The sequence below is a fragment of the Felis catus genome, chromosome A1 (assembly GCF_018350175.1).
Source record: "Felis catus isolate Fca126 chromosome A1, F.catus_Fca126_mat1.0, whole genome shotgun sequence".
Taxonomy (NCBI): Eukaryota; Metazoa; Chordata; class Mammalia; order Carnivora; family Felidae; genus Felis; species Felis catus.
Genome location: NC_058368.1, coordinates 117,614,549 through 117,736,444, shown reverse-complemented (window position 1 = coordinate 117,736,444; position 121,896 = coordinate 117,614,549). Strand labels below are relative to the sequence as shown.

Here is a 121,896-nt window from a genome sequence, read left to right as displayed (position 1 = left end):
CCATCAAGAGAGGCCCGGGAGCAGAGTGTTTCCTGGGGGTTGAGGATGGAATTGCTTCTGAGCTACAGCAGGCCACCTGGGTCCTTGAGTGGCTCTGCTTTGCCCTGAATTTTGGGGTGTCCAGCTTGAATTGCTCTATCAGTTTCTTTCTATAAGTCCCTCTCTCTGTAGAGCGCTCAAGGCAAGCCAAAGGAGTAGGTAGGGACACAAGTCCTTGTATCTGCTTCCAGACATTTATCATCTCTCCCACAGAGAAACGTCCCGTTAATTAGATGGAGCCATGGAGCTCCACGGAGATATGGATTAGAGCCCTAACAGCAACCAAGACGCAATGCTCTGTTATTCCCCAAACCCTTTTTATAGACCTCACCTAAGAGACCCCCTTTTGTCTCTCTGTCTCACCTAGTTAGCACTTACCTTCTCACAGATAACACATTCCCCTTCCTTGGTCCAGATATCGCTTCCTTAAAAAACCCAGCAGCTCCCTCTCTGCCCCAGGCACATGACCTGCCTGAGTTTCTGCATTAATAGCTGACCTAGCATTCTTAGAGAACCAGTGCCTCTTGCGCATCAGATCTAGGAAGGAGCAACTCTGCGTTCTAGAGAATATTTTCTTGCCCTCTTGCCTTCAAAATGGCATTCACTGAAAAGAGATAGGGTTTTGCTGTCAAGACTGGGGACGAAGCCGCTCAGAGAGACAGACGGGCAGCCTTCAAAACATGCATACAAGCCTTTTTAACAAGCAACTCCACTGTTGGAAAAAATTTAAAGACAAGAACAAAGATTTAATGGCAAGGGTGCTCATTACAACACCGTGTATAAGAGTGAAAAATTGCTAATAGCCTAAACGCTCAAGACTAAGGGTACTGATAGATTATGGCACATCCATAAAATGGAATACCATTTAGCTTTTAAAAACTGCCCTGTAGATGAATGTTCATGGGCATGTAAAGATGGGCATTGTACTTTGTTAGCAAAAATTACTGTAGTATGTCATTTTTTTCAGTATACACACTAATAAATGTAGGATGGATATTCATCAAAGATTAACAGGAGTTGACTTGAGATGATGGGTATTTTTATTGTCATCATTTTGCCTGTGTATGTGTTCTACACATCCTCTAGGTGGGTGTCTGTCACCTTGTAAAGAGAAGAAAATTGTAAGAATTATTCTCAATTCAAAATCTGACTGCCTCTCTAATAGACCAGCTAAAAGCAAAAGGACTGGCAAGACCAAGCGCCAATGAGGATATAGGACTACCCAAACTCTCATCCACAGCTGACAGGAGTGCAAAGTCTAACAACCACTTTGAAAAAATGTCACAGGATATTACTACAGCAAAACATGCATCTACCCCATGACCCAGCCATTCCTTTCCTGGGTTTATACCAATAGAAGTGTCTGTTTATGTACACCAAGTACACACACAAAATCATTACAGCTTATTAACAATAACTTTACTAACAACAACCCAAATCTGGGAAAACACTAGTGTTCAGCAGCAATAGACTGGGTGAAATAAACTGTTGCCTACTAATACCACAGAGTACTACAGAATACTGAAAAAATAAGCCTCTACAACATGGTAGAACATGAATGAACTTCACAGATCTAACATTGATCTGTGTACACACATTATTCTATTTACATGAAGGCCAAGACAGGCCAAATGAAGCTATGATAGAGATCAGGATAAGGGTTACCTGGGGGGGTATTGATGGGAAAGGAACATGAGGGAGCCTTCTGGGATGCTGGGAATGTTCTATACCAGCACTGTCCAAAAAACATATAATGCAAGCTGTATATGCAATTTAACATTTTCTAGTAGCCATATTTATTTATTTTTTATTTTTTATTTCAGAGAGAGAGTGTGAGCCGGGGAGAGGGGCAGAGGGAGAGAGAGAGAATCTTAAGTAGGCTCCACACCCAGCACAGAGCCCGAGGTGGGGTTCAATCCCACGACCCTGGGGTCATGACCTGAGCCAAAATCAAGAGTCAGACACTCAACCAACTGAGCCGCCCAGGTGCCCCCAGAAACCAGTGAAGTTTAATTTTAAGGATATATTTTTATTTAGTATCCAAAATATTGTCATTTGGACATTTAATCACTAAAAATTATCAATGATATATATTCGTTTTTTTGTACTAAGTTGTTGAAAGTGTATTTTATACCTACAGCACATCTCAATTCTAACTAGCCATGCTTCAACTGCTCAATAGCCACACATGGCTGGTAGCTACCATATCAAAAGCCACAGGACTGTACCTTGATTTGAGTTGTAGTTTCATAGGTATATACTTAATAAAAATTCATGATACTGTACATTTAAGATATAAAAGTGACACTTCAGGGGCGCCTGGCTGGCTCAGTCAGTTAAGCGTCTGACTTCAGCTCAGGTCATGATCTCCTGATTCGTGGGTTTGAGCCCTGCACTGGGCTCTGTGCTAACAGCTCAGAGCCTGGACCCTGCTTCGGATTCTGTGTCTCCCTCTCTGTCTGCTCCTCCCCCACTCATGCTCTGTCTCTCTCTCTCTCAAAAATAAACATTTAAAAAAATGTTAAAAGTTATACTTCAGTAACATAAACAAATACATTTTTAAATAAACCTTTAAAAAAAAGAGGGTTTAAGAGACACTTCGAGCCAAGAGAAGCAGCCTACGGCTGCCTAGCTCAGTTGACCAGCCCTCTCTGGAACTGAGGATACCAGTCAGAGTTCTAAGGGCAACCTTGCAAGTCAGCTGACTTGTCTGCACTGCACAGGCTAGATCTACGGTGTGGTGGAGCAGGGTGAAACCAGCAGGGTAATAGAAGGAAAAACAGAAACTTGTGGAGAAGGCTCCAATGTTAATAGGAGTGTGGGATGATTCTCATAAACAGAGTGCCTTCTTGCTGGGTTTGCCCCCCGGAGTTGAAGAGCATGCTCTGGGACTCACATAGAAGATGGCCAGGAAAGATCCCAAACCACTGGCCAGGAAGGTCCCCATAGCCATGGCTGACATTGGTTCTACTCAAGCCTGACAGAATCTACCTCCAGAGTTTTACTTGGAACACCATAACTTAGGCCTGTGCTCCTGAGGTAGAGTAAATATACCTGATGGTTTCTGTAACATTTTTCTCACTAGTTATGTACTTATTTAAAATTGTGTGTGTAGGGGCTCCTGCTTGACTTTGTCGGTGGAGCCTCTAACTCTTGATCTTGGGGTTGTGGGTTCAAGTCCCACAGTGGATGCAGAAGTTACTTAAAAATAAAATCTTTAAAAAAATTGTGTGTATATAAGTACATGTGTATATAATGGAATATGAAATCTATGATTTCATAGATAACAACTGATTAGAATAATGCTAAAGTTTAAAAATTGACTAAAAAATATTAAGTAATAACACAGACAGTACATGGATAATAGCAACCAAAAAACTAACGAAGTGGTATGCAATCTTTGAATTTTAGAAAACAGTGCTTTATATACAATCCTCCCTTCATGAAATGATACTGGATACCCAGGCTTTTTGGGGTGGGAGAGGCAGAGGTATTTAAGGGACTGGTCCATGTGGATGAATCAAGTAGAAAAAAAAAGATGAACAATTTGTTCAGAATGTCTGTAAGAGGCATCAGAAACTGCCTAGTTGGGGGCTGCCTGGCTGGCTCAGTCGGTTAAGCATCCAACTTCGGCTCAGGTCATGATCTCAACCGTTTGTGGGTTCAAGCTCAATATAGGGCTCTGTGCTGAGAGCTCAGAGCCTGGAGCTTGCTTTGGATTCTGTGACTCCCCCTCTCTCTCTCTGCCCTTCCCCTCCCCTGCTCATGCTCTGTCTCTCTCAAAAAATAAATAAACATTAAAAAACAAAAACAAAACCCACAACTGCCTGGGTGGAAGTCAAAGGCAATTTTCTAGGCAAACCCAGGCCTCAGAGAAAACACCCCGGGGCAGGTTTCTCCAGAGGGGTTTATGTTGTAGTCATGATAGAAATTCTTTGTTCTCCTGGGGCAAAGGACAAGGCCCCGACTCCTCACCCAACCAAAGCCCAGAGCCATGCATTTTCCAGATCAGCAGATCTCTAGACATGGCACTTCCTGTTTGTCCGGGAGCCCTCAGACAAAACGACTGCTTGCAGGACTGATCCATAGCTGAAGGTCTGACAGAGAGCAAAGTCAGGGGAAGCGCACATCCGTAAATACTGAATTAGTGAGCAAAAACAAAGAGCAGTACCCTAACTTTGAGTGGTTGCTCCCTTTTTTAAGTCTGTTAGTACATCGATTTTGGGAATTTGTCTTTTCCTATCAATATTCTGAAAGCCTTTTCTTTCTGATCTTTTTTCCTGGTTCTGACCAGAATGCTTCCCAACTGGGAAAGAACTAGCTTTGTATATCAGGGCCAACCTGCAGGGTCTTTCGAGGAAGCAAAGAAGTAGGGGTTTTAACTGGCATTGAGTTCCTCAAGGGCCCTCAGCATCCACTGGAGAAGGCTGCCCACCTCCAATTCAGAAAGTGCACAGGGTTTTCCGCTCTATTTCTCCATGCCCTTTGAGTCTAAAGCCCTGTGTGGAGGAGCCGCTAAAGGAACACAAAGATGTCACCACCTTGTTCTTAAAGAAGCTCAGTCCAATTGGGAGCAGAGGAGAACAAAAGTGTAAAAAAGGCAGAAGGAAGCCAAGAAGGAAGGAGTGGGCTGAGGAAAGAACCAGCCACCTTCACAGCCCCAGTCTGGTCCACAGGACAGATTTGGGGGATGAATTTTATATCCCTCCTCCGAGCTCCCCGCCATATGGAAGAGCCCATAACAGTCGTGCAAATTTGTTTCTATTCATTGTCCATTTACAGTGTGCCAGGCACTGTGCTGAGTGCTGTCCATGCACTATCCCATTTGGCAGACAGGTTGCAAGCACAGGCTCTGGAGCTACTCATTCAGCCAACGTGTTTTATTGAGAAACTACTACGCGCCAGGTGCTATTCTAGGTACACCGGGGAAATGGCAGTGCCAAGGCCAAGTTCCTACCCTAAGAAGTTACAGCAGAGGCTTCACTTGGACCAGATCTGTGTTTCAAACCTGTCTCTGCTTTTCAGCGGATGATTGATCATTATTAGCTCCTTGAGCCTCAGTCTCTAAATCCATGAAATGACCAAAAAAAAAAAAAAAAAAAAAAAAAAAAAGAAGAAAGAAAAAGATTTGCCTTAAACGTCTGTGTGAGGATTACATGAAACACACATGTAAAGTTCTTAGAGCAGCACCCAGCAGATAGCACAGGCTCAATTAATACTGGCTATTATTTACAATCCCTGAAGTAGGTACCTTTATTGCCCCCCCTTTTTTTTTTACTGTAGTAAAATATACATAAAATAAAATTTACTATTTTAACCATTTTTAACTATACAGTTCAGTGGCACTAAGTACATTGACACTGGTATGCAAATGTCACCACCAGCCATCTCCAGAATTTTTTCCATTTTCCCAAACTGAAACTCCCTTCCCCATTGCCTCCCGTCCCTGGCAACCACCGTTCGACTTTCTGTCTCTGAATTTGACTATCCTAAGTACCTAATATAAATGCAATCATATAACATTTATCCTTCTGTTACTGGCTTATTTCACTTAGTATAGTGTCCTCAAGATTCATCCATATCATAGCATGTGTCAGAATTTCCTTCCTTTTAAAGGCTGAATAACATTCCACTGTGCGTACATACCTCATTTTGTTTAACCATTCATCTGTCAGTGGACACCTGGATAGTTTCCACCTCCTGACCATTGTGGATAATACTGCTATGAATGAAGGTGTACAAGTGTCTTTTCGAGTCCCTGCTCTCAATGCTTTTGGGTATATGCCCACAAGTAGGATTGCTGGTTCATATGGCAATTCCATTTTTAATTTGGAGGAACTACCATACTGTTTTCCATTCCCACCAGCAGTGCACAATAGTTCCAATTTCTCCACATCTTCATCAACACTTCTTATTTTCCTTTTCTTAAAATAACATCCCATGGGTATGAAGTGGTACCTCATTGTGGTTTCAATTTGCATTTCCCTACTGGTTAGTGATGTTGAGTATCTTTTCATGGGCTTATTGGCCTTTTGCATATGTTCCTTGGAGACATGTATATGCAAATCCTTTGCCCATTTTCCAGTTGGGATTGTTTGTTTTTGTTGTTGTAACCAAGTTGTAGCAAGGTGTTTTACATGCATTTATTCCTTTCTTCCTACAATGCTCCTAGAGCCTCCTCTTAATCCTCCAGCCAGGCACAGACTCATGCCCAGCCTCCTCTCTTGGCACCCCAAAGCAAGCCAGACCGATAAATGAAACTTGCAACAGCAGCTGGAGAAAAGAAAACAAAAGCAGAAAGAAGGGAGGGAAGGTCAGCCAAAGAGATAAATAAACAGGCTCCAATTCTCTCAATCCAGGGCATGCTAAATTAGTTCCAAAATAACAGCACCTCAAATCCAAAGGAAAACTGATTCACGTGAATTTCGTCTTTGAATTTCACAAGGGAAATGGGTCTTTCACATTCTAGGAGCATTCTCTCTCCCTCCCCTATGATGAAAAAGTAGCAGCAAAGACCAAAAGAAATAAGAAAAAGGGTGAGGGGCCTGGAAGGAGGGTAGGTCCTATGCAATCAGCCTCTGTGAGCAGAATCATGTCTGGTGGAAGGAGGAGGGACAGTGATGGCTCCCCCATTGCATTCTCCAGAGGTGGACCCTTAGAGCACTAATGTAATAATTAAATTGATGTTAGAAAGTCAAGTGAGGCCATGATGAAAAGATGTTGCAAGGAAGACATGTAAATGCAGAACAGAAGACCCCTAGGGGGTGCCTGGCTGCCTCAGTTGGTAGAGCATGTGACTCTTGACCTTGGGGTTGTAAGTTTGAGCCCCACACTGAGTGCAGAGATTACTTTAAAAAAAAAAGAAAGAAAGAAAAAGAAAAAAAGCATCTAAAAAGATGGCCATCCACAAAGCATTTTTTAAACATAATTGCTCCTTGTGGTGCCTGGGTGGCTCAGTTGGTTAAGCATCCAACTCTTGATTTCAGTCCAGGTCATGATCTCATGGTTCATGAGTTTGAGTCCCACATCTGTACCGTTAGCTCAGAGCCTACTTGGGATTCTTTCTCTCCCTCTCCCTCTACCCCTCCACCCTGCCTCAAAAAATAAACTAAAATAAAAATAAAAATAAAAATAGTTGCTCCTCTTGTGGTAGGTCCCCCTCCTTAAGGAAAGAAAAAAGAAAAAACAAACCTCAAGGCAACCTGGCTATATGCTTATGTGACAACATCCCTCATGACCTTGTAACGTGAGACCACTTAATCAGACTACATGTTTGTGTGTTACTATACATGGGAGACAAAGAAGTAGCAAGTATATAAAAAACTACACCACATGACATTCCGGGCTCAGTTCTTTGGGTACAAACCCAACTGAGCAGTGCCGGCCCAAATAAAGTTGCTTCCTGGACAGAAAAGACTCAGTGTCAAGACTCTGTGTGAGAATCCTGCTACACTCTGACAGTGACCCCAGCCTTACCCCAGTCTCTTTGTTCTTGATATTAGAATTAGACTATAGCTCTTCACCAGAAAACATGCTAAATGCAGGTTCATGGGCACCATCTCCAGAGATATGGCCCCCGTGTGCCTGAGATGGGGCCCAGGAACCTACCTTTTGGCCGAGCTGCCCACTGTGACAGTGACGTCAATGGTCAGAACCTGTTCTTTGAGCTCTTCTGGCTACTTTCAGCAGCAGAGACAACCCTGGGCTTTCCCCAGTCTATGGGACAGCCATCATGGTCTCCACATCCCCTTTCTCTCCCCAGATCCCAGATTCCTGAGATTGCAAACAGAAAAATTAGGGGCCGATCACTTATTTACCCCATGACAACAGCATTTTTTCCTTCTTAAAAAAATTTGCTTAGAGATGCTTTTAATTTTTAAGCACTTGCCCCTAAGTCTTTGCCGCATAAAGAATGTGAGGGAAAAATTTGGCAGATGGCATTTGGGGGAGAGATGGAAAGCATCTAAGAGCCATGCAAACTGATCATCACTGAGCAATGAAGATAAAGGGAGAATCATAACCTAAAGTTATAGTAAGAATAGGATTCTACATACTGGTCAAGGTCACACCCATTATAACTGTAATAATGGCTCATGAATCTCATGCCAGGCCCTGGGCTAAGTGCTTTTCACTAATTTATTAAAAATATATTTAAATATGGGGGCACCTGGGTGCCTCAGTCAGTTAAGTGTCCAACTCTTGATCTCTGCTCAGGTCTTATCTTAGGGCTGTGAGCTCAAGTACCACATCCAGTGTGGAGCACACTTAAAAAAAAAAAAATATATATATATATATATATATATATATATATATATATATATATATGAAAAAATATATATATATGAAAAATATATATATATATATGAAAAACTACATAAACAATTATAAAAATGTAAACAGAGGCTGCATTTACAGATGGTCTCAGGTCATTCAAGCAATGTGGCCTTGTGGTTTTAGCACAGAGCTGTAAACAGCCTTAGGTTCAAATCTTGGTTCTGTCATTCATCAACTATGTGACCTTAGCAAGAAACCTCTCCTGGCCTCAGTTTGCTCATCTGTCAAATAAAGAAGCATGTAGCTCACAGGGCTGCTCTGCTGATGAAGTGAAATGATAAATGCAAAACTCTTAGCACGGTCTCTGGTACGTAGTAAAGCAACTTAAGAGTGTTTATTACCATTATTGCTGCCAGAGTGGAGTGCAAGTCCTGACCTAAAGTAGGGCGTGTTGGGCCAGTACCCACTTCTAACTTCATACATCTCCAACAAAGATCTAGAGAGATCCAGGGAACACTGCTAGGCCAGAGTAGTCACTGAGGTGGCACCCAGAGCTGGAAGTTGGCAACCTCTCGTCTTCATGCTGGATGACTCTCCCTTCACAGATGGCATGGCCCAGAACTGGCAGAAGACCTTATAAAATAGGTTGCTTCAAGAATTAAGTAAACAAGCAATGCCTGGCACATAGCAAATGCCCAATCACCATTAAGCATTGTTATTATCATCTATAATTTTATAAGACATTTGCTAAGAACACGACTGCAATAATAACAATTAGCATGATTGTTAGCATAGACTCTTGGAGTTTGGACGTCTTGGGTCTGGAAGCCCAGTCCTTTCACTGTTCCCTAATAACAGCATTCCACCTTGTTTTGGACGAACTTCAGCCCTCCATCTCACGGTCCTGGCGGGGCTGCCAACCACAGTCCTCTATTCCAGACCCTGACAGTCCTGTCAAGCCTCATCAGCCAGAGGCCACCAGGAAGGAGCCTGCAGTGATGCAATCATATTTCTTGCCTTGATGTGGTGAGGTGGGTGGGGCCTTCCACAGGACTGCTCGTGTTACTCTTTAGGACTCAGGATTGAGAAAAGCAGAGTTAACTGGGGATTGAAAGCTGTTGTGTCATGAGGGTGGCTGAGTAGTTGGTTGTCCTCCGTAACAGATGAGAATGGCAAAGAAGGCCTTTGTCACAGATCAGAAAGCATCGGTCACCCAAAGAGAGGTCCTTATGACATTTCATAGTTTCCACGTGACTTTGGGAGAAAGTGTTTCCTGTTGGCTTTCCAGCTGGCTTTATCTTCTCTGTCCTCCTGGCTTCATTCTTGGGCAGTGCAAGCTGATTTTCACTGTCAGTCCCAGACCCAGTTTTGCTCTTTCAGCCCCAGGAGTGACTTAAGACAGAGACACTTTTCCTCAAGACATGTTACTGGTATTTGCTAGAAAATTGTCATAATGAGAATTCAAACCTCTGATGACCATAACATGAAGAAACCCCCGGGAGTCGTGCAAAGACCAACCTACAGTGACAGGCAGCACCTGTAGTGGCACTCAGGCCCTGAGCTGCGGCAGGATGCTCCGGGAGCCGGGCAGGGTGCCCTCAGGTGGAGACGAGGTCGGAGCAAGGGAGCAGAGCCCCAGGGGGGTGCAGATCCATGACTGCTGGTGCTAACATGCCTATAACGGCCTGGTGTCTTCCCGGCCTCCTGGAGGGCTGAGTGCTTAGTTACTTTTGCGATTCTGGGGGCTATTGTAATCTTTTTTCCAGGAATATCTGTTAAACCAAGCCACTCAGTTTCTGCTGCTTTGCACTCCAGAACCCTAAATGACATATCTCTTTCTGTAGGCCCTGTGTTTGCTGCTGGGGATAGAGAGGAATGGGCTGCAGTCCTACTTGGACATACTCACTGACTACTTGTGACTAAAGGGAGTCATTATGCTCATGACAAAAAGATTCTTGCTTTTGGGGCTCCTGGCTGGCTCAGTTGGTAGAGCATGTGACTCTTGACCTCCGGGTTGTAGGTTCAAGCCCATGTTGGGTATAGAGATAATTTAAAAATAAAATCTTTAAAAAATAAAGATTCTTCTACTCCTGAAATCATTGTTGCACTATATGCTAACTAATTTGGATGTAAATTTTAAAAAATAAAATTAAAAAAAAATTCTTGGGGCACCTGGGTGGCTGAGTCGGTTAAGCATCCGACTCTTGATTTAGGCTCAGGTCATGATCTCACAGTTTGTGGGTTTGAGCTCTGTATCAGGCTCTGTGCTCTCAGCACAGATTCTTGGGGATTCTCTGTCTCCCTCTCTGTCTGTCCCTGCCCTGTTTACTCTCTCTCTCTTTCTCTCTCTCAAAATAAATAAGCTTACAAAAATCCACTCCTGGGTCCTCCCCACTCCACCCCATTTTCCTTCCATAGATTTGATGAAGGCTTTCTCTGACCCCAGCACCTGGCCCACAACAGCCTCAGCAGACGCAGTGAAGGGATGGATGGATGGATGGATGGACGATGGGATCATCTCCATTTCTACACAGAAGGAGACAGTCTCAAAGAGGCTTACAACTAGCCCACACACCTAGTATCAACAAGTGGTAGAACAGAGGTTCAAAACTACACCAGCCTGTGTCTTCACACACCACACTGTGTTTCTCTTGTTTGCCCTGGAAAGGAGCTCTCTCCTTTGCTTGGATAGGAGAGAGCCAAGGTACCAAGAAAAGACTCCAATGTCAAAATAGCACATTCCAATTTGGGGGTTCCTCAAAAAGGTAAACATAGACTTACCATGTGACCCAGCAATTCCACTCCTAGGTGTAAACCCCAAAGAACTGAGAACAGCTATTCAAGTACGTGCACACACATGTTCACAGCAGTGGTTTGAGTGGTTTCTTATTTTTTAAAATTTACTGCACTCCAGCCCGTCCTAACGGTTAGCTTGCTTCAAGCTTATGCATTCCTTGCTTGCTAGCCTGTCCCTTGATGCACAGCAGAAACAACTTACTTTCCTTGACATTTGCAGACCACTGGTTTTGGGGCACGAAGAACCAAACTTTTCCAGAAAATAAGCCTTCGAAAACAGCTGCCACTGATCCAGCAAGTCTGTGAAGGGTCATGTCCACATATGAGTAACCACCTGGGCACCTGCTTCTCTTGGGTGTAGCCTCCCCCCCCACCCTTTTCCCATGCTTTCTCCTTTAAACCCTACAGCTTCCCCTGGACAGGGAAGATGGTCTTTGAGACATTAGTCTACCATCTTCCCAAGTTGCCAGCTTCCTGAATAAACCAACGTTTCCTTTTCTTCCATCATTCCTCTCTTGATTTTCAAGCGGTGAGCAGGTGAACCTAAGTTTGGAACTGGTTCTCTGTCCTGTAACATTTATAATAGTCAAAATGTGGATATAGCTCAAATGCCCATCAGTGGGTGGATAGATAAACAAAGTGTGGTATATGATATTATGGAATCTAATAAAAAAAAAAGCATGGAGTACTGATACCTATTACAATGTGGATAAACCCTGATAACAATATACTAAGTGAAAGAAGCCAGACACAGGTCATATATTTTATGATTCAATTTATATGAAATATCCAAAATAGGTAAATCCACAGAAACAGAACACAGATTTGGCGGCTAGAGGGGCTGAGAAGAGGGAAGAATGGAGGGAAACAGCTTAATGAGGAGGTGGGTCCTTTTTGGGGTAAGGAAGATGTTTTGAAACTAAATAGAGGTGATGGCTATACACTGTGATTGTACTAAATGCCACTGAACTGTTCATTTTGAGATGGTTAGTTTCATGTCATGTGAATTTCACCTCAATTAAAGAAAATCACATTCCAAGAGTCACACTAACACTCAAACATCAAATGTCTCCCGTGGTACCTCTCCCAGTCCCAGGCACACAGTAGGTGCTCAATGAATGCTTGGTGCTTTTTAACTGGTTTTTAGGCTGTGTTGGATAAGCCCTCTTTTGGAGGAAGTATGATTGAATGGCTAAGACTGCCGACAGCTGGGTTCAAGCCCCAGATCACCCATTTACATGACCTCGGGTGAAATTCTAAACCTCTGTGTACCAGTTTTCTCGTTAGTAGAATTGGAATAACTGTGCCTACCCCATAGAGTTGTTCTAAAGACTGACATGATAATGGATGCAAAGCACCTAGCACAGTCCACATAACACAATACCTTCTCAGCGAACATCAGCTCCTAGGATGACAGTGATTATCTGCTACAGTGGGTTCTGCTCCCAAACTCTCCGTTTCCCAGTGCTTATCATACTCTCTCTAACACATTCTGTGCTGTAGAAAACTGGTTTTGCCAGGAAAGAAGCTATTCTTCTCAAGGCAGACTGACTCTCCAGGGAGAAGACGTTCAGCTATGAAATTCCAAGGAGGCTATGGAGTACCCTTCTTGTTTGTTTGTTTGTTTGTTTATCTCCATCAGCAACAGAGAGCTCCCAGGAAGGGAACTCTACACAGAATAATGAGAATGGTTCCTGTTTTCTTTGGCTGCCTGTGAAATTTAGTGCATTTACTGTGAGCTCTGTTTCTTGGTCATATGCTATGTGGGATGACATTGCTCTCCTTCCAGCCCCAGGCTGCTTCCTGTGCTCTGTGATGTGGAAGAGACTTGGAGACGTGGGAAACATCCCACACAGCTGGTCCACCAGCCTCCGAAGTCCACCCTAGAGCAGAAGAGTCACCAGGCTCAGGAAACATCCTGTCCACACCCTCAAACATATCAAACCTGTGCCTTTTGTCTATGCCCAGGTCACACACTCGATATTTGAAACCACTGTTTTAAAAATAATTGCAAGTGGGACATCTGGGTGGCTCAGTCCGTTAAGCATCAGAGTCTCGATTTTGGCTCAGGTCATGATCTTGAAGTTGGTGAGATTGAGCCCTGCATCGGGCTCTGCGCTGACAGCACAGCACCTGCTTGGGATTCCCTCTTTCCCTCTCTCTGCCCCTCCCCTGCTTGTGTGCACATACACTCTCTCTCAAAATAAATAAACTTAAAAAAAAAATAAAAATAATCAGAAGCATTTAGCATAGGTAATGCACTCACAAAGGATAAAAAAAATCAAACAAGGGGCATCTGGGTGGCTCAGTCGGTTGAGCATCTGACTCTGACTCTTGGGTCATGATCCCAGGGTCATGGGATTGAGCCCCACATCAGGCTACGCACTGAGCGTGCAGCCTGCTTGATTCTCTCTCTCTCTCTCTCTCTCTCTGTCTCTCCCTCTCTCCCCAACTCATGCACACACGCACTCTCTCTCTCTCTCTCAAGGTAAAATAGATAAAAAAAAAATTAAAAATCAAGCAGTATGAAAAGGAAGACTTCCTGCTCTTTTTGCTTCAGCTTCCCAGCTTTTCAGTTCTCCTCCCCCCAAGGAGATCACCACAACTGTTCTAGAGTATCATTCCAGAGATAGTCTATAGGAACATGTATTTATTTCTACCTCCATGACCCCCATGCATACTTCAGTGCAAATGATACCATACCTAGAGTTCTGCATCCTGATCTTTTATTTAAAAAAATTGTTTTATTTATTTTGAGAGAGAGAGAGAGAGAGAGAGAGAGAGAGAGAGCGCGCACACAGGGGAGGGGCAGAGAGAGAGGAAGAGAGAGAGAATCCCAGGCAGGCTCTGAGCTGACAGTGCAGAGCCCGATGTGGGGCTTGAACTCACAAACCACACGAGATCATGACGTGAGCCAAAATCAAGAGTCAGACACTCAACCAACTGAGCCACGCAGCCACCCTTATTTTTTTTAATGTTTATTTTTTGAGGAGGGAGAGGGGAAGAGAGATGGGGACAGAGGATCTAAAGTGGGCTCTGCACTGACAGCAGAGAGTCCAATGTGGGGCTCAAACCCACGAACAGCAAGATCATGACCTAAGCCAAAGTCAGACACTTAACTGACTAGGTCAGCCAGGTGCCCCGTCCTTGTTTTGTTTTGTTTTGTTTTTTAACTTAACTATGGGGGTAGTCTTTATAGCAGTTCACAGAACTCCTCCTTTTTAACTGCTGCATTATATGCCATTGTATAGATGTACAAAACTTTATCCAACCAGTTTCCCCATGATGGGCACTTACGTTGTTTCCAATATGCTCCTTTAAGAAGCAGGGCTATAATGAATGACCTTTTAGGAGGAAATGAGAATTACAGTTCCTTCTGTTGGGGGTTGGGGGTGGGGATTCTTCTGTTACTCTTGAACTTTCCCCAGAGTTGCCAGTTTATACAGGACATGTTCTGTACTTTGTCCTGCACTCTCTATTAACTATCTATTAACTTTCAGGATGCCCTGAACGTATTCAGCTTTTTTATTGACCTATGTTTAAAACTAATTTATTATCATTTTATTTTTTAAATGTTTTTATTTATTTTGAGAGAGAAAGAAAGAGCATGAGCAGGGAAGGGGCAGAGAGAGAGGGAGAGAGAATCCCAAGCAGGTTCCGCATTGTCAGTACAGAGCCGACACGGGGTTCCATCTCACTAACCAGGAGATCATGACCTGAACTGAAATTAAGAGTGGAACGCTTAACCGACTGAGTCACCCAGGGGCCCCCATTTTTTTTTTAATTTTAGAGAGAAAGAGGGGAGAGGGGCAGAGGGAGACAAAGAGAATCTTAAGCAGTTTCCACGCTGATCTGAGCTGAAATCAAGAGGAGGATGCTCCACCAACTGAGCCACCCAGGTGTGCCATGTACTCAGCTTTTTAAAATTAAGTTACTAAAAAGTTTCAGAGTTATTTTTCCTCCACCATAATTGGTATTTAAATCAATTAAATGGCCACACTAACTGAAAAGCATAACTCTACCAATATAGATCTGGACAACCCCTTATGGTCTCCGCAGGTTTAACTGAGGTAAGTATAAAAGGGAAGGCTGCAAATTAAAGGTACTTATTTTCACATTCAGGAAAGGAAAATACTGTTCTTTGGCTAAAGTCCCAAGCGGTGAACACTACCCACCGTTATTAAAAAATAGCGATTTTCGTTCTGAAAATCAGCCAATCAGCGATACTCACCCCCGTAACCAGGCTTCCAAAAGTGAGAGATTCGAGGAAGGAGAGCCCCATGCCTCTGAAACCCAGCCAATCAGTGACAGCCCTGTGCTCCTAGACAACAGCCAATCAGCAAGTCCCTCATTCCACAGTCCGGGCTTCAAAGTCAGCAAGTCAAAGGCAGCCTTGCCCTAGCGATACACGAACACAGCTGAGGGTCCTTAAATTCCTAAATAAGTCACACTCCCCCCACCCTTACAGAAAATCAGCTCTAGCTTTGTTCGGGAGACTTGGCCGTAAAAGCACACGTCTCACTTTCAAGCAAACATGAAGTTCATCTTTGTGCGTCAGACATAAAGTTCAATTTAATATTAATTTGCAAGTATGCAGCCCTTTTAACATCTGGACCCCTGTTTATGATTGGTTGTGAGATCAGACTTCGGAGTGCAGGTGCATTGTTGCACCTGTGAGCTCTTCACATTCAATCTCTTTGACTCTTGGACTTGTTTCTATTGTCTATTTTTTATTTGTGTATATTTGAACCCCCCACAAACAAAAGCAACCATAAATTTTGTGAACTTTCTGAGCATAGTCATTTAGTGAGCGAGGAAAAATTCCTTTTAAGGTTTCCACAGTGTGCAATTGGTCATTTCATATTTTAAAAATGGTGGAAAGCCACATATAAACCAGCATATGGTAAAAGCTACGTATAAGAGATGTATGGTTTCCTCAACTAGTGTTAAGGGGAGTGATAAACAGATTTTTTTAAAAGAGAGATTCAGGTTAAAATGATGAAATACTTGCAGCAGAAATGTAATGGACTTCCACACTGTATATCATCATCAGTCTTCAAGCTCAAATAACCATTCAAAGATACTACTGCTGAAAGTGTTTTCTGATTCTAAAATTGTAAGAAAATTTTCAAATAGTAGCATCCACTTCTATAATAAAATTGTGAAAGCTGTATTTAGTATTGTTGAAATGATGAGAGATCTAAATGTCTCACCTTACGGCATAGCCACAGTGCAAGTAATCTCAAGGCAGAAACAACTTTTCTTTCGTGCAATATTTTTCTGGTTAAAAAAAGCTTGCTAATAGGGCTATTCTGAGTAGAATCTCTTCCAGATAAGACCTCAGAAAGTTTCTGCAAATTTATGCAGAAACTCTTTTACTGAGTTCATCACACACACACAGTTCACCACACACACACACACACACACACACACACACACACACACACCCAAAGGGCCCAGGAAACTTCTGGAGGTGATGGAGATGTGTATTACCTTGCCTGTGGTGATGGTTCACAGAGGTATGCATATGTCCGAACTCATCAAATCACATACATACATGAAATATGTACAGTTTTATTGTGTATATTAAAAAAGAACTGTTGGGGCGCCTGGGTGGCGCAGTCAGTTAAGCGTCCGACTTCAGCCAGGTCACGATCTCGCGGTCCGTGAGTTCGAGCCCCGCGTCAGGCTCTGGGCTGATGGCTCGGAGCCTGGAGCCTGTTTCCGATTCTGTGTCTCCCTCTCTCTCTGCCCCTCCCCCGTTCATGCTCTGTCTCTCTCTGTCCCAAAAATAAATAAAAATGTTGAAAAAAAAAATTTTTTTTTTAAAAGAACTGTTGAAAATTTTTTTCTGCTTTTGTTGGAGATAATATGAACATAACTTTTGGTGAATGTTTGTATAAGGGTATAAATCCTGCTTATTCAAGGTTGAAGCACAACATAAATAATTCTATGGTTAGTTATCCTGCTGATATTCTGCATAATGCTACTCAACAGTACCTGATGTCTTTAAAAAAAAAATTTAATGTTTATTTCTTTTTGAGAGACACAGCATGAGCAGGGGAGGGGCAGAGAGAGAGGGAGACAGAATCTGAAGTGGGCTCCAGGCTCTGAGCTGTCAGCACAGAGCCCAACATGGGGCTCGAACTCAGGAACCAGGAGATCAGGACCTGAGCCCAAGTCGGATGCTTAATCGACTGAGCCACCCAGTCACCACTCATGTCTTTTTTACTGAGATTGGAGTAACTGTCATGAAATTGCTCTCTTACTTCAGCATTGATACTATTCTAAGTGAGCAATTTAAGGATTTTGATTTTATTGGCATTCAGTATTCTTCATTTCTCTTACATTCAAAAACCATTAATTCTCGTTAACACACAGTTGAGAAAATCCTCCATTTATGTGAAGGACTGAGATGATACTTGAATTCTAAAGAAAAGGATTTTCTTCTCTAAGAAATACTAAGAAGCCAGTTGTTGGTTCAAAATTCCTGTTGGCTTTATTTTTTTATTTTAACGTTTATTTATTTTTGAGACAGAGAAAGACAGAGTATGAACAGGGGAGGGTCAGAGAGAGAGGGAGACACAGAATCTGAAACAGGCTCCAGGCTCTGAGGTGTCAGCACAGAACCTGACGCGAGGCTCGAACTCACGGACGACAAGATCATGACCTGAGGTGGAATCAGACGCTTAACCGACTGAGCCACACAGGCGCCCCCTGTTGGCTTTTTAAATAATGCATTGAATGAAGTTTACTTCTTTTTCTTTCTTTTTTTTCTTTTTTCTTTCTTTCTTTTTTTTTTTTTACATTTTTTAATGTTTTTCTTTTTTGAGAGAGAGAGAGAGAGAGAGAGAGAGAGAGAGAGAGAGAGAGAGAAGGGGAGAAGCAGAGAGAGAGGGAGACAAAGAATCCAAAGCAGGCTCCAGGCTCTCAGCTGTCAGCACACGGTCCGACCCGGGACTCAAACCAATGAACCCCGTGAGATCATGACCCGAGCTGATGTCAGTCGCTCAACTGACTGAGCCAACTCAGGTGCCCCTACTTATTTCTTGTTCATAGTTTTCAGTATCAATTTGGCAGTAGGATTGTGTAAATTGAAAGAACAGCTAACAGTGTAATGGAGGTGCTCCATTACTAAGGAACTTGTTGAATGTGTTAAACGAGAATTGATGAAAAACTTGTCCCTTTTATTATCAAAACTCTTGTTAAAAAGGACATTATGTATGAACCAGAAAATAAATTTCAGTCCAGTCCAGTCCAGTTCAGCACCTGCCATGATTATCTTTTGAAATGGGTTTCATCCATTACAAAATTTGACTATTTTACTTGGATGTTACTCAACACTCTTTTAGCATGGGAACAAGTAGAATCAACATGGGTAACACAGAAGAAAAAACGAACAAAAATTGAAGACCATGCTCCTTTTTGCTGGTGGACATTTTACAAAATTATTGATCAAGAGATGCAGTGGAATCCTGCAGAGTTGGAAAAGCAGGTTATGCTGTGAAAGATGGTATTATGTGCTTCAGCCAATCACATTTGAAGCGCAACGCTCAGGGTTGGTAACTTTTTGCAAGTAGATGTTCCATATGCTGGCTCGTAATGCTAATGCTGATCACTACAGAAATCATGTTAACATGTAAATGGAACAAAGACTGTAACTTCAGGGAATTTTATAAGCAAATTCTGCAAAACGAGGAACTATTAAGGAGAACCAAATAACCAGGGAAATATAATGAAATAAACAGGTGTGTAATTTAGATACTTAGAATTTATTTCAGATAAACAACTCTGTTTTTAGAATAAGTATGTCTCATGTAATTTTTTTATCTCAAAGTATACGCAAATAGGCATTAGAAATAATTCAAATTTAACTGTGTCCTGTATTTTTACTTCTTGAATTGGTGAACACCTTACCCGCAGCCTCTGTGCCTCCGTGCCTTTGATAATCCCTGTCTATAATGCCTTCTCCCTCTTCTTCAATGACCAAATCCTAATTCTCTTTTGAGACCCATCTCAAAATGATCCCTTAGCGATGGCTAACTGTACCAGGCACTGTTCTAAGTGTCTTACATCTATTAAGATCATTTGTTCCTCCCCGAGGTAATTATTCTTGGTTATAATAGCATATACTATAAGGAAGATATTTTTCATATTTTATGGATGAAGCAATCAGGGCACAGAGAAATTAAGTGACTTACCAGAAGTTACCCAATCAGTAAATGGTAGAGCTGAGATTCATAACCAGAGAGTGTGGCTCTGAAGTCCATTCCATGATAAGCCATTCACGTCTGTTGGATATGGTTGCCCTTGGAACCCAGCCACCATGTTGTGAGGAAGCCCAGGCCACAGGGAGAGGCCCTATGTGAGTGTTCCAGCCGACAGCCAGCATCAACCACCAGGCCTGTGAGTAAATGAGCCTCATGATTCCAGCTCCAGCCTGTGAGTCTTACATTTGAGGCTCCACTGTACCCTGTGTGAATGTCTAGCACATTAGAAATCATGAGAGATGATTAAAAATACATGTTTTTAAAAGGATTCTTCAGAGCAGTTTTAGGTTCACAGCAAAATTGAAAGGAAGGTACAGGGGCACCCAGGGGGCTCTGTCAGTTAAGCTTCCTATTTTGACTCAGGTCACGGTCTCACGGTTTGTGGGTTCCAGCCCCACACTGGGCTCTATGCTGTCAGCGCAGAGCCTGCCTCGGATCCTCTGCCCTTCTCTCACTCTGAAGCTCTCCCACTCACACACACACTCTCTCTCAAAAATAAATAAATGTTAAAAAAAAGAGAAGGTACAGAGAATGCCCATATACCTCCTGTGCCTACACATGCACATCTTCCCTGGTTATCACCATCTCCCGCCAGAGTGGTACGTTTGTTGGAACCGATGAACTTACACTTATTCATTGTAATCCGCCAAAGCCTATAGTTTTCATAGGGGCTCATTCTTGCACATTCCATAGATTTAGACACATGTATAGAGACCTGTATCTACCATTATAGAATCTTACAGAATGGTTTCACTGCCCTAAGAGTTCTCTGTGCTCCACTTATTCATTCCTTCCTCCTCCCTAACTGCTGGCAACCACTGATTTTTTTTTTGTTTTTGTTTTGTTTTACCATCTCTCTAGTTTTGCCTTTTCCACAATGTTACACGTTTGGAATATTACAGTAGACATAGCCTATTCAGACTGGCTTCTCTCACTTAGTGATAACACACTTGAGTTTCCTTTCAGGTCTTTTCGTGGCTTGACAGCACATTTCTTTGTCGCCCTTACTGAACTTACTGTTTTTAGTCATTGAGTTTTGGGATAATCTATTGTGCAGCAATAGATAAGTATCCTTCCAGAATTTCCTCTAACTAGTCTCATGGTAAACAAACAAACAAAAAAAAAATTACCTATGTTTTCACTCATCCATTCACCCGGTTATTGAACTTAACGATATATCTGGCTTCAGACATGGCTCAAATGATGTCATCAGGGGTCGGTATCTGTTTTAGATGGTTCTACTTTTCTCATTGGCAGTTCTAAGCTTTCCTGGATTTTACAGCTCCCCCAAATGTATATCCTCAAAATACCAGCATAAACCCCAAGGAAGACCTGAGTCATCTGCTGTAACAATGAGTCATGTCTTCAATTTCAAGTCACAGAAAACTCTAACAGTGACTTAAAGTTTAAACCATAAGGATATTTGTTATTTACTTAGGAGAAGTCCAGAAGCATGAGTCCCAGCATTGGTCAAATATTAAGAAGTTCTTTCTGGCCCTCACTCTATCCTTACACTTATTGCCTCATGGTTATAACATGGCTTTTCCAGCTCCAGGCATCACATCTGCCTTCACGGCAAGAAGAAAAGGCAAGGAACAGAGACTGTTTGGCAAGCATGTCACTTTTCTCTGAAAGTAAAGTAACTTCCTAGAGCCATCTTTTTACTTCATTGTCCCGAACTAGGTTACCGGGCCACATCCTGGCTGAGGAGCTGGGAGAGTAGTTAACTTTCCAGCGGCCACAGTGGGAAGCCACAAAGGAGAAGGGAGCCTGTGAGCCGCCCTTGGGTTAGTATCTTCCCGGTCTGCCTAGCCCTGAATCAATCATGGCCAGGGGCATGGAGCTCTCTAATTGATTAGATCTTAGGCCAAAGGGCAGGGCCAGCTTCACAAAACTAGTATGAACCCTGGGGACCCAGCAGGATTTTCTGGGCCTGGGGGCCAGATGTTTACTCGGAACAGGGGCAAAGAAAGAGTAGAAAAACATCTGTCACAGGAGAGCTGCAGAATGTTCCACTCTATGGGTGAATCCACAATTCTTTTAATTAGCCCATTTTGGTTCTACAAGAGGACGGAAGGCAGGGTGTGGGTAAGATGAACCCCAGGCATGCAGTGGGAGGAACATGAGGGGGCAGGAGGTTAGGGCAGAGAACATTTGGAGGGTGGAGAGTGGGCTGTAAGGAAGGTGGGAGGAAATAAGGGGTAATGATGGCTGGCCATGAAAGCCAAGCTATACTACTGTATCATCGAATACTTCCAACAAATACATAAGGTCAATGTTACTAATCCCACTCAAACCCCTTGTTCCAGAAGAGAAAATTCAGAGCTGGAGAGGTTGAGTCCTTTGAGTCACTCACTCAAGAACTGGGAATTGACTACCAGATCTTTCTGATCTGTCCCTAAGCTGATTCCAGAGCTGCCAGCCTTGACATGGACCTGGAACTGGTTCCCTACAAAAAGGTAATGGGGATTGGGGTGGAAGGGACAGGCCCGCTTAAAGTCACATGAAGTCATTCTTCCTGGACAGACCCAGTCACATGAAGTCATTCTTCCTGGACAGACCCGAAGGCAGCTGCTGATGAGCACCCCCCCTCCCCCATTTATCTGATGCATTTGGAGACTGGGGTTGTGAAACATCTACGGTCCTCATGTGGAAATAAGATTTCTGACTGCATTTTTCCCCCCTGCAAATTAGCTCCACCACTCCTTCTCATCAGGGCCTCACCAGACTAACACCACCTCTATCAAGCTGGCCTGGGGCTGCAGATGGGCCCACGGGGAGCCGTGAGCCCAATGACGGGAACTGCAGAATGTGGCCACCTAGCTCATTGTGTGGTGTGTTCCCATTTCTGTAAAATAGAAAAACATTCAAGGAAAAACAATTTGGAAATGTAGTCTAAAACTGTTAGCAATGTTATCTTTTTTTTTTTTTTTTTTTTTTTTACATCCAAGTTAGTTAGCATATAGTGCAACAATGGTTTCAGGAGTGGATTCCTTAATGCCCTTTAGCCATTTAGCCCATCCGCACCCCAACAACCCCTCCAGCAACCCTCTGTTTGTCCTCTGTATTTAAGGGTCTCTTATGTTTTGTCCCCCTCCCTGTTTTCATATCATTTTTGTTAGCAATGTTACCTTGAGGTGGAGACCTGGGAAGACCAGGGGCCTTCCCTTTTCTCTGTAAAGATTGCTGTAAAGATTAAGCTTTAAAAACAAAGCAAGAAAAATCCAATTATATTTAAAGCAAAGAGGTTGTAATATCTAGGTAAAACCATGACATCTAAAAGTTAACCTGAAGGCAGAGCTAGGCCCAACTCTAGGAGACTCGAAGGAAGCGATTCTGCTCTTCCTGCCCCCACCCTTCCCCAGCACTAAAACTCAGGCCCCAACCCCAGGCCAAGCACTGCATTCCTGGGAGTCACCTGAGGCCCCCAAGTCCCCGGACTCCTGCACGAACCCAGTCTCCAAGTCTCGCCTCCCACGGCTGTTCCCAGCCCTGCGCGTCCCTGGAGCGGAGATGAAAGGGTGGCTGGCCCCAGTCAGGGCACAGTCCACCGGGAGCCAGGGCCCCGCAATCACCCGGACGAGTCAGCCCCTCCGGCTGAGAGCTGCTCCGCGTGACCCGGTGCCACGTGACCCGAGCGGGGCGGGGCCGCCAGCACAGTTGCTGCAGCCGCCGCGGGAGGTGTCGGAGTAAGTGGGTACCGGGCTGGCGGGGACCCTCCTCGCGGGTGGGCGCGGGCGGGGCCCGAGCGTTGCCCCTGCCTCTGGTCCCCGGGGACCGTGAGCCAGCGAGCTGCTGGGATCCCTTCCCCATGCAGGGCCGGAGGGGCGATGGGATCGCCATCGGGGTCGGAAAGGCACACCCGTATCCTTTGGATGGCTGATCCAGACACTTCCGCCTCTCACTCTAACTGACCGCAGTGAGAGCGTAGCAGACGCCCTCCTTGCGGAGCGGTTACATTTTCCCCCATACGCTGTGGGGGAAACTGAGGGTCCACAAAGCAAGCCAGGCCGGTGGGAGCACCCACTCCAGCACTGATAAGAGAACACACCTCTACAGGCAAAACCCGTGGATCTCACCTGCTCTAGCGTCCCAGTATACCACTACACCTCTGTTTATTGAGGAAGAGGCTGTAGGTACAAAATATCCAGCGGATGGGGGAAGAGGGGTCGGGAAAGAGGGCTGGGTCGAGCTACAAAGTAATTGCCAACATATTAAACACTATGGTTTACATGCATCCTTATTTAATATTCACCATCGTGAAATCTGTCAGGGAGGTACTGTCCCCATTTTCATGCCTGAGGAAACAGTCTCGAAGATCTTGAGTCCTTTGACTAAGGTTCTGCCGTTGGTAAATGGAGGAACGGAGATTAGAACCCAGGTCTGTCTCACAGCAGTGCCTCCTGGTGGGTGGTGGAGGCACTTGGCCCAGCCTATTCCTCTGTGAGCTGAAAGTTGGGATCTTTTCCTCTTCCTGGCTCATCAGCCTAGGCAGAGGGTGTTGCTGGGTGAGAAGGGCTTCTCCCCTCTCCCCAGCCACCTGCATCCCTCCCTTTATTCCTGTCCCTTACCACTGATTCCTTTTGTCACCTGTCCCCTACAGGACAAGATGAAGCTCATCATCCTGGACCATTATTCTCAGGCCAGCGAGTGGGCAGCCAAGTACATCAGGAATCGCATCATCCAGTTTAACCCAGGGCCAGACCAGTACTTCACCCTGGGACTTCCCACTGGTGCGTTGTGGGATAGAGAAGGTGCCATGGACTGGAGGCAGGGGGAGAGAGTGAGCATCTGGGGTTTTTAAGGGACCAGGTTCATGGGCTCATTAAGCCAAGAGACTTTGAAGGAGGGCTCTGAGGTGCTGGTGCTATGAGTGAACAACCTTGTTTCCTGGACATGCAAAACAGAGGACAGTTTCCTTTATGGTCTGGTTTAGTTGCTGCCTTCTCCTAAAGAGTTCTGGTATAGAAGGGATCCTGGTTAGGCAGGAATAACCTGATTTTTAGACTCCATTCTAAGTCTTCCCACCAGAAGTCCTTAACAGAACTGAGTCGTAATGTCTTCAGGCATACATTTTATGTAATGAATGAATTTTTGTGCATCTAAAGTGCTACTAGCTGAGCATTATCCTTGGGAGAATTGAGAAGATAGTCCACTCAAAGCATTTTCTATAATTAATTAAACACAGGACCTAAGTGAAAAACAGTCCCAGTTTCTTCATTCATTCATTCATTCATTCATTTTTAATGTACATCCAAGTTAGTTAGCATATAGTGCACTAATGATTTCAGGAATAGAATCCAGTGATTCATCCCCTACGTATAAACACCCAGTGGTCATCCCAACAAGTGTCCTCCTTAATGCCCTTTGCCCATTTAACCCATCCCCCTGCCCACAACCCCTCCAGCAACCCTCAGTTCTCTACATTTAAGAGTCTCTTATGTTTTGTCCCCATCCCTATTTTTATATTATTTTTGCTTCCATTCCCTTATGTTCATCTGTTTTGTAGCTGAAATTCCACATATGAGTGAAGTCATATGTTTGTTTTTCTCTAATTTCACTTAGCATAATATAGTCTAGTTCCATTCATGTTGTTGCAGATGGCAAGATTTCATTCTTTTTGATTGCCGAATAATACTCCATTGTGTATATATATATGTATATATATGTGTGTGTATATATATATATGTATATATGTGTATATATATGTATATATATATGTATATATATATGTATATATATGTATGTATATATATGTATATGTATGTATATATATATGTATACACACACACACACACACACATACATATATATATACACACATTGATGGACATTTGGGCTCTTTCCATACTATGGCTATTGTTGATAGTGCTGCTGTAAACCTTGGGGTACATGTGCCCCTTCAACACAGTTTAACTGTATCCTTTGGATAAATACCTAGTAGTGCAACTGCTGGGTCGTAGGGTAGTTCTATTTTTAATTTTTTGAGGAACCTCCATAAACGTCCCAGTTTCCTATGGAAAAAATCAGAATGTTGCCTTTATGGGAGGATATTTTGACCTCAGCTCCTTAAGGCAAATGTCCTGATTCTTTCTTTCTAAGTTTGGGTGGATCTGCCCCTCACTGTCCCATCCACTAGAGCAGGGACCTTCACACCTTTTCTGTAAATGGTCACCTAGTCAATATTTTACACTTCACTGGCCATATAGCCTCTGTTGCAACTATTTCACTGTCCTTGTAGCTCAAAAGCAGCTGCAGACAGTACATAGATGAATGTGCATGGCCGTCCACCAATAAAGCTTTATCTATGGACATTGAAGTTTGAATTTATATAATTCTCATATGTCACAAAGTAATATTCTTTTGATATTTATAAGCCATTCTTCACTGATGAGCTGCACAAAAAGAGGGAGCAGGCTAGTTTGGGCCTGTAGTGTGAAGTTTGCTGACCTGTGCACTAGAGGTTTGTGGGAGCAGTATCTACACGTACCTGGAAAACCACCAAGGTCTCAGTCCCTGTGGGGGCTGCACTAACATCCTGTTTTGTAACTAGAGCTATTCTAGGTCAGAGTCTGCTGCTGAAATCCCTCCCTAATTCCCCATCACCTGCATAATCAGATCCCGCCTCCTCAGTGTGGCATTCAGGGCCTTCCAAGACCTGGCTCCTTCCTGTCCTGCTTGAACCAGCATGGCATGTCCATATAAGGGTTCCTTGGAACATCCCTTCTTTTAGGTGAAACATCTAAAAGGTGAAAACATCTTTAATTGGTGGAAACCAAATAAACCAACTCTAGCTAACTCCAGCAGAAAAGGAATTTATTGGTTAGATATTGGGGAGCTCACAGAATTGATGGGAAAGCTAGAAATTTGGAAAATGCACATGATGAAGCTCAGAGGAAGGATAGAGAAGCTGTGTGGCTCAGGCATGGCTGAGGCCATGTCACAGGGACAGATTGATTATGGGGGCAGGGAGGGAACTTTCGTTCATTCAACAGGTTATTTATTGAACGCCCGCTGTATGCCAAGCTGTTCTAGGCACTGGTGATACAACAACAAAGAAACAAATTCCTTCCTTCCTAAATCTTTAAGTGTAGTAGGAGAGACAGATAATAATAAGTCGACAAATAAAGTATGTTAGATGGTGATGAGTGAATGAGAAAAATGAAACAGTGAAAGGGGTTAGGGTGTATCTAGACAGGGGTGGGGGTTTGCAATATCAGATATGGTGGTGGGGAAGGTCCATCTGAGAAAGTGATGTTTGAGTAAAGGCCAGAAGAAGTGAGAGTTATGCAAATATCTGAAGGGAGAGCACTGCTGGCAAAGGGAACAGTATGTGCAAAAGCCCTGAGGTGGCATTGCAAGGAGCAGGATCAGTAAGGGTGAGAGAGGTAACCAGGGGCCAAATTATGTACATATTTTGTTAGGATTATTACTCAGTGAAATGTGAAGCCATAAGTAGTTTGTGAAAAGAGTGATCTGATTTGGGTGGGTCATTTTTCTTTTCATCATCTTATTTTTAAGAATTTCAAATATTCACAAAAGCTTAAAGAATAGTGTAGTACCATTTTCCTGGGCTCACCAGTTGTTAAAATTTGCCACAGTTTCCTTCTTCTCTTCTGTCTCATGTTCTCTCTCTCTCTCTCTACACACACACACACACACACACACACACACACACACACACACACTTTTTTATGAGCCACTTGAAAGTAAGTTCCCAACCTCCTGACACTTTACCTTTAAATCTTTTGGCATGTATCTCCTCAGAATAAGGACATTCTCTTACATAACTACAATGCTATTATCCCTATTAAAAATCCTTCCATAATATCATCTGATATACAGACTATAGTAACATTTCTTTCCACATCATCCACATTTATGTTTTATAGTTTTCCCCCCAATAAGCCTGTATCCAGACTTCATGAATATTTACTTTTTTAATCTATGGAAGTCCTGCCTTTTTCACGTGCTTTATGACATTGACTTTTTAATGACCCTCAACTCGCAGGAGTTTGCTGCTCCTCAGGGAAGTCTTCTGTGAACCTACAGACTTACCCTGATCATAGGTGACACTACTGTTTCATGTTCCCAGTTCTACAGGGTGAGCTCCTCCAAAGCGGCTGCTGTGTCTCCTGCTCCTGTGTTCTCGTCACGTGGCCCCCTGCCTCACATGCTAGTTGCTCAGGGAATATCGTGTCAGTAAGTAAGGTGATGTTCACTCAGGTTACTCATCATGGTCATTTCAGTCAGCCGTGTCCTGAGCACTGGGATTCAGCAGTGAACGGGACAGACACGGCCCTGCCCTCCTTGAGCTTACAGTTTAGTGGGGAAGTAGGCATTCAGAGCAGTTAGGATTGGAGCATTGGGATAGGACTCCATATCTGACATGTTCTCTCAGATCTGATAGATCTGAGATGCCCAGCTGGACATCTTCAGGAGCTGGGAGTTAAAGGGGATTCATGGCTGTGGCCTCTCTTACAGGGAGCACCCCAATTGGCTGCTATAAGAAGCTGATTGAGTATTATAAGAATGGAGACCTGTCCTTCAAATATGTGAAGACTTTCAACATGGATGAGTATGTGGGTGAGTCTGTCTCTTTCAAGGTCTTTCCTGATTCCAGGAGAATTGTACTCCTCCCCTTTCAGGCTCAGCCCAGGAGAAGAATAGGGAAGTCCCAGGGAGCCGGTGATGTTTAGGGATAAGCTTAATTAGCAATACCTGTCTCTTCCAGGCCTTGGTGTACTCAGCTATAAAAGCTGACTTCCTAGCTTGTAAGCAGTAAGTGATCAAACAGATATGGAAGCCTCTTGGACAGAGCAAGCATTTTTTTTTTTTTATGTTATTTTTGAGAGAGAGACAGAGGGAGCACGTGAGCAGGGGAGGGGCAGAGAAGGAGACACAGAATCCAAGGCAGGCTCCAGACTCTGAGCTGTCAGCACAGAGTCTGATGTGGGGCTCGAACTCATGAACTGCGGGATCATGACCTGAGCTAAAGTCGGACGCTTAACCGACTGAGACACCAAGGCAACCCCAGAGCAAGCATTTTAAATACATATTAAATGAGTATCTCCTTCTTGTCTGCCTCTTCCCCAACTCCATGCCATTTCTTTCTGGAGCCAGTAATTACAAATGGGATCGTGGCTGGGGTGTGTCCCTCAGTGTCCGTGTCCTGTCTTTCTCTCCAGTGTTCATCCTCCAGCTCCCCTTCCTGCGAGGTACACTGGGAGAGGAACGGACACTGGTGTCCCTTCCAAAGCTGAAAAGCTACACCTTGGTCTTCTGTACCCGCCCCACCCCCACCCCCTGCCAGGTCATCATTTCATTTGGCTTCTTTTTAAACATCTTTTTTTTCACTTGTGGTAAAATCCACAAAATTCACCATCTTAGCCATTTTTATATGCACAGTTCAGCAGCGTTTAGTCACACTGTTGTGCAGCCATCCCCCAGAACTCTTTTCATCTTGCAAAACTGAAACTCTACCCATTAAACACCAACTACCCATTTCCCACATACCCAACCCCTAGCAACCACCATTTTACTGTTTCTGTGAGTCTCACTACTCTAGCTATCTTATATAAGTGGAATCATAGAGTAAATGTCTTTTTTGTGACTGGCTTATTTCACTCAACAAAATGTCCTGAAGGGTCATCCATGTTGTAGTGTCAGAATCTCGTTCCTTTGTAAGGCTGACATTAAACATCCACCTTAAACATTCTTTTTCTTGGCTAAAAAACATTTTGTGAAGCCCTGAGATAATTCTGTCCAAGCACCTGGCATTGAAGTTGGGGTTCAGGCTGAGCGGGGTATAACTGTGGGTGAATGGTGAGGTGGGAGGCACGGGGGAAGGGGCATGCTTACTTCCTTTCCCAAATGGGCCAAGCCCCACTCCCAGGTTGCTAGGCCACCTCCAAAAGCCCAGAGTGGCCCTGGCCTCCAGCCTACAATTACTCTTTTGTAAAAAGGAGATCCAGATGAGGGGATTTCTCAGGTTCCTGGTGTGTAGCTACCTTGGCCCAGTCCTGTCGTCACAGCAGTGGTGGAGGGTGGACACAGGGAGACCAGCTCAGACTATCCTAACTGTCTCAGGGCCAGAGGGGCGGTGCCCAGGGCTCCCTGATGAGCATTTCCCTGAAGGAGTCTGTGAAGGTCTGGGGGTATCCTGGCATCCTCTTTGGAATGAGAGCTGTGGCCCAGCCTGGGAATGACTTAGTGTAGCCATGGCCCCACAGGCCTTCCTCGAGACCACCCGGAGAGTTACCATTCCTTCATGTGGAACAACTTCTTCAAGCACATTGACATCTGCCCAGAAAACACCCACATCCTGGACGGGAACGCACCTGACCTGCAGGCCGAGTGTGACGCCTTTGAAGAGAAGATCAAAGCCGCGGGAGGGATCGAGCTGTTCGTTGGAGGTGAGCTTGACACTCTGCAGCACGTGTCCAGGGCAGGTCCAGGGTGGTGAGGACATGTGGGAACGGGACGAGACCCATGCCTGTCCCACTGCAGCTTCCTCACTGCACTGAAACAGTAGCGATTATTTATCACCCTGAGTCAGGGAAGACCCTGGAGTAGGAGCCCTCACCTTAGCTGTGCTGCTCAGTGACTGTGTGATCCGCACTTCAGTGCCTTGTTGGTAAAGTGAGACGTCTGGATTTGGACTCTCAGATTCTATTCCCTAGTCTTAAGGTTTTGTATGGATCAGTCCATGGGACTTACCTAAACAGTTCAGAGCAAAGACTCTGTGTAGTTCCAGAAGATTGCAACTTGGCCCCCGCACCACTGTAGCTTAGCCATTTGACCACCAGAGAAGTTTGATGACTTCCCCGGGGTCAGCCGCAACAGTGGAAAGAAAGGAAGAATCTAGGGTGGCCCCTTCTCAATTTGAGGTTTGTTCCTACCCTGGGCTGCCCTCTTCCATTACCGTCTGTCGCCACCTCCGGATTCACCCATGGGGGTGTAAGTTGGGACTTTTACTGCTGTAGATTTAACTCTTCTTTACTTCAAGGCAGGGAGGAAGAGGCTAATGTTCTCAGCACTCATGTTCTGAGATTTTATAAACTTTGCAACCCCTGACCAGGCCATTTTTTATTTGCTGTAACTCTATCTCAGCAACAGGACCCCTGACTACTGGGAAGGAGAGAAGTTACCCGTCAGTGATCTTGCGAAGCAGAAGCTATTTGGAGTGCTGCTTACTTAGCTTTCTGAGGGTGGTAGTGAGGCCACGACGTCTGTGTGAGCCTCAAACAGAAATGCCAGGAGGTGGGAAGAGGGGAAGATCTTATGCTTAAGGTGTACCTGCCCAGGGTGAATGGGAAAAGAGATATGATTTCAAGGATTTTTTTAGACCCCAGGTGGGGAAAAATAGATTGTCCATTCTTGAAATCTTGGATCCCTGGGACTGACAGGCCTGTCCTCATTGTTTCTCCTGGGCAGGCATCGGCCCCGATGGACACATCGCCTTCAATGAGCCGGGCTCCAGTCTGGTGTCCAGGACCCGTGTGAAGACTCTGGCCATGGACACCATCCTGGCCAATGCTAGGTTCTTCGATGGTGACCTCACCAAGGTGCCCACCATGGCCCTGACGGTGGGTGTGGGCACTCTCATGGATGCTAGAGAGGTAAGGGCCCAAGGGGTCCACAGGCCTTCCTGGGGGGTGGGGTGGTGAACTGGCCTTTTTGTTGTTAACTATACAGGGTACCACCTGGGTACAGTTATTAAAAATGAAGACCTTACAAATAAGGCTAAAATCCTAACTGATCCCATCACTGCTCCCCCTTCCTCTTTGGAGGCAACCATTGTTCTCAGTGTGAGGGAACCCTTTTCAGCACTACCTACTTACAAAAGGCTGCAGGCTCCCCCGCCTCTGCCTGCCTAGCTTCTCCCAGGCAGAAAGGAGCCTGGCCCTACTGATGTCAGAATATGAATTTGCACCTGCCCGGGTACTGAGAGGGACTGCTGGTTCCCTGCAGTTGGTGGAGGTCACTGTTCGAAGAGAGCTCCCCCTGCCACCCCAGGATAGTTGTGGTTCTAGGCCTGTGTTCGGGGATTCATTAATGTGGGGAAGTGTGATTTGAACTCGGTTCAGTGCGTTTTTCCCTAGAAAGTGGAGTATCGTTTGAATTTTTGGTGGTTCCAATTTCTTTACTGTCTTTCATTAGAATTTTAAAAACATTTTCTCTTCCTTTCAGGGGTATATTCAGTGGGAAGCAGCTACACATTTTAGCTTCAAGTTTCTTTGCCTAACAAACATCTACATCAGTGAAAAGGGCTCCCTGTTTCGAGTGAACTCTTGTGAAATGAGTGATATCACCCACTTTCTCTTGGGTAACCTTGACTCAGTACCTAGGAGGTCACCCTGCTATTTTTGGCCTTGCAGCTTATAAACCTGCAAGGGTTTGAGGGCCCTCCCTGTCACGTGACGGTATTATGATCTGAGAAAGGACCTGGGTCTGGAAATCAGGAGTTCTGGGGTCCTGAATGAAGAGTCACAATCTCTCTGTGCCTCTGTTTTCATTTCTTATGAGAGAGGAACAGTAAATCCTGTTCACAAGTCCATGGTACAGTGGAATTATAATGAAAGGAAATCTAGAGAGCAGAGTTCTTTACACTTTCCAGCACTTCTGTTCTTGATATTTGAACTGTTGAGGGGAGGCTGTGCCTTTGTTTTATTTGAACAAAAAGAATCACCCCAAGTGCTATTAGTCAGTCTAATACCCGGAATTGAAAGTGACTAGATTGAGGGGCAGCCTTTCTGGGCTTCAACCTTAGCAGCCACACGCATAATTATTACCATCACTTCCATGGCCCTTTGTAGATGGGGCAGATCGGGACCCCTCTTATTCAGACTGTGCTTGTGAAAACTCAGCCAGCCTAGGACCCCTTGGGACCCACTGTCACAACCATTGGGATAAGGGGTGTGGGCCTCTGTCTTGCATGTTTATTCATAGTCGTCATCAAAGGTATCAGGAGGCACCATCAAGTGGTGGCCTTTGGGTCAGAAATGACCTGGAGCAAGGGACTTAAATCTCCTGGAGCCCTTTTCCTCGTCCTAGAACATGGGGATAATGATGCCCCTGCCTTAGGTTATTTGTGTGATCAGGCACATACAGCAGGGAGCACAGTGTGGTTCAGGCTAACAATTTAAAATGGTATATTAAAAACAATGATTCTTACAGCTGTTTGGGGAGACTGGGCCAGAATTCAGGTTTCTGGACTCTGGGTTCCACTGCTCATTCTCCTCCATCACAGACTTGTTTTCTGATCCCCAGGTGATGATCCTCATCACAGGTGCTCACAAGGCATTTGCTCTGTACAAGGCCATCGAGGAGGGCGTGAGCCACATGTGGACCGTATCTGCCTTCCAGCAGCATCCCCGCACGGTGTTTGTGTGTGATGAGGATGCCACCCTAGAGCTGAAAGTGAAAACTGTCAAGTATTTCAAAGGTGAGGGGAGGGCTGGGGCTGGGAGTTGGTGGCCAAGTTTAGGGTGTGCCAGGTGTGAGGAGTGGATCTAGTTTTCTTGCTCTGTCCACTTTCATAGACAACTCTGATTTTAACAAAAATGAAACCTTAGGATCTCAGAATACAGTCAATGCTCTTCCATCCATGACTGCAAGGGTCTGTTTCTGGAAGCCTCTTTGTTCTGAGGAGGCAAAAAACCCAGTGAAATGAAAAGTTGTCGTCCAAGGGCAATGTGGTGATCTCTTGGCAATGATATTGAGCCTCAGGGTGTTTTAATCTTTCAAGGTCTTCTGCAGGCCTTTCCTTCTAGGTAGTCCACTGAATTCTTAGGAGGATCTTTTTCTCTTCCACTTTAAAAAGGACACACTGCTTTAAACAAACTTATGTGAAAACCCTCATCTACTAAGCAGGCATATTGGGAATTTATTCTTTGGTTAAAAGATTAACCTTTGAGACTGCGTGCCATCACAGCGGTCACGTCACTCTCTGTACCGCTCCCCACCGTTGCCCTGTAGCAGCAGCCCCAGCCCCCGATGCCAGCCCCAGAGGCCTCCCATACCCAGGTCCAGGTCCCGGCTCCACTGCCGCTGTCCAGTCAGTTCGCTGCTACTCCCAGGGGGTCGCATGAAACAGATGGGGAGTTTGATGCTCACCGGGTGACATACTTCAACAAGCCAGGTATTGACGCCTGGGAATTGTGTAAAGGGATGAACACGCTTGTTGGCTATACTCCAGAACCTAAAATCATTGATGCTGCTTTGCAGGCATACAGATGGTTAAATGATTTTGCTAGTGCAGTTCGCATCCTAGAGGTTGTTAAGGACAAAGCAGGACCTCATAAGGAAATCTACCCCTATGTCATCCAGGAACTTAGGCCAACTTTAAATGAACTGGGAGTCTCCACTCCAGGGGAATTGGGCCTTGACAAAGTGTAAACCCCATGGATGGCTTCTCAAGGATTTATTCATAATGCTACTTGATTATAGACAGTCACCTGGAATTACTGATAACGTATTACCTTATTTGAACAAGTTTTCCTTTATTGAGTACCAAACCATGTAATGGTAACTTGGACTTTAATAAAAGGGAAATGAGTTTGAACTGAAAAAAAAAAAAAAAAAAAAAGATTAACCTTTGAATGGCCAACACCCCCAGAGACTGGATTTAAAAGTCCTGTGGATTCTAGCATTCTTTGGAAATAACAAGTTCTTTTCCCACTCTAGGGTTTTTGTCATTTGGAGCCATAGAAAAAAGGTAATTTTCAGGAAGAGGAAAAATTTGAGAGCTCTTGGATATGACTGTTCATAATGGTGGAACTTGGCTTCTACCTGCCTTAACTGCTTTTCATTTTTAACTTTTCACAGGCTTAATGCTTGTTCATAACAAGTTGGTGGACCCCTTGTACAGCATCAAAGAGAAAGAAACAGAGAACAACCAGTCTCCTGAGAAACCGTATGGTGATTAGCCTGTGCTCACCCTAGCATCAAGGATGTCCTCAGGACAGGCAAGGCATTTCTGGTGATTGCCTTTAGGAGGACACAGTTGTATTTCTCTCACGCAGTATGGTTACTCCAGACGAACGGGCATACAAATTGTTCTTGGCCCTGCAGCATGGAGCCTAGTCGTCAGAGTTTAGGGACAGGGAGAATGACTTGTTTTCTAACTTAATCAGAAAAAAAAGTCTCTGAAAAATGTACTCCATAATTTTTGATGTCTGCCCTACAGAAATTAGGGTTTTTAGCTTTGGTTCTCCCTCTGGCACTGTTCTCACATACAGCACACTCCCAACAGGAATTTCTATCATTTGTATACTGATTCTCAATTTGGGGGGGTGGTGGGAAAGGGACCTGTGTATACGGGCCAGACCTCTCTGGAGAGGCTCTGAAAGCCCCTCTTGAGCAGGTCTGCTATTTGAGGATCACTACTCCAGATGAAGGAACAAATTCTCAACCTTATGTTCAGTTCCAAGTGCCGTGGCAAGAAAGAAAAGGATTTCTTTCTTTCCCTTCTTGTTTTTCTCTGCTCTCACAGTTGGCCTTTCCGTGAACTCGGAGGATTCCTTGGGGGAGAATCTGGGTGGCCCGGGCTAAAGAGAAGGCTTTTGCTGATAAACTCAGAGCCTCAAGGGGCATGGCCACGTCACACTTCCTTCCCTCGGGGACCCTCCAGCATGGAAGGAAGGCGGAAACCCTCTTCCCAGCAGAGCCCATGTTTCTGTTCCAAGGTCTCCCTGGGCACCATGTCAGTGTGCCCAGCTAAGGAGATGGGGGCCAGGGCAAGCAGCTCGCTTCGGCCTAAGTTTAGTCACAACACAAGTGACATGTTCTCCTGCTTCCCTGAGAGCTGAGTGCCAAGACAACATACCAAATGCTTCTAAAGGCGCCTAATAATAGCCTTTCCTCACTTAAAATACCTTGCCCTTTCAGCCCTCTCAGGTTCCTGTGGCGTGTTCTCGTGTTCCCAGAACACCAGGAAGCACAACAGTTTTGCCCCTTTATCCTTCACCCAGTGTTCACAAAATGAGTTCATTGCTCTGCCTTTCGACTCTCTTAAGCCTTCGTGGAGTGGATGCTGCCTTCCCCTCCCTATCTCTGTGCCTGTTTGAAGCTGCTGCTTCCTCTATTTCTGGGAAAGATCTTTCAGAGACCGGCTCAGGCCTCTCCTTGAGTGCTGTGTTTGGTACCTGGTGTTCTGTCTTTAGCTTTTATACGTGATCGTGCTGTCATTCTGTCTTAGGCTAGTGGATCGATGGGCTTATTTACAATGTGATATTTTCTATTAAATCTGATATTTTCAAATAAAACGTGTCTTTATGGGTTTGCGCCCCCAGGGGTCAGAGGGTGGTCTGCGTTGATACTTATGTATTTTGGCAATGGCTGGTGAGCAAGGCTTCACATTCACTCCTCACAGCAGTTCCGTAGGAAGGTGCAGTCACAGCAACTGCTCACCCTATTCCGTCACCAGAGGGAAAATAAAGTCATTCATAGACATGAAGCACCTGTGTAAAATGGCAGGTAGGAACAGATGAGCAATGAATTGTCATGTTCTGGCTATACGTGGGATCCAAACAAGGATACGGCTTCTAAAGAGAATAAGGAGATTTGTGACCAAGGGGGATATAAACATTGCAAGGTATGAAAAAATAGGTTTGGGTGGGTTTTTTTAGTTAGAAAAGTAAACATAATGGAACATCTTGGGTCAATATATCCAGTTGAGGTACAAGTGGAAGTTGGCAGAAGGGTTTAAATTTTTATCACTTGTATTGATATAATTTACGTGCCTGTAAAAGTCATCTATTTTAAATTCAATGATTTTTATTAAGTCTACCAAGTTGTGCAGTTCCCTGCCACATCCATTTCTGTCATCCCCGAAAGCTCCCTGTTCTTACCCCAGCCCATGTGACCACTGATCTGCTTCATCTCCACAATCTACCTTTTCTAGATATTTCCTAACAGTGGAATCCTACAGCATGGCATCTTGTGGGTCTGGTTTCTTTTGCAAAGCATAATGTTTTTGAGGTTAATCCATTCAACATGTATCAGTATTCCCTTTTTATTGCAAAACAGTATTCCACCGTATGGATATACCACATTTTGTTGATCTGGTAAAGAAGGGATTACATTTTAAGTGGGCATGTTAAGAAAAAATTCTATTAGAGTGAAACGAAAAAGAATTTAGTCACGACAACTAAACTGGAGATGCCTGAATGAACTCGGGACCTTAAAAAGATCCCTTTCCGAGGCCCATGTTTCCCTGGTGGCCCAACAGCAGTGTCATCCTGCTACAACCAGTTCTTCTGCAGGTCAAGTGGGATGTATGCTCTTGGGCCAGATTGGGCCTCTGACACTACTCAGACCTCCTTGGAAAAGAGCTAATTACGTTTGGGGGCGGGGATCACAGCAGGCCTGGAATATCTTGTTGCCAAAAGTAAGGGTGCTTTTAAAAAGGTTTGAGGCAGTAATGAAAGGACGAGGCAGCCAGTTTCATGGAGCTCTGAATGGCCAGGTTGTGACAATCTAATCAGTAAGTATTAAATACAGCTAGGTAAAACAAGTTCAATCTGTAAAACCCTAAGTCTGATACTCAAAGAGAAAAAAGGTAGTATTAAGTATAAATGGTATTGCATTTCAGGAAGAAAGGATTGAATGCGTTCAAGGTTTTATTGCATTTAGTAAAAAGTGGCAGCCTGTTGGCATAAATGGGTATCACGTCTTCTATTAAATTTGTTTATAAAGTAGAGATGGATACAAAAGCCAGGCCCACTATTTCCCTGATACATCTATGGCTTACTTCCTTACTTCCTTCAGGTCTCTGCTCAAATGTCATTTATCGGAGATCATCCCTTACCCTCCAATATAAAATAGCAATCCACATTCCCTATTCCCCCTTTTCCTGCTCTTTTAGTGCCTGATGTGTATTTTGTTTCCCACTAATATGTAAGCTTCCTGAAGGCAGGCCAAATACTGTTCTAACCCATCTCTATCAGTGCTTTGATATCTAGAAGGTGTCTGTTTTCGGTTGAACTATAAGCCTGATAGTACCTCCCAAGAATAAGGACCGTAACAACAACCCGGGGGAAGTAAGAGCATATTATATGATAATAGATTAGCCAATTGGCCTACTAAGGAGATCTAACTTTGTAAACTTGATTCCTCATTCACGAGAACCCAAATCCTTACTGTGAGGAGATGCAAGTGAAACATGCATACGTTTCCAATAAAATATATTTTAACAAAATACAGAGTTATTCAAGAATGATAAATAAAACAGAACATAATAATTCAGGCTTCAAGGGAGCCTTAACACCGGCTGGCAACCACACGATATTCCCCTAGTCTGTTCGGTCTCCTCTAATTTATAAGGCCTCAAGCCTCCAACCACTCTTCCTCTAGCCTTTCTCTCAGCTGTGACCTTGAAAATCAAAGTAATCAAGACAACGTCCATAAGCTCCACCATCACGCGCACCCACCTGCCAGCCCTGCTCTCATGGTTTCCCTTCTTCCTGTTATTCGCTGCTTGTCCAGTCCCTCCACTTGTGCACTAGATCCTTCTCTTGCCTCCTTGAGGGCATCGTTCCAGCAAGATTCTCGCTCACCTGCAGCATCAAACTGTCCTGCTTTCCTGGGTCACTCCTATCAGCATACAAAACAAGCTTTAAAAACAAAACTCTTCACCAGGTTTGCCCCATCCTGGAGTCACCTGTACTCTAGCTCTCTCCTCCCTCCCTCTCTTCCAGCATTACCACCATGTATACCTTATACCTCTGTAACTGTCTCACAGTTCTGGGATATTCCGTCCCTTTAAAAAATTATTCTTTTTCTTCAAATTTCCGCTTGGAGCATTTCTCGTGACATACTTGCAAGTTCACGGATTCTTTCCTTAGCTGTTTTAAGTCTACGGATGGACCCCTCAAAGGCATTAATTTCCGTTGTTTTTGTTCATAGTATTTCTTTTTGATTCTTAGTTTCCATATTTTGCATACATGACTCACCTGTTCTTGTATGTTGTCCACTTTTTCCATCAGAGACCTCAGTATATTAACCATAGTTACTTTAAATTCCCAGTCTGATAACTCTAGAATCTCTGCCATATCAGTCTGGTTCTGGTGTCTGTTTGGTCTCATCAGATTTTTTTTCCTGCTTCTGAGCATCCTTGTATATTTTTTATTGGAAGTTTGACATGATATATATTGGGTAATAGGAACTGAGGTGAATAGGCCTTTAGTGTGAGGTGTTATGTTTATCTGGCTCAGAGCTAGGCTGTGTTCGATGCCTGCTGCAGGTGTCAGAGGTTTTGATTTCCTTCAGTGTCCATGTTTTCAGTCTTCGCTTTCTGGTTTTCCCTAGAAATTCCTTCTTGAAATAGAGTCGGTGTGTTGCAGCTTCTTCAAAAGCTGTAATCCACTATTGTAATACTGGAGTCCTACTGATGGTATGGGACTTGGGAGAATTCTTCTGTATCTTATGAGTAAATCTATTTTGTCTTTTTTATGAGCCAGAGTCCTGGGCTGAGAACTTTAGAAGTTTCTTAGCCTTTTTTTTTTTTTCTCGTATGTGACAAAGGAAGGAAGGGGCTTACGCTATCCAACAGCCCTTCCCCAAGGTCAGAGAAGACAAGTAGTTTTCCCTGAGGGCAGTCTTCTGCCAAGTTAACAAAAAGCTCTGGGTGTATTTTGAAATGGCTACTACCCCCCAGCCCCCTTACAAGAGGAGAATTTTCTGCCATCTTCACAATGAGAACCTGGGGAAGCTCCTGGAGGTAAAACCCACCAAAGTGTGGGCAACCCCTTAGAGTAACTCCCAGGAGTTTTAAACTCTCAAGCTAGCCCACACTCAGCCCCCAGCAATTCACTTCAATCCTGATTACTGGCTCTAGCTTCTCCTTTAGGTGAAGTGATCTGTATTTTCTGCGTATTTTTTCTCTAGTTTTTGTGGTAGCTTGCTCTGTGACCTCTATTCTTTGATGGGTCAAAGAGAAGCTGATTTTCAGTGTGCTCAGCATTTTTTCTTGTTGTGAGGCTACCCCATTTCTTCTCAAACACACTCCAGATTTCCCCCTCCCTTCCATTGAAACACCACTTGTCAAAGTCACCAATGACTACGTAGATCGCTAATTCAATGCTCAGAGCTCCTGTTACTTGACCTATTTGCAGTATGTGACAGCTGACCACTGCTTCCTTCAAACTTCACATGGCTTCCAGGATATCACAGTCTGCTGATTTCCCCTGAGTAGCCACTGTCTACTCTGATGGGTCCTCCACATTGCCCTGAACTCTTGGCATCTGGAGTGCTCCAAGACTTAGCCTTTGGACTTCTTCTCCCCATGTAACTCACTCTCTTGGTAATTTCATCCAGTCCCGTGGCTTCACATACCATCTATACACAGACTCCCGTATTTCCATCTTCAGCCAGAGACTCTCCCTTGAACTCCAAACTAGAATACCCAACTGCCTACCCAACATCTCCATTGAATTAACTGCCAGGTGTCTCAAACTCATCTGTCCAAAACTAAGTTCCTGATCTTCACCAGAAAATCTCTGCCACCTAGTTTTCCCCTTGTCAACCCGAGACAAAAAGAGCTAGGAATCAATTCTGACGCCTCACTTTCTCATATTATATATCCAATCTATCGGTGAATCCTTGAAGTTTTACCTTTAAGGTAAGTACACAATGTGACCACTTAAGAAGATTCCAACTGCAGACATGCCGGTCCAAGCCACCTGCACTTGTCACCTGAGTGCTGCAATAGTCTCCCTTCTTTTTTTTAAAACATTTTCTTGGTACTTTTTTTTAAGTTTATTTGAGAAAGAACAAGCAGAGTAGGAGTTGGGGGGGGGCGTGGGGCAGGGAAGGGGTGGAGTGGGAGAGAGAGGGGGAGAGAGAGGGAGAGAGAGAGAGAGAGAGAGAGAGACAGTGAGAGAGAGAGAATGAATGAATCAATCCCAAGCAGGCTCTACACTGTCTGCGCAGAGCCTGATGCAGGGCTCGAACCCACAAACCGTGAGATCATGACCTGAGTTTAAATCAAGAGTCAGACGCTTAACCAACTAAGCCACCCAGGCACCCTACTGCAGTAGTCTCCTAACTGGTCTGTTTCTACCCTTGCTCACACACTCTCCTAAAACCTAAGACCCTATCACACTTCTGCTCGAAGCCCTCCAAAGGCTCCCATCTCAGAGCAGAAGCCCAAGTTCAAGCAGTCAGCCTCTGCTATCCTAACTCTTCCTACTCTCTCTTTGGTTCCTACTGGCTCCCATGCTGTTCCTGGAGCACTCCAACATGCTTCTTACTCCAAGAGCCCTTGTCTCTGCTGCCCTCTCTATCCAGACTCTCTTCTCTTAGGTGCCCACATGGTACACTCCCACACTGCCAAGCCTTTGTCCCAGGGCTATCTTGATGATAAGTCGTCTCCACTCTTTTAAAATTCCAACATCACTCTGCCTCCCCGATCTCCCTATTTCCTCAACCAACTTCACTTCTGATCAACCATATTAGTTCCTTAGTGTCTGTCTCCTTCTACCAGAATTTAAAGTTGCATAAGGGGAGAGATCTAGGTCTGTTTTATTCACTGCTACATTCTCAGCACCTAGGAAAACAGGAAGGCCCATCATAAGGTGTGCATTAAATACTTGGTAAGCAAGTGAATGAATACTAGGAACATAGTAGGCTGCAAGAAATGGAGTGGGAATGGGAATAAGACACGCATCATCATCTAAATTTCCATGCACTGACATTAATATTAGTTTAGTTTGTTGGTTCAGTGAAGGGGGGAAAAAGCCAAGCAAGGGAAAAAAGTAACTATGTTGACTTAGTATTTACAACTTTGGGATCAGAATCTCACTGTTTTCAGCGTGCACAGTCCTCTCCGAGGCGTCCTGTGGCTCAGAGAAGTATGCGAATCCTTGGGAGTGGCAAATCTTTAGGCGACCTGAATCATTGCACAAGGACTGGACTGTGAATGCTGCAAGTGGATAATTAGCATTAACCTTCGTTAAGAACATCCTCAAAGCCAGCTCTCTGACCACAAAGGCCCAGCCTGGTTTGCTGGCTGATTTTTTCATTGAGCCAAAGTTCAGGGAGCAGACTATTTGGCTCTTCTTTCCAGTATCAGATGGTGCCGGTGTTATGACTTATCCGTCACACTTAGGAGCTTCAGATATAACAGTCTGTTTACCAAGGGATGCACAAGTGACACTTTCTATGTAACAACTGGATGCCAACTATGGTTCAAGTACAGTTTTAAGTGGCCTCACAGTTTGGATAATACTGCTGCTCCTGCCTTGCTGACGTCGTTAAGTTGCCATTCTACCTCCCTGTGTAGATAGCGGACTACAATCCAACACAATGAGGAAAATGAAAATCCCAGAAATAAGCCTGTTTCTGTAGCAAAATAAAATACTGCTCCTCTCTTAATCATGTACTGCATTTTTAGAACATGGAAACTGCTGCCACCTGCTGGCGATGCTTACGACAAAGTAATACTTGGTGGGCTCTCCAAAATTTCTTTCCAAAGCAGGCAGCCACATGGATTTATGATTATTCTATCTAATCAACTCTACTTTTCTCCTAACAACAACAAAAAATGAATCTTAAGTATATTAAGGGATTTCTAAAGTAAATTAGAACCATCTACTCCAAAAATATAACCCCGCTGGGGCACGTGGCGGGCTCAGTCAGAAGAGTATGCGGCTCTTGATCTCGGGGTTGTGATTTCGAGCCCCACATTGAGTGTAGAGATTACTTCAATAAATTTAAGAAACAAAATGACCTTGCTGACAATACCAGAGGACTGGGAGAGTGGCTGCCAAGTTTCTTCTCCGTTATCCATCTCCTTACTTGCTGGCTGCGGTATTTAGCTGAGACTGCAAGCTTGCCCTCTCAGGCCTGTGGGTCCGGATGACCCACAAGTCTCATCACCTTACCCAGTTTAGGGGTACCTGGCTGGCTCAGTCAGTAGAGCATGCGACTCAATCTTAGGAGTTTGAGTCTGAGCCCCACGTCAGGTATAGAAATTACTTAAAAATAAAATCTTAAAAAAAACCCAAAAAACAAAACACTTACCCAGTTTCATGATTTCCTCAATAAGCTGATTTGGAAAATGACCATAACAGGTACATTGCCTAAAATTCCATACAAAGCCAGTGAAATGTCCTGAGAAATAATGGATTTAAAGCTACAAAAAGACCTCAAACAAAATGTTCAATGATTTGCTGAGCCTGCTAGGATTAGGTCATCAGTCTTCAAGAAAAGGTTTTCAGGAGTACCAGGGTGGCTCAGTCAGTTGAGTGTCCAACTCTTGACTTAGGCTCATGTCATGATCTCACAGTTGTGGGATCAAGCCCCGCGCTGGGCTCCTTGCTGGGCACGGAGCCTGCTTAGGATTCTCTCTTCCCCTCCCTCTGCCCCCCATCCTCTGCTCATGTGTACATGCAAAAAAAAAAAAAAAAAAAAAAAAAGAAAAGAAAAGAAAAGAAAGAAAAAAAGAAAAAAGAAAAGGTTTCAGCTCGTGACCAACCCAGGTACATCAAGATCTAATGGCTGTTTAGTATTAACAAAAAAAATGGATGGGATCTTGACTGTGCCAGCCAAGAGGAGCCTAAGAAAGTGTGATGACTAAATGTAATAGGCGGTATTCTAGATGGGATCTGCAAACAGCTCAAGGTCATTAGGAAAAAAACTAAAGAAATCTGAAACAAGTATGGACTCTTGTTACTAATAATCAATATTTGTTCATTATTGTGACAACTGTATCATACTAATGTTAAGATGCTAGTAATAGGGGGAAGCCTGTGTGGAATATAACAGAACTCTGCACTATCTCTGCAATTTTTCTGTAAATCTGAAACTTCTAAAAATGTTTACTTCAAAAGAGAATGGGACAAGATGCAATTCAATTGACAAAGTGGGCCCTTAAGTCTGTTCAATCACAACCTTAAAAAGTCACAAAACTTGTATTTTGACTTTGCAAGTTATTCTGTAGCTTATTTTCATTTATCTGTTTCTAGACTCAAACCTTTTATTTAAATCAAGAGATGCAACCTCTTCAAACTACACTTTTGAACATGATGACCTGGCAGTCTGTACAGGGACCCTTTGCTCTCTCGTGCCCACCAAAAGGATACATGAGGTTCATGTCAATTTATGACAAATCTCGGCCCACTTGTAACAAAAGGCCTTCATGAAATTAAACTAGGTACAACACTCCTTATTCTATCATATAGTTTCTTGATATACCAACCTTCCACAAAGTCATGTATTTCACAGGGCATTCGTGGTTACCCCAATCTTTCATTTTACTCAGAGACAAAAGTACTCTACCCAAGGGGCGCCGCGGTGGCTCAGTAGGTTAAGTGTCCAACTCTTGATTTTGGCTCAGGTCACGGGATCGAGCCCTGCATCAGACTCTGCGCTGACAGCACGGAGCCTGCTTGGGATTCTCCCTCTTTCTCTACCCCTTCCCCCCACTCACGCATGCACTCTCCCTCTCCAAATAAATAAAATTTTAAAAAGTACTCTATTGTGCTCACTTTGGCAGCACGTATATTTAAAAAGTACTCCACCCAGAACTGTACCATCTTTTTTTTTTTTTTTAATTTTCCTTAATGTTTTTATTTATTTTTGAGAGGGAGACAGAGTGTGAGCAGGGGAGGGGTAGAGAGAGAGGGAGACCCAGAATCTGAAGCAGGCTCCAGGCTCTGGGCCATCAGCACAGAGCCTGATGCGGGGCTCGAACTCGTGAACCACGAGATCATGACCTGAGCTCAAGTCGGTCCCTTAACCGACTGAGCTACCCAGGCGCCCCAGGAGAACTGTACCATCTTAAAATTACCTCATAACACATGCTTCAAAAATAAGACTTTATAAGCCCTATTGTCTTTGTTATAATTGGATGGTGAAAATTTTGTACCTAAGGAAGAAAGGATGGAACATTCAGATGAACAAACAAGTCTAAGACTAACCACCTGTGTTTTTTAAAATCGTAAAGAGAAACCTCCAATTTCTTTTACAGGAGTGCATTATAAAGCTTTCTTTCCTACTTCCACTTTATCAACAACATAATGTGCAAAACCCTAAAATAAAATAGTCTCTAGCAAATACCAACTAGTCCATGAACTAAAGAACTTCTGAGTGGCTACTAGTGAAAAAATCTCAAATGAATTCCCATTCCATCACAGAGCCACTCTTCTGAGGTATATGCTGTATAAGCGTTTTAATTTACATTTATTATATTCAACTTATTCTTTTTTTTATTATTATTTTCAACTTATTCTTTAAGAAATTAACTTTAGTTCTGGGGCACCTGGATGGCTCAGTCGGTTAAGTGTCTAACTCTTGATTTTGGCTCAGGTCATGATCTCGCAGTCTCATGGGTTCGAGCCCCACATCAGGCTCCATGATGATGGTGCAGAGCCTGCTTGGGATTCTCTCTCTCCCCCTCTCTCTGCCCCTCTCAAAAATACACAAGCAAGCTTAAAAAAAAAAAAAAAAATATATATATATATATATATATATATATATATATATATATATATGAAATTAACTTTAGTTCTTATATAAAATGTGCAAAACGAAAGCTCATGAACCATATGGTTGAAACAAAATATGGGCCCTAAAAACCTAAGTTCAGTCACGAGTCTGGGTAAAAGAACAGGTGCTATTCCATGACTTTTTTTCTGTTCACTTTAAGAATATGTGTTACATGCCATAAAGTTTTTTAAAAATGTGATCAGTTGCCTTGGAGACAGAACAGCAGCAACTCTGCTCTAATTATAAGACAATTTTTAAATTATTTTTATTTTTAAGATTAAGCAGCCTCATTGACAATCCAGAAACAGTCCTTGCTGACTCTGGATACACACACATAAAATGGTTCAAAGTGATTCCCCAATTTTCAATGACAAGTTGGGAAAAAAGAACATGTTCACAGCTGCAGCTGTATCCTTCTGTCCTCTTTTTCAAAAAATCATTTTGCTACCAAGCCATTCACCAAACCACAAGGAAAGACAATTTTTCAAAAAGCCATCAAAATCCAGAAACAGGGATCTAGGAATCAAGCCAAAATTATCCCCCAAAATAGTGCTGTTGCAAAAAAGGGTAGGAAGCCAAATTTCCATAGCTCATTAGAGAAGACCTTTAAAAAGAATTCAGAAAATTGGGACTCGAACTACAATGGTGGGGAGTTCAAAATAGAGGTAATTTTAAAAAATGCAGCTTGTTCAGCTTGGGAATATATTAGGCTTTCTCCTATTCCAGCATAAATAAAAATATGAGCTGCTGGAGTTAATATTAAAATTGTCCTTACTAATGGAAGGTAGGGCATGAGTGAAGGGAGAGAGCGTAGAACAAAAGGTAGCAAAGACAAGTCATTTTGAATCTAGGCTCTACCGCCCAGAAGAGCTGAATAGGACTGAAATTCTTCTGAGCCAGTATCATTAAATTCTAGACTGGGCTCAAAACCAGTGAACTATACCCCACTAATAAATACCAGCTGGCCCACAGTGTTTTTGGCATTAAAAAGATTTTTTAAATTATCTATAAATTTCTATTCTGAAAAGCAGATCAAAATGACACTGGGTCATCCAATCAGTTACTGACTAAAAGGGCTTCCTCAAAGAAAAGTCACTTGGCAGAAACTTAGGGTGAAAGGAACATGACATGGAGTAAATGAGATCAGGCTCTTGGTACAATTTTAATAAGGCTTCTTTCTACCTACCCCAGTCATAAGGAGCAGTACTGAGGGGACTCCCCCTAATGTCTTAGAGGGATGCTTTCAGATAAAAAGGTCTATAACTTTAACTCTTGACTCCTCTCTTCACCTAAAGCTTGGGGAAGAAAATAAATATTTACTTTTTAACTATTCAGAGCTTCGGGCACACTGTAGTATTTAATATTCTCTAGTTTTCAATGAACCTTTGGCTTATAATTTTCTCTATGTTACATTGAAAAACGTGTGCATGTGCCTTTATCAGTAGTACCACATGGAAATATAAACCTTGTTCTTCCACATCTTCTACAAAGGATGAGTGCATAAATGGTACCCTAAATAACCTGCAAAACTATTTTGTGTACTTGACACAAGATTTGGGTAAACCATTCCATTTCCTTATCTTGAGCAGGAGTTAACTAGTCTTCAATCTCATCTTCCCAAATATCTCCATTAACATCCACAGCATGGAACAACCTGGAAGTATAAAATACATTTTTATGCACTTGGAAAAAATATAATCTCTTTCCTTCTCTCAAAATTACCTTCTGCACTCTTCTGATAACATCTTTGAACAGCTTTTCCTTTCTCTCAATCACTACACTGAGGAGGGCTGAAATATGGGTCCCTCTGAACAAGCTGTCTTAAAGTTTACAAGAATAGCCCTTTTCGGATCCAGACAAACTCTTTAAGGCCAAGGATTAACAATAATGGGAAATGGCTATCAAAAACCTGATACTCAATGTATACAGTAAATGGAATAAATCAGGATTAGGGAAGTCAGGCAATCCAGAAGAAGGTGAACTCTTCTAAACCACTGTAACTCTATCACACGTGAGTCACTTTACTCGGCCTCCTCACCCTTGCATTCTCCACTGGTAGAATGCTTTATAGTTGCCAACTCGTTTTTCTTTCCAATGTTACCTAAAATTCATGTAATTTTCAACACTAGATTTACAATGGTTCACGCAGAGAACCTGTTTCTTCAACTTTTCTTACAGTTAGGTAACACCAGTGATTTTAGGTACTATACATATGCCTCTTAAGAAAGATCATAAACTGACAGTGAAATGAGAGCTGTTGAAAAACAGGATTATTTTCATTGTGCCAAGAAATCACCCCAGATATTACTTACTAATCACACACACAAAAAAAACCAAAACCTTACATTTTTTAAAAATATATTTGAGAGAGCATAGCAGGGGCAGAGAGAGGCAAGATTCCCAAGCAGGCTCCACACCACCAGTGCAGAGCCCAATGTGGGGCTCAAACTCAGGAACCTCAGGAACTGTGAGACCATGACCTGAGCTGAAGTCAGACGCCTAATCCCTGAGCCACACAGGCATGCCAAGAAAACTTACAATTACGATGGAGCAAGCAATAGAACTGAGCAGCATACTAACAATGGAAGAGCCTGACATTACGGACCTAATGCGATATAAAATGAGGTACACAAGTATTCTTGTCAAAAATGTTAATTCTAAATATATTCAAACTCAGTCTAGACCTAACTTCCAATTTACAGGAAAGAGAGAGGACAGAGTAACTAAAAGACAACATGGAGAAAGAAAACTCTAGAAAGTAAGATGTACTATAGGACAAGTGGCCTGGACTCTCTAAAATGTCAATGTTTTCCTCAATGCATCCAACAAAAAAGGGTGAGCAGGGCCACCTGGATGGCTTAATCGGTTAAGTGTCCAACTCTTACTTTTGGCTCAGGTCATGATCTTGAGGTTGGTGATTCTGAGCGCCATGTCAGACTCTGCACTGACAGTGAGGACCCTGCTTGGGATTCCCTTTCCTTCTCTTTCTGCCCTTCCCTGCTCACGTGCACACTCTCTAAATAAATAAATCTTTAACTTTTTTTTTTTTAAGTGGAAGGGGCCCCTGGGTAGCTCAGTTGGTTAAGCCTCCGACTTTGGCTCAGGTCATGATCTCGCAGTTTGTGGGTTCCAGCCCCAAGTTGGGCTCTGTGCTGACAGCTCAGAACCTACAGCCTGCTTCAGATTCTGTGTCTCCCTCCCTCTCTCTCTATCCCTCTCCTGCTTGTGTGCTCTCTCTCAAAAATAAATAAATAAACTTAAAAAATAAAAAAGTGGGAAAAACTCTTCTCTATTAAGAGACTAGAAAGACAAAGCCAAATAAAATGTTTGAATTTGATTATATTGTGGCTCAATAAAACAGCTTTAAAAGATATTTTTAGGAATCATTGGGAAGTTTTAAATATGTTTATTAGGAGATAATATGCCACCATCACTAAATTTCTTTAAGTACTATGTTATGTAGAAGAATTTTCTTATTTTAGGTGATAATGTAGAAGTAATTAGAGATAAAGTATCCTATCTCCAACTTAGAGTCAAGTATTAGAAAATAAATACGGCAAAATACTATCAATTGTTCATTTTGGTAGAAGATATCCTATTAACCATAGTCTTTCAACTTTTATTTATGTTTGAAATTTTTCACTGAGGAAGATAAAAAATAAAATTTCCCAGTGGCGTATTTTCAACATAAACTCACAAGAAAATATAGAAGTCCATATATGTGAGAAAATATATAAGAGAATTCTCTAAGAAAAATGGTCCAAAATCTGTTTCTGAGACTACAGGATTATGTATACGTACCGATTAAAACACGGGGAAGCAGGATCAGTGAAATGTTTATAAGGGTTTGCTCTAGAGAGAGAACCCATGCAAATCCAACAGAAATATTGCATACATCCAGTACATGTCATCTTGTTACATCCATCTAATTTCTGGTGGGAAAGATGGAAAGAGAAAAATACCAGGGCTATTAAAGCAAAAGAGGAAAGCACATGCCAAAAAGATTCAGTACAATGTCCTCCTTGACTTCTCCTTTTACCCCGTGCAGGGTTTAAATATGCAGGGAACATGCTGTAACTATTACACATTACAAGTAGAATACAGAAAATATTCAGCAGGTGTACCTACAACTAGATACTTAGCAAAACTTTTCTGATCAACAGGAGATACAAACCAAATGTGTATATTATATGTGGAACGTGTAGTTTAATCTAAGTAAACATTTGGTATCAAGTCCTCCACTCTAACATAGGGCTGAGGCACATCTGAAGTGGTTCAACAGAATGCCAGTTTCCTTAGTGGAGTAACTGGAAAATCACCACCAGGTTCAGTTCAGATATAATGGATCAGAATGGGAGAACCAAATGCAAAGATAAATTCTGATTTTAAAACATTAAGATTGTGTCAAGAAGCAATACATTTAAATGTCTATTTTGGCTCAGGTTAATAGGAAAATGTCGTTTCCTAATATACTTCGTACGCAGGTGTGTTAAATTCCAGGATAATTAGTTCTAAGAAGTCAGGCGTGAGTTTTTATAACATGGAGATGAGGTAAGAGTTGATTGTAGCTCTACTGTGGCTTCGTTATAACCCATTCCATTTTGATGTGAAAACAATGTGAGAATAATTTTCACTTTGTGAAAGCATTTTGAAAGGGAAGTCTACATCCACTTAAGGTCAATATTTAGTAGTGAATTTGCATCTTCCAAGTAAGGTTTGATAAATGTTTCCCTAGTCATAAATAATAGGCTTCTTCAGGCAATCGTAACGAGCTTGCAAATCTGTCTGCCAAGTCTGTCCCGAACCTTTACCTCTATGGGAGTCCCACAACACGGGCAGCTCTTTGAGTTCTTTTCTAGCCATTCCTTACTTTCCATCTCTTCCAGCGCCTTCTGAATCACCCTCTTGCCATACCTCTGTTCCAAAAATCTTTTATTGGCCTCATCTGCTTGCAGGTACTCATTTCGTAAGTCTATTAATTTCTCTGGAAAGTGAAATGGAAAATTAACTTTTATACAACTTTGCAAAGCTGACTAAAAACCATTTAAAAATGGTCATAACCCTTTGATTATTCAATAATGTTATTACTGGGACTTTAATCATAAGGAAATAATCCAAAATGAAGTTATATGCACGGAGATGCATGTAACAATGGCAAACAAATTAAAGTCCAAGGGAATAACCACAAGTGAAAGGGCCAGTTAATGACATCATTTTTAGTTATTAAAAACTTCTAAATGAGGGGCGCCTGGGTGGCTCAGTCAGTTAAGCGGCCGACTTCAGCTCAGGTCATGAGCTCGCGGTCCATGAGTTCGAGCCCCGCGTCGGGCTCTGTGCTGACAGCTCAGAGCCTGGAGCCTGTTTCAGATTCTGTGTGTCTCTCTCTCTGCCCCTCCCCCATTCATGCTCTGTCTCTCTCTGTCTCAAAAATGAATAAACGTTAAAAAAAATTAAAAAAAAACTTATAAATGAGATGGCTACAACTCAACTAAAATACTCATTACAGAATCCAGAAAAGGGCTTATTTTAGGTTATAACTAGGTAAAAATGACACATGTACAAATAACACAGAACATAGAAGAATCCTCCAGCTAGAGAAGTTGGACTTGCTCAAGGTATTAGAATAAGAGCCATCTTTCTCGTTGACTTTGAGTTAATAATGCTGACGTGTTTGTGCAACCAGCGGCATACTGTTAAAGAATGACTTAGCTAAAAGACACAAAGGTTGAAACACACACTCATTTTCCATGAAGTCAGCATCATTCACCCTTTGATAATAACAAGGCCTACCAAATAAACAAAAGTATCTTTGGCTTAAGAGCTAAGACTCTTCGATTCTGTATACAACAAAAGTCAACAAATAAAACTTGCCACCCACAGGTACTGCAAAGTCCCTCCTGTCAACGTTTCCCCCTAGATATTCTTCTCTCTGGCTGCACAGCTCTATCACTTAACTCAAATGTAACAGGCAGCCAGTCCCAAAGGCTTTACTTGCAGACAAAGGCTTTTGTTCACATTCTATTACCTTAGTTTTTCAACATTTTTATTGAAAACCTCTCTCAATAACGTTATAATTATTTTATTAGTTTATTTTCCTCATACTCATTAGAGGTCTTTTTATGTGGTGAATCTTTTGGGGAAGCTTTCTTTCTCTGTATCGTGCATTCCCATGGATCCATCACCTCTACTTAGAAGCTGCAGACCTGTATCTTTTTATCCTGTCATTTTTATCCCTCTAAAAATTCAAAGCACTTTTGTGTTCCCAGATATCTTAAGAGCAAAGATTATTGCACTAAAGTTCTCAAAATAATTGTTAGTATTTTATGTATTTTATATAGTACTATCCAATAGATAGATATACAGGCATGAATAGATACAGAAAGAGATTCTTAATTTTGCTGAAGCCCCCAAGCCCCTTTGATTTCTTCCACAAATGTTATGAAACACCTGAAACACACCTCAGCTCCTCAATGATAAGGTTATACAAGTCTAAAGCAAAGGCTTCTATTATACTCTGGTGAAGTCTCCATCCCATCTGCCCATATCTACTATAAGACTCTGCTCTAGGCAAACTGGAAGTATTCACTCATTCTCCCCTTAGGGTTACTTTCTTGGAGATACTGACACTCTGCTTACGATAGCAATTAGGAACCACAGTAATAATGGCATTAATGGTTACCATTTTGCATTTTACACGTATTAGCTCGTCATTCCCAAACTATGTTGAAGAACCAGTATTTCCCCCACCACTCTGCCAAGGACCAGTATTTTCACAAAATGCAATCAAATGAATTATTAGACAAATAATAAGACAAAAAAACCTAAGCTTAAATTTTTATTAGATCGGACATAAAATTACTCTGTGAAATCACTGTAACTTCCTAGACCTCTCAATTTATTTATCTTGTCACGGACCAGTTTAACAACAATACCAACTTCGAGGAGCACTACAATAGTTTATTTTATCCTGACAATAGCCCTATGAATAGTAGCTATTATCATTATCCCTGTTAGTCTGAGAAAGACTAAGCCATCAAAGTCCAGTCAAACTGAGGTCAACGCCTGATTTCTCAATCCTTATTTAGATCAGAATTAGCAAACAGGTTCCACCTCCTGTGTCCACTTTAATAAATGGTGGCTTTCTGAAGCGCTATGTGTTGAGGAAGATTCTGAGACTTTCCTGGGCTAAGTGACAAAGAACTTGATGACTGATCAGATGTATGTGCCATGGAAACAAGAGTGGCAGCTAAGATGGTCTGCACTTGCCAACTAGGAGCTACATTACTCCACGTTCATAGATAGAAATGACCTTGCCATTCCTTCTCTGTAATGGTCCCCTGGTATCTGCATGGCCATTTCCTTTGTTCCTTCTTCAGGTCTTTATTCAAACCGCTTTGCCAGAGAGGCCTTCCCCTGGTTTCCCTAAGTGTAAAACCTCAAGCCACTTCATATTCTGTTCCTGCTTTATTTTTTTTCCTCCATAGCACTTATAACCATCTAATATCATTATTGTTCTGTTTGTCTACCCATTAAAATATAAGTTCCATGAGGGTATTTGGTCACTACGATATCCCCAGAGCCTAGGACAGTAAGTGAAACAAAAATATCTGTTGAAGGAACACTTCCAAATGGAAGGATTGAAGTGATAAGGATTTTTTTTTGGCGGGGGGACGGGGTGGGGGGTGGCAGGTGGCGTAGAGGATAGGAGGACTGAGTTGACACAGTTAACACTTACCAGCAGTTACCTTACATGGAGAGACCCCGTGGTAAGTCAATCTGCACAAGGTACAGAAGGCAAAATTGCAACTAGAGCAGATGCCCATGGTGCAACCGGGCTCCTGCATCACAGGCAACTGGCAGCAGGGGCGGGGACAATACACCACATCTGCCATCAAGTCCAAGGTGGACTGGAGGAGAAGGCGGTCATAGCGGGCAAATAACTCTGTTTCCACTAGCTCTTTGACCTGGAGGGAAAAATAAAACACGCAAGTTTAATGATGCCCAAACAGTTCTGATTCTGGGGAGATCCTTAAAATGCCGGTGCTAAGTTCACATGAATTAAAACACTCTATCTCACTTCAAAATCAAACCAAATGTGACAAGTCTAGACCCTGAGGTGGTAGTTATATGGGTCTACACATGTGTGAAAGCTGAGCCAACGTACACTTTAAATGGGTATAGTGGGGGCGCCTGGGTGGCTCAGTCAGTTGGGCGTCTCACTTCGGCTCAGGTCATCATCTCACGGTGGTCTGTGAGTTCGAGCCCCATGTTGGGCTCTGTGCTGACAGCTCAGAACCTGGAGCCTGCTTCGGATTCTGTGTCTCCCTCTCTCTCTGCCCCTCCCCTGCTCAAGCTCTGTCTCTGTCTCTCTCAAAAGTGAATAAACATTAAAAAACAAAAAATGGGTATAGTGATGGCTTAACAAAGTTGATTTAAAAAAAAAAGAGTCAAGCCAAGTACCCTGTCCCTGATTGTTACCCATTCCAAGGATATGCTCTTCAGATCCAAACCTCACACAAAGGCAGGCTAGTGATTCTCCAGGGTTGATGGGATCCGAGCAGATAAACAAAGTAAATCACCAGAACACTTTATAATTACTTTTCTAACACTCATCTCTGCCAAGAACTCCCCATTCCAAGTCCAGCAAAGGAAGCATTTACACGGGCTTCAACAATAAGACCCCAGCATTCTTGATGGATACAGTGAAACTATTTGTGGGCTGGCTCCAAGGCCTCAGCCTGGCCTGATGAGCCCTAGTAAGGAAAATACTGAGAAAACATCTCCCTTTGGGAAAGAGAAATGGGAGGCAGCTTTGAAGAGAGTAGAGGATTACCTGACCAGGAGTGGCCACCGAAGGGCACTTGGGTTCTGGGCAGTTGAGGCACTGAACTTGGCCATCTCTGATCTGGATTTCAAAGTAGTCCTTTAGACAGGCTTTGCAGTACACGTGCCTGCACTCCAGGAAGTACATGCATTCGCTACCCAGCTTCTCACAGAAACAGATATTGCACAGGAACAATTTACTGTTAAAGCATTTAATCTGCTGAGCTTGATCGAAGTCCAAGATTTCCTGGATCAGACTCGACAGCGATTCCACATCCTGCACCGCTCGCTCATCCACAACTTCCTCTTGGTCAACATCGGATCCAGCAGCTCCTCCAAAAGCTAGGTCTGTGCTGGGGGAGGCTTGAGCCATCCTTCTCTGCACCTTTTTCTGAGAACCCATCTTGAGCTCAAAAGGAGAGACAATATTCAGGTATGCTAAGGTCTCTTCCTTAAGAAACTGCATCCAAGCAAACAGGACCACGCTGCCACGGTGTTCTTCCCACAGGTTGTCTAAGTGCTTGCAAAGAGCAGACAGCTAGGAGGAAACACACGAGGGTGCTGGTGAGTTTGGAAAGAGGAGGATACTGTCAACTCCTCATTTCTCTTGAAATCTTTTTAACCTCTAAGTTAGGCCCTTACAATTCCAAACATGTTTTTTGTTTGTTTGTTTTACTGCTGTGATAAACTGTGCTGGAAAGAGAGTCAGAATATTCTTATATTCTTAAACTATCCAACAATGTGAGTCACAGCAGGAAACAAAGTCAAAAACTAAAAGAAGTACCATGAAAACAAGAGACATGGCAAGGCTGTGAAAGGCCACTGAGGTGGAGGAGTTTTCGATTCTTTATTTGTTCTTTGTTTTAGTGTTGCTACATATCTCATGTAGGAGAAAGAGAGCTAATTTTAAAATGAACTATTCCTATTCCTTTGGAGTCCTAGCCCTGTAGGTACCCTGCATAATAGAAAGAGGGCAGTTTAAAAATATCGTCCAAGTTTTTAATTCTAGCTTTCAGTCCTATCAAACAGCCAACTCAAGAGAAAGAGTCACTAACAGAATCCAACCTCAGAATCCTTGTTATTCAGATTTATAAGCTGGTTTTAACTAAGCAATCTGAGCTTACACCAGATCCTGGTTAATGAAGGGACACAGAATGCTATGGAACCTGGACACGATTATAAGCCCTCAACATGACTCGGCTGCCATAGGGAAAGCTCACACTCTCTAAGCTGAGCAACCAAATTTAAACTACTTCGACTTTTCCTCTTTAAAGGTGGTGTGTTCAATTTGAAAGGCAAATGTAAGAGGATTTTCCATTAGAAATGTAAAATATTGGTAAGTAGAGCTCAGGAATTATAAGCAGCTTTTCTTTTTAGCTAAACACAAAAAAATAAGCCTTCCAGATGCAGACAAATTTTGTAAATTTAAATAACAAGTGAAAAAGGACCACATTTTCTGTTCCTTGCTCTGCACAGTGCCATTCACTAAACCCTATATAAGCACGAACTTAAACACTTCCTGAACTTAAAAACTTAGGATGTTAAATACCGTTCAAAATGCTTTTTCACATGTACATGAATATGCTTATAAGATCAATCATACTTTTGAGAAACCTGCTGAAATGTGTAAAATGTACTAAATACGAAAAGGGAAACTCTGAGTGCTATTTGGGCCACCAAGTCCAATGAAGAACCATTCTCAATCCTCTTTTCTTCCCCACCCCTTCTCAAAAGGGGCAGCTGGGGTACACATAAATGTGAGGAGGAAAGAATAAGAGAGAGACTGTGTATGTGTATGTATATATATCGGGGGAGGCATAATGGAAAATACTATGAGGTTAAACCCACTTCCCTTCTACCAACCCCAATCCAGTGACAGACAGGACCATGTGTCAACTTCACTATCAACAGGTGACATTCACAATGTCAAGGAAGCAGGGCCCAGCAACCAACAAGAATTGAACCAAGAAGGAATACAAGGCCAATGAAAAGATCAATTATACGCATAACAATTTATCTGACAGGGAATCCTACTGTTATTTCAGCTGTAACACATAAAACAACAAACAACCCTCCTCTCCCCACACTCCCAAAAGCCAGCAGTAAGGAGATGCTACTTGGCTGGAATCTGAAACTGCTGCCATGCACTCAGTTTATCTGTCCTTGTTTTGTGCTTGTGTGTAAGTGTGTGCACACAGGCATGGATACAAAGTATCAAAAGCTCTCTGGAGAAATGTGATTATAAATATCTAAATAATTCAGTCAGCTTTCAGTGATCTAAATGTCAAACAGCCTTGACATTCTTGGGCAAACAATCCACTGCCTTGCATGTATTGCCTCTGGCCCAGATATCAGAATGTAAGGTAATAATACTCCTTTCTATTCTACATGTATTATCCTTTTGTAAAATTTAATTTTGTTTTTAAACCATAAGCTCAATTTTACAAAAGCACTCAAAGATTAGACTAGTCAGTGGGGTGGAATAAAAACTCCATGATCAAACAGGAAAACCTGACAAGCTGTTCCTTGAGGTCAAGGAACTCTGACAGCTTTTGTCTTAATATACATCAGCCTATCAATCTTCATCACGACTTGTAGAAAAGTAGCTGCTATTGATCCATTATCTATCTCAGAGGGCTTTATATTAGCTTCAAGTCATACTTATGTCTCAATCAAGAGTCGAGGTTATTACTTGAAAAGGATATATAAGCCAGAGGAAATGAAGGCTTCATAACACAAGGTTCGTAATATAAGGTCTCAAACCTTCGTGAGATAGAAGGTACAGGAAGAGATAGGAGACGTCTTCGTGACACAGGAGATACATACACATTTCTAGTTGTGTGTATTAACATCCATGTGAGACCAGTCAACAATTATTTGTTATTAACATACAGATCTCTAAAAATAAAAGCACTTATTCTGTTTACGTAGCTAATTTGTTTATTGTAACTACATCAGCACAACTTTAGCCCTCCTAATTACAGTTAAATCTTTAATTTAAGGAATGGATAAGAAACTAAGAAAAAAAAGGCATACCAACATCTAAGGAAAACGAGAAGGACCTTATAGTCTCTATTACAATACAGATTAGATGGGAAAAATAGCAAGACAAGAAAAAATATATATACTTGATTAAAAATTACACATACTGCAATTCACAATGATCAGTCATCCTAATTACTGCCGTTCCTTTCTAAAACACCACTTTCAATTCATTAACATTAGGTTTCATGAAGGCAAGGGGAAAAAATTACAAAATCAAAGCCATTTGTTCTTCATGCACTGAATTCAAGATCATCAAGGTAGTTGTCTTTAATTAAAGATGATTTTTTAACTTTCTAAAAATGGATAGGAGAAATTAAGTTTCGGGTCTAACCTGAGTTGGTGACAGCCATTTGCCACTAAGTGTGAATGAAGGTGGGGAGGAGGATGGATAATCTGGTGGCAGTTCAAAGTTCAGCACAAGTGGAGGCAGAAAGCAAATGGTGTATTCAAAGCCACTATTCTGGAGACACTCATTTGAATTGCCTGAACCAAAAACAAAAATTAGAAAGAATCAGTCGGTCAACACTTGAGTGTCCATTACTATTGAGCAGGTGCTCAAGAAAGACTAACGCTTTCGCTGAGGGGATAAAAACCCTCCCCCAAAGCACCTTCTATTTCCTAATTATAACTTCATAGCCACCACCTTTAAAAAAAAGAAAAAAAAATCTTATAAACCCCTGAAAAATCTACTAAGCACCATGACATTTCTAAGGAAGACACATAACTTACTCTTGTACATACTTGTGAGTACAATTCCTAACACTAATAAGTAATACACAATGTTTTCTTTTGTTGTTGTTTTACAGTAGATGATTAAAGACACTATCTAGAGAAAAGGATTTTTATTTCTATCCAAGAGCTATGACCTACTTAGACCAGCATGTGCCAACTTCCCATGAATCATAGTTGGGAGAATTTGTGCCAACACAACGATCTCAGGCTCGAGGGCAAGATACAGCACACAACACTCTCACAAAGTTTCATTTTAGATTATTACACGTACTTTCTTTACTCAATGTCTTTATAGTAGAAACATTTTGAGAAAGTGTGCATCAAAGTCTTCCGTGAACGTCTGTATCAAAAGCAGCAATTTTTTATTTTTGTGTGTGTTTTTTTTCTGAAGCAAAAGGTCACAGAGTAACAGCACGTCACAGGCTTATGGTAGTTGAAATGATTCTGGAAACCAAATAGTATTGACAACCACCACGGTACTTTAAAACTTTCCAAGCGTTTTCATGTACATGATGTCATTTTCTCTTTTATTATTCCTGTTTAACAACTAATGACTCATAGCTGATAAACTGCTAGTTAGAAGATTAGGATGCATGAAATATGCAGGATAATATCCCAATTCAGTGGTCAAAAGGCAAATCAAATTGAAAACTATGCACCCTCAGTCCAATTTTCAATTAAAACAGGAACATGCATTAAATCTGTAATACTACCATCTATCACCAATGCCTATAAACACAAGATGGTAAATAATTTAGGGTACACTAAGAAATCGAGAATAACTTTTATGTAGAAAAATCTGCTTAAGAGAGTATTATTAACTAACCGCTCACGAATATCTTGAAATTCTGCGGCAAGTCCAAATAGATCCTGGTTTCTCCACCTTGGACAGACTCTGCTTTCCTAAATTCATCTCCATCGTAAATACTCGCCAGGGCCAGCAACTCATCCTCCTGAGCTTCTCGGTCTTCTGACGACATTTAATTTTCTGGAGCTGAAGTTAAGTTAATCCAAACCAGTTAAGAATAGAAAAGGCAGAGAGTTTGGGAAAATCTAGGGGCAATCCCCACCCTCACCCCCCAAAAAAGGTTAAAGTTCCACCCAAAAAACTGCAAAGAATTAACCAATATTATCAATCTTCTGCTCAACTAAAAGTGATAGACATATCTAATACTCCAGTACCTTTGCAATAGTAACAGCTTTTTCAAAAATGATGATTGTGGTGCTTCTAAGTGCTGACTGTAACAGACATAAGAAATTTAGGGAAAAAAGGAATGATCTAAAAAATTTTTTAAAATTTTCAAATTATTCTGACTTGTGCACCAATCCTAGCAAATTGCCTTGCTCATAAAATTAGTCAAAGTAGGGACCCCTGGGGGGCTTAGTCGGCTGAGTGTCTGACTCTTGATTTAGGCTCAGGTCATGATCCCAGGGTCATGGGATCAAGCCCTATACTGAGCATGAAGCTTGCTTTTGAGATTCTCTCTCTCCCTCGGCCCCTCCTCTGCTCACACTCTTAAAAAAAAAAAAAAAAAAAAAGTCAAAGTATATGTAATATACTTACTAAAAACATGAATTATTTATTATTTTTTTTAAGTTTTATTTATTTAAGTAATCTCTACACCCAACGTGGGAATTGAAGTCACAACTCCGAGATCAAGAACCATAAATTCCTCCAACCAAGCCATTCAAGCATCCCTAAATGAATTTTCTAAATCCCTAAAAGTCTCTAGGGCAGGTTTTCTTCAACCTCGGTACTACAAACCTTTTGGAACAAACAATTCTTTGTAGTAGGAGGCTATCCTGAGCCTTACAGGATATGTACCAGCATCCCTGGCTTCAATCTACTAAATTTTTCTTTAATGTTTATTTATTATTGAGAGACAGAGAGCATGAGCATGGGAGGGGCAGAGAGAGGGGGAGACACAGAATCTGAAGCAGAGACTCCAGGCTCTGAGCTATCAGCAGAGCCCAACACAGGGCTCAAACCCACAAACTGCGAGATCATGACCTGAGCTGAAGTCAGACAGTTAACCAACTGAGCGACCCAGGCGCCCCCCCGGCTTCAACCTACAAGATGCCAACATAGTCAAATGTGCTCCCCCCTCAACATAGTCAAATGTGCCCCCCAGGGGCAGAACACCCTGCCAGTTCAGAACACCCTGTTCTAGAGAATGTTACAGGGACAGATACTATATAAGAGGGTTAGATAACTGAGGAAGCAGCAAAATAACATCAAATTTTTCTATTTTTTAATGTTTATTTATTTTGAGAGACAGAGAGCACACACGTGCCCAAGTGGGGGAGGGGCAGAGAGAGAGAGGGAGAGAGAGAATCCCAAGCAGGCTCCACACTGTTGGTGCAGAGCCCAACAGGGAGCTCAATCTCACTCACCAGGAGATGATGACCTGAGCTGTTATCAAGAGTCAGATGCTCAGATGCCCCTAACATTAAACTTTTAAAATACCACCAGACTTATTAAAAATAATTTTAAGGTCTACCATTATTTCAGGTGAAACTAAGAATGAAAATATGCTACAATTAAAATGTAAAATCGATACTTTTTAATCGCAGCAACTGAAAGATGCACCACAATTTCAGGTAATTTAAGTGTGGAAAAATATGTAATGAGAATCTGTGAAAATTACTTTGTTAAAACAAAAAATTACCTTTCTGTCAATTAAAATACTGGACTATAACTGGATTTGCAAATGCCCCCTCTTGACTAACATTTTTTAATTTAAGCATACACAATTGAAAAGTTAGGACATTATAAGAGGTAACACTTCAAAATTTGAACAAATTCATTTAAAATGATTCCATTTAAAAAAAAATTGTTGGGACACCTGGGTGGCTCAGTCGGTTAAGCGTTCTACTTGGCTCAGGTCATGATCTCATGGTCCGTGAGTTCGAGCCCCGCATTGGGCTCTGTGCTGACAGCTCAGAGCCTGGAGCCTGCTGTGGATTCTGTGTCTCTCTCTTTCTCTGACCCTCCCCCGTTCATACTCTGTCTCTCTCTGTCTCAAAAATAAAATAAACATTAAAAATTTTTAAAAATAAATAAATAATAAAAAAAATTGTTTTGTTTTTTTTTTCCAGCAGATCATCATGGTTCTGCTTAAGCTACATTCCCATCCCAAACAGAACACACTAACATATTCTAGTTGAGATGAGTTAGTACCTGTTATTAACAATCAGAAGAGAAGGCTATTAGCAATGCAGTCTGTCTTTCAATTCAGAATGTGGAATTCATGCAAATCCCATTTATTCTCCAGGAGGTGGAGATAAGAGTGTCGAAGCTGGATAAAATGCCAAGATCTGGAACTCATGCTAGATACACTATAGAAATCCTGCCATCTGCAGAAAAAAAACAAAAACAAAAAAACCCCCAGAAGATGGTGTCAGGACCCTCTCCAAATTTTAATTCCAAAGTTCCATTATTACCAGTTAAGTCAAACACATCGAACATATAGTCAATCTTAATCTACAGCTGCCTATTACTTTCTTTAGGACAGCCTAACAGAGCCATGTGGTTAAAGGAGTGTTTGCAAGGCCCCAGCAGTGTGAGAAGCCTTATCTGACTGCCCTCAGCCCTGGGAGGAGTCAAGGTGGAATACCAACATCATATGAGAGTTGAGCACACCATGTCTCATAATAAACATCTAAGCATCTTCTTGGATTTGTTTTGTTTTTGTTTCTCCCTTCCTCTTTGGCTTTTTCTATTCTTTCATTTTCTATCCCCCTCCAGTTCTTCCTCTTACCTGCTATGAAATTAATCCTGCTAGGGACACTCAACATTAGGTCAATTTAAGTGACAGCAAGATATTTAAAAACAGAACAAAAGCGTGCAAAGGTACACATATACACACACTTTCAAGCTCTACTTCGAAAATTTTAGAGCCAGACTTCTCAACTGGGAGTAAATGGAAGTGGAGGGTGGTCGATAAATGGGTTATGGAGAATCCTAAGAACACTATGAAGTTTTACGTAAAAATCCTATAAGAAATGGTAATTTTGAAACCAAATTCTCAGATGTGACTCCCAAATAAACTAAGAATGAAAGTCACAATCAATTTACATTCATTGAGCGCCTATTACATATTGTATTAGGTCCTTGCACATTACCTTATTTACTGCTAAACAATTAAGTTTCTGTTTCTTCGAGTGTAAACATTTGTAAATGGGGTGAGAGATGATTTTATAATGATTCAGGTTTTAGGTTACTCTTCTCCATCTTGTCTGCACATGGGAATCACCTGGGGAGCTGCTTTTTAAAATCTCAATACCCAGGCCATTAAATCAAGCAATTAAATCAAGCATCAGTAGTTGCCCAAGCGCTCCAGGTGATTCTAATGTGCAGCTAGGATTAAGAAGCTCTACTTCAACCAGAGTTTCCCATCCACAGCTCCTCAAAACCTACCACACAAACCCCACCTTCTGAAGCTGCCCCCAGGTCCCAGTGCCTTAATTCACATGACAGACCTACATTTCATTTTCATTCTATCCACTCAGCTTTCAAGACTCATCTCCAAAGACCCTATTCTATGTAGAAATTTCAATTAGATGTCCTGTCTTTCTTTAAAAATCCAGCAAACTTTTTTTTTTTTACGGTAACTTTTCTATGACATTATCACATCCCACTCTGCATTACAATAGTTTATGAACTTACACTTTCAGGCCACATTAGCTCCTTAAGGGCAAGTTTCAAGTCTTTTGCATCAGTGTGTTGCTCTCAGCATCTAGCAGTGCCTTGCGTTTGACAATGGAGACAAATATGTAACTGAACTGGTGTAAGATGCAGCGTGCTGAAAAGGGGGACCAGAATTCTAAGGTTCAGTGACTGCTTTGCTACAGCCCACTAGAAGCAGGAGTCACAATAACACCGAGAAAAGTAACACTGAGTTCTTACCGTGTGTCAGGCATTGTGCTAAGCACTTTAAATGCATTAACTCCTGGCAGATTCCCACAGCCCCACGCAGCAAGTCCTCTATTTGCATTACACGGATGAGAAAAATGACAGTTTAAGTCCGTTTCCGGCCCAAGGTCACACAGCTAATATGTAACTAAATCTGGGTTCAGACCACTGTTTCTTCATCTGTAACCCAGGAACGAGACGAACCCCCGCGCCATCCGACAGATATTAAGTTTACTATTAGTCTCGGCAAACGGAAACTGCTACACCAGCGAGGGAAGCCCTCCTCCGCTGGGTTTCCCTTCGGCCTGCGAAAATCCTACTCATTCTCCCAGGCCACACCGTGCAAAGTGTCGAGCTGGGGTCAGCCCTGGCTCCGGAATCAGCACGCCGCCGAGGGTGTCCCCACCGCTCACCACCCGGGGTGCTGAGTCGTTGTTGGTACGACTCACCTACAACCCGGGGGCAGGCCCCAGCCTCGCTACCTGCCCCGGCGCTCGGACACAGAGGACGCTGCAAGAACGTGAGGTGTGAGCGAGACCCAGGTGTCCCGAACCAACAGGGCCTGGGCCTTCCCCTTCCTCCTCTGAGCGCCCCGGGAGGGAAGAGGGTTGGGATCTTAGCCGGACCGGGCTGGGGACGCCCTGTCCCAGGTCTGGGAGGCTCAGGCCCACTGAGCAGTCCCGGCCCGGCAGCTCTTCTCTGCCTCGCGCGCCCGGAGCTGGGTCCACACCGTCGCTTCCGGCCACCCCGCCGCGCCGGGCCCAAAAGTTCCGCCCTCCGCCCTAGCCCTGGTCCGCTCACCGCCACCGCCGCCCCGGCCTGGAGACGCCCGGCTCAACCGGCGCTCGGCACCGCCTCTTCCGTGTTTGGAGCTGTCAGCTGAACCGCGCGGATCCGGCTGGCGGCCCGGCGAGGGGAGGGCTTGCGCAGCCGCCGTGACCGCCCGGTCCCTCTGCCGCCCCCTGAAGGCCAAAGGCGGCGGTGCTTGGGCGATCGCCGTCACCACTCTCCCCGCCTCGCCTGGTAAATTTAAGTTTGCCTGTGGAGAAGTGGGTAGAAATGCAGATTCTGTGACCAGGAGGTTCCTTTCCGTAGTTCTGGGATGGGCCCTGGAATTCGAAATTTTGCCAATCCCTAGAGGTGAAAGGGAGACAGTTCTCTATCCAAGACAGACACTCCTGTAACAATCTCAGACCTGCTCCTCCAGGTAGAGTAAGCAAGGTTCCCCCCATCCAAACTTCTCAGAAATGCTGCCCATCTTTGGGGCACCTCCTCCATGAAATCATTCACTCACTGTTCATATTACAACACTAATAACTACCAGGTTTATTGAGCAGTCAGGATGCTTCTCTTCACCATAACTTTATGGTTTTAGATACTATTTGTTATTCCTACTTTATTAATGAGGAAATTGAAAGTAGGTTCAGGAACTTACCAAAGGTCACATGATTTCTTAATAGGAACTGAGTGGGAATTATAATCACATGCCCTCTACCTCATACCATATGCATAAGTAACTCAAAATGGATCAAAGACCTAAATGTAACGCTAAAACTATAAAACTCTTAAAAGAAAATGTAGGAGTAAATCTCCTAAACTTGGATTAGGCAATAGTTCCTTAGATGTGACACCAAAAAAAACACAAGAAAAAACAGATAAATTGGAATCAACACAACTAAAACCTTTTGTGCTTCAAGTACACTATCAACAAAGTGAAAAGACAATCTACAGAACAGGAGTAAATATTTGCAAGTCGTTGATCTAATATTCTGTATATATAAAGAACTTCTGTAACTCAACAATACAAAAAGCAAATAACCCAATTAAAAAATTTTTTTTAAATGTTTATTTATTTTTGAGACAGAGAAAGACAGAGCATGAATGGGGGAGGGTCAGTGAGAGGGAGACACAGAATCTGAAGCAGGCTCCAGGCTCCGAGCTGTCAGCACAGAGCCCGATGCGGGGCTCGAGCTCACAGACTGGGAGATCATGACCTGAGCTGAAGTCGGATGCTTAACTGACTGAGCCACCTAGGCGCCCCGCAAATAACCCAATTTTAAACGTTTTCAAGGTTACCCATGTTGTAGCATGGGCGAAGGATCTGAATAGACATCTCTCCAAACAAGATATACAAATGGTCAGGAAGCACATGAAAAGATACTCAACATCATTGGTCATCAAGGAAATGCAAATCAAGACCGCAATGAGAAACTACTTCACACTCACTAGGTTGGCTATAATAAAAAGATAACAAGTATTAGTGAGGCTGTGGAGAAATAGGAAACCTCATACACTGCTGGAAATGCAAAATGGTGTATCTACTCTGGAAAACAGTTTGACGGTTCCTCAAAAAGTTAAACATTAAAAAAAAAAAAAGTTAAACATAGGGTTACAATAAGACCCAGCAATTCTACTCCTAGGTGTATACCCAAGAGAATGAAAAACATACATTCACACAAAAACGTGCACAAATATGCAACTACGTTTGTACCTATTTCTTTGGGTATAGTGTACATAAATGTTCACTATAGCAGCAATATTCACAATAGTCAAAAGGTAGAAACAACTCAAATGTCTGTCCTTGGATAAGTGGATAAACAAAATGTGGTATAGCCATACGATGAAATATTACCCTGCCATAAAAAGGAATGAAGTACTGATCAATACTACAACATTGATGAACTTTAAAACCATTGTGCTGAGTGAAAGAAGTCAGACATAAAAGGCCACAAATTGTATAGTTCCAGTTATATGAAATGTCCAGAGATGGCAAATCCACAGGGACAGAAAGCAGATTTGTGGCTGCTGGGGGCTGAGGCAGGAGTGCATGGGAAGTGACTGTTAATGGATATGGGGTTAGTTTTGAGGGATGAAAATACTGCGGAATTAGATAAAGAAGACTGCACAATTCTGGTGAATATACTAAAAACCACTGGACTGCACACTTTTAAAGGGTGAATTTTATGAAATGTGAATTATATCTCGATAAGAAAGTTTTAGGTACAAAACACTAAAGTTCTCAGCACTTAAGTGGGATGCTAAAATGTTGGCTCCAATTCTTGGAAACCATCAAACTAATGTGCCCTAATGATCTAATAAGCTCCTGTGTCCTCTTGTCATATACTTCTCCCCCGAGAAAAGCAACTTGCAAGGGTAGTCCTCTAATGCAAACCTACAGGATTCTAAAAGTCTTTACCGCCACTATCTTCCAGACAGGATTGGCTTCAGGGGCCAGCCACCTGTGTACAAGCCACAGGGCCTTGTTTTCAGGAAGGCCTCAGGCTCACAAGGGTCCTGCTCTTGGTCTAATGCTCTCCTATGGCTATCTTGAAATTCTTAATTTTTTAATACGAAGCTGTCCATTTTCATTTTGCATTTGGCTCCACAAATTATGCAGCTGGTCCTGCACCCAGAAGAGAAGAAAAACCAAGTGAGTAAATCAAGGCTTTGGAGGGGTTTCCCTGGCTGCCACCAAAGGGAAACTTTTGAATTGCAAATAACCACTCCTAATTTTCCATATTGTCACAGACCAGAAACCTAACCAACCCCTATGATAGATACCCAAACCAGAAACATATTCCTTAAAGATGCAAAGACAGAAGAAGAGTCTCTATAGTCACTCACTAATATTATTATTCATGTTTAGCCAAAGGAAACAAAACCAAAAACAAAACATATGATAACCCTACCTCAATTCCTCACAGGTGAGACCATGAATCCTGTCAGAGACCTACCAGATGCAAAAAGTAAGGGAGCCTAAGAACCAGTTCGGGAAATTCTCACAAATCTGAGCAGGAGGTGAATTGTGACATCATGTCATGACCTCATGTCAGAAGTCACAGGATGGAGGGAATAGAAGAGAGAATTTCAAAGCAGTGTTAATAATTTGGACTCAATGCTTAGCGTCCAGACACAGTGTTGTAATAAAATTTCGTTTTGGACTCCATAAAAATAAAAGACTTTTGTATCTTTGGTTTCATGTCCTTTACCATTTTTCAAATGAGCTTTCCCCAGGGGTGCCTGGGTGGCTCAGTTGTTTGAGTGTCTGACTTTTGATTTTGGCTTAGTTCATGATTCCAGGGTTGTGGGATCGAGCCCCATGTTGGGCTCCACACTGAGCATACAACCTGCTTAAGAGTCTCTCTCTCTCTCTCTCTCTCTCTCTCTCCCTCTGCCCCTCTCCCTGACTCGTGCGCTCTCTCCCTCTCTAAAATAAAATATAAATAAGTGAATAAATAAATAAATAATTGAGCTTTTTTGCATGTGCCCAGCCCTATACTGTGCTAAGCACTTTACGTGCATTATCTCATTTAAATACCCAGGACTCCATAACTGAGGCAATCTTGTCTCCCCATTTTACAGATGAGGAAGTTGGGGCACTAATGGGTGAAGTGATTTCACCAATGTCAAACAGTGGTGACATTCAAGATTAGGACCAGTCCCTCACCAATCTGACACTCTGCTGTAGCCTATAAAAGAATTAGGTTTGTTGTAGCAGAAATACAAAGAGAACAAAACAGTTCTTGCCATAAGAATTAAAAGGGAAAACCCTAAGGAAATCAGGATTAGATTTTATGACATGATGATAGGTGAGAATGAGAATACAGAGGGAAAGAAAGAGACTCCCCTCCATCACTGTCCCCAAGCCTAGTAGATGATGGAGCCATCCTCAATTATCATCCCTATTTTAAAGCTAAGGAAACTGATAACAGAGAAGTTAAGTGACTTTTCACTGTCACACACACGGTATATTATGGAACCGAACTTTGAATCCAGGCGACTGGAGCCCTGAGCCCACATCATTAACCCCAATGCTACACTTAGATCAAGTTAACACTTCACTCAAGGGAAATGGTCAGTTGGGTGTGTAGAAACAGCCAGATCACCTGTGAGACCAGCTTCTTAGGTTGGGGCAGCTCATACAATACCTCAGGTCATCCCAGGGTTATATAAAAATAGACTCCTAAAAAGGCTTGAGGTGGCTGACAGCATAAAATGTTTTCTGTGCTTCTGATGCAAGGTAAAATTTGATTTACAGTAATAGGCACAGAATGATCATGTTTATACTTGCAACCTGGCATTTTATTATTATTCCCCTGAATAACTGTGAAAAGGGTTTTGTAACCCCAAGGTAACATGGCTCTGTAAGAAGGAGAGGGGGTGAGATTTAGCAGCAGCTGCCATCATAAATCAGTGTGTGGCTGTTTCTCTCAGAGCTCCAGGCTCAACTCCTGGCTGTCATAAACTTATAAAGGGAAGCCCCATGAGAATTTATGTAACGATAGGAAGACTCATTTTCCTTCCTGCAAGAACCTTTCTGAAGCAAGGCAAGAATTAGGTTGATTAGATTCTGTGTGAAGAAAGAAAACCAAACCAATGGTTCAGAGGAAGGGAAAATGTGGGTCAACTTGAGCTACTTTCCTTGCCAAAAAAATTGACCTTGTAAATAGAGACGAACATGCTGAATTCCACCAAATAAATGAGTGACTGGATGACCGAATAAGCTAATGAATGAATGTGATCCAGGCTTCCCCCTGGGGTGGTTCTGTCAGTGTGAGAACGGTTCGATATTGGAGTCACCCAGAAATGCTGAATATATAACAAGGCCAATCAACACAGTCAGCTTCTGAATATTCATGCACAGACGATGCTTCCAGTCAATATGTTTGATTTTTGTGTTCACTGATAGATTTTCAAACTCGCTGTGTAAATCAAAATTCTAAAGAAGAAGGAAAAGGCCAAGAGGAAGGGGAAGGGGAAGAGATTGGGGAAGAGGGAGAAGAAGGGGATGAAGGAGGAGGAGGAGGAGGAGGAGGAGGAGGAGGAGGAGAGAAAACAGAAAGAAGAGAAACTTGTGTTGAGACTATATATCACTCTGAGTAGGACTGCCAGGTAAAAATACACTAAAAAATTGTCATCATTTGTCTAAAATTCAAATTTATCTGGGCACCTTGTATTTTTATTTTTTAAATCTTTACAACCTGTTTCTGGGCTAAGAACCCTACGGAGAAGAGAAGGTTGAGGACAGTATCTGGGGACATGCCCACACCTGGGAGTCAGAGGAGGGAAAACCAAGGACGGAAGCAAAGAAGCAGACAGCAGAGTCAGTCTGCAGAAATATGGGAAGAGAACCAGCTATGCACAGAGCTTCTACTGAGTAGTGACACAAGCATGGGGGAGAGTTGCGGACCAGGAGGACACACAGTAAGAAAGGCCTGATGGCTGTAGAATTTAGCTCTGACAAAGTTGTTAGTGCTTCTAAGGAGTTCTAAGTCAGTGGTTCTCAGTGAGATGGGTGTGGAGATGGGGTGTATGTCAGAGTGACTTATATATCAGAATTAAAATCTACATGCTAGAAGTAGCCCACTCTCCCTCTGAGGTTGGGGGAGAGAGACAAAACACATGTGTAACATGGGATGCCTGGGTGGCTCAGTCAGTTGAGCGTCCAGCTTCGATTCAGGTCATGATCTCACGGCTCGTGGGTTTGAGCCCCGCCTCGGGCTCTGTGCTGACAGCTCAGAGCCTGGAGCCTGCTTCGGATTCTGTGTCTCCCTCTCTCTCTGCCCCTCCCCGACTCGCATTCTGTCTCTGTCTCTCTCAAAAATAAATACACATTAAAAAAAAATATGTGTAACCCTTATCAACTCAGAATTTATGTGCTCCCATTGTGGTTACTAAAGCTACTAAATTTTAAGTCTTTTCTTGCATTTTTCTTGAAAATCATGAAGGAGACCCATAGTTCACAACAATTCATTCACAAGTCCTCAAATTCAAGTTGCTACCTTCCTTCACAGTACCCCCTCCATCATTTCCTCGGCCTTCATCAACCCCCCTCTCCTATTTTCCTTTTATTATGTAGATCAATTAAGCCTCTCTTTCCAGAAACAAGTTCCAATCAACTTCCCCAACTCTGTCCCAAATAAAAGGTGAAGACTTTTTGAAGGGATGGTAGAGGGAACAGAGCTGGCAGTTATAAAACTCTCTTCAGCCGGGTGGGAAGGGGATACGTTTGAATTTTCTTGCCCTGTCTCTGGAATTCAGAAAAGTGATTCTGACACCTGGCCCTTTTTGAGAGCTACCACTCTTAACCAAGACAACCAAAACACAAAGCCTTTTCATTCCTTGAAAAGTTCTATTTCTTGGCAAACTTTCCCCTACAAAGTACATCTTTCTTTCTGCACTGGGCCCAGAAAGAGGTGCCATTGTGTGGGAGTGGACATCTGTCATCTGTCCCAACAAAGACCACAAAGTGCCATGTCAGGGGCAGGAGACTCAGAACATCTACCTGAGTCTCCCCATCAAGATTCCTGGCCAGACTGACTCTAATTTCAACAAGGTCTTGCTAAAAGAAAGAGGCTGCCCTTGGGTGGTCCTGTCACCCTCCCAACAGGAATGATCCCAAGGAGGATGAAGTTTGTGAGCTTCACCAAGTGGCCTTGTGATGGTGACTGTGGCAGCTGCTGGGCAGATTCACAAGGAGCCCTGAGGGTGGGAAGCCGGCCAAGCAGCACATTCATAGCACAGAGTACGATCCTAAGCCTGCATCCAGCTGAGCGGGGAGTCCCCCCAAGGGTCAGAGTCCCACCTTGCTGGTCTGACTCAAGTCTCCTCAGGACACCAAGTGTTTTGAAAAAATCCCGACTCCACCCCTCCCACTTTGTCCCCCAACCCCTCCCCATAGCCAAGGGCCCAAGTGTGAATGACCTCATAGTTGGTGGTGAGCAAGGCTTTCAAACACCAGCCCTGATGCTGCCCTCTTTAAAAAAAAAATTTTTTGGACGTAAGGGAGGCCATCCTTAGCTTTCGCAAACCTATTTGAGAGTACCTGCATGACTTCAAACCAATTTTCAAAACTCAGAGTGATGAGGGCTCTCCAGACAAACTCCATTCACCTCTTGACATATGACTGCTAAAGAACAACTGATCCCCGCAGCCAGAAAGGAAGAGAGAGAATCACTAAGTGGGGATCTCATTCCCAGAGATAATCACCTTGTTTGCTGGCTTTGGATTCTTATAGGGTTGTCTCAGCTTTGTGCCCCCAGTGTGAATAAAAGAAACAACAACCATAAAAACCATCTGTGAAATCTAAATTCAAGTTTTCTTGTGACCTGTGAGACCACTTTTTGCATCCATGGTACAGCCAAGGCAACACATACACACAGAGCATAGATATCACAGTGTCCCTTCAAGAATATAAATGTTAATACAGGTAAAATCATGAATTCCATAATTCTTTCAGTGGGCCTTGGGTGACATCGGGTTTCTCCTGAAAGGAAGCGATTGTCTTCGTGGATAAGCTCCTTACATTGTGTTCCATGAAGCATGGGTCTAGAGCTATGGATATTCGTGAACTCTAGCCACCCACCTCTCTGCCTCTGTACCTTTTTCTCTGCCTTTGGCCACCAGATGGCATTCTGGAAACATTCTTTGCACCAGAGTTTTCTGCACCAAAGCTCCCCTGCATTGCTCCCAACTGCCCTCCCCCTCTCCCTCCTCTGTTTTCTTCCAGTCCATTTTCCAGAGTGCAGCCCAAGGGGCTTTTTGGAGGTCCAATTCGCGTGATCTTGGGCAAGTTAGCGAGCCCTCTGTGCTCAGCTTCTTTCTTTGGTATGAGGGTGGCACAGAAGGATGTAGGTAAAGACCTCAGGACAAGGCCTGGCCTATAGCTACTGTCCTCATCATCCTCCTCAGAGCCATCTGAGCCATCTCCATTCAAAAGCTCCCCTGTGGCCTTCAGGACAAGGTCCAAATTCTTAGCATGGGACCCCAGGCCCTCCAGGATCTGGCGGCCCCTTCTAACGTCCCCAGACCACCTTCCTCCTCCTCTTTCTTCACACAGGCCCTCTTGAGGTACTATAAGGAGCCAGATCCCTCACCTCTGGCCTTTGTCCACTCAGCTCCCCCTGCATGTTCAGTCTCTCCCTTGTTCACCCACCTTCCTCTGACTAACTCCTCCATGTCTTCAGGTTTCGGCCCAGTGCCCTCCATGAGGGAGCCTCCCCTGACCCCCAGGCCCGAATGCAGAGCCACTGGACCACTTCTTTCCTTTTCCCCATGCCCTCCTTCGACTACAAGCCCCTTGTGGGTCACTTTGTCTTGCTAGCTGCCTTGCACATGATAGGACACACGAGGGCCAAGAAGCGAGGTTGCCATGCAAGTTATCACCCAGGGGCAGTGAGCACAGGGCACGTCTCTGAACATGGGGCCTGTGCTGGCTCACTCTGATGCACAGGCAACATGGCCTAAGCCTGAGCTGAGGAAGCCCTGGAAAGTGAGCTTTCCTGGCCAATGAGGAGGGAAGGGACAAATGCAAGGCCATCTTCACCATTTTCATCGGAGGCATAAAACCTGGGAAATAATACAAGCTACAGTAACAGTCCCAATGAGTGCCTTCCCTGTCCCCTTATAGGTATCATCTCGTTGCATCCTTACCACAACCTCAATAGGTGGGTGAAAGCTACATTCTACAGAGAAGGAAACAGAGGCCCAGAGAGGTTAAGGGACTTTTACAGTGTGTCCAAGCTTGTGAGTGTTCTGTCTCTAGGACCATACTGTAGGAGATGGCCCCATGGATTCAGGCCCTTGCTGTGTGTGGTTCAACAAGTGACATGGACGGGAAACCTCCAGGAGTGGAACATGGACCAGGTGTGGGGAAGAAAAGATGAAGGGAAGGGAGATGGCTCTAAGGCCATGGGGCTCCCTCAGCTGTCCCTGTCCTACAGGCCCACAGGCCCATGTCCCAATGGGTACCTCCAGCTTCAAGGACTCAGCAGCAAACACTCCCCTCAAGGAAGCTGGCCTTAAATTCCCATCATTTCAAATCCTTTACAAACCTCTAGACTCAGCCCAAGGCAGGGAGTAAAACCAGGACGGTGCTGGGGCAGTAAGTGATCCTGGGGGCCTCACTGTTGTGAGGAGGTGAATGGGGGGAGGGCACACCTGAACACATCCACATCCTTAGGAGTGTCGGGGGTGGAGAGAAGTACTGTTCGTGGGACTCTGTCATAAACAGGAGTGGGGAGACAAGAATCAGGGGAAGGGAGGGATACGGAGAGGAAGGCGTGGGAGAGGGAAAAGTATAAAAATCTCCGAGGCAGGGGAGCAGGAGGCCGGGGATTCCCCTAGACAGGGACTCAGGCAGGACCAGATGCAGAAAACAATGGGCCTGAAGGCTGGGGAGCAGGAAGGGAAGGGGGAGGAAGCCACGTGGTCAGGTCAGAGAGATTCCTGCGCTTCAGGAGCCAAGGCCATGGGCACCCTCCTGGGTTTGTGTGGGCAGGGGCTGCCCCAGGGCCATTGGAAGAGCCAGAGCTTGAGGTGGGACCAGCAATTCAGTTCTCAACACCCACTGCTCACAAACTTCATCGCCTGTGACTCTGAGCCAGGACTCAGCCCTTCACGCATCATTTCATTTCGTCTTCACAATTTCCTGTTGTGAGTGCTACTGTTCTTATTCCCATACACACTTTAAAGATGAAGTGGAGGAGGCCCAGAGAGGTTTAGTGACTTGTCCCACATGGCCCAGCTGGTAAATTGCAGAGTCAGGATTAGAACCCAGTTGGGCTCTGACAGTCACTCTCTTAATCACAGTTGCTTCCCAAGAGACAAAAATGGGTGATCCGGGCAGAGCCAAGACTTTGAAGTAGATGAGTGTAAGGAAAAGACTGGAATGGGAGAGGAATAATGGGAATATGAGGGAATCAAAGAGAGCTGAGGAAAGGAGAGACACAGGGTGCATGACACGGCCAGGAAGGGTATCAGGGGCAGGCGGAGGCTCAGGCTTTCTGCCCACTTGTTTGCACAGCAGCCTTTCCCTCGGCGGCCACCTTGAGTGGATAGCACCTTTCCATTGGCCTGTCCTGGGACTCCCATCCTGCTCAGCCACAGGCCACTCGACAGTGGGGGAAACACTCTTTCTCTAATTGGCATTGAAACTTACAGCCCTCCCTTTTCCTGTAGGTGGGGTTTCCATAGGAAAAAGCTGCTTCTCCGTTTCCCCAGCCCAGCAACTGTTTGGAAGTCAGATCCCCACATCCTGCTTTACTGGGTCAAGTCCCTCTTGGACCGGCTCTTTCTATCATTTACTGAAGGGGACCAATGGGTGCCCCTGTGTGGGGTCTCCTTTAGCAATTTCACTTCATCGGTGCCTGGACCTCTGAGATCTCTTCAGATGAACATGGCCTTGCCTGGGAATCCTGCTACTTCCATCATCATCTAATTATGGGACAAGGCTGTGACCACAGGTTTTGGCGAACGGGGCTAATCAAGCCCCCCAGGAAACACTGGAGGACTTGCCTACCCTTTGAAGAACTCTAGTGGTTTCTGAGTCTAGCCCACTCTGGCGGTAAGCATGATACGACTTCTGCCACTTCTGCTGGGGCTTTTGGGGCCAGGTGGCTACTTGTTCCTTCCAGGGGGTTGTCAGGAGGTGGCCACTCTCACTGTGAGATACCAAGTGTCAGAAGAAGTGCCGTCTGGGACAGTGATAGGCAAGCTGTCCCGGGAACTGGGTTGGGAGGAGAGGCATGGGCAAACGGGGACTGCCTTCCAGATCTTGCAGCTGCCTCAGGCGCTCCCCATCCGGGTGGATCCTGAGGACGGCCTGCTTAGCACAGGGAGGCGGCTGGACAGAGAGCAGCTTTGCCGGCAGCAGGATCCCTGCTTGGTTTCCTTTGACGTGCTTGCCACAGGGGATTTGGCTCTGATCCACGTAGAGATCCAGGTGCTGGACATCAATGACCATGAGCCACAGTTTCCGAAAGGCGAGCAGGAGCTGGAAATCTCTGAGAGTGCCTCTCTGCGCACCCGGATACCCTTGGACAGAGCTCTGGACCCAGACACTGGCCCCAACACCCTGCACTCCTACACGCTGTCCCCCAGCGAGCACTTTGCCCTGGATGTCATCGTGGGGCCTGATGAGACCAAACATGCGGAACTTGTGGTGGTGAAGGAGCTAGACAGGGAAATCCACTCATTTTTTGATCTGGTGCTAACTGCCTATGACAGTGGGACTCCCCCCAAGTCAGGCACCAGCTTGGTCAAGGTCAATGTCCTGGACTCCAATGACAACAGCCCTGTGTTTGCTGAGAGCTCACTAGCACTAGAAATTCAAGAAGATGCTGCCCCTGGTACTCTCCTCATAAACTTGACTGCCACGGACCCTGATCAAGGCCCCAATGGGGAGGTGGAGTTCTTCCTCAGTAAGCACGTGCCTCCAGAGGTGCTGGACACCTTCAGTATCGATGCAAAGACGGGCCAGGTGATTCTGCGTCAACCCCTAGACTACGAGAAGAATCCTGCATATGAGGTGGATGTCCAGGCAAGGGACTTGGGTCCCAATCCCATCCCAGCCCATTGCAAAGTACTCATCAAGGTTCTGGACGTCAATGACAATGCCCCAAGCATCCACATTACATGGGCCTCCCAGCCATCGCTGGTATCAGAGGCTCTTCCAAAGGATAGTTTCATTGCTCTCGTCATGGCAAATGACTTGGACTCAGGAAATAATGGTCTGGTCCACTGTTGGCTGAGCCAAGAACTGGGTCACTTTAGACTGAAAAGGACAAATGGCAATACATACATGCTACTAACCAACACCACACTGGACAGAGAGCAGTGGCCCAAATATACCCTCACTCTGTTGGCTCAAGACCAAGGACCCCAGCCCTTATCAGCCAGAAAAAAGCTCAGCATTCACATCAGTGATGCCAATGACAATGCACCTGTGTTTGAGAAGAGCAGGTATGAGGTCTCTACTCGGGAGAACAACCTACCTTCTCTTCACCTCATTACCATCAAGGCTCATGACGCAGACTTGGGCATTAATGGAAAAATCTCATACCGTATCCAGGAATCCCCAGTTTCTCACTTGGTAGCTATTGATTCAGAGACAGGAGAGGTCACTGCTCGGAGGTCACTGGACTATGAACACATGGCTGGTTTTGAGTTTCGCGTGATCGCAGAGGACTGGGGGCAGCCTCAACTTGCATCCAGCGTCTCTGTGTGGGTCAGCCTCTTGGATGTCAACGATAATGCCCCAGAGGTGATTCATCCTGTCCTCGTTGATGGAAAAGCCAGCCTCTCAGTGCTCGTAAATGCCTCCACAGGCCACCTTCTGGTACCCGTTGAAACTCCTAATGGCTTGGGTCCAGTAGGTGCTGATACAACGCCATTGACAACCCACAGTTCCCGGCTGTTCCTTTTGACAACAATTGTAGCAAGAGATGCAGACTCAGGTGCAAATGGAGAGCTCCTCTACAGTATTAGGAGTGGAAATGAAGCCCGTCTCTTTGTTCTCAACCCCCACCTGGGGCAGTTGTTCATCAACATCACCAATGCCAGCAGTCTCATTGGGAGTGAGTGGGAGCTGGAGGTAGTGGTAGAAGACCGTGGCAGCCCCTCCTTGCAGACCCGAGCCCTGTTGAGCGTCTTGTTTGTCACCAGTGTGGACCACTTGAGGGACAGGGCCCTTGAGCCTGGGACCCTGAGCACATCGGTGCTGACAGTGATTTGCCTGGTCGTACTTCTGGCCATCTTTGGGTTGGTCTTGGCTCTGATCATGTCCATCTGCCGGACAGAGAAGAAGGACAGTGGGGTGTACAACTGTCGGGAGGCTAAGTCTACCTATCGCCACCAGCCCAAGAGGCCCCAGAAACACATTCAGAAGGCAGACATCCACCTTGTGCCTGTGCTCAGGGGTCAGGTGGATGAGCCCAGCGAGCTTGGGCAGCCCCACCAGGAGGCAGGCAAGGAAGGGATGATGGAAGCAGGCTGGGACCCCTGCCTACAGGCCCCCTTTCACCTCACTCCAACCCTGTACAGGACCCTGCGTAACCAAGGCAACCAGGGAGCACTGGCTGAGAGCCAAGAGGTGCTGCAGGACACTGTCAACCTCCTTTTCCATCATCCTAGGCAGAGGAACGCCTCCAGGGAGAACCTGAACATTCCTGAGTCCCAGCCTGTGATGGGCCAGCCACGCTCAAGGCCCCCGAAGGCTATGGGCAGCCCCGCAGGGAGGCTGCCAGGAGACGCAGGCAGCGAGGAGGCTCCACTGAGTCCACCGGCCTCCTCTGCAACCCTGAGGCGGCAGCGGAATCTCAATGGCAAAGTGACCCCTGAGAAAGAGACAGGTCCCCGTCAGATCCTGCGGAGCCTGGTCCGGCTATCTGTGGCTGCCTTTGCAGAGCGGAACCCTGTGGAGGAACTCACGATGGATTCCCCTCCTGTTCAGGTACCTTGGGTGTGGGCAGCTCTCTCTGTGGTCACCCCTGGACCACCACATCAGACACCCCCATTACCCTCACCTTCATCACATGCATTCCTTGGGCTCACTAGGGACTTTACGGTATGTTGGATGCAGTGGGTCAGGGCACAGTTCTGAGGTCAACAGAATTTAGCTGTTGGGCACCTTACTTGCTATCTCTGAGTCTTTGTTTTCCTCTCTGTAAAGCAGAGATGATGGTAAGAGCATCTGTCTTGGAGAGCTGTCCTGAGGACTTAATTAGTTCTTATAAAAGCACTTACTTAGGGTCTGTCAAGTAGACACACAGCAACAGGCACGCCTAAGAATACATGCTTTGGGTTCAGACTGCCTGGGTTCAAATCCTGGCCCCACCTCTTCTTAGCTGAGAACCAAAGGAACATTACTCAGCTTCTCTGTTGTTGAAGACGTCTGCGTTAATTGTACCCATCTCCTAAATTTGCTTGAAGATGAAATGAGTGCACTTAAAGCCTAGAATAATGTCTGGCACATAGTGAGCACTCAGCAAATGGTTACGATTACTTCTGCAAAAGCTCTTCATCTCTTCTTATCTGGGCAGCCTCCCCATGAAGCAGGCCAGCATGGGCATCATTGCCCCTGGGCTCAAAGGCTGCATTTGACTTGCCTAAGACTAGACTTTGCTGGCGAGGCCTATAGAATGGGGCAGTGGAAACAATCTCAGAACTTGGGAGTCTGGCAGATCTGGGTTTAAATTTCAGCATAGCCACTTAGTAGCTGGGCAACCTTGGGCAAGTCTGTCAATATCAGAGCCCCCCTTTCCTCATCTATTAAATGGCAATTATGATGCCAAAATTACCCTGCGTCTACCTCCCAGGGGTTGAGGATCAAATGGGATAATGAAGGACAAAGTATCTAGCGACCAGGGATTTGCTAGACAAAAATGGGAAATCTTTTTCAGAGACTGTAACTTATCTCACACCCATATCTGTTCCTCTCCACTTCAGATAACTTTCCCTGTGCCAGGCTGCCCACTCAAGGCACACTTCTGTTTGGCCAGGCCATTGGCTCAGGTTTCCTGTGGAGCAAGGACACAGCTTCCTTCCCCTACACCCTCCTCAGGAAGCCACCTGGCGAGAGCCCGGCTCCTCTCTTACGAGTCTTGCCCTGGGACCTATGTAGCCCCAGAGGTTGCCCAGAGCCATTCATTCATTCGTTCATTCGTTCATTCGTCAAATGCTTACTGAGGGAGCTTTTTGAGCCAAACACTGTGCTAGCAGAGATAGCAGAGAACAGGGACTGTGGTTGAACCCACTAGGGTGATGGAAAGAAGGGTGCCCAGTTGGGATCAACTTGACAGAAAGAGGCAGCTTGCTTAATGCTCAGGTCTTTCCAGCAGCCACAGCAGAGCCGGATCTGGGATCAAATTGTAGCCCGGCTTCTAACTGCTATGTAGTCCCTGTGAGCCTCATGTTCCACACCTGCAAAATGGGTGTAATGGTGGTATCTCATCCCTAGGGTTATTGTAAAAATTAAATGAGATTATACACCACCCCTACAGTTTTTAAGTGATTATCATAAGATCTATTAATAAATGAATTATAGGGGTGCCTGGCTGGCTCAGTTGGTAGAGCATGTGACTCTTGATGTTAGGGTTGTGGGTTCGAGCCCCATGCTGAGTAGACAAATTACTTTAAAGAAAAGTAAATAAATGAATTATATATCTTCACTCATTTAATTCTTATAACTACAACCACCTGGGCCTCATTATTATTCCCTTTTGACCGCTGAGGAAACCGAGACTCAAAATGCTTAATTTCTCAAGGCCATCCAGTTGGAACTGGAGCAGGGGAAGATTTAGAATTTGAATCCAAGTCTGACTGATTCCAGAGTCTGTGCTCTAACATTGAAGTGACTCTGAATGACAGCACTATGTTCAGGGCGTGGCAGTCGGGGACTGTCCCTGAAACATCAGCTAACCCTTGGAAGAGTGGCAGGTGCCTTAGGAGGGCTTCTGGGCCCTGGCAGAGAGGTGGGATCTGCCCTGAAGCAGGCAACTGGACACTGACTCTCCCAAGTCACAGTGAGACCCCAGCCCTTACCACCTCCTCTTCCAACTGTCCTCTGTGGTTTTGACACTTTCTAGCTGGAGCTGCCCAGAGAGGCCGAGTGGGCCTTCTCAGGGAAAAGTGGGGGTAGGCCCAGGAGCCAGAGGCAGTGTTTCTAGGAGTAACAACCCTTACTCCTCACATTCTCTGAGCATTTAAAAATTTAAAACCATTGGATTAATCCTGACAATCCGGTGAAGAAGGCTGGATGGGTATTTCCAGCTCCAACTTAGAAATGAGGGAACTCAGGTCTGAGTATGTCTAAAAACCTGCCTAACGTTACACATACTAGAAATGACCTTGAACTAGAACTCAGCTTCCCAAGACTTGGTGTGTTGCCTTCTCTTTCAAAAGTCCCTGCATGGTCTGGTCCTGACATCTCATTCACCCCCTGCCCCACTGTCCAGCCTTTCTGAACCTCTACGGTCTCCTCTGGGCTTTCAGCTTGCAGTGCCTTCTGTTCTCATTCTTACCCTTGCTGAATGAATGAATGAATGAATGATACATTTTGCTTTCTCCACAGCAGAGTCTTGCGGTCTGAGTGTTTGAATACTGCCAAAGGCATGGAAATAACACCTTCAGACAACGCTTATCAAAGTAATAATGAATTTATGGTCAGGAAATGCCCTTTTCACCCCCATCCCACAGATTCCAGCGGGAGCAGGTCACTGAGAATGAGAATGAGGGGATGGGCCCAGGGGGTCCCCATTCTCTCCCTCAGACACCCATGTCCTGTGGTGACAGGACAAAACAAGGAACCTGCCTGCACAGGTCCCTGCCTCCGTCACTGGTCACCATCCCCCATCTGATCACACAAACATCTGAAGCTGGAGGAAAGACTATAAAAAGAAAGCGCCGGCATTGAGGGAAACATCCGGCAAGGAAGTGTGCTGGGTCTGAATTGTGTGGAGTCAACAGATTTTTCCTGTCTTGCAGCAAATCTCCCAGCTGCTGTCCTTGCTGCATCAGGGCCAATTCCAGCCCAAACCAAACCATCGGGGAAATAAGTACTTGGCCAAGCCCAGCGGCGGCAGGTAAGCAGCACATGTACCCACAGGCTTCTCGAGCCCCCCACCGGCTCGCGTGCACCCCTGCGGCCTCTGTGATCTGAGGAGGGGTGAGCACATCCCAGACAGCAGTCCCCTGGGAGAGCACCGGACTGCATCCATCCCCCCATTCCAAGCAGCGTGGTCCCGGAGCGACTGTATTTATAGTATTTATAGGACCCAGAGTCTCTAAGGAAATGACTTCATCCCTGAGGCTCTATCTATCCCGATTGCAGAGGTGCTGGGCTAGGGCTTTAAATGTGTAACTTTCAGCTTTCTTTCTCTTGACCCTTAAACATAATATAAGGACTCCCCGGCTAAGGATATGGGTGTGTGGATGTGTTCTTTTGGACACGCCTAGAATTAAAGAGACCTCAAGGGGACATCTAATATAATTCTTTTTTGTTACAGATGTAGAAACTGGAGCTCTAAGTAGTTTGATCCGACCTCGCTGTGTTAAACTTGAGCAAGCCAGATAAATCCTCAGGGCCTCAGTTTCTAACCTGTAAAATGGAGGTCATCACACTTCCTTGCAGTGATGGGGTAAAGATTTAATGATCAGATTTACTCGAGGCCCACAGCCCAGTGACTGGCAGTAGGTGCATAACCAATGCTCAATCCTTTCCTCCTAAAGTGACTTTGCTCAAGGTCACATAACCAGTGAGTGGCAAAGCTGGGACCAGCTCGGGGCATCTGACTCTAGGTTCAGTGCTCTTGCCTTGACAACTCATACCTTCTTCTCTGCAAAGATGGTGGGAGGTGGTGGAGAGCACCACTGATTGGTTTTCTCATTTGCAAAATGGGAATAATAACAAGAGAACCCCTTACAGATGTGACAAGTCTGAGAAGGTGCACATACCTTGCAAAACCTAAGGTGTGACTCAGAGTAATTGCTTAATAAACATTAGTTGTTGTCATCATTATTGCAAACTTGTCACCTCCCTGCTGATTGCTTCATGACAGCAGGAATGGTCACAGAAAAAAGGCAGAAAAGATGCCCAGACCTTAAAGCTCCTCAGGGAGCCTTCCCACCTGCTGGAATGTGGGGCCAGACCTGTCCTGCCATACTGAGGCAGTCCCGAGAACTAGCCTCCCCAAGTGGCAGGCAGGGTTTGCAGGAGGGAGAGGCCAGGATGGGGACAGCAGGAGTCAGGTAGAGTCCAAGTGGCTTTTGGATTTCTCACCTTAGCTACATCTTCTGCTGCCCTGCTCTTCTGGTCTGGGATTTGGCTTCAAATAGGGAATATGGAATATTCAGTCACTTTGTCCACAAAGTATTTATTAAGCACCTACTTTGTACTTAAGCCAACCCCTGCTTTGAGCACTGGTGAGCGGGGAATGAGGCGGACAAAAATCTTTGCCCTCACTGGAGCTCATACTCAGATGGACGGAGGTGGATGGATAGATGGATGGATGGGTGACTGCATTGTCTCAACCAAAGTTACTCTGCTCCTACTTTGGGCCAGGTATTGCGAAGGAGTGGGAGGGACAATGGTGAGTAATGATATCAACGCATTCATTGTTATTTCTATTTGCTGAGTGCTTGCAAGGTGCCAGGCACTGTACTGATTTCTTCACATACAATGTCTCATTTTACCCTCACATGCCCCTTGAGGTGGGGTTATTATCCCCATTTTAGAGATGAGGCAACAGACTCAGAGTAGTAGCACAAGGCCTGAGACCAAGTTATCCAGTTCGTCTGACTCTGAAGGCCGAGCTGTGTATCCAGTTCCTTATGTGAAGGAATGAATGCTGGCATGAATAGAAGAATGTTCATGAACAGGAATGAATGAATCTATGTGTGAATTTCCTCACTCATGGACTGGTTGGCTTCCTTTGTAGGAGCACAGTCCCAGACACAGATGGCCCAGGTGCCAGGGCTGGTAGCCAGGCAGAACCAGACCAGGAAGAAGGGCCCCTGGATTCTGAAGATGATCTCTCTGTGAAGCAGCTGCTAGAAGAAGAGCTGTCAAACCTGTTGGACCCCCACACAGGTAAGGAACTCCCCAGGATCACTCTGACCTTGCTTCTGCCTCCAAGGTCACCTTGCATGCCCTCCATGGGAGAACACAGACATTCTGTTTCTGGGCAGGAATATCAGCAGCATTTTACTTTCCCTAAAGCTTTAGGCAATCTTCATTTGTTTAAAGACAAGATGCTACTTTGATTATTCATTTTAAAAATCATAATAATAGCAAATGAGCTCTTGGTATGTGCCAGGTACTGGGGAGTGTCTCATATACATTATCACATTTAATCTTCCAGTCTTTGGAGGCAGATGTTATGAGCTCCTCAGCAAACTGAGGCTCAGAGAGGCACTGCAGCCTGCCTAGAGTCACTTAGCTCATCAATGACGGAAAAGGAACCAACCTGGGCCTGCATGCCATCAAGGAGACCTCCCCTTACTTCCTAAACCACTCATTTGTGTTTCTTTGGTGGGCTTAAATATCCTTTGACCCTGAGAACTGAGTCAAATCTTTAATGTGTTAATATTGCTAATTGAAACAAAAAAGCACATTTTCTAGAGAAACAATTAGTTTTGATATTAAGTACATAATCTGGTGCTAGCTGGACATTGGTTAGCCTCCTTTAGGTAACATAGCATACCTCTGTACATCCCTACACTGTGGTTTTCTGTTTCTGTGGTTAATAATGTTTCTCAGCTGGACATATCCTATGTGCTCCATTTGGCTGTAAACACATCGAAGGCATGGCAAGGACTATAGCTAACAGGCGCACCTGGGTGGGTCAGTTGGGTGAGCGTTGGACTTCAGCTCAGGTCATGACCTCATGGTTCATGGGTTTGAGCCCCATGTCAGGCTCTGTGCTGACAGCTCAGAGCCTGAAGCCTGGTACCAATTCTGTGTCTCCCTCTTTCTCTGCCCCTCCCCCACTCATGCTCTGTCTCTGTCTCAAAAATAAATAAAAGCATTTTAAAAAATCTTAAAAAATAAACATGGGGAAAAAAATCTTTACAAAAGTATAGCTAAAATTTATGGAGAGCTTTCTATGTACTAGTCCCTGTTCTGTGTTCCTCACGAGAAAATCTTGCAAGATAGAACATCTTAAGAGAAACTATTCGTTATCACCATTTCATAAAGGAAAAAACTGAGGGGCGAGGGTGTTTAATAATTTTCCCAAGGTTGTGCAGAAAATGGTTACTAACACTGGCAATGTGGCTCTAAATTAAAATTAAGGAAAGTTAAATCTAATTAAAATTAAGTTAAATGAAAAACTCAGTTCTTCAGTTATAGCAGCCACATTTCAAGTGCTCACTAGCCACTTGTGGTTAGTGCTTATTGCTTTGGGCAGCACACATACAGAAAGTTTTGTAGGACAGCATTGTCTAGAATCTACAACCATGAGGTCCAATATGGTAGCCACTAGCCACATTTGAAAAAGGCTAGTCGGAATCAATTTGGGATATATGGGGGCCTGTACCTGGCTCAGTGGGAAGAGCATGCAACTCCTGATCTCGGGGTTGTGAGTTTGAGCCCCATGTTGGGCACAGAGATTACTTTAAAGAAAAAAGAATCAGACATCTTTAAAAAAACAAAAACGAAAACAAAACCTGGAGCGCCTGAGCCGGCTCAGTCGGTAGAGCATCTGACTCTTGATCTCTGGTGGTAACTTCTAGTCCCATGTTGGGCATAGAGCTTACTTAAAATAAATAAAGAAATAAAATGTATTTTAAAAAGTGTAACTTATTATTTTTTTAAAAAGGATGTGATAGGGGCACCTGGGTGGCTCAGTCGGTTAAGCGTCCGACTTCAGCTCAGGTCACGATCTCGCGGTCCGTGAGTTCGAGCCCCGCGTCGGGCTCTGGGCTGACGGCTCAGAGCCTGGAGCCTGCTTCCGATTCTGTGTCTCCCTCTCTCTGTCCCTCTCTCCGCCCCTCCCCCATTCATGCTCTGTCTCTGTCTGTCTCAAAAAAAAAATAAATGTTAAAAAAAAATTTTTTTTAAATAAAAAGGATGTGATAAAAATATAAAACACACTTCAGATTTTGAAGACTTAGTATGAAAAAAATGTAAAATATCTCATTAATTAAAAAAATTACATGATAAAATGAAATTAATTACAAAAATGTTTTACAAATCAATTTCATCTTTCCTTTTGACTTTTTTAAGGAAGAAAATTTAGAATGACCTCTATGGGTCGCATTAATCTCTACTGGCCAGCTCTGGGCTGGAACCTGTGGGCTTTGCTGCCACACGGTCCTGCTTCTCCACAGCACAGAGGGCAAAGAGCACAGGAGCACTGTAAGAAGTAGGGGGGGGGGTGGTGACGAGGGCAGCAAGGATAGAAAAGCCTGCGCTGCTCACAGGGCAGGGCTGAGAAGGGGTGAGCTCGCTGACCCCGGAAGTCTGGGGAGCATCCATCTGATAATATGATAAGGACAATATTTAACTGGTCACACGAGCTCACTGAATGCTCCCAGCAACCTGACCAGATGAGTCCTACTATTTCACCACTTTATGAGAGAAAAAGGAGGCTCAGAGAGGTTAAGGGATTTTCCCAAGGTCACACTGCTCATAAATGGCAGAGGTGGGAAATCAAGCCCAGGCCAGCCCAGCGTCTACCTGCCTCGGGGTGGATTCACCATTGCTTTTCAGCCATTTTTATACACTCCAGTGATTTTCTCATTCCAAGCCTCATTCCTTCTGAAGCTCTCTGACCCTGGCGCAAAAGCCTGATTCTATAACACCAAAAAAGTTTCAACCTTATTACCAGAGTCTCAGGGAACTAAGGTTTACATTTCCCAAATGCCCAGGGTTAATATTTATGTTCACTGAGTCATTCAAGAGATGCTTACTAAGTCCCAGGCAGGGGCTGGACCAGTGGGGAAGAGGTTTGACCCTGACAAGGCAAGACTAAGACTCATTTATCAATATAAACAGTGATTAGCTGTATTTTGGAATAACTTTTCCAAATTACAAAAGTAATATTTGGTTAAGGTAGGAAAATGTGGGCAAACAAAAAGAGAATAAATCACTTCTGCCCAAGGGTAACTCCAGTTAACATTTTGACATATCTCCTTCCGGTCTTTTACTATATGCATAGATTCTAAAGCAGCTCACCTGAAGCAAACATTAAATACACACTAAAGTGGATGTTGTACCTTTTTTTTTTTATTAAACACAGTTGCTTAACCATAAGACTTATACTTTTTTTCCTTTGACTTGGCCTCTACCATTGGGCCCAGGGCTAGTTTTTTTTTTTTCCTTAAGTTTTTATTTATTTTTAAGAGAGACAGAGACAGTGTGAGCAGGGGAGGGGCAGAGAGAGAGGGAGAAAGAGTCCCAAGCAGGATCTGCGCTGCCAGCACTGAGCCCGATGCAGGGCTTGAACACACAAAACTGTAAGATCATGACCTGAGCCAAAACCAAGGGTCAGACACTTAACTGACTGAGCCACCCAGGTGCCCCCAGGGTTATTTTTTTGAGATAGTATTTTTGTTCAAGAGATGTGAAAAGGAAAACCGTGATGGTGGCATTAGGGATCTAGGGGACAGTTTTTCACTGTCCCATTCCTGGGACAGCCCTTAGGCAGACAGCCCTTTCCCAGCCTCGAGGCCAGGGTTTCCTGCAGCTTGAGAAGTAAAGTTTGAGGAGTTTAGGGCATGCTGACAGTACAGACCTTAGCAGGCCTGGGGATTCCAGAGGCCACAGGTGGCTACCCAGAGCACCCAGGGGGATAAGGGGCCGGCTCCTCAGAGAGTGGGTGGGTGGTACAGTCACATGAGGCTTTGAAGTCATCAGATTTGGTGTCAAACCTTGGTTTGGTTGCCTAGTAGATGTATGATTCAACTTCCTGGAACTTGAGTTTCCTCATCCATAAAATGGGATAGCACTCTTAACTTCAAAGGGATGTGCGGAGGTTAAATGAGAGAATTAGATAAATTGCTTGGCACGAAAGAACTTAAGAAGTGGTCACTATTATTATGAACACAGGCAGATGGCAGGACCAAGTCAGGAACTCCAGCCTTGGCTAAGAAGAGGGATGTCCCCTCCTGGCCCCCCCCACCCCCCCACTTTCCCACCCCACCCCCACCCCACCCCCTGGCAATGCCATCTTCACCTACTAGTGCCCTGAGGGAGTGAGGATCCCGACTACCCGAGTAGATGGAAGACACCCAGCCTGAAACACACCAGGCCCAGGAAATTCTTCAGGAAAGGGCCAATTTCTAATTCAAGGTCTTCTTCCTCCTCCTGCCTCCTCCCTACTCAGCTCGTGTGGGTACTTCAGTCAGCAGCCTTCCTGCCCAGCAAGCTTCCCTGTCAGGGCCTCTTCCTTCCCGTCCCCCTCTGGCCTCCCCGTCTGTCCCCCGCCATTTCCCTTCCCTCCTTTGTCCATTGCCCTTGCCCTGCCCACAGCCCCACCCTGGCCTGCCTGGCCCTTCCCAGGGCCCAGCCCTCACTGCGTCCCCTCCTTCCTATGCAGGCTTGGCCCTGGACCGGCTGAGCGTCCCTGACCCGGCCTGGATGGCGAGGCTCTCTTTGCCCCTCACCACGAACTACCGTGACAACGTGTTCTCACCAGACACTCCGGCCATGGAGGAGCCGAGGACCTTTCAGACGTTCGGCAAGGCGACGGGGCCTGAGCTGAGCCTGACAGGCACGCAGCTGGCCAGCACCTTTGTCTCGGAGATGAGCTCACTGTTGGAAATGCTGCTCGAACAACGCTCCAGCGTGCCTGTGGAGGCTGCCTCCGAGGTGCTGCGGAGGCTCTCTGTCTGCGGGAGGACCCTCAGTCTGGACCTGGCCACCAGTGGGGCCTCGGGCGCAGAAGGACAGGGGGGCCCAGGTGGAAAGAAGGGGGCCGAGGGCAGGACTGGCAGCAGCAGCAGCAGCAGGGGGCTGTGGATCCAAGAACCAGGGATGTTAGGGAGCCCAGGCGCTAAGGATCCTGGGACACGAGCTGCTTTCTAAAATCCTTGAATTCACTGGTGAGAGGTGGCCCAAGAACTTTAGGGTGACCTATGCTGCCCCACAGAGGAGGCAGGGGAGCCACGACTAATATCTGACTGACCAAAGCAGCCCCTTGTGAAGGGCTGGCTCTGCCTGTGAACTTTTTGGAGTGAATTTTTTGGCTGAAATGAGTGTTTGTTGGCAAAACACATGTACAGCACAGAGGGTCAGGCCTCCTGTGGAACAGATGCCAAGGAGTGTCATAAGCAGGAAAGGATGGCCTCATCGCATAGTTGGGGGTGGGGTGCTGGTCCTGGGGTGCCAGGCAAAGCTCTCTGACCTACTAATAAAGGAAAAGCACTGGCTCATTCTCCTGTTTGCACCTGTCAAGAGGGGGCAGGGAAGGGTAGCAGAGTGAGGTGTCCTTGTTGCCCATTTCCTGGCAAGATGGTATGCTGGACGTGGACAGGAATAGGGCACATTAGTACACAGTGCTAGGTACACAATGATGAACACGTGTGCTCTTGACCCTACTTCCCTATTGCTACCTTATCAAATAATCTGCTTCTCAGCTGGAAAATTAGGGCTAAGAAAAGCATGACTATTTATAGAGCATTTATGTGAGCCAGTAAAGCCCTGGGCTTTACGCTAGGATTTAGTTTAATTTCCCAACAACCTTGGGAGGGAGGTGTTATTATCCCCATTCCACAGGCAAGGACGTGAGGCTTGGAGAAGCAGAGTGTCTTGCCCAAGATCAAGAGTGGAGGCAGAAGCAAGCTTTGGAACTAGTCTTGAACACCAAAACCTCTGCCCTCCACTTTGACGCTACACTGCCAGCCAAGGAGAGGAAAGGAAAAGGCCCCGCAGCTGAGCTCCTGCCAGGTGTGGACTTACCTGAGCTCCCCTCATGAAACACTGTTGGAAAGAACGTTTCCAAAGCTGCTCGGGCCTCCACAGCTCTGCATTTCTGAGCACAGAACAAGAGGGACTTGGATCTAATCTGACATGGGCCTGAGCTTCTGCAGGCTCCTGTGCTTTCCCAGCGATTAGCCCTTCAGGTACAGACGTCATCCTTGCAGACGCACCGTTCATGGGTAAATCTTCCTCTGTCACAGCAGGTTTGGGCCTGTGAATTCAGGCCCTAGAGAACAGTGTATGAACTGGGTCTATGAAATCGATACTGACAGCAGCAAAACTTCCAGGGCAGGAGGGAGCAAAGAAATAGCAAATATTTTTCCAAGTCTCAGCCTTATAATTTTCCTGGAAATTTCCAAGCAGTCAGTCAGCTAGCCATTCAGCTTCTCGGTAGCATGGGGCCCTCCTGGACACTACAGGCAAAAATTCCTCTCTGTGCTCCTCCTTTCGTTCTCTGTTGGAGGCCAGTACTTATGTTCATTGTCCACAGTAACAGGCCAATCATACTCCCAGCCAGGGATAATGAAAATCATATATATTTGGAATCCAATGTGGCACCCTTATCCAGTTACTCCATTTTACAGATGAGGAAAATGAGGCCCCCAAAAGTTAAGTGCCCCAAGAGCAGGGTCTCTGGGTATGTGTCACCTCACTTTAGGCCCAAGTGATCTCCTTACAAGATCTGTGAATTTTAAGCTATTGGGTTCCCAAAGTAAATGAGAGAGGCCAGGGGAAACTAAGCAGACAGGGTCTCAAGCCTGACCAGCGAGGTGACTGGCACAAAGCAACAATGGATATATACTTAACTTGTTGAATGAATGAGTGAATAAATGGATAAATCAGTGCTTCAGAGTTTCCTTTTATCTGTATTGGAGCTGCAGGTAAGACGTCATTAGAAAGAAAGAAAGAAAACTTCCATTATGGGAAATCAAAGTCTGAAAACCACAGAACTAGAGTAAACTATGCTGACCGCCACTCTCCACCCACAATTACTAGTGGATTTTTGATGCAGAGCTCATGTTGGGAGGGTGGAGAAAAGAAGAGATGGGGGAAGAGCCAACCTAAGAAACCCGGAGCCAAATTAATTAATTAAAAAGAAAGCTGGAACTGTGGCTGTCAAGTGGATCACTGGATGCCCTTGATCACTGCTTCACTCTAGTTCAAAAATCCCTAATCTGTAGCTCTTGGATCTTGAGAATACTAGGCAAAGCCTTGTGTATAGGTGTTTTTCTAGGCAGAAGATGCAAAGTCCTCATCAGATTCCCAAAGGAACAAGTAACCTATGAAAGGTTATACTGCACCTTGTCTAAGTCCCTCCCTAAACCTCCACAAACACAAGCAATTGTACTCGTAAGGAGCCAGAACATTTTATAGCCAAGAAAAAAGCAAGACACTTCTGATCTGCACAAAGCTGCAAGGCGGGCTTGTGGCAGGGCTAGGATCTGGATCTGGAATTTGTGTGTTGTTCTTTCTAACAAATCAACGGTTCTTAACCTGGAGTCCATGGTTGGGCTTCAAGATCTATAAATCCACTAAAGTGCATGCAAAATTGAAGGGCTGCATACTTTTGTATGGGAAGGAGTCAGTGCTTTTGCCACATTTTCAAAGGGGGTCTGGGGCCTCAATAAGATTAAGGACCACCGTGATCCTCTCTGTTGGTCCTCGGCTCTGCCTTCTCCGCAGACCCTAAGGAATTCATGGGTAGAGCTGTTTCTGTTCTGAGGCAACTGATCTCTGGTCAGAGTGGGGATGTATGTAGCTGCTCTCGTCTGCAGCATGTAGCCAACTGCTAGCATGGGAACACCCAGCACTTTCCCATGAACAGGCTGAGCGACACAGTGTGTATGGCGACAGAATTGAGCGTGCTGAGCAGAAAGGTTACAGAAACTTCTTCGCATCAGCCAAGATGTCAAAGCTGAGACTTCGGACATGCTCAGAACAGTTTTCACCAAGATGGGCTCAATCCCCTGGGATATCGAGGGAGCAGGCAAGCCAGCAAGCACTCAGTTAAATGTCGTCTTAATTTGGAAAGCGCAGAGGGACTTTTTTTTTTTTTTTTTAATCAACAGTCAGCCGGTTCTCCAGCACGAGGAGTGTGATGCAGTGCTCACTTGGAGCCTGGGGGCAGCTCAGAGATTGACAGGCAGCCTCCTTGTCTGTCACCCAACTTCAGCTTGGCAGCTCACTGACCCTACCTCTCCTCTGGCTAAAACAAGAGTGAGATGGCAACCACTACCCATGGGACTCCGGAGAGAACTATATCCCAAAAGGAAGACAGGAGGGGGAGGGAGGTGTTTTAGCATGGGCTCGGCCTGGCACATAGTATGCACCAAGAAAATAGGTCAGCCTTTTCCAGCTCCTACTAAGTATGGAGTATGACGTAATGGGGCAGGGGAGGACGGAGGCATGACCAGAAACACTCATTCAACAAACACTTTGTATTTATTGAGCAATTACTAGGTGTCAGAAGTAGCAGTTGGGAGTATACAGAATCATGGATTCGACAAATATTTAAAGCACTTACTATGTGCTAGGTAGGCTTGGTGCAAGGAACTGGGTGGAAAGGGGGCAATGCATAAAATCACTCATTCCTTCAACAGATATTTACTGAACATTTACTAAGTACCCTGCACTGTATTAGCACTGAAGATATAATGAATCGAACAGCCTTGTCTGTACTGTGTCAAGGATCCCTGAAAGCAACATCTCTGGATAAGGGAACTGAGTCAGCACAGCCTCGCACAAAAGTCTCACTGCTGAAGGGCACCAGGTCCTAAAACTTGGGTCACCCTGTACCTAACCCAGGCAGGGGCCACTCCCCTGTCCTCCCCACCTCATATTTCCTTTCAGGGCACTGATGACAAGTCATTAACAATGGAATTGTAATGGCGAAAGCACAGCAGTGCCTGGGTCTGTGGATGAAGGCCCACCCCTTGGGGATGGACGGAGACCGCAGTGACTGAACAGCCAAGGATTTCTGGTCCCTTGACAACATTGCTCTCACGACTCTTCCATCCTGCCTTTCCACAAGGAGAGCTTAAAAATATCCTACCTCCACGTTTAGCACCCCAAATTGAATCAGTACTTAACTTGTAATGACTGAGGGGGAAGGAGAGCTGCATCTGGCCCTCAACATGGGACGCCCGCTGTCCCACGGCTGTCTGAACTGCCACTCCTTCCCCAGAAGGAATCGGTAAGCCAAAATGACAAGAGGAGGGGAGGAGACTGGAGAGTAGGGTCCCACAGGAGGGCAGGAAATGACACTTTACCGAAGGTGCCCCAGGAAGTTTGAGCAGCAATCTGTGTGTGGCTGGGCTCTGTGCTTGGTTCAGGCTGGCAAACGTGGGGTTAACCAAGTTCTTTACTGCAGGACTTCTTGAAACCTTAAAGATGCTGATGTACACTGTAAATCTATATAAAAAAAAAGGGATGTCTGGTATAGTGTTTCCCAAACTTATTTGACCACAGAAACTTTTTTTTTCTTGCAGAGATTAGTGCATTGTACAGCTTAAAAACCTAACCTTTAACCAACGTGTGTATTTGAGCCCCTACTAGCGTGGGCCTTGTGCTAAGTGCTGAGGATACCAGAATACAAAGACAAGGTCCCAGATCCCAAGGAGACATCTGTGGGAGGCAGCCGCATGAGGGGATCAGTGTGGGGGTGGGAAGGCCAGCGTGCAGGGCAGCTCTGGAAAGGGAGTAGCAGTCAGGGGAGACACTAAAGTTGAAAGAAGCCTAGGGCCCCCATGACAAGAGGAAAGTGCTGGAAAAGTGTGGCAGGAGCCACTGGAGGTTGGTGAGAGGGGTGGGCAGCAGAGAAGACAACCTCCACCCCCAACTCCTTCCACTGTTGAACTGGCCAAGCTGGGTGATCTTTCACATCTGAACAGTTACTAGAGGGTTTGGTCCCTCCCACTCCCTACCCTCAACCACATCCATGCTATTGAATTTGGGCTAACATCCAGAAGCCAGGGAATAGCTATTCACAGATTCGGTAATTGGAGTCATTAGCGTTGACTCAGAAATCATTTTTTCCTAAGTCTCTCCCTTGGAGAAGCTTTTAAGACCCTTCAAATTGGTTAATGGAGAGTTTAGAGATGAGGTGGGAGCCTCTGCTTTCAGCTCCCCCTGCCCCACCCCCAGCTCTCCCCAACATACTCAAAGGCAAGAGTGATGAGATAATCCAGTATCTATTTTATTAAACTCCCATCCATTTCTGGCACACCCTTCACAAACAAGGATCTCAAAATCTACACTTTCCTGCTCCAAGCCTCCACTTACTCCCTCACATTGGAGAGATGTGACAGTAACACATAAAGCTAGTGTGAACTGGCAAAACAGAGCCCTGAGCCAGGAGTCAGGGGGCCTGGTCTTCTCCTGGCCTGGTGACTCATAAAGCCATACAACCACGGGCAACAGTCTGCCTCATTGGGCCTAAGTGGTCACCAAGGCCCTTTCTGCAGTGAAATGCCCCCCATGAGCTCTGTAGGGTCAAAGGACATACACCAATGCCTTCGGTCAACAACTGAGAAAACAATGTAGTGGGTCAGGTCACTGCTTCATAAGGGGACACGGCCAGGCAAGGTGACATGGCCAGGACCTGGGTCTTTACACACTTTCTTCTTCTTTACTCTGCTGGGGCAGATGCTTAAGTTTCTTTGGGAAGTTGTGTAGATATCTGGCCTCTGCTTTGGGACTCAAGTTGTAACAGAGAAGCCACAGGCTCCATCTTTAGGGCTGAAGTGAGAAGGTCTGAAAAAGTCAAGCAGACATATTAGGTACGTAGGCAAGAAACTCATTCCTCCCAAATCAGTGATGAAGATGATCCTAACTCCACTGGGGACGAACAAAAGTGAATACGGAAGCCCATCTTGGGAATGGCCTGACTCAATGTTCCTCAAGTTTTAGCCATTCGTGGAACCACCATGGGTGGGACCTGTGCTCCCTTTTATCCAATTTCACAATGTTTTTCTTTAAATGGATCGTTTTTAATATCTGTGAAACTATAATGTGCTAGTCACATTTTTACATTATGTATTAAATATACAACTACTAAGATAGAAAATATTAGAGTACCTAAAATCCTCTTATGAACCACCAGAAGCACATACGTCAGATGTTGGCAAACATCTGTCATGCAGTCTAAGCCTAGGAAACTGAGACATGGGAAAGTATATGTAAGTGGTTTACTCAGTCACAGGCTATGGTAAGACTCTGGAACCTTCAGGAGAGTTTTTTACAGGTCACTGAATGAATCCCTTTCGCGCACAGAACCGGAAATAACTATCAATGTTTCCACTGCCCACCTGTGAGGGCAATGTTTCCACTGCCCACCTTTCCTCCTACCAACTGGAGGAAAGGTCAAAGTCATTTATTAGCCAGCACTTGAAATTGCTTGAGAAACTCAGCTCTCGCTGGAATGTCCACCTCAGAAAGGGACACTGACACCTATTTTTGTTGCCATCCAACCTGTGCACCCTCCCCACCCCAGCACCAGATAAGTAACTACGTCTTATCTTACCTTAGCCAAAACCCAGTCTGACGAGACTCCTTTCCAAAGGATAGTTGTGTGGGGGAAGAGTTCCCCTGGGACTGGCTCCGAGACGCCCACTTCTACAGAGGAGGCCAAGGTTCCCTGTGCTCGAGGCGTGTGGGAGGCGTGAGGCTCCCGCCAGCAGAGTGTTGAGGCTGCAGAGGGAGGGGCTGGAGAAGGACTTCAATCCTTTAACTGCCAAATCGCTGGGCCCCAGGGCTGTGAGGAGAGGTGAGAGCGACTCTTACTCATACTGTGGGTTCTTAACTTTGGAGCAAGGACTTCTTAAAGAGCTTGGTTGCCCCTGGCGTTGTTAACCCCAGCCAGCCCGAGTGACTCAGGAGTGAGCACTCAGAGCCCTCAAAGGGTAATTCAGGGCACTGAGGCAATCTCAGGATACGGTCTCTCCTGAAAAATCCTCAGGGAGGCTACCATTTATTCAACACCTGTTGTATGCCAGGTTGTGCCAAGCCCTCTAGAACCATTTCATTTAATCCTTACAACCGAACAAGGTACTAGTAGTACCCTCATTTTCAGAAGTGAAGAACCACGTCATTTTCAAAGACATGGAGTCCGAGTTCAGTGACATAGCAGGGTTCTTAAAGCTCAGGTGTGTCTGACCCAAAAAGCTGTGCTCTTACCCATTACTGGGGCAAGAAATGCCAAGGAGACCAAGGACTACTGCCACCCCCTTCTCTGTCACAGGGCACTGAGCTCAGGGAAGGGAACTTGTTGGCTCTGACATGCACCTTTAACCACTGCTTCCATGGAAAAGAGGGTCCGCAACCTTTCCCGGGCAGGTTCATTGCCCAGAGCCGCTGACTGCTGGTAACATCGTATAGCCTCTCCCAGATTCCTCTGCACACCAAGGCCCTTCTCATAGCAAATTCCCAAGTGGTATCTGCTCTGTGAGTCCTAAAAGGGAAAATAGACAGCTGTACAGATATGCACACATGCAGGAGAGAAGAACTGAAATGCTAAGGCAAGAGGAAGGTGGAGTAGTCGGGCCAGCTGGGGCTTCATCCATATAGGTTCAAGGTCCAGTCCCAGTCCCCCCTGTACCAAGGGATCTCAAGTATGAAAAGCCAGAGGCCCAGAGTGTGCCCAACACAGAGGAGCCGGGGATCCCTCTGCCCAGGCAGATTCGAGGGGCAGTGTGGCTGCCTCTCGCTGAGGCTGATGCTGAAGGCAGACAGAAGTGACGGCCACGGGAACGACCAACCCAACGGTGGGGAACCTGGGAGTCAGGCTCCTAGTTAGGCTAGAAGAGCCAGGAGCCAGGCTAGAGGCTAGGCTTCTCAAAGGCCCCAAATGCCTTTCTGAATCTCTGCCCAGGGGCTGCAAAACATACACTACAGAGAGTGTCCCTCCTTTGAAAGGTTAAAAGTCTAATAATCCCTTTGCCCAAAATGCTGGATCCTCTCTCCTCTCACTGAAAACTATGATCCTTAGAGAGGCATTAGCAGGTAGGGCTTAAGAGAACAACCTATATAGCCAGACTGTCTGGGTTCCAATCTTGGCTCTACCACTTACCAGCTACGTAACCTCAGGCATATTATTCTATGCCCCTGTGCCTCAGCGTCCTCGTCTATAAAGTGGGAAATAATAATAACACCTACCTGATTGAATTGTTATGAAAATTATATGTGTTAATACATTAAAAGTGCTTACTGTTATTATTTTCTTATTATTTTAGTTGCCCTAAAGAGATTTTATTTTATTTTTTAAATTTTTTTAACGTTTATTTATTTATTTATTTATTTATTTATTTTTTCAACGTTTATTTATTTTTGGGACAGAGAGAGACAGAGCATGAATGGGGGAGGGGCAGAGAGAGAGGGAGACACAGAATCGGAAACAGGCTCCAGGCTCTGAGCCATCAGCCCAGAGCCCGACGCGGGGCTCGAACCCACGGACCGCGAGATCGTGACCTGGCTGAAGTCGGACGCTTAACCGACTGCACCACCCAGGCGCCCCAAAGTTTATTTATTTTTGAGACAGAGAGAGACAGAGCATGAACAGGGGAGGGGCAGAGAGAGAGGGAGACACAGAATCTGAAACAGGCTCCAGGCTCTGAGCTGTCAGCACAGAGCCCGACGCGGGGCTCAAACTCACGGACCGTGAGATCATGACCTGAGCTGAAATCAGACGCTTAACCGACCAAGCCACCCAGGTGCCCCGCCCTAAAGAGATTTTAATCTCTCCCTCTTTACTGGAAAATTATTATATTCAAGCACCCAACTTAAAAAAAAAAAAACAACTCTGTTGATTCCCAACCATGGTCTCATTTCTCTTCTAATTTCCAGAGTCCAATTTCTTGAGAGAGTTTCTGTAACTTGCAGGGCAAAGTCTATGTAATAAATATGGTGGACTCATGACTGTAGACCAGCTTAGAACACAGCGCTGCACATTCCCAAGGCCAAAACAGCCACCCTGCAACACTGCTCAGTACAAACCTACAAAGACACAATTACTCCCGGGGGGTGGGTGTGTGTGTCAGGACCGTGCCCAACACCCTCTGTGCATTTCTCCCAGCGTCCTGACCGAAGTGGACCAAGGTGCCCTCAGGCATGTCTAGCACATGAGACGGTGAAGCACACTCAGCCCGAGATAGAGCTGGGACTCCATCAAGGAAGGCAGGCACAGAGGCAGTACTAGTTGGTGACACTGGTCCCCTTCTGAAAGCTACTACAGGTAACAGAGTAAAAACAAAAAAGTATTCTGATGCCCAAGAGTCCAATCAGGTACCACTGTGTTGGCCAGAATACACCGAGAATCAGCAGCCCCAGTGCAGGGAAATTCCAGTACATGCACATGGCTTGCTTTAATCCACTACTCCTGATCTTTCAGCACGCAGTGCCCAAAAAAGTCCTGCTCAAGTACATTTCAGGAATACAGCAAACCACAGGCACCTTTTTGGTGATTCACACTGAGGTGAAGCTTTGAGATCACCTGCACTGAAGACACCTGTTTAGTGCAGCATTTCCCAAACCCATCTGACCATGTTTTCCTTCCTATTACAAACACCCCATGAAACTAACACTCTGGGGAACAAACTCACGGTCCTGCAGCCTGGATGCCAAGGCCCCCAGACACCTGCCACCGCTGAAACTGGGCAGTGTCTTCTGACTTCCCCAAACTGCACCGTCCATGAGGGTGCACCTTCTCTGTGCTCAACTGGCCAAGCACTCACACACCTGCTACCTCAGTTAGATTTTGATCCTCACAACAACACCCGTGAAGCAGTCGACAGGTGAGGCAGTCATTCCATCGCAATTTTCCAGATGAGGAGAACAAGAAGTGACCGGCTCAGGAATATGCCGGTAAGCGTAGCAACTGGCTCTGCAGTGAAACAGGCCCTGCTCTGGAGCATGCAGTCATTTCTGTGGTGCAAATACTCCACCCACAGCTGATTTTAAACTACCGACAGCTCTCACAGATTGCTGTCAGCCAACTCCAGGGCCCCACTAGACCTGCCCAAGGGTCACACAGTAAGTCAGCAACAGTTAAGACCTGAAGCTGGCCCAGCGTTCCTGTCAACCCTCTCCTATGCGCAGCAGAGCCTGGTACCAGTTCCAAGATTCCCTCTTTCAGCAGACTCGATCCCCAACATGTGTGGACACTGGCAATCCCATACCCCATTGTTGGCCGCAAGCCAAAGGTATTTCACAGCTCTCTGCTCATCCAGGTGTGGCTCCTTGGTGAAAAGCACCCCGAGGAAAGCTTGAGCCTGTGGTTCAGGAGGAAGGAAAAAGGCATTTCCATCACTTTCAGGCCCCGCATACTCTAGGAGCCCAGGAGAGACTCCCCACCCCTACCCTGGGCACTCACCTCTCTCAAGCCCGAGTGTGCAGCCTGCTTAAGCATGGACACTGCCCTCTGGCACTCAGGATCCCAAGTGGAGGCTGGGCCTTGCAACAGGCACCTGGCGTAACGGTACTGAGCCAGGCGGTGACCCTGGCTGGCAGCCAGCTGGTAAAAAAGAACTGCCTGGGACAAAGGGAGAGACACCTAGTAAACTGATACCTCTGCAAGCCAGCCTTCTCTTTGAGCGAAATTTGTAAAAACTATTTTAATTAAATAATACATCATCAATACAGATTCATCAGAAAATAGATAAGCCCAAATTGCAAAATACAGATAAACCAAAAATAGAAACATAAAATCCCCCCCCCAATCCTGCCTCCTAAAGATCATTCTCTGTTCACTTTTACTTTACAGCTTTGCAAATTTCTTCCCACATATATGTGTATTTATACATGTACACATATACACGCACACACACATATACATATAAATGTGTGTGTGTGTGTGTGTGTGTGTGTGTGTATAGGAAGAAACAGTGAGAGAGAGAGAACATTCACACTTTTGTAATCTATTTTTCCATTTAACAATACACCATGAATATCTTTCCCTGCCAGTAAACATAGATCTAGTGCATCATTTTTTAAAAATATTTACTTATTTTGAGAGACCAGTGCAGGAGCAGCTAGAGAAGGAGAGAGACAATCACAGCACGGAGCCTGGCATGGAGCTCAAACTCAGGAACCGTGAAATCATGACCTGAGCCAAAATCAAGAGTCATATGTTCAACAAAATGAGCCACCCAGCTGCCCTTGGTGCATCATTTTTTAAGGCCCACATAGATATTATTAACCAACTTACTATTGAATAACTTCAAGTTGCTTTCCCTTTTTTTTTTTTTTTGCCATCATATACAATTCTAAGAAAAGTACATTCTTATATATATATAACATCTTTGCGTACTTATCCTACATTTTTACAATGAATTAATCCATTCATCAAGGTAAGGTTCTAGGTCCTGAGGATACAGCTGCAAAGAAAAAAGACAAGGTCCCTGGCCTCCTTCTGAATCTAAATTCCTGCAAGTTAGAAGCTTCTGTCTTCTTTTTCCCTCATGGCTGGGAGAGAGAAGGTGAACTCTCCCCAAGCCCTCCTGCTGCTCATTTCTGGAGGTCAACTTTGGGCAGGGCAGCTCAGGAGACAGGCCTGGGGACAAAGAGGAGGTGCAGTACCTTGCCAAGGTCCCTGGGGGTGCCTCTGCCATGCTCATGACACAAGCCCACATTGTACTGTGCTTTGCTGTAGCCACGGTCTGCTGCTTTCTGGAAGTAGGAAAAGGCTGTCGTGTAGTCCCCATTCCTCATGTTCTCTGTCCCTGTAAGAAAGCACAGAGTGTAAACACAACTTCCTCTGTGAACCTCCCCACATCCTTGGCCAGATCCTCATAAGCTGCTTCCTTTCTTTTTTGTGCTAGACACTCTGCATATGTTTCCAGCCTCCGAATATTTCACTGGTTTGCCAGAGACATCAGTGGGTTCTGCCCTCCTATACAACATCCTCCTCTTGGTACCAGCTCCCCAGTTTTCCTTGGAGAGCAGCCCTCCTCCCCGCTGCCCAGTGCTATCAATCGTTGTGCCATGCTCTTCCCAACCAGTAAGTCCCTCACTCAGGAATCTGAATCCTGATCTGGTTGAGGCAGGAGAGAAAATAGCTTTTGCAGGTTTATTCTGACAGCAAAACTCTGAAGACACTGTCCCTCAGTTACTGCCGCCTGGATCCCCGGACCTTCTCTATTCCTGTCCTGAGATTTGGCAGATCAACAGATCCCAGTAGATTCCTTTTGTGCTTAAGTTAGCCAGAGTGGGCTTAGGCTGCTTGTAATGAACTAGATCGAATTGGTAACAGCTGATACTGTTAAGCCTGCTTTAGGAGGAAACCGTGAGAGAGAAAGTAAGACAGCTGTGACCTGAACTCAGGTGTGTCCGGACAGCAAAACCCATGTTCCATTTTATCATCCAAACAAATGAGCAAACAGAAAACACAGACGGGGCTGGGCACAGCCAAGTCCCAACTCAAACCTTTGCTCAAGTTGTCTTTCCTCCCTGGGCTATCTTTCTGCCTCCACCAGCAGACTTTCCCATTCCGCCTCTACTCTGGAAGCTTCAGACCACACTCAGGCTTCACTCTCTTGGTTTTTACTCAGTATACAAGCCTTTTTCCATGAACTAAACTGTTTCCAGAGTACAAGCCCTGTCTCCTCAATTAGACTGCAAAATCCTGGAGGCAGAAGCAGAAAAAGAATGTAGAAGAAATAACTTCGCATAGGGTGAAAGCTCTATACAAATGCAAAATATGATGATGGCTTGTGCTCCCTTTGTGTTCTGCCACACTGCTTAGCATTGCTGAATAAATGAATATATGAATGAAGGAATGGGCAAGAAAATCCTCAGAAGAGACTGTCGGCCCATCAAAATCACAAAAAGCTAATGAGGTAGAAGCCAGGTTCCATTCAGCCAGCAGTGAATTAAAGTTACCTCCCTGCTGCCTGAAAATTTGCTGTCCAGGATGCACAGAGCCCTCTGCCCTTGAGAAGACTCAAGAGGGCAAAGGATCCCACCCCTGTCCCCATTGTCCACACTGGCTCCTCGATCCATCTCTCTTCTCTGTCCCCTCTGCCTCTAACCTAGACCAAGCCACCATGACGCTTTGCTATGCCATCAGTAACAGCTCCAACCCAGTCTCCTGTTTCCTCTGGCATGCCTGCACTCCACATTTGTCCACACAAATCTGAAAAAGTACATCAGATCATGTGACTGCCCTCCTCCTCTTCCACCGTAAAACCCTCCAATGGCTTCTGATCTCCCGTAGAAAATCCACACTCCACAGTGGCTCAGAAGGCTTGCCTGACCTAGCCCCTTCCTCCTTCTCTCACTTCATCTGTTTCTACTCTCCTGGCGATTTCTAAGTTGCAGCCACACTCACCTTTCTTTTATTCCTTTCACAAGCAAAACTCAATACTGCCTCAGGACCTTTGTACTAGCTGTTCCCCCTGTTTGGAAAGCTATTTCTCTATACAGAAACAAGACTGGCTTGTTTTTGTCAGTCAGGTCTTGGCACAGAGTTCTTCCCATCAGTGAGGACTTCCAAATCAAAAGCTGCTCCTTCCCCGAGTCACTGACACATTCCCCTGTTTACAATTCTAACATTCACCATCATCTGAAATTCTTTTTTATTTATTTGGCAATGTTTTATTCTTCTCCCCCTCAATTCACACGTCAGCTCCATGACAGTAAGAACTCTGTCTCATGAATCACTGTATCCCTGACACCTAAAATAGGGCCTAGAAAAGGTGAATGCTTAACAGCTTTGTGCTGAAAGAATCCCACCTTCTCATGCATCTGCCCAATACACTCCAACAGATGCTGTTGGCAGTCTGGCTCGCTGCATTAAAAGGCCTGAAACTTAAGCCAAGTCACTGCAGAGAACAGAACAAATGGTGGAGGGGCATCTAGAGTCTCCAGACGTGGGTAAGAGTTCCTGTCTGTGCATTTGAGAGCCTGCTCCAGACCTTAGGAGTCTCTTCTCACCTAAACGTGTCAGAAAACGCAAGGTATCCTCCCAGATTTCTCTTCTGCTTCTTACACAGTAACAGAATGTTCAGGTAAGCACATGGACATTCAGCTAGAGACTACATTTCCCAGGCTCCTCTGTGACCAGGTGTGGTCAGAGGCCTACATCCTGGACACTGATTTGTGCAACTTTCTAGGTGGGGAAGGAGTAGTCCTTTAGCTTTCCCACCTATCCCCTTCCAGAAAGAAAGCTGCAATAGCCAAACAGGACCTTGAGACGGAAGTCAGTTTTAAGAATGGCAGAATCATGAGGATGGGTCCCTGACACCACTGTGCCACCATGCCAAGTCTAGTCTACCTACCTGGGAGAAGATAAATTCTCTCAATTTAAACCACTCCCTGCCCTAACTCTGTTTGACCAACCCCATACCCTTTCCGTTCTCCCATCCGCCTGCCTTGATGCAAGGTCCACCCAGTTACCCAGGAAGTTGAAAGCAATGGAAACACTGAGCTGGAAGAGCTGCTGAATGGAAGTCACAGCCTCCTCGAGGGAAAGAGTTTTTGATTTATCTTGTTCCTGGGGAAGAAATATAAAGACTCATCATGGGAGGGTTCACTCAAACTGCAACCTGCCCAGGGGAATGTGCTGAGGGTCTGGAGGCCACATCTGAACCATACCTGCTTTTGTCCGGTGGACACAGGCTGGGCTGGCTTTGCCCTGGATCTGAAGCTACTGCTGGCATGCAGGAAGCCGAGGTCACTAGGGTCTGCAAGGGAAATGGGGGACACCCAGCCAGGGTAAAGGAGAAAGTGTGGTTTCTCCTTTTCTCCCACTGCCCCAGTCTCCCTGGCCCCTCTGGCCAGCACCACCACCAGGAATCAAAATCATTCAAAGGGCCCCAGAAAGCACGGGCCCTCACAGGAATGACAATTTCCTTATGTGGCATAAGCAGCAACAAATGTCCATCTGCCCAGTCCCCACCCCCTCTACCTCTGGCTGACTCTAGGTGGTGAAAACATACCTTCTTCAGAGAGACCCTGAAGACCAGATGCCCTCACGGAGCTGTATGAAGAGAGGTTCTCAGGCTGAGTGGAGGGTTCTTCCTGGCCCAGCCTGGGTTCCCTAAGGCCAGTGTGCCTGGGAGCTGGGCCATCAGGGCTGGGGAGAATGTGCCTCCGGAGTGCTGGAAAGACCCAGTAAGAGTAGTCACATCAGAAGGGGATCAGCTCAGTCTGCTCAGGCTCGACTGAGTGTTCCCTGAGGTTCGGGGGAAGAATGTGGAACTTCCTCCTTCACACACCTCCACCTCCTCCTCCAATTCCTTTGCTGGGATCAAGAGGGGCCTACATTTATGCTGATCTCCTGCCCCAGGTATAAATGCTTCATTTGCCTGAATTCTTCCAGTGGCAAGGAGGCATCTACCTCACTCACAGTTGTAGCCCCGACACCTGGCACTCTATTTGATAGTAATATTGATAATGATTATAAGCATAAGGACAAGACCTTAAACTAATACTTACTGGGTACTTACTGTGTGCCAGGCACTGTTCTAACTCGTTGACAGGTATTAACTCATTTAATCCTCCCAAGAGACCTATCAGGTGGGTTTTATTATTATCCCATCTTATGGATGAAAAAATTGAGGCACGGGGGAGTTAAAAGTGACTTGTTCAGGGACACAAGACTAGTATGCACCAGCTATGGGGCCTGAACCCTGACACTAACTCCAGGGCCTTAACCCCTGGGCTGTATCGCCTGTGTACCATGGTACATAGTAATTATTCAATGAAGATTCACTTAGTAATGAATGACTGACCAGAGAATGACCTGAAGGGTCATGGGTGAAAGGTAAGCAGGAAGCCACACCCAAGATCTAAAGCAGCCTCGATCCCTGTGGGGCTCCCTTCATGGAAGGGGAGGGGAGGACATGGGAGGACACTGAGGGGCAGGGGTGGTCCACACCCTGGGTGGGTAGAACTTCCTCACATTCCCCTTCCTCTGACTTCAGATAGGAAAGGCAAGGAGCTGCTGATGGCTCTTTTCCTGAGGTGTGTCCAGAGATGCTTCCTGGCCTAGAAAAACTCCCAGCCTAGCCCTCCTGTCCCTGGGACTGAAAACTCACAGGAGCGCGGATGCCACAAGGGAGATGAGAGGAAACAGTCCAGGGGTCTGCGCCAAGAGCAGTGCTCTGCTTGTCGAGGTCCTGCTGGCAGGGACGACTGGAAGTGGACCTGCCTTGCCAGCTGCAGGGCCAGCACGGCCAGAGTGCCCTGGGAAAGACAGCACACTGGGGACCCAGCTTTGCACCAGTTACCTCCTTCAGTCTCACCCTTCAGCTCAAACGCCACTTCCTTGGGAAGCCTTTCCTGACTCCTGGCTGAGGCCAACTAATACCCTCCCGGTGCCCAAACTTGCCTGGTAGAGCCCTGATCACACTGGTACTTAAGTAATCACCTCGACAATTATTTAGCTAAGGTCTGTCTCTCCTGTTAGTCTCTAAGCACCATGAGGACAGGAATCATGTCTGTTTTGTTCACCCATGTATCCCTGGAGCCTAGGAGAACGCTAAGATGTAGCACTAATAAATACACACATGTAATTATTACATGCATAAGGAGCGAATGAATAAAGTCTAAGCAGGCAAAAAGATAATGTGGTAAGCTGGGGCTTGGCCACAAATGCAGTGACAGGTCAGGGCTCACCATCAAGTTCATTCTCTTTCTCTGGCCTGAGGCACAACTCTTCCTTTCTCTCTGACCAAGCCACCCCACCACAGACACATTCACACATACAGGCTTGTTGAAGGTATCTCTTCTCCGACAGGTGTGTGGAAAACCTAAGCTAGCTCCTAGCTCAGAGACTGCTTGGTTTTCCCTGCCCCTTCCTGTCCACACCCAAATACCTGTTTATTACAACAGGCACTGGGTACACTGGGAAAGATGATAGTCACATCTCTGTCCTTACGGCCTTTATATCTTCACTGAGGGAGAAAGACAAAATTCACGTACACAGAGAAATAAATATAATAACAACAAATTATGCTAAATGTAAAAAAAAAAAAAAAAAGAAAGAAATCAGGAGTTTACACAGAGCATAAGACGGAGGTCTGACAAAATAGGGCATTAAGGATAGCCTCTCTGTAGGCGTGATGTGTGAGCTGAGGCCGGAAGGAAGAGAAGGTGCCAGCATGTAAATAACAGAGACGTGTATCCAGAATACTGGGACAGCTCGTACCCTTTCACAAGGGCAGCAGTGACACAGCTGAGGGACAGCATCAGGACCCCCAGAATCCAAGCCCAGATTCTAGAAGGACTCACTGTAGAATAGCTCTAGGGCTCAGGATCTTTGACAAAATGAGAAAATGCTCCCCTCTCCAAAGTATGTTGTACCCCTAGTCCACAGCACCAGAGAGAAGTGGCCCTACCATGGATACATTCCAGGCTCCATTCCGCTGATGACACCAATTTACAGATAAGACAACTGATGCTCGGGGAAGTCAAGTCTTGCCTAAAGCACACAGCATGAAAGTGACAGGGATGAGATGTGACAGAAATGAGAGTGATGTGTGCAGAACCTGGATGACAAAGATTCTGCCTTCTTGGACCTAATGTTCACTACTGAGCACCTAACTTTATACATCAGAGTCAACAAATATTTATTGTTCTGTACTGGGATCTGTACTAGGTGCTTTTACAAAGCCACACTAAGTATAGCAACCAATCTGTAGAGCATGGTAGCTAAGAGCATGAGCTCCAAAATAAAACCTGGTTTCTCTACTTAAGAGCTGTATGGCCTTAAGCATGTTACCTAAAGGTCCAGAGCCTGAGTTCCCTTATCTATAAAACAGAGATTATATTTCCCTCGCAAGATTTTTATAAGGATTAAACAAGATAACGCATACATAATATTCTACATTAATATATAACAGGTTAGCTATTTAGTATTATTCATTGATAACATCTACCTTGTTCTCAGCTGTGTCACAAGTGCCTAACAAAAATGCCTGGCTCAGAGAAGGTGTTAAATAAATGTTTACTGAATGAAAGGAGAAACAGGGCAGAGGGGAAGAGGAGCCGCAATATCTCCCCCAAATATGCCCCAATGACATGGGTTACTCACATTTTGAGTGTGGGGACAATGATGCCCTAGCTCTTGTTTCTAGGCTTTATTACCATGCAGGATCATTCTCATCCACAAAGAAGGTCAAGGACAGAGCTGGGAAGCCTTACCCATGATATGGCATCCCACAAGGTGTTTGGGGAGACACGGGCAGACATCCACTGGAAGGCATCCTTCCATCCATGAGACCTTGGGCCCTTGTTCGTGCCTGGGCCTGGGCCATGGGGGCCTGACCTAGATGAGGCAAGAAAAGCTATCAAGTTATATCCCAAGTGGAAGGAGTGGGGGGTAAGGGGAAGGGATGGGTGACGGAATGGTAATATCTCACCTGTCAAAGCTGGGGACAGGGACCAGCAGAGTGGAGGAGGCAGCCTGAGGCTCATTTGGGTTGGTAGACTTTGGAGTCAGCCCCCGGAAGCCGGGTCCCAGCAGACGGGGAAGAGCTATGTATAATAACAAAGATCAATCATCTCAACATGAACGGCCCCACCAATCTTCCCTCTGTTCCTTGACAGAGCCCCACTCCTGGAACCCAGGAATCACTGGCATCTGCCACTGCGTAAGTTCTTACACAAGGACATAAGTGGGAATCTTTTGCCTAGTACAGTTTCTGAGGTGCCACCCAGGCCAATAAACCAGGATCATCCAGGGCATATTCTGAAAATGCTCCCCGGGTGACTCTGATGTCCTCCCAGGGCTGACAACCACCATTATGAAATTACCAGACATTCCTACGCAAACTCTCGCTCAATGTTTGGAGCGCCCTGACTCTAAATCTTGCCTCTTCTCATTGGTGCCGCACTCCATTGGCCACTACCCACCTTTCACGAATTCGGAACACCAGCCATTTGACCCCTCCCCCTTTAGATAGCCCCACCCATCTCCGTGGCCCTAAGCTCCACCCTCTTCCCCACGAGCCCCATTCACACCTCAAATTCTAGCCGCCCCTGACCAGCGGGCGTAGCCCCGCCCCCGTGGGCCCCGCCTTTCCTCAGCTTTAACCCAGCCCGCTCAGGCTTCGGCTCAGTCCTCCGGCCCGCCCTTCTCCAGTTCGGAGTTTCAGCTGCTTCTCGACGCGCGGCTCCGACGCCCCCTACCTCTGCCCAGGAGTCCCGGGAGGCGCCACATGTCGTCGCCAACAGCATAGAGAGCTCGCAGTCCAAAGAGCGAGGCCAGACCTACGGGCGGCGGCTAGAGAGGCCGCTGTCGCGCCCTCCGAACGGCCGAGTCCCGAGGAAGCTTCCAGCCAGCCAATTAGAAAGGAGCCTAGCCGGAAGACCGGCGCTGCGCGAAAGGAAGTGGGGGCTGGCTGGGAGGTGAACTGCGGCAAGGGCATGGACGTGGGCCCGGCCTACCTTGGAAGAGGCGTCGCTTGCCGCCCGCAAGAGAGTGGGGAGAACGCTCAGCGGTGGGGGGGAAGGGGGGGGGGTCGCAGGTGGCGAAGCCGAACCGAGTCGGAAACTGGACTGTGGAGAGGCGGGGCTAAGGGCGGCCTCGGTAGCGCAGGACGACCTTGCAGACACCGTGGAGACGCGAAAAGGGGAATAGTGTACCCCAGCCCCGCGCCTGGACGAGGCGGTAGTAAGCAGGGCCAGTGGGCGGAGAGGAGCGCTAGGGTCCAACAAGAGAGGCCCGTAGTCCGCGCTTTTCCAGTCCAAGGCCCTCGACTAGGAGATTCGGGCTGGGACCGACGGGGTAGGCGTTAAAAAACTGCGCAGGCAGCGTTGTGATTCCGGGGTTCTAGCTCTGGCTCATCTTGTGTGTACCGTGCAGCCACCGTACGACCTTTTCCCCTGTCTGGGCCTCAGCTTGCGCCATGATAGGATCAGATAGATGGAGGGATCTCGAGTAGTCCTTCCTGGCTCTACAGGAACAACTTGAGTTGCTTTCGAAATACCTAAGAGGAGACCGTCCCCCCACCGACCCCCCAACACCTGTTAATCAGAGCCCTCATGCTCAGCCCCAGCCAGTGTTATCTATGCATTCTTTTGTGTGGAAGAGAATGGTTCTTCTTTCACCAAATGTGAATATATGAAATAAAGGACTTCAAGTTCAAATCTAAGGTACTTAGACATCCTTCCTCCTTCTTTCCCCCAGGTACATGACTTCTGGTTGGGAAGAAGTCTACACCTGGGCTAACAGCTTACTGGGGTCACCTTTTAGACCTGGTTTTGTGATAGGACAGTTGTATTTGTTCACCAGTTTTTGAGCCATGTGGCAGTCCCCATCATAGAAGCTGAGAAGACAGATGAGTAAAGAGCATTTGTGGCCTCGAGGAACACTTGGTCCGGTGTTTTAAGAATGGCCTCTGGAGTTCCACAATTGCTTTGAATAATAGCTTTCTTACTTCCTAGCTATGTGTTCTATAGCAGTTAACAATCTTAAGCCTCAGGTTCTTCATCTATAAAATAGGAGGAAAAAATACCTCATGAATTGTTGTGAGGATTCAGTAATGCATTTAAATGGTTAGCAGAGCCCCTCGCACATAGGAAGAGCCTAATAAATGTAAGTTGCTATTAATTGCAGTGGCAGAGGGGGTGAGTAGGGAAAAACAATAGATCTGTTGCAATAGAATCGTGAATACTGGGCTATGGGATACTGAGGAAAGATTCAAAAAAGTCATTGCATTTGAGCTGCATCTTTACATATGAGAAAGAGTTTCCTAGGTGGAGAAGGGAGAAAGCCATTGCAAGCAGAAAAAAACAAATAAAGGCCTAGGAGTACGAATATTGGGAAACTGGGTTCAGAGATACACTTGCTTTGGGATTTGGGGCAGGCACCTTTCACATCCTTGTGTTGCTGCCCCAAAATAGCTGATTTGGGTCTGTTCTTTGTCCCTGGACTTCTGCACCTTTCTTCCTGCCAGCTCGTCTGCAGTTGCTTTCATGCCCTGAGGCTCGGCCACATCCAGCTCTTCAGTGAATACTCGCCAACTACTGGAGCCCTCGCTGCTCTCCGCTTTTCCCAGTTCCTTACCACTTAATTTATTGCCACACAATTTAGCAGTAATTATATGTTGTCCTGTTATTTAATTGTCTCATTTGTGTAAGTCTAGTCTCCCCAGTTCTTTCCCCCGGGGCAGGGATGGCATTTTCCCATTTTGTGTCCCGCATAGAGCTTGACACAAACTGTCAAACCATGTCTGTTGACTGGACACCTTGTGCTGATGATAGTTACAGACAAGAGCACCAGACCCCAATCAGGGATTTATTGATTTGGGTAGGAACGTATTCATTCCATATACAAACATTGAAGGGCCCTTCATGTTTGAAGCTGGTTGAAAAATTGTGAAGATGAGGTGTCCGTTTCCACGTGTAAAATGACATTATGACATCTGTTCCTAGAAATCTAAACAACTAACCACTGTGTAGATGGCAAGGGCAGCTGAAGTCTCACTGGCACAGCAGATCACCTGTTCAGTGTTGCCCAGAGGAGCGCCATCAGAATGACAACTTTGTTCCCGTGCCTTTGGCTTTGCTAAAACCATTGGCCATTCTCTTCTTCAGCTCCCAAGGTTGCTCCCCGTTGTTGGCTTGTGGCCCAGTCAATTTGACCCAGTCCTTCTACAGAGATAAGCTGTCTAACTTAACATCAGGAACCTACTGCCCAGATAGCCACTTCATTACCTTTTGTTCATGACACTGTATACTCATCACAGCCAGTGTTCCAGACATTTTTCGTTGTTGAGTCTGAGTTTACATTAATCAAATATTTTCGTGCTTATTCCGTGCTAGAGAATGTCCCGGTATATAACAATTTTTAAAAAATGGACGTGGTCCCTGCCTTCACAGAGAAAATAGTTAGCAGGGCAGACACACTCAGTAGACAAATAAAATACAGAATGGTGTCTTGGTACAGCATACAAATTCTCTGAAATTTAGTGGCTTAAAACAATTATTATCTCTCACAGTTCTGTGAGTTGACTGGGCTCAGCTGCGCAATTCTGCTGGTCTCACTTCAGGTCTCTCATGAGGTGGCAGTCAGACGGCACCTGAGCTGCAGCTGGAGTCCTATGAAGGCTCAACCAGGACACTGGAACAGCTGAGCCTCTTTCCTTCTCCATGTAGTTTCAGGGCCGTCCCAACTGAGTAGCTGAACTTAAATGGTGGCTCAGAGCTTCTGAATGTACAAAAGTGTAAGCTGCCAGGCTTCTTGAGTTTTAGACCTGGAACCTGCACCTATACCCTGTTGGCTAAAGCAGTTCATAGAGTCAGCCCACAATCAGTGCAGAGGGGAAGACAAATGTTAGGAAGTGTGGTTTTTTGGAGACCAGCAAGAGCTTTAGTGGGGAAAGTACAGGTGCTATCAGAACACCTAGGTACGGAAGGTGGGAAGACTTCCTGGAAGCAATGACATCTTAACTGATGAGCCTGAATGATGAGGTCTGGGATCTAGCGAGATGAAGAAGGGAAAGGGCAACAGTTCAGGCAGGGAAAATTGCCGGTGCAAAGTCTCAGAGAGGCAAAGAGAGCACAACTTAAGATCAGTGTGGCTGTAGCTGGGTGGGGAGTGGGACAGTGGTGGGGAAGTAGGCGAGGGGGTGGTATGGGATAGGGATAGCCCTTTAATCTGGAGAGATAAATAGCCTGGTCATAATGTCTAGTAAGCCCCCCTCCCTGAAGATGTCTGGACTCTGTCCTGAGGGCATGGGACACCAAGGAAGGAAGCAAGGGCATGATCAGACCACAGAGATCCTAAAGAGGCTACCAGCCACTGTGTGGGGAATGGATTAGAGGAGTTAAATTCTCATTTGCATCCAGACCCATCCAGTGACCTCACCTGTCACCAAGAAGACTGAGTCATCACCTCAGCACTAACATTAGTTCTTGTTGCTTTTTATTAGTGGGAATGTTTTTTAAGATTTAAAAAAAATTTTCTTAACATTTATTTATTTTTTAGAGAGAGAAAGTATGCACGCGAGCATGAGTGGGGACAGGCAGAGAGAGGGAGACAGAGGATCCGAAGTGGGCTCCATGCTGTGAGTGCAGACCCCAATGCGGGCCTTGATCTCACAACCGTGGGACCATGACCTGAGCTGAAATCAAGAGTTGGCTGTCCAACCGACTGAGCCACCCAGGCACCCTTAAGATTTATTTTTAAGTAATCTCTACACTCAATGTGGGGCTTGAACTCATAACATCAAGATCAAGTGTCACATGCTCTACTGACTGAGCCAGCCAGGTACCCCTATTAGTGGAAATTTTTATTAGAAATGCCAGGTCTTTGGACAAGTTTTTTGTTTATGTTTTAAAATGAACATGTCATAGGAAGTCTTCTACCTGGTAGAATTTGGACATAAGGTTGGCCAGGTGATCAAACAATTTGTGCTTAAGTGTAAAGTGTGTTAAGGAAGAGCTTGCCTGCCAAGGACAGGGAGCAGGCCAGATTCAGTGGATTTTACCCCTCAGTTAAGTAATGGTCAGTTAAAAGAGCCCCTATTCTAGGAAAAAGTCAAACAGTACTAAAAGGCTTAAAAAAATTATAAAATCTTTTCCCTCACTCCTCATCTCTAAGATGGGAATGACAATTGTAGGCTTCTCGTGAGATAACGGTATATAAATTGCCTGGCCCATGGTCAATAAAAGGTGATGAAGAAGGTTCTAACTTGAGAGCTGCTGTGAGTACAGCTGTGGATGTTTAGTTGCACACTAGACAAATAAATGTAAGGCATGAATAGGAGTTAGAGGAAATGACAAGAACATAGACTCATTTGGAGAGGTCTGTCTCTTCCCTTTGTTCTAAGGCCAAACTCTGCTCTGAGTCCCATTCTCTTCCTGCCTCTTCTAGAACCTTGTCACTATAATTAACCTGACCCTCATGCCAAAGCATATGTGTCTCTACTGGTTATTTTCTTTGAGCCTATGAAATATACAAGAGCCTTTCCTATCTTGGGAGGAAAATCCTTCATTTGATCCTCCTGCCCTTTTCAGCTACCATTCTGTTTCATTCTCTCTACTGCCAGATTTCTTAATTAAGTAGCACACACACTGCTTCCTATAACTTCACGACTCCTTTGCTTTTCAGTTTTGTCTCCCAGCTTCCATCGCTGTTCTTCTGACACACCTGTCAGTGCGGTCGTCAAAGACCACCTCATTAACCACCAGTGGGCCTTTGCTCAATCAATCTCCTTGGCCCAGAGCACTTGACTCAGTTGACTGTCCACTCCTTAATTCTCACATACAAAACCACCTCATCATCCCACTTCCTTATTTCTGTCAATTGTATCATTTCCCCAAGCCATTCAGGAAAGAAACCTTGAACTCAGGGTTGGCTCAACTCCCTTCTCTGCCCTCCCCCACATAAGTTTTGACTTTTACTGCCAGTATTAGAAATTCATTAAGCTAGTTTTTTAGAAAAATTTGATCAGGATATGGAGGAGCGGAGGGACATTTAATGGACCCTAAAGACAGGATATAGTTGGAATCCAGGAAAGACCAGGACTGTAGACTTAGGAGTCGATGAAGTGAGCCTTCTCTCTCTAGCTTTCTTTCTGGAATTCTCATGATCTTCACAGACACCCCAAAGGTGCTAGATACTCCCACACTTACTTAGTCCCCAGGGCCCATCAAAAATCACCATCTTTTGCATCAGGCACTTGAATCTGTCTTCTCCCCACCTTCCCTTCTACTGCATTTCCTGTGTTGGTTTACCTTCTGATCATTCTGTGTCTGCCATTGCCTCTTCCTCCTCCTGTCCCTGAGTCCAAGCATTGCCCATGTTTCAGTTCTCTGTCCAATGCCCTTTTCCTGAACTCTCTTCTGTGTTGTTGACTCCTAAAGGAGAGGAGACTCTAGGGGCGCAGGGGTGGCTCAGTTGGTTGAGCATCTGACTCTTGGTTTCGGCTCAGTTCATGTTCTCATGTTTCATGAGATAGAGCCCTGCACTGGGCTGCAAAAAGACAGTGCAGAGCCTGCTTGGGATTCTCTCTCTCTCCCTCTTTCTCTGCCCCTACCCCCCTCGTGCACGCACACGCGTGTGTACACGTGCCCACATGTGCACGTGTGTGCACTCTCTCAAAATAAATAAATAAACTTTATATTTAAAAAAAAAAAAAAGGAGAAGAGAGTGGTTAAGAGTTTGGATTCCAGAGTCCTAGTGGCCTGCGTTTGAATCTCCCACCATTTTCTAGCTGTGTGAACTTGGGAAAGTGACTTGAATTTTTTGAGCCTAAATTCCTCATCTGTGAAATGGGGATACGGGGATACACTGGCACTTTCCTGACAGGGTTGATGTGAGGATTCACTGAGCCATCACATGTAAAGTGCTTAGTTAGCATAGCACCTGGCACACAGAAAGAACTCAATAAATGGCAACAATTATTAGGCTTAGCCTTAGCCTTGTTCTTTTTCCTGAGTTCTAGCCTGACATCATCTGCTAGACTTTTCCATTAGATGTCCTGCTGTGACCTCAGATTCACCTGTCAGAATTCTCTGGATACTGCTGGAAGATGCAGATTCCTGAGAGCTGGAGGGTGGAGGGGACCTGAACAAAGAAAGGTGGTCTCATCGAGTCTTTGAAGGAACCCCCACCTAACCTCAGTCAGGCCTCAGCAGAGAAGACTCTAAACAGTTTCCCTGTAAGCCTTCAGACCCTTTGCCGGCTGACTCTTGGAATCTAGGAGAGCAGGCAGGGCTGCCATTAAGAGAGCAAATGAAGGCTGTGAATCCAACCTTTAAAAAAAAAAAAAAAGCCCTGGGGGTGGTGAGAGGAGATGTAGCGGGATCAGTGGAGCTTTGAGGTGGGTGTGAAAGGTGAGAACAGCACCCTCAGGGCGCTGAGGCTGGCTTAGGCAGGGGCCTCCCTCCACTGCCTGGGATTTGGCAGCTCACAAGCCAGAGGCACTCCTGTTTTTAGCTGAGCTTTTGCAGATCTCCTTTGCCACCCTTGTGAACATTCCTCATTAAGCTCAACGTGGGGAGCAGGGTGTACAGCTTTCACCCGCCCTTCAGCCCCTTGCTCCTACCTGCCTCTCTGCTTCTGGGTGGCAGCATTCCTACTGCATTTGTGGGCAGGGGACGGTATCCTCAGAGCTGTTTGCTCTGAGCCAGAGTGGCCAAAGAGGTAAGAGCTCTGACCCTAAAGCAGAATGTGTCTCTATTTGAAGGCCCCTGTTGGAGGGAACTGGTGAAACAATATAAAAGACTCAAGATTCCCTCAGGCCTCAGGGTCCCACCAGCCATGCTGGGTGATTCACAACAAATAGAGGTCCTAGGCCAGTCACTGTTCCAGGGCTTGGGCTTGCAATAGGAGAGGCTCCTGGCCCCATGGGGCAAACTGTTCAGGGGGTGGTGGACATTAAACATAACAAAACTGATGATACATTCCATCTAGGAGCACTGCTAGCAAGGAGAAGCCCAGCTGCTATGAGAACAGAGGGCAGAGATTACATTTGGGGAGGGGAAAATCAGGGAGAGTTTCCCAGATGATGTGACAAGTAAATTCGGGCTCAAAGAAAGGACAGGCTGGTTTGAGGTGGAGGGTGGAAAAGAGCCTTGCAAGCAGATGAAACGGTACACGCAAAGGTCCCGAGGCAGAAGGGAACTAGGCTTTTGGGTGGTTAATGCAGCCAGCAGAAGCTCAGTAATGAAGGGGGACAGTGGCCTCTTGAAGGCCGCAGAGCTACCAGCATGGGTTATGCAGAGCTTTGCAGACTACGATGAGAATTTGAGCCTTTATCCTAATGATGATAATGAGCGTTCAATTTTATGTATACGAGTGCTCTACTAAGTACTTTACGTGCGTTTTCTCATTTGCTTTTCATAAGTCCCCTAGGAGGCTGGTGCTATTATTCCCATTTTACAGATAATGAAACCATGGCTCCGGGAAGTTAAATTGCTCAAGATCACACAGTTGGCACAGCAGAGCTGGGATTTGAACCCGGATATCAGGATCCAAAGCCTGCCCTCTTAATGTCTGCACGGCCCTCGGCTGAGAGCTGAGAGCTAAGGATGGCCTTTGAGCTCAGTTCCATCTTCCTCAGACCTAGGTTCCTCTATCGCCGCACGCATGTCCCCGATCCTTCTGCCCAGAAACCCAGGCAGAGGTTTGTTTTGGCCAAAGGAGAAGCGGGCCGCGCCGCGGATTCGCCCTCCGCCCGGCCCCCACGGAGGCGAGGGGCTGGCTGGGGCGCGGGCGCCGCGGAACCGCCAAGCGCGGCCGCAGTGCGGAGGGCGCTGGCGGGTGCGCGCTAGCGCTGCCTGGCAGCTGTGAAATCTGGAGGTAATGGACCCCAGAGAGGAGCGTGGGGCGGGCGCCCCTCCGCGTCCGGCAGGGGGCTCCGTCTCCCCGTGATCCCGGGGCCGAGCGCCTCAACCCCGCCGCCCGGATCACGTTCCCTCCAGCCTTGAGGGGGAAAACAGCGTTCATTTCTGATTAAAAATGACTATTTTTTAAATGGGCTTCATTCTTTATTTCTTTCTGTCCTCTCCCAGGGCCAGAAAGAGGCGGAAAGCGACACTGAGAATCCATTCCAAACGAGCAGCCAAGAGGAGACGCGGCAGCTCCCAGATGTTGATGTTTTGTTTTTTGACATAAATCTTTGCACTCATATGGGAGTTTTCATTGATTCATGTTCCCATCTGCTGAATTTCCTCTTATTTATTTAATATGGCTTTTTGGGGAAATCTTGCTCCGAAGCTCTGGAGGAGCGTAAACTGTGGCAACCGCTGCACCCCATCCTCCCGCCTCCAAACGTTGGCTTGCTGGGGGGAAGGGAGAGGCAGTGGCACCCTGCAGAAAAGGCCTGCTTCACGTTCTCATCTTGGGGAACAGGAGCCCTAGGCACGTGCTAACGTGACTGTTCCCGTGCTTGGGGCCTGCCTGAGGCTGCAAACCCGAGAAAGAAACAGCATGAGACAGTCACATTGAGTCTCCCTTCCTTTTGCTTCCTGCCCACCCACAATACCACGTTCCCTTCAAGCTAAAACACTCTCGGTTCAACAATTTGGAAACCAGGAAACATTTAACAGTGGATGTCCGCATAAAATGTTACACTATCTCCTCCTCCCCGGGCTCATCCTGTACACCCCCACCCCTGTAGTAATTCCTAGTAATGAAGAGCTTCTATTTTAGAGTCAGACCATCTAAGTTTGAATCCCGAGTCTATGAATTCTTGAGCCAGATAGCTTCTCTGAGTGTCAGATTCCTTATCTATAAAATGGGGATGATTATTACTTCTTTTTCCAATACATTTGACAAATGAGGAAACTGAAGCTGAGAGTAGTTAAGAGGTTTGCTCGAGTACAACAGAACCAGGACCCGGAGCACATGAGTGGTTCAGTTGGTTAAGTGCCTGACTCTTGATTTTGGCTCAGGTCATGGGATGCAGCACGGCGCTGAGCGTGGAGCCTGCTTCTAAGATTCTCTCTCTCAGGGCACCTGGGTGGCTCAGTCAGTTAAGCGTCTGACTTCGGCTCAGGTTGTTCGGTTCAGGTTGTTCATGGGTTCAAGCCCCACATCAGGCTCTGTGCTGACAGCTCAGAGTCTGGAGCCTGATTTGGATTCTGTGCCTCCTTCCCTCTTTACCCCTCTCCCACTTGCTCTCTGTCTTTTAAAAATAAATGTTTAAAAAAATTTTTTTAAGAATTATCGCTCTCCCTCTGCCCCTCTCCCCTGCTCACTTGCTCTTTCTCTACAACAAAAACAGACAAACAAACAAACAAACAAAAAACCCAGTACACACTTCTCGGCCTTTGTCTTCCTCATCCCATCCCACCTCCACCCCTTGCCCAGCTGCTCCTTCAGGTTTCCCAGGATAGGCCATCTGCCTGGCAGAGAGAGGGTACTTTCTTTTCCATGATGCACAAAGACTAAAAATTAGCGATTCACAATGTCTGACACCTTACAACAGTATCCATTTAAACTTAGAACATAGGGCCAGATATGGAAAGGACCACAAGGTCATCTCATCCTGTCCCCTACCTCATCCCTGCAGGCTTCCCTGACAGGTGCAGAGAATTCACCCCCTTACAGGACAACCTTGTCCTCTAGGTATTAGGAGACCCACAGACCATTGAATGGGACCACTTGAACGTAAGAAACCATGGTTGCCACAGAGCAAGCCCCATAAAACCTATTGTTGCTAAGACCCGAGACTGTATCTCCAGTCCCAAGTGGAATGGAGAGATTACTCACAGTGTGAGATTATTGTACAGCATCATCCTTTGTGAAGCACATACTGAATACACATTCCTTCCTGATGTATATCCCGTCCAGTCCAAGCTTCTCTGCACATGCTACATGGGACTCTCCTTGCAGGGCAGGGTATGGCTGCATATCTAGGACTCTGTGATTTGGTTCTTAGCTCACCCTGTAAATGCACGTGCCCTTAACTCTCATCCATGCAGGCTGTTTTCTGGAACTCCCGTGTGTGGTAAGCAGATATGATTGACAATCATAAATTTAGTGCAGAGTCAGAGAAGACAGAGGGGAAGGGGACTCTGGGGACCTGGACAAGAGAGGTAAGAGCAGTGAGGAGAGAATCGCATTTGTGCAGGCCCCCTGTGGGAGGGGGAGGCATGAGGCATGAGGCCCAGGCATGAGGCTCCAGCCAGTCCCTGAGATGCCTCACTGACACCCTCTTGGCTACATCACGCTTCCCGCAGTGTGGATTTAGCCTCGGAAGTCAACACAGGACACAGTAGGATGGCCCAGGCCCAGTTCAGCGACAGTGAGGGAAGCCATTCTGCTGACTGTATGCTCTAAGGCACCGTGGAAGCAGCCAAGAATAAGAGCTGTCACCCAGCCAAAAGGCACTGGGATTAGCCAGGAGGCGAAGAAAACCTGGTCAGGGTCTTCCAGCCAAGAAATGCCTACAGGGGTGTGCACCTCCGAATGCCATGTCCACAGGTCTTAGAACAGAGACTTGCGCCCAAGCTTGGCCATGAGCTCCTTAGATGTACCTCCCATGAAGAGCCCAGTAGGGGCTACTGGGGAAGGCCTTTCCAAACCAGAGTGTGCTGATTTCCACACCAGGGACTGATATACTTTGTCATATGATAGAAGTCCTAGAGAAAGGTGTGTTCAAATGCTGGACTCACTACACAGACTATGGGTTCCTGGGCTAGAGACACCTTGGGATTTTTCCCTTTTACCCTTCCATTTTGCCCTGGATTACCCTTCCAGCTAATCCAATTCAGTAATTCAATTCATCCTCTATCTGCTGAGGACGTGCAATGCCCAGATGCTTTTCAAATGCTGAGGATCTTATGGTGAATGAGGAAGACATGGGCCCTGCCTTCAAGGAGTTTACAGTTTAGGGGGAAAGAGGTTCAGGATAATTACAATTACAGGTGGCTTACAAAAGGAGAGGCTCAGGGTCTACGGGATAGGATCAGAGGAAGTTTCACATAGCTTAGTGAAGTTTCTCAACATATGGTACCTGGGCCACCTGCATCAAAGGCATCTGAGGTACTTGTATAACATTCAGATTCTTAGCCCTCATGCCAGTTGTATTAAGTCAAAAGCTCTGAAGGTGGGGCCAGGAATCTGCCTTTTTTTTTTTTTTTTTTTTTTTTTGGAGTAAAATTAACTAAGATACAACTAGCCATTTAAGAGTATATACTTCACTGGCACTTAGTACAATCACAACGTTGTGTTGTCATTGCCTCTATCTAGTTCCAAAACATTTTCATCATCCCCCAAAGAAACCCCATACCCATCAAGTAGCCACACCTCATTCCCCCTCCCAACATCTGGCAACCACTAATCTGCTTTCTATCTCTATGGATTTACCTATCCTGGACATTTCATATGAATGAAATCATACTACATGACCTTTTGTGTCTTCCTTCTTTCCCTTAGCATAATGTTTTTGAGGTTCATTCATGTAGCATACATCAGTACTTCATTTCTTCTTATTGATGAATAATATTCCCATATATGGATATACCACATTTTGTTTATCCACTTATCCATCAGTGGAGATTTGTGTTGTTTCTACCTTTGGCTACTGTGAATATTGCTACTGTGAACATTCTTGTACAAGCATTTGTTTGAGTACCTGTTATCAATTCTCTTGGGTATATATCTAGGAGTGGAATTGCTGGATCATATGGTAATTCTATCTTTAACTTTTTCTTAAGTTTATTTTTATTTATTTTGAGAGAGAGAACACGAGAAGGGGAGGGGCAGAGAGAGAAGGAGAGAGAGAATCCCAAGCAGGCTCTGCACTGTCAGTGCAGAGAGCCCACTGCAAAGCTTGATCCCACGAACCTTGAGGTCATAACCTGAGCTAAAATCAAGAGTTGGAGGTTTAACACCCAGCCAGGTGCCTCCATATGTCTAATTTTTTAAGGAACTGCCAAACTGTGTTCCACAGTGACTATACTATTTTACATGCTGACTAGGATTGTATGAGGGCTCCAATATTGCTACATCCTTGCCAGTACTTGTTATTTCCCTTTTATTATTATTTTTTTGAGTTTATTTATTTATTTTGAGAGAGAGTGTGTGTGTGATCAGGGGAGGGGCAGAGAGAAAGGGAGAGAGAGAGAGAGAGGGAGAGAGAGAGAGAGAGAGAGAGAGAGAGAGAGAGAGAGAGAGAGAGAGAATCCCAGGCAGGCCCCACACTGCAGGCAGAACCCAACTCTGGGCTCAAACCCACGCATTGTGAGATCGTGACCTGAGTCAAAACCAAGAGTTGGACGCAACCCAGGTGTCCCTTGTTATTATTTAAGATTTTATTTTTAAGTAATCTCTACACCCAATGTGGGGCTTGAACTCACAACCTTGAGATCAAGAGTCACATGCCCTACCGACTAAGCCAGCCCCAGACACCTCTATTATTTTTTATTATAGATATCCATTCTAGTGGGTGTGAATTAGTATCTCACTGCATTTCTAATTTGCATTTCTTTAATGACTAATGACGCTTAGCATGTTTTCATGTACTTATTGGCCATTTGTATATCTTCTTTGGAGAAATGTCTATTCAAGTCCTTTGCCCATTTTTAAATTGTATTATCTTTTTGTCATTGAGTTGTAAGAGTTTTTCATATATTCTGTATATGAGAATCTTATTGGGTATATGATTTGGGAAGAAAGAAAGAAAGAAAAGAAGGGAGAGAAAAATGTCTTTTCACTTTTTTGATGGCGTCCTTTGATGCACAAAAGTTTTTGATTTTGGTGAAGTCCAATTTATCCATTTTTTCTTCTGTTGCTTGTGCTTTTGGTGTCACTTTTAAGAAGCCATTGCCAAACCCAAGGTTATAAAGATTTGCTTTCATATTTTATTCTAAGAGTTTTATAGTTTTAGCTCTTACATTTAGGTCTTCAATCCACATGGAGTTATGGAGTTAATTTTTGTATATAGTGTGAGGTAGGGATCCAACTTCATTTTTTTGTTTTTTGTTTTTTGTTTTTTTTTGCTTTGTTTTTTTGTTTGTTTTGGTATGTGGATACCCATTTGTCCAGCACTATTTGTTGAAGAAACTATTCTTTTCCCATTGGGTGGTCTTGTCAGTCTTGTTGAAATAGCAATAATAGTAATTTATTGACACCATATGCCAAGCACTGGTAAGCATTTTAGAACATTATTTAACTAATTTTTCACAACAGTCCTATAAAGTGGGAAACATTATCATTTCCATTTTATAGATGAGGTAACTGAGACTTGAAGGAGAGACGTAACTTGCCCAAGGCAACCCATCTATCAGGTGGCAAAGGCAGAATTTGAACTCAGATCTTTCTTTTCCAATTTCTTTTGTCCCCCCAGGCCCCGGTAAACTTTAATCATCTCCTTGCAACAAAAAGCAAAACATCAGGGGCACCTGGGTGGCTCAGTCGGTTGAGCATCTGACTTTGTTTGGCTCAGGTCATGATCTCATGGTTCCTTCCTGAATTTGAACCCTGTATTGGGCTTTCTGCTGTCAGCACAGAGCCTGCTTTGGGTCCTCGGTATTCCTCTCTCTCCCTGCCTCTCCCCCCAGTCACGCTCTCTCTCTCTCAAAAATAAGCATACACACACAAAAAAAGAAGTAAAACATCAAACATGTGCCTTTTCCGGCCCCTGGTCCAGTCTTTCCACATTCTTCCCAAGCTATTCATTCTTTAGGGCCCAGAGAGGTCTTCCCATTCTAAAGTTTTCCTTGTTGTTATTCTCTCCCTTTGAATTGATGGTTGAATTAATGCAGAAATAAAAATAAGTAGCAATGAGAACAATTTGCAGTTATATACTTATTTGTGTATTTTTTTTAAATTGATTTATTTATTTTGAGAGAGAGAGACAGAGAGCAAGGGAGGAGAAGAGAAAGAGGAAGAGAGTGAATTCCAAGCAGGCTCCATGCCTAGCATGGAGCCCAACTTGGAGCTCAATCCCATGACCCTGGGGTCATGGCCTGAACCAAAATCAAGAGTAGGGCACTTAACTGACTGGGCCACCCAGGGGCCTTTGTGTATTTGTTAAATCTCTCTCTCTCTGCCACTAAACTGTCAACCCATGTAGGCAAGATTCCAAACTATTCAGTTCACCTAGTACCAGCAGGTGCTTACAAAGCATTTATTGAATAAATAAGGAAAGATAGGAACTCAAATATTTTGGGGACGTTAAATGAGCTATTTTTATTTTGAGAAAGAAAAGCAAGTGGGTTGTGAGATGTCATTTAAGATATTAACTATAGATTCCTTCTCTCTCTGGAAAAAATCTTATACCCCATAGAAAGTGCCAGAGGTTTTAATTCCTTGGAAGGAAATACAGAAGAGACCTTAGTCTGATCTAAGAAGCATCTCCTTCCCCATTGGCAGGTTTGAATGCTGAGATGGGGATGAGAAAGTCTCTTTTCAAGAATATCATTGCGCTTGGCTGGCTCACTCAGTTGGAATAACGTGTGACTCTTGACCTCGGGGTTGTACATTTAAGCCCCATGTTGGGTGTAGAGATTGCTTAAAATCTTTAAAAAGAAAAGAATATCATCAAGAAGAAAACAGAACATCATCCTAACAGCCTCAGAAGGTCAACTGCCTGCAAAGAAAGAAAAGGGCAAGTGACCTCTCCAGCCCATTTCCTACTCTGGGATTCTGCTTTTCACTGTGGCACCAGAGAGTTAGCAGCGACTATGCTGCAGGTGAAGGCATAATTGCTCCTTACCTCCCCTGGCTCCCCCAGTGTTAAATTAGCTTTATATCAATATCACATTGGCAGCTGGGATGAATTATTGAAGCTCATTCACTGCAGTGGGCCCAGGTTCCACTTGCTTTATGGAATGGAGGTGAATGTGAGCATATTATTTCTGTTTGCCTTGTTGCGGTCAGTACATCTTCAGACTGTTGTTAATATGAAGGTACTCAGCCCTGACCAGCAGATAATCCTAGCCCCTGTGGAGACAGGCATAGTGGGAAGGAAGGTGCACAGGAACATGTCTGCTGGCCCCAACCACACAGGGGCTTTTAGTTATCACAATTTATACTGTAGTCCCCAAACACCTATTCATATACACACACATTATATACATATACACACATAAGCACATACAATCAACATTCACACACATATTTATGCACATATACATTCAAAGTCTCAATAAAGGTATGCTTGCCAGGAACCCAGGAACAAGAATACATAGGGTGCCAACATTTTAAATAGTGACTTTCAAAAGCCTAGGCAAATTAAAACCCTCTCCTCCTCCCTCACCGTCAACACCAATGCTTCCCTAGCAAGGCTGCCTATTTTGTCCCAGACACTGGCAGAGATGGGTGATCTGTGATGTCCCAAGTCATGGGCAAGGAACCAAACTGTTGGGGCTCCTGTGTGCACATGGGGGAACAGTCTTCCTTCTCGGCTCTCCCCCAATTCCATCAAGAGCTGGAGTATCACTGGATTTAAAGATACGTTTCTGCTACTTGGCCCCGATGTCAAAATTATTAGTTACAGCTTTGCATTTATCCATACATACCTGCACCAGCATTCACAATCACAAGCATGCAATTATACTCCTACACACACACACAAACACACACACACACACACACACACAAACTCACACTCACACTCACACTCATGCATGCTACATACCCGGAGCTAGCCCTCCTGGCCTCATGGTTTGGTCTGAATGCTGCTGAGAAGGCCTCCTGACCCTATCAGGTGGTCACATGCCTCTCAAAAATCCCACCATTAAATATTTATCCCTATGGGAATCCCCAGTTAAAAATCAAATACCTCTGGTCAAGACAACACACCATAAGGTTATCATGTAACATTTTGGCAGGAAGTCACTCTGCCCAGGGCACTTCCCCCTCCTTTAGCCAAAGCTGATTCTTATTCCTCAGGTCTCATCTGGCTTTCTCCGCTGGC

The 121,896-nt window shown here is 45.1% G+C and overlaps 6 protein-coding genes across 27 annotated transcripts; 3 read left to right on the top strand and 3 right to left on the bottom strand.

Moving 5' to 3' along the window:
• Positions 1-5,609: 5,609 nt before the first annotated feature.
• LOC109502329 lies at positions 5,610-23,222 on the bottom strand. Of its 6 annotated transcripts, none has more exons than XM_045060380.1 (5): positions 22,798-23,222; positions 22,511-22,579; positions 22,104-22,227; positions 19,311-19,513; positions 5,610-6,312 (listed from the first exon to the last, which is right to left on the bottom strand). In XM_045060380.1, the coding sequence occupies exons 1-4, from the start codon at positions 23,220-23,222 to the stop codon at positions 19,325-19,327; spliced, it is 807 nt and encodes a 268-aa protein (XP_044916315.1). In that variant the 3' UTR covers positions 5,610-6,312; positions 19,311-19,324. The 6 variants fall into 6 exon arrangements, 5 of the variants coding, with proteins under 5 accessions (XP_044916315.1, XP_044916317.1, XP_044916303.1 ...); XM_045060382.1 differs by lacking the exon at positions 5,610-6,312 and adding an exon at positions 14,923-15,507; XM_045060368.1 differs by lacking the exon at positions 5,610-6,312 and adding an exon at positions 16,832-16,889.
• On the top strand, positions 22,934-35,647 carry GNPDA1 (glucosamine-6-phosphate deaminase 1). 3 transcript variants are annotated; one of them, XM_003980870.6, is made up of 7 exons: positions 22,934-23,068; positions 23,983-24,112; positions 27,864-27,965; positions 29,612-29,794; positions 30,816-31,000; positions 32,652-32,826; positions 34,209-35,647. In XM_003980870.6, the coding sequence occupies exons 2-7, from the start codon at positions 23,989-23,991 to the stop codon at positions 34,307-34,309; spliced, it is 870 nt and encodes a 289-aa protein (XP_003980919.1). In that variant the 5' UTR covers positions 22,934-23,068; positions 23,983-23,988; the 3' UTR covers positions 34,310-35,647. The 3 variants fall into 3 exon arrangements, with proteins under 3 accessions (XP_003980919.1, XP_019689345.1, XP_006927743.1); XM_019833786.3 differs by lacking the exon at positions 22,934-23,068 and adding an exon at positions 23,379-23,511; XM_006927681.5 differs by lacking the exon at positions 22,934-23,068 and adding an exon at positions 23,382-23,515.
• Positions 32,835-34,200, top strand: LOC123386183 (cytochrome c oxidase subunit 5A, mitochondrial-like). The gene has a single exon (XM_045060396.1). It carries the CDS (start codon positions 33,378-33,380, stop codon positions 33,777-33,779), a length of 402 nt encoding a protein of 133 aa, XP_044916331.1. The 5' UTR covers positions 32,835-33,377; the 3' UTR covers positions 33,780-34,200.
• A 9,458-nt stretch (positions 35,648-45,105) lies between the features above and the next one.
• RNF14 (ring finger protein 14) lies at positions 45,106-63,340 on the bottom strand. Of its 11 annotated transcripts, none has more exons than XM_006927674.5 (11): positions 62,835-63,159; positions 62,380-62,457; positions 62,140-62,275; positions 60,652-60,827; positions 58,297-58,464; positions 57,070-57,221; positions 53,704-54,231; positions 52,606-52,834; positions 49,682-49,854; positions 48,672-48,802; positions 45,106-46,524 (listed from the first exon to the last, which is right to left on the bottom strand). In XM_006927674.5, the coding sequence occupies exons 5-11, from the start codon at positions 58,448-58,450 to the stop codon at positions 46,467-46,469; spliced, it is 1,425 nt and encodes a 474-aa protein (XP_006927736.1). In that variant the 5' UTR covers positions 58,451-58,464; positions 60,652-60,827; positions 62,140-62,275; positions 62,380-62,457; positions 62,835-63,159; the 3' UTR covers positions 45,106-46,466. The 11 variants fall into 11 exon arrangements, with proteins under 11 accessions (XP_006927736.1, XP_044916281.1, XP_006927737.1 ...); XM_045060346.1 differs by lacking the exon at positions 62,835-63,159 and adding an exon at positions 58,653-58,709 and having other exon boundaries at positions 62,380-62,803; XM_006927675.5 differs by lacking the exons at positions 62,380-62,457; positions 62,835-63,159 and adding an exon at positions 63,187-63,340.
• Positions 63,341-73,370: 10,030 nt separating this feature from the next.
• PCDH12 (protocadherin 12) lies at positions 73,371-88,428 on the top strand. The gene is made up of 4 exons (XM_003980868.5): positions 73,371-76,615; positions 79,648-79,745; positions 81,600-81,751; positions 86,202-88,428. Exons 1-4 carry the CDS (start codon positions 73,736-73,738, stop codon positions 86,687-86,689), a joined length of 3,618 nt encoding a protein of 1,205 aa, XP_003980917.3. The 5' UTR covers positions 73,371-73,735; the 3' UTR covers positions 86,690-88,428.
• Positions 88,429-90,006: 1,578 nt separating this feature from the next.
• Positions 90,007-105,974, bottom strand: DELE1 (DAP3 binding cell death enhancer 1). Of its 5 annotated transcripts, none has more exons than XR_006599862.1 (14): positions 105,707-105,974; positions 104,938-105,052; positions 104,720-104,843; positions 102,613-102,760; positions 101,512-101,673; positions 101,168-101,256; positions 100,970-101,066; positions 98,153-98,295; positions 96,948-97,106; positions 96,754-96,846; positions 93,866-94,031; positions 93,105-93,335; positions 92,660-92,739; positions 90,007-90,994 (listed from the first exon to the last, which is right to left on the bottom strand). XR_006599862.1 is itself a non-coding variant. In XM_019833753.2 (13 exons), exons 1-12 carry the CDS (start codon positions 105,735-105,737, stop codon positions 93,106-93,108), a joined length of 1,557 nt encoding a protein of 518 aa, XP_019689312.2. In that variant the 5' UTR covers positions 105,738-105,974; the 3' UTR covers positions 90,007-90,994; position 93,105. The 5 variants fall into 5 exon arrangements, 3 of the variants coding, with proteins under 3 accessions (XP_019689312.2, XP_003980916.2, XP_019689316.2); XR_006599859.1 differs by lacking the exon at positions 90,007-90,994 and adding an exon at positions 91,758-92,335; XM_019833753.2 differs by lacking the exon at positions 92,660-92,739.
• Positions 105,975-121,896: the final 15,922 nt, after the last annotated feature.

What these genes read in the sequence shown, in the direction of transcription:
- LOC109502329 (XM_045060380.1), bottom strand. Translation starts at nt 23,222, where the DNA reads ATGGCGATCCCATCGCCCCTCCGGCCCTGCATGGGGAAGGGATCCCAG. An exon ending in CGGGGACTTGGGGGCCTCAG is followed by an intron (nt 22,580 to 22,797) that starts GTGACTCCCAGG and finishes TTGTTTTTAAAG; the next exon opens with CTTAATCTTTACAGCAATCT. An exon ending in TCCCAGGTCTCCACCTCAAG is followed by an intron (nt 22,228 to 22,510) that starts GTAACATTGCTA and finishes TCTATTTTACAG; the next exon opens with AAATGGGAACACACCACACA.
- GNPDA1 (XM_003980870.6), top strand. Translation starts at nt 23,989, where the DNA reads ATGAAGCTCATCATCCTGGACCATTATTCTCAGGCCAGCGAGTGGGCA. An exon ending in GATCGAGCTGTTCGTTGGAG is followed by an intron (nt 29,795 to 30,815) that starts GTGAGCTTGACA and finishes TCTCCTGGGCAG; the next exon opens with GCATCGGCCCCGATGGACAC. An exon ending in CTCTCATGGATGCTAGAGAG is followed by an intron (nt 31,001 to 32,651) that starts GTAAGGGCCCAA and finishes TCTGATCCCCAG; the next exon opens with GTGATGATCCTCATCACAGG.
- LOC123386183 (XM_045060396.1), top strand. Translation starts at nt 33,378, where the DNA reads ATGCCAGCCCCAGAGGCCTCCCATACCCAGGTCCAGGTCCCGGCTCCA.
- RNF14 (XM_006927675.5), bottom strand. Translation starts at nt 58,450, where the DNA reads ATGTCGTCAGAAGACCGAGAAGCTCAGGAGGATGAGTTGCTGGCCCTG. An exon ending in TTTCAAGATATTCGTGAGCG is followed by an intron (nt 57,222 to 58,296) that starts GTTAGTTAATAA and finishes TTTTTGGTTCAG; the next exon opens with GCAATTCAAATGAGTGTCTC. An exon ending in GCTTCCCCGTGTTTTAATCG is followed by an intron (nt 46,525 to 48,671) that starts GTACGTATACAT and finishes TTATACTTCCAG; the next exon opens with GTTGTTCCATGCTGTGGATG.
- PCDH12 (XM_003980868.5), top strand. Translation starts at nt 73,736, where the DNA reads ATGATACGACTTCTGCCACTTCTGCTGGGGCTTTTGGGGCCAGGTGGC. An exon ending in GCCAAGCCCAGCGGCGGCAG is followed by an intron (nt 79,746 to 81,599) that starts GTAAGCAGCACA and finishes CTTCCTTTGTAG; the next exon opens with GAGCACAGTCCCAGACACAG. An exon ending in CCTGTTGGACCCCCACACAG is followed by an intron (nt 81,752 to 86,201) that starts GTAAGGAACTCC and finishes CTTCCTATGCAG; the next exon opens with GCTTGGCCCTGGACCGGCTG.
- DELE1 (XM_019833753.2), bottom strand. Translation starts at nt 105,737, where the DNA reads ATGTGGCGCCTCCCGGGACTCCTGGGCAGAG. An exon ending in TGTCCACCGGACAAAAGCAG is followed by an intron (nt 101,067 to 101,167) that starts GTATGGTTCAGA and finishes TTTCTTCCCCAG; the next exon opens with GAACAAGATAAATCAAAAAC. An exon ending in GGCTTGCGGCCAACAATGGG is followed by an intron (nt 94,032 to 96,753) that starts GTATGGGATTGC and finishes TTTCCCTTTTAG; the next exon opens with GACTCACAGAGCAGATACCA.